The following is a 144,179-nucleotide window of genomic DNA, read 5'->3' as shown; positions in this document are numbered from 1 at the left end:
AGTCAAACTACAAAGGATTCTACCACCTTCAAATACCCCAATGTATAATGAGCATAATTTCAAATAAATACCAAACAGCGTCCTCCAGTGTGCGTGCTATGCATAGTGTAGTGATTTACAGCACGCTCAATGTACCAGATGGCAATAGGAATTTAACGCGCAATGTAACGCGTTCCGCCGATTTGTATTCTGACAGGCGTCAAATGTGCAGGATTTGTATTTGTCCTCGCGCAACAATGCGTGTCGTATAACAATGCCACTGCGTACAAGGATCCATTCTGTTCATTTTCTAAATGCCAAAACGGGGTAGGAAATCTTAGATTATTACGTAGCTTGTATTGTACATTTATTTGTACGTATCACTTAATTAAACAAAATCATTTACGCTTCGATAGTAGTCATAACAATAAAATTAAATATAGACTTATAATACAGGAGTGTAATTTTAACGTAGTTGCAAAGTATGAGGACAGAAATGCTATAATGGTATATATCTAAATCTATATACAAAATAAATACACTAAAACGAAACAGTTTTATTGTAGGTATAGAAAACAACAAAGTAAAATACAGAATCCTATCCATAGAAACAGTAATGTAGTTGAAGGGATAAGTTGGTTATAAAAATCAATGGGGCCTCTGATGGCCATAAACCGGCAACCATTGATTGGACATGTGCCTGAACCCTTGTTGAAATAGGATGTTGTTACTTATTATGTAATTTATATTATGTAACTTGCAGCCCCTGGGAAGATGTTTTGTCTGAAATGTATTTTTAACCGAATTCCCAAAGAAAGAGAGGTTATCTATTCGTCGCGTATATTTTGGACACTCATATTGGACACGCTGTTTACGCCATTATCCAACAAAATATATTGAGCTTTTGACTTGACTTTTGACTTCTTGTTATCTAGTATTACTGAGGACTAATAGAGTTTTACGCTCCATTTGCAGTGAAAATTAACAAAAACCAATGACAACATCATGATGTCACGTAAAGTACGTGGTTCACTATTACTAACGAATCCCTCAGACCTAGGTAAAATATTGCAATCAATCAACAATAGATAATAAACGCTTAATGTAGATTTTGTGTTGAAAAGAACAACATTTTTCCAGTTAATTTTGTAAGCCATGACTTTAGGATTAATTCAAAGTGACATCTTCATCTTAAGTTATTCATTTACTACGCACTGCTACACAGAGTTGCTACGAAAACCACTTCTTTTAGAAAAGTCTACGGATTTAAACTCTATAAGTGACTTTATTTAAGTAATAAAGCAGTTACAATTTTCAAATACTAGTACCGCTGCATTCCTAAAGGGACGTAACACGTTGGTGTTCACAGTGCGCAGCGCGGCGAATCAGCCGCTGCCAGTAACCAGCTGATTGCACTACCACAGTGACCACGACTGTACCACACCAATGTATTTATTTTTTAATTGAACTATATTTAATTGTATGTAGCTTACAACAATAATATGTTTAAGGATTAATGTTGTAAGGAATTTTTGTACGCTTATTTTTACGTTCAGTTGTAAAGCAACACTTTCAGAAGTGTATTATTATTCGAATGGTTTCTTCTTTTATATTACATTTACACAATTTATATAAATGTATTATGTATGTTGTTGTTTTAATGTAGATGCAAAGTAAACCTGATGGTAAGGAGTCATTGCCGCTCATGAAAGCTTACAATCAATCCTGAATGGAATTAAAGTCTGTCACTAAAGTCGGAGAACGAAGTTGGACTGCTTTATCCTAATATCTCTCCGATATCACTAGGTGACGATATTAAGTAAATAATAGATGTAAGAGTGGAAACTATTGTGAAATGAAAGTGCCGTAGATGCTTCCACCCTAGTATAACCAAATTGATAACAATTTAATATAATTTCCTATTTCTTATTATAGTTTACCGCGTACCTGTGTCACGTGATAGAGCGGGGGATTGCGTCGCCGCACCGACCGCAACACTGCTAATGAAGCGGTAGCAGCTTCGAACCTCAACTGATTACATTGTGTACTTTAGGCCAATTATTATATGTCCTTAATTTCTAGGTACCGTATTTGTTTTTATATGTATCAATCTCATGCCTCCATTCGAAAAAAATCGAGTCACTTCAGTACTTAAAAGCAAAAATTCTGGTACGACGAGTTACTTCAAGTTTTAAGATTTATAATCGTTGGCGTAGATAGGAGTGATAGTAATTATCTTGAGAGTCGCGTTTCATGTATACTTCGTGTAGGTGTATGAAATCTGATAGTCGTGTTTAGAGTGTACTGAATTAGCTCAGTTGATTGCGTTGCCAAAGCGACCGCGATCCGATTGAACAGATAACTTCAAAGTCCGTCACGTTATGTACGCCGGATAGATAACATAATGTAGCAGATTACTATTGGAAGGTATCTAGCGACGTACTTATACAAAATATTTATATATACAAATATAAATAAAAATAATAATATACAGGTATATTACAATGTATTTCAGGTAGGATTGAATTTCTTTTGCGTCTGGGTGGTCATTTAATCATCATATACATTGTCATATCAAAATCTACTTATCAAATATATTTCATATAAAATATAGCCTATGTTACTCGTAGATAATGTAGCTTTCGAATAGTGAAAGAATTTTTAAAATCGGTCCAGTAGTTTTTAAGCCTATTCATTACAATCAAACAAACCAACAAAGTTTTCCTCTTTATAATATTATATTATTACTATAGATACATGCCAATTGTAAATATACAATGTAGTATATTTTTAAATATACGATATAATACATTATAATGAGATGTTCATAATACAATTCATAATAATTTATATTATCACTATATACTTAATAGGAATTCAATCAGAATAGCATTTGTTATAACTCACCCGATCAAAATTAAATATAGGTTTTAAAGTGCCACTTTACGCATGGAAGGTTTGTAATTAATATAATGATAACCGCAAACCGAATTTAAATATTTTATCATCCCTCAAGCTTCACTGATGCAGATAATACGGTAGCCGCGGTTGTAACCGCCCGCGGCGCCGCGCGCGTCTACCGCACAAAACAAATGCGTGAAACGGAATGTGTAATTAAACTCCCCACACCACATTACATAAACTCATTAAAACTATTTTATGAACAGCTCCACTAAACCTAAATATTTTCGAAACATAGCCTTGTGATCCAAACAACATTAGCAAACATACAACATTATACAAACCAAACATAATTAAGCTTCGTAAAGCTTTAGGAAGAAAATTAAATATTTTAAGTATAAGCAAGGTACTTTAATTATCCAATTATCTTTTTTATATGTTAGCAATATAAAATACATTGCGCAATTTTCTTTTTTGCGCCATAAAAGCGATATCTTTAATTCTGTTACTTGGCAGCGAGCCCGCTCAGCATATTTATTCCACAAATAGTCCGCCAATTATCCTGTCAGTACAATATTATGGAGGATCTCTTAACGCGCTAATAGGCAATTCGTTACGCACTCACAATAGCGTAGGAAACATAGCGCGAAGAGGCCGTATCCTCTCCAGCTTCAATAAGAGACGTCGGAAGCATTTTGGAGACGCGCCAACACATCGCTGTTCGGATTTCCTTGCGCCTAGACTACTAGTGACCATATAGAATATATCAGATATATCAATAGCGAATTAAAGTACCAACCTTAATGGTAGAATAATACAAGTCTATAACTCAATAATGCTCCGTGGTAATCAATATACATATGATTAATTATTATAGCAATAGTTTGACGATTAGAGTCATTATATCAGTCCGATACGCAGGTTTCCGTGTTGGATCTTAGGCCACATGGAACATCTAAATTATTATCGATTTTAGTTATATGTGTCAATCATCTTTATGTGTAGGTATATATTAACCTATTACACAAGGACTACTGTTGAGTATGAGTATTAAAACTGTCATTGTTCTAATTGTCTCATTTAATTCTGCTAACAAAAAAGTAGGGATTTAAATAGTAATAAGAAAACGGATATTTTTAACACTTATCATTATTATCGATTGTTGCTAAACATATACTAAGCATATTTTCGATTTACATACACTGTCTTTAATGATAAAATAAATAAACTTTCCGATAACATATAAAAACGTGTTTAATAAACTACATGAACAAAAAACAGTAAAGGAATGTAGGTCGTAGCAGCTGGCAGTGCTGCTACAACCGCGCAGAACGTGAGACGACAAAAGAAGCAACGGAGCTTTGTAATCAGCTTTCCGGCGCTGGCGTCGCGGCGCGGGACACAGGAATGAAGAGATACTTTTATGTAAAATTTGCTATCTTTACATAGGAGGTAGCTTTACGTATACATCGTTAAAATTGATGACATTCTATTATCAATGCACATTAAAAACCACTATATTCCATTGTTTTCTCATCTCAAAATAGATAGAACGGATGAAAAGACATTTAAGGAAATGTTTTACGATTTTTATATACAATTCAGATGTAGCAAAAGAGGTAGAAGCACGCAGTCCACGTGATCTACGTGAAGTTGGACTATAATGGTTGAACCACCTATTATGTTGTAGTATCAGAAATATAACTTGTAATAATAACGTAAAAAATATGCTTCACTTTTGATCTTTTTTGATATAGATAGAAAAATAAGATTTTGTAGATTATACTTTTGCTAATGTACGATATAATTACCTGTAGGAATTTATTCATTATTTTAAATGCTTATAAACAAAGTATACAAAAATAATGGGAATGAAAAGCCCAGGTAGCTCTGGACATCTCACTAAAATAATAAAAATGAAGAGACACGATATAAAAAGACTAGCGCAAATGGCTTTGTAAGCGGCTTTGGCAACAATGAGGTACCGGCGGCGGCGCGGGGTGAGTTTGTATCAGAGTTTTTGTTGTTAAAACATTTTGATTGAATCGCTTACAAACAAAGTTATTTATAGAATTACCTAAACATTTTACTCTAATTGTCAACAGTTTTATCATAACTAATTAAGTGCATGCGCTAATTTTAAAACATGCAACCATGCTACATATAAGAACATTTTATAATTTGAAATACTAGATTGTCGAATAATCAAATATGAAAATAATAAGCCGACGCTGCCGGTGCTAACTTTGATTTGTGAATTCTGATATGAGACATATTGACAAACGATATACAAATTTACTTAGTTTAATTTGTTGTCTTATGACAATCCAGAATATTCTCAAAGTATTTAAATTCAAACTCTTGTTGTTACTGTACAAAATAAAACTACAATATGTCTCCCGTCTACACTACGTCTACACTACTAGTATAGAGTACGTAATGTCTTTTGCGGTTCCCACCAGTAGATGGGTAGAATTTCAACCGCGCTCGTTGGCGCCTCTCCAAACCGCTCTCCGACATTCTTTATTAATCCTTCGCCCTCTATCCCTCGCACGAGCCTCATAAAGCATTGTAAGTATGTAACAAATTGCCTATTTCAGTGTTAAGAGATCGTCAATGACATTTCAACTGACATCTTTTGGCATGCTTATCTATGTGACGAGTATTGTAGAACGGGGCCACCGTTTTGCCCCGCCTCACCTATTTCTAACTTGTAAAATGTAATTCTACTACCGTAATGAGTAACACATCTTTAAACGATTATAGACAAGATTATGTATTATTTTGATTTCATTATGTATTGTTATGATAACCTAACTTAAAAAAGTCGGTTAATGAACTCAGAAATATGATTTAAATTAGGAAAGTATGCTAATTAAAGATGTTCTTACATTTTAAGTAAATCTAATTACTAAGAAAACAAAATACTTATTCTTCTAATCTTGAAAAAGGCCTGTACGATAAATTACCCTATGTCCGTTTTGGGGAAAAAGACACTTCGGTGTGTATGACATTTATTTACCACGTTCACGTATCCTAATTACGTGGAAAAGAGAGCGATGCATAAAATATACGCCATGATATGTGTTAGTAACATGGACTTTCGCAAAGTAACGCCAGATTCTATTAACTCCCCTGTCACATTGCCGCTGTCGTCATCACAGTGTCACATGAAACATTAGATGCAGAGCATTTTAACAAATGAACGCCGCACCACGTTCAATTACGCATTCCGTTTCACATGTTTGTTATTTGCGGCTGTGTGTTACCACCTGAATACTGAATACGGATGAATGCATGTAATATAGATACAAATAAGTATAATTCAAATGTATATTCAAATGTGTTAATTCTTCTAAGCTATTTATCCATTTGTCTATATAAGCTAATCTTAGAAATGGTTGCACCAATTTAGATTCAAAAGGTTTTAATGGAGCGAAGAAAGTGCTCTTTTTTATTTCGAAAATAAATAAGTTCGTACAACTATTATGCCTAAAAAGTTAAAAATACTTTTAACTTTGCCTTTAAAAACATATCGCCCAAGTAAGTTTATTAGTCTTATATCATTTAAAAATCATATCATGTTACACCAGTAAATAAAGACCATTATCCTATGTCCTGGCTCCCTTTTCTCACCATGTAACACAAATATAATTAGAGGGAAATTGACGACATAGGTACCATTTACGTAACATAAACTTCCCGCAATATGAACTGACTCCGTACTAGCAGAGTCACAGCCACATTCACAAACTCCAGCGCCGGCCGCGCAGTTGGCAGAAGCCGATTACAAACTTGTTTAAGCCAGTTCTTTTATGTGGTGACAGGCGATGTTTATTATATTAAAACACTGCCGGCGCAGCTGCCGAGCTCGACCTAATTTCCTAGTTCTCTTTGTACATGCATTTTCAATACTATACGCTTTTGTACATTGTATTCGATCGTGTAATAAAAGATCCAAATGAACATGCAATGCATAAGAAGTTAAGCACCAGGTCTAACGGCCTTTAACGACTAAACAATCCGATAGAGCTGTCTTAAGACAAAGAATCTAGTTCAGTCTTATCTTAATATATCTTAGGTCGATCATATGATATATGTTAATGTTCCTTTCTGTTAATTTACAAATGGTGGCGTAACCACTACAATCAAACCATACGGAGATCTGCCAATACACTGACAATAAAGCTGTACGGATGTAATTGTCAATGTATATAACTTTTTCATTGAAGTTATTTCCCGTACGCTGCTGGGAACTGGGCCTAATTTCTTTTGTGGTCGCCTCCAGTGCCCTCTACACTTCAACCGCACAATGTTGGCGGCTCTCCAAACCGCTTCCTGACATTCTTTATTAAACTTGCGTCCTGTATCTTCATGTAATATATCCTGAACCATTATGAGTCCTTAACCGATCCATATCGGTTATTCACGTTGCTTGATTAGCGTACAGTTAGCTATAGATATCTTCTTACCTTCTTATTTTCACTATACATTGCAACTCTATAAATATAATATCGTCGTCGTTGTTGTTGTGTGAAGTATACATACGTATAAAAACTTTGAGTAGTTTTACTGTCGTAGCATCACTTATTTTTGCTTTGGAGAAGTTTTGTTTAGCCATGTTCTGGATAGATGAAGGTAATGCAGTAATATCTAGCAATACAATGTAGACAGATCTACGCTATTCCAAAATGACATTTTAGTAGTAAGGATTTACTACAATCCTTACTACTAGGGCTCGCTAGATGGCGCTCACCTAGTAAAGAAACATTTTATAGCTTCTCTATGTTAATTTTCGTGAAAAAATGTAAAAAGTGCAAATTCTGGTGTAAATTGTACATTAATACTGTGAAAGTGACATAACCTATCATCAACAGTGTTATCTCAACGTAACTTTGCGAGAGTTTTAAATAAATTGAGTGTAAAATACAACAGTACTGGACAAAAAAACAACTGTTAATATATATCGAATAATTCCACAAAGTGACCAAGAATTGAGAAAACTGCACATAATACGACAACAGTGAGTAAACAAAGTGCAAATTATTACGAAAAACGTGAAATTCATCACAAAAACAAGAATATTGAGAAATTGCTGACCGTTGGGAAAAATACGCATACAAAGTATCGCCATCTATTAACACCGTTGTTAACTATATCAACGCGTAGATAAGTGTGCGCCAGCGCAGCGCATACAACAGTATTTTATTCCTGCAGTTAGAGGTCGCTACTTATCGACTTAATATAGTTAAATATGGAACATGATAATGTCACTTTGAGAAAACACCTGAGAAGGGGAAGATCAGAAACAAATTTATCAAGCTTAAACTTTGACGACACATTTCTCAGCTCAGGCTCTTCTCTGGGACTAAACGTGTCATCTACTACGGCTCCTATAACTTCACAACAGGACTTCGAAGAAGTCGCAGAATTAAAACAACAAATTCAAACTTTACGAATCGAAAATTTAAGTGCTCATCAAGAGATAATCAATCTAAACTTTCAGTGTAGCCAATTACAGAAGGAATTAGACGAAAAAAATAAGCAGATTCAATTTCTTAAGAATGTGTGTGTCACTTCTAGTCCAGGTACACCAGTAAATGCTACACCTAGGCTAAGATCTAAACTGCCACTAAAAAGTACAGGTAATATGCGGATTTCGTCTGTTAATAAAATCCTACATCTCAATGAATCGCCAAAAAACGGCCGTCAAACACTATCCAGCCCATCAGAATCACCCACCGGCGATAGGGAAATTACCGACACCATCCCAGAACAGAGCAGCGACAGCAACTCACTACCACAAAAATCATCAGATACACAAAAACTAGACTCCACAGATGTTGCGGGACACTCTTCGATAGATGGCGCTACGTGTATAGAAAAAAGAAACATTTACATACTTGGCGATCAACAAATACGAGATGTGGCCTGCCATTTATATAGAAGCCCAAAAATAAATAATGACTACACTTCCAATGTTTTCGGCATGTGCAAACCGTGGGCAAATAGCAGTGAAGTATTAAAAAGCTGCGAAAATTAAAAAAAATCACTAGCTAGCAAAGATGTTGTAATCTTATCGATGGGTTCAAATGACAAAAATCCGCACATATTGTGTTCAAATTTAAGTAATGCATTGTATGTACTTCGACAACACAATGTTTTTGTAATTAGTGTACAATATAATCCATATCTCAATGAACAACTGATAAATAAAAACTTAAAATTAATAGCTAATAATTATAATAATTGTACATTTATTGAAAAGAATTGTAGATATATTTTTAAGAATAATTTAAATAAATTTACTAGGATATTAAGTTTCAGATTGCATGTAGAAATTAACTACTTGGAATACAACACAATTATTGTAAATCATACAAGTTCACCAGGAACTTCCGGCCTACAGTCTAAATCGCTAAATTCAGTAAAAATAAATCATTTAAATCAATGTCAACAGAGTTTGCCAGACACTGGTGATAAATCTGAGGGTAATGAGTCAACGTTTTTTCGACCATAAATGCAATTACAGTTTGACTATTTTTCACCAAAATATTGCCGGTGCCATAAATAAAAGTGAACAATTAAACCTAGCAATACTGGAATTTGCTAAAAACAAAAAGGAAATAGATGTCATATGTCTTACAGAGACCTTTATTAAAAGAAGGACAGAACATTTACTCAAAGTTCCCGGATATAGGTTGGTTGCATGGTATTCAAGAAAATCAAAAAGGGGCGGGTCTTGTATTTTGATAAAAAATAATCTCATCAATTATAAAGTTCTTAGCAATTTAAGTGACCTGGTATGTGACTTCAGCTTTGAATGTTCAGGCGTGGAGCTGATATCACTTAAAATTACTATATTGTGTATTTATAGAACTCCTAACAGTAATCCTCGGGTTTTTCATGATTATTTACAACAAGTTTTATTGAGAATATCTCATAAATGTCAAAAAATTATAATTTGTGGAGACTGGAATTTTGATACCTTGAAACCTAGTTGTAGCTGCCAAGAATTAATAAATATGCTTAAAAACTTTAATATAGAACTGCACATTAAAGTACCAACTCGACAAGCAGCATGTCTTGATCAATTTGCCAGTAATATTAAACAAGCTCAAGCGCAAGTACATTACCTAGGTCTTTCCGATCACGAAACAGGACAAACTGTAACCGTAAAAATATATAAAAAAAGCGAATTAAGATACTGGTATGAGCGCGTAAGAGATTTTAGTAAACAAAACATCAATACATTTTATAATTGCATTTCGTCTATAACCTTTTCGGAAATCTATGAACAAAAAACTTTTCAAGAATCCTTCGATGAATTTTATGGCTTGTTCGTACTTTTCTATAACTTGAGTTTCCCAACATACACCGTGAAAAAATCTAATAAACAGGAAAAAATGTTGTGGCTAACTAAAGGGATAAAAAAATCCAGTATCAAAAAAAGAACCTTGTATTTAAACTACAAATTAATACATCATAATAAAAAAGCACGTAAATATGAATATAAAAAATATAGCACTATACTTAAGAAATGCATAAATAAATCGCGACAGATACAAAATAAAAATCATATTGACAAGAGGAAAAACAAATGTAAAGCAATATGGGAAATTATTAACAGAAATATTGGTGACGTAAAAGAAAATAAAGAAATAGACAGAATAATTTATAATAATCGAATATATACTGATTCTGTAAACATCAGCGAATCCTTTAATAAATATTATATAGACTTGACTAATAAAACTAACTTTAAATTTAAAATTGACGCCGTACGGAAAAGTATTGAAAGCAACTGTAACTCAATATTCTTACAACCGACAGATCCAAATGAAATATATCAAATAATCAATGACCTTAATAATACTAACGCTGTTGGAATAGACGAAATAAATACAAAATCTATCAAACTCTGTGCTAAATATATTTGTAAACCTTTAAGTCATATTGTTAATATGTCGTTAGAGGAAGGTATATTCCCGGAAAGTCTTAAAACGTCTATAATTAAACCTTTATTTAAAAAAGGCGAGAAAACTGTTATGAGTAATTACCGTCCAATAACATTAATACCTATATTTTCAAAAATATTTGAGAAAGTCATGCTAAAAAGATTAAGTAATTTTATTACCACTCAACGTATACTTAAACATGAACAATATGGATTTCGTAAAAATAGTAGCACATCATTAGCATGTTTTAGTTTAATAAAAATGATAACAGAAGCTATCAATGAAAGTAAACCTGTGGCTGCTATTTTTCTTGATATGAGCAAGGCGTTTGATTTTGTTGACCATAAATTACTACTTTTCAAGCTAAATACTTATGGTATCAGAGGAATAGCGAATACATGGCTTGAAAGTTATCTAACAAACCGAAAACAGTGTGTAGAAATCACAAAAATAGAAAATGGAAACAAAGTTAAAAGTAGATCTGAGCTTTTAAAAAATGGATTTGGAGTACCCCAAGGAAGTATATTGGGACCATTTCTATTTTTAATATACATAAATGATCTCCCAAATATCATTGATCATAAAACTATTCTATTTGCTGATGATACTACAATTGTGATTAAATGTAATAATAAAGACACATATGAAAATGAAATTAATTTGACATTAGACAAAATAATTAAGTGGTTAAATAGTAATAATTTAAAAGTTAATATTGAAAAGACCAAAATGATTCAATTCCAAAGCAATAATAATAAAAGACAAATAAATCTCAACATAATCCAAAATAACACGATAATTGAACAAGTTGATAACATCAAATTTCTAGGGATAATGTTAGACAAGAGTTGTAATTGGAAGGCACATATTGAATATGTTTGTGACAAGTTAGATAGGTTCGTCTTTGCGTTGAAAAGATTACGGGTTGCGGTGTCCACTGAAGTAGCAATTACTGCGTACCACGCGTATGTTTCTTCAGTACTTTCGTATGGTCTTTTGCTATGGGGAAACTCTGTAGATATAATCAAAGCTTTTCGGGCACAGAAGAGATGTGTGAGAGCCATTTGTGGTGCTTGGGTTATGGACAGTTGTAAACCGCTATTTAAAAAATATCGAATATTGCCACTAACTTGTATGTATATTAGGGAGCTTTGCCTATTTGTTAAGGAACATCCGGAATATTTTAAAACCCACGAGCAAATTGTAAGCAGGTGTGTAACAGCTAGAAATAAATTCAAACTGTATTTGCCACAAAGTAAATTAAAATTGTTTAGTAGGAATGCGTATATAAACGCTATAAAAGTTTATAATAAACTACCCAATAAATTTAAAGAATTGACTTCTTACAGATTTAAAAATAAAGTGTCTGACTGGCTCCTTGATAAATGTTTTTACGACTTGGGCGAATACTTTGCATATAAGGAAAATAATCAGCTGCTATATTGACATACATACTTTCTTCATGTTATTTAAATAAATTTAATTAAATTAAACATATTTGACATTAATATACATAATTGACTAAATTATCTAAAAAATATTACTGTATTATGAACTTGACATTGCACACTATTTTTATAGTAGAATGTAAGAACATATAAAATATTTGTCACCATTTACCATTACTACATTCTGGCAATAAATAATTTTCATTTCATTTCATTTCATTTCATTACTAAAATTGCAAAAATACTACCTTTGCAAAGTATAATATGATGTCACTTTATTTAAGACAGTTTTACCTAAAATATTGCGAATACCATAGAATGAATCGGTCGGATGCGATATGGTTTGGACGGTTCGTAACATTTGGCGCGCTCGTGTGGAACGCGGCCAGCGGGTTCGACGACGGCTATTTAATACCTTGATGATAACAGCTTTCTCGTGAAGTACTGTACGCTTTGTATGAGTTTTTACGTTTTTACAAAAATGACTGTTTTTGTATTTCTTTACGTAATACCTACTGGGAGCGCTGATTTGAAATGTATGGGCAACATACATTTCCAACCCGCACCCCCAGCGGACTGGATAAAAGAACTGATTGGAAATGTTTGCGAAATACGTAAAAAAATTTAAAAAAAATACTGTTTTAGTAAGTTTTGTAAAAACTTATACTTTGTGTACTTTATTAACATTCTGAATCACTATTCGTTACTTAAAATAATTCACGATCCACGTACATTAGTGGATACTTTAATACAGAATAGAATATTTATGATTCGGTTGATTATTTATGATTTGGTTCGTTGTGAGTATGATGGAAAAATTTAATTATGAGTGATGTAATCTGTACCTAATCCAATATATGGTGTAATTTCCCATTCAAACTGTAGTAACCTATTAAGCAGTATTACGGTACGGTACATCATTTATCTTATGTCTGTAACAAACGCAGCCAGTAAATTAATCGCAAAGGAGTTTTATTCGGACGATGTCTCCTTCCCTGTGAAATACTGTGTTTATTGGTACCTAAAATTTTACCATCCTATATAAATTGCATCGATAGGAGGAACAAAGCAATTAGCCACGCTATGGTTGTCGAAAGCCCAGTGATATTTAGGTAGCAATTGGTTGGAACGCGTCCAGATAGTTGATGCTGGCAATTTGATATTTCGCGCATGAGTTTCCTTAAAACACTAGCAACATAAAAAATATCATAAGGTACTTTGATTTAAAGTAAATAGCGCTTATAACAACAACCTCCAGTATCTTGGCTAAGCCAGACGTTATTTGTTACTAAATACTATTTTAAGTAATTGCCAAAACAATGTTTTTTATAACCAAAATATATTAACAAATTAACAAAAGATAAAAATTTAAAAACCTCATTATTTATTAAAAACAATAATATACTTGTTGTCGTCAATAGTTCATATGTTATTATAAAGCATTAAAATAATAATTCTTTAATTTGATCTGCAATGAGAGAGGGTACGTGAAGTGGGGATGACATCATGGCGGCGCTCGAGTGAACAGGGAGGAGCATTCTGGTCGTGGACTTCACCGAGTGCTGACGATTAACGTGGCTATACTTGTTATTTTCTAACCTCATAGTCTGTTCCCTAAATAGTTATAATTGTTATAGTGTGATCTTGTGAATTGTGATTCTATAATAATAAATCTATATCCACCTATCAACTGAGTCGTTTTATATACTCATTTTACTAAGGCCTGTGTGGGTTAAAAAAAATGTAATACCGAGTACGCCGCTAACCAAAGTAACTTTGAAATTAAGTTACAAAGAAATAAAAGTTAATAGACTATACTATAAATATAGAAGGAACGAAGGGATTAACCATGATAGGGTTGTCGAAAGTCGGTAACATTTGGCGCGCGGTCGCTGGAGCGCGGCCAGGGCTGATGGCGGCATTATATCCGGACGACGGTATCGCCGTACGTGACACTGATCTAAGGCTCTGGAAAATGAAGCGCGCCACCCCTGATTTAGATTTAAGGTTGATTAGAATTTCATTCACGTTTAATACTAATGATTTAGATTCTCGACTTGACCTCAAATTTAATGAAATAAATGAAGCCAAATGTTTTTTTTTTTTTATCGTAATATTACGGATTGTGCGATACTGGTGCAAGTACTGTAACTATTTAATACGTAGCAGTGTGGAACGCTGCTGTGTTCTGGTTTGAACGGAGACAAGCTCCTATGAGTCGTTCCGAATTAGTCCTCGGGGGTAGTTACGCTTCTGTGGCAAATCTCAGGTAGGACTCTCATCTGACTTGGAATCGATTACAGAGATCAATGGGCGGCAGTAGCCCCTTAACAACAGATGGTGCATGCTCATTTACTTCTTCCATAATATTATAAAAAAAAGATTACGTGATATCTTCATTCCTTAATAGTTCCACGATTTGGTACATTAATATGCACTTTAACTGCCTACAAAATAATTTTGAATGCGAAAATCATTAAATAATTTCAGTTGCTTTTTAAAACGCTTAAGAATCACCAAAGTCTTAGCAGCCGACGGTCTCAATATTACGGCAATTGTAATTTGGAAAAGGGTCGGTCGTCATTTCGGACAATTTATTGTATTTTAAGTTAAAAAGTTAATTTTGTTCGTTAATTGAACGGTTGTTGGAAACTTTGCGCCCATTCGTTTCGCGATAAAATTATTAAGATAGCATTTACCCTAATAACTTTACAGTTAATTGTCGGAAAAGATCTATGAGCCAAATTATGCGATGGAAAGTAAAAAAAAAAAACTAAATTAAAAGGATATTTTTGCAGAATTCTTATAATAAACTTGTAAGCGAGTTGAATTTAGAAGCTAATAAAACTTGATTTATCTTGAAAGATAGGGGGAAATAACACTTGAGTATGTGTTCATTTAAAAATGCAAGAAAATGATGACTAGTATTATATAGAGTGAGAGATACCGATGCAAATTGCTAAAGAATTCGTGTCACATTATTATAGACTGAGCTCAATTGGTTTAAAAAAATATAACCAACTACAATAATGATTTGCACGCGCGGTTGTGTGTCAAACAAGTTCATAAAAAAGGAACTGACGAAATAACAATGTAACACACATTGCACGAACAATTTGGGGACACTTCTGACCCCTTGATAACTCAAAAAATATTTGAAAATGAAAATGAAATATTTATTTGCGGTAATAGTGGTACAATAAGATGTTCACAATAGTTGTTAGGAATCTCACAATCAGCCATGTCATGGCATGCAAATTGTTATGGCAAGTTATATCCAAGTAATATTAATTATTTCTAATGTTAGTATATATTGTTGAATATAATGAAATTGTATCTACTTAATCAATAAAATAATAACATGTCCTTCTAAAAAATAACAAAACAAAACATCTAATAATAACATAAACCAAAAAAATAATAGTAAAATAATATAATAATACATCTAATAATAACATGTCCTTAATAATTATACAACATAGTGCTGATAATGGCAAATAAATTCATTAATACTGTAAAAACACTTTATAAGCAGCCAATCACGGACTTCCATTTTAAATAGATTTAAAGTTAGACTTTTTAAGTTTTGACCTAGATATTTACATTACTAGACCACTACGTCCCATCACGACACAGCACGCTATATCCTATTACAATGTAGCGAAGCGTGGTGTGTCGTGCCATAGAAGTGCAGCTGCACGCGGGCACTCCTGCGTGCATGCAGGAGTGTTGGATATTAATATCCGCCGCCGGATATCAGCGACGCTCACATCCGCTGCCCCGCCGCCTTCTTCACCGCCACTTGCAACTTTCATATAGACATGTTGTAGTTTTCTTTGAATAAGATGAATTTTAAAACCGTACATGAAGGTAAAACTTTAGTAATTTCACGGAAAGCTAAAGAGTAGTAGTAAGTAAGAGTAGTATTACTAGTAGTATTAAGAGTAGTATACCTACATATAATATAATTATACCTAAGCGATGAAGCAGACGGGCTACCCGATGGAAAGCAGTCACCGTCGCCTATGGACATTTGCAACACCAGAGGAGTCGCCAACGCATCGCCGGCTTTGGAGGAGAGCTCTTTTTACACCTTTTTTGAAGAGCCCCATGTCATAGCGCTCCGGGAATACCTCAGAAGGAAGCTCATTCCACATCTTGCACGTCCGTGCAAACCGAACCGTGGAGGACCGCCACGAGTCCAGTTGGTGTGGATGGAACTTCAACCTTCGGCGAGTGGTGCGATAGAGGAATGGTGACGTAAGCACCAGGTCAAATAGTTCCTCGGAACACTCACCATTGTAAAGCCGGTAGAACACGCAGAGGGAACCTATGTCCCTCCGCAAGCTTAAAGGTTCTAACCGTTCTGGGGTCGTTGACGATTCGGATCGCGCGTTTCTGCACGGAGTCAAGTGGGTTAAGTTGGCATTGGGGCTCCCCTGCCCAGAGATGCGAGCAGTACTCCATGTGGGGTCTCATTTATGCCTTATACAACAGAAGGAGTTGCCCCGCAGTGAAGTACCGCTTCGCTCTGTTTAAGACGCCCAGCTTTTTTGACGCCAGCTTGGCCTTAACGTCCAAATGACCCCGGTACTGCACGTCACATGATATGTCAACTCCCAGGATTCTCACACTTTTATCAATGGTGAGTGGAATACCTTAGAACCGTGGCGCTATGACGAATGGGGTTTTTTTAGCGGTAAACGCCCAGACTTGTGTCTTCGTGGGGTTAAACTCAACAATAAGGATAAAGTAAGGACTACAATAGATTTATTTTTTGAGGTAAAATTTATAGGTATTATCATAAAAACTTGTATTATTTAATAAAACGAGTACCTGTCAGGCATAGATTAAATATATTTTTTGTACACACAACAGACAATAAAAAAATATTTAAACTTACTATTACTTTTGATATTAATTTTAACACCTGCCCTTATCAAAATAATCTAAATTTTTCATACAAAACAAAACAAACCTAAACTGAAAATAAACTAACAAGTAGTCATCAAACTATACTCTGTATACCTAATTTCTTTATAAAATACTTATGGCGAATTATCCTCGCTATCCAACGACGGAATGTTGCCAGCATTCTGGGAACTCATCCCAGGGACAGCAATTCAGATGTATTTTTTTATATTTCATTTAAAATAAAGTTATATTATTTCATTATTTTTTTATATAACTTTATTATTAAAATGTTTTTGTTGTATTTATTATAATAGATATATTAATTTAATTTTATTACATATTAATTTTAACATTATTTTTATGCAAAAGTTTTAAAATTACTTCGGACAAAATAAAAGACAAATATTTTTAATTTTAGTTATAAAGACCGGTATGTAATTAATTCATAATAACAGTAAGAAATATCTTGTAACGTAATTTTATTTATGTGCATAATATAAAATTGCATAAATAAAAATATTGTAGTAAGAAGTAGTGGCTGCGTCGGTGTCGCGCGGCGCCGGATATTAATATCCGCGCGCCGGATATAAGCGGGCGTCACTTCCGCTGCTTTATCTTCCTACAACCTGCAGCTTTTGTGTTATGTTCTTTCCTATTCATATGAAACTTTTCGCTAACTTTATAAAGCTTTCTTTTAAAGTATACTTCAAAAGAAGTGCGCTTATTATTATACACGCAATAAATTAGAACACGTGGTTACTGTGTCGTGGATAAAATAAGATAAAAAATCATTAAATAATGAAATGTCCAAGTCATAAGTAATACACAAAACTACAGAGTGGGAGAAAGATCCAATGTAACTATATTAATTGTAAATGACAATAATAATATTGTCGATTGTACCCAGAAATAGACCAATAAATAAAACATTCAATTTTAGACACTACAAAAGGCGTTCTTATCACTAAACAGCGATTTCTTTCAGGAAACCTTAAAGAGACGATTTTTTAAAGTAATAGGTAGGGTGCAAAAAAATAAATTATTGTAGAAAAGTAAAATAGAGAGTAAATAAGACAGCATACAATAGAACAAAAAATAAATACAATAATTATTATTCACCTAGAATGTAATGAATAAATAGCGAATATGTAATAAAGAAACGAAGTAATATAAAGTGATCTGTACGCAATAGTTTAATTATCCTGGAGGGCAGCGCTGACCCGGATACAATGCGGCTCGCCCGGATATTACCCTCTCCCAGGTGATTCAGGTATGATTACGTCAGGTGGCTTTAGAAACGTAATCTTTGTAAATATTTAATTACTACTAAAATGTACTGAATTATGTTTTTCATTAAAACAAAATCTATTGACTCAGATTTCATTTCATCTTACAGTTATTTTTTCTGTTTTTATATAAATGGTTATATGTTAACGGGATAAAAAAATAAATTGGTCAATGTTTAATATTTAAGCAGTATAATCTAGATCTAGATTGTTGACTAGTTTATATCGTTGTTTATTACTTGACACCACATTTTGCCGTCCAAAATATTTTTACATTTAGCCGGAAAGTAATCATAACCTGAGCTAGCTTTTGTTTAAGACTGAAATACCTTTTGACCTAGTAACTTCAGTTTCACGCTGGCAATGGAGTTATACAACGTAGCTGTGGTCAAATTCAACCATTAAGCTATGCTTGACTTATTTTTATTTGTGTGTAAGTGTAGTGAATAATAAAAGCGAGATTTTATTAATGTACATTAATAAAATCTCGCTACAATATTAAAATGACATATAAGAGAACGAGTATGATAACTTAATCTTCACGTAATGAATGCCTATTCCATAAAAGAAAGTTTACAACAAAAAATAAATAAATCAAATAAGGTCTTAGTTAAACAGATAGTTCTTGAATCGGCTTCAAGTTTACTAATCAAGAACTGAGAGAGAAAAGCGAACTCGCTTACAAAAACAATACAAAGTGCTATTCCCTGCCAATAAAACCCCGGCTAAGCGCAACCATAAAATAAATTCAAGTTAAAAATTCAATCCATTCCATCAATGTATCCATTTGTGAAATTGAATTTTGGTTCTGTGAATTCGACATCAGCAAAATAAATCGGCGGAAAACTACACAGCGGAGAGACCCGCGGCGGAAATACTCGAACAGCACTACTCTCCATATGAATAATTTTTGCTCCATTAGTTCTAGACCTGGCATTACACTACATAGTATTTTGTAATAATAAATCATGACAAAAGATATTTTTCATTTATATTACTTGAATGGGTTTATGTACATTTAAAACATGAGTTATAGTGTTGATAATGATGCTTTAACTTTAACTTTACTAAGACGATCAAGTGAAATGCAGGAATAGTGTGAGCATTTGAAATGTAGCACTATTTAGCGTATAAGGTATAAGTATAACAAACCTTAAACTAACTAAGAGTTCTATCTGTGAACGGCGGCAGATGCGCTGCTTAATACTAAGTTCGAACGTGTGTCTAAATCGGGTCAATTACTTCAGCGCAGCGCAAAGCTTGCAGATGTAACAATTCAATTTAAACACAGCTTTATTACTTGCCACGAATAAACACACTTGTGAAAGCACCTCTTAAAATATTACATGAAATATTACCAAAAATAATTATATACATTTGTATGAGGCAAGCCCATATATTACAGAAACCTGCACGTACGGCGTATGAAGCGGCGTGTACACAATCTCGGGATTAGAGTAGTTAGGTCGAGTGCTCGTTCATTGTGTAGCGCATCATTAGCGAGAGGACTACGCCCCGAAACATACGGAACGCGCTTCCAGGCAGTTCGGATGCGATTATACTTTTTTAAGCTTTAGTTAGTTTTCTATTAACCAAATGGTTTAATTGCAAGTTATTAAACTTAGCTCTACATATGAAGTACGGAAGCGCACACATGAAATTACTACTAACGATTATCTACACAACCAAATTCATGACTGAATCGTACTTTGCTTGATTCTGTAAGTCGACTTCAACCTAAACATGCAAACTACGTGTAAAGTTAAAACTGCGCTATCGGTTTTAGTATGTGATTTCGTCCTATATAATTTGGCTTATCTTTAACTTATAGCAATGCAATGCATATATATGCAAAAATAGTATTGATTATATAGATATTCATGTGATATATTATTTACCATTACGTGTAATAATATGATAATATGTGCGCTTTAATTATTTTTTATATAGGCAGTATAAATTTATCTTCTTCTTCGTTGGATAAAGCTAGTCTGTCAAGTTTTATAATTACCTGTAAATTTTCATCCGTATATTTCCACAAAACGAGAGCTCAGTCCGAGTAATTAAAATTAAAGCGGAGACGAGCCTCCGCGTGTTGTTGTACAAGTACTCGTAATCTCTACTACAGAAGGCAGCTCCGTTAATTTTCATTTAAATTAAAACAAATGATCACCATGTATCGTCATACATTCCTGTTAACTCCACTAACTTTAATACTTAAAGTGATTAGCTCGCATAGGAAGTGTTATCAAAGTGATTAGACCGGTAATGGTCAGAGGGAATTAAAGGCGAGGTTTCGGGTGAAAGCTTAGAGAGAGATTTGCTTTAAAGCTTTCGCAGCTACATTCAAGGTTTTAATGTTTCGTAATGTTAGCAAATTTGAGAATTTAGAGCTTCATTTACCTGAATTCATGTAGATTTATTTTAATTTACGTATGCCTATGTAATTAATTATAATTAAGCTAAAATATATTTTTTATAATCCATTTTCGTATTTTCTAGCCATAAATAATAACTTTGTGTATGTTGAAAAGTTATGATATAATATGTATTCTTGATATTTATAACAACTTTATGTCGATATGCTACATTTATTTTGCACATGAAAGTCAGACAGACCAATCCTTCATTCATGATAAAATGTAATAATAATAAACAACATTTTAGGCATCTGTTTTAGATTTACATAGATAAATATAGTCTAGTATACGAGAAGCTAAATTGCGTAGATATTAAGCAGATTACATTATAATGGTTTGCGCAAAAGCTCCTTTATTGTCTGCTCTGAATGTTTTAACCTTCCCTGAAAATATCTTTTTACACTACTCGTGAAACATTTAATGCATTCTTCCTTTTGATACTAACTCGTGTTAATAAATGAAGTGTTTCGTTATTAATTATTTATCAAGTAAGGAAAAAAAAATCATTTTTGAAGTATTTACACATGTACAGTTGTAAACACACTTAAACGCTAATCGCTTTGCACGATTATTGATTAATCTGCACCTAGCTTCAAGCTGCACGCTGCTTCTCTTTTACTGCACGCTAATGCACAAAGATGATATGCTATTTCGCTTTAATCCCATGCTTATAGGGGAACTAAGCATGATCGTATGAAGTGTAAATTCAAATTATTTAAAAGTAAGGGAGACCGATGCTTTCCAACTAAGCCCTCAGGGATAACAATGCTGTTGCCAACATAAGGAATGTAATCGTATCGGTGGCAGTAACCACTTACCATCAGGTGGACTGCATGCTCGTGCTACTTCAATATATTCAAAGATATAAATAATTTTCAATTTATCGAGTATATTGTAGTTGCCACTTGCTATACACGTATATAGCAAGTGGCCTTGACTAACAAGTAGGATTACGAAGAGCAAATAGAATTAATACTCGGACGGTATTCAATGAGCGCGAGAACGTCCAAGCGTCGTGACCCGCGTGCTGGAGCCGCGTTTAGCTAAATTACGTTTCATTTAGACCTGAGACTGGAACGACATTTCTAATGGGAATGGCCACGAGGAACGACACAATTAGAAAATAGACACTATTTTGTTACAAAGTCAATATAAGTACATTGTTGGGGCATCGTTTCAATTATACTAGTGTTCGTCGACAAAAATAGTATATTTACCATTTTGTATCTTTAAAAAAAATTAACAAAAAAATAAAACCGTAACAAAAAAATAAAACCGACTGCCATGTCACTACAAAGTAAAAAATAATTCAAATAAATGTTGGTTTAGTACATAGTCCTGAAATCGGCGCTCAATACATTTCGATTGATAGCGGCGTAAACAGCATGCCCAATATGAGCGTGTCAAGTTAGGAAAATACCGCAATGAAACACCCTTTCATATGAAAAAAAAGAAAATTGAAATTGGTTAAGAAATACTCGAGTTAATTAAGTTTACAAGAAATCGTGTTTTTCCAATTTACCGGGAAAACTGGCGAAGATTTTCAAATTTCCATGAAATGGGACCCCCTGTAAAACTAGCCGCATACAATGGTGTATGAATCATGTCGATCGGTCGCGGCATCGCGAAAAAAAAAACGCTGGTCATATATATATATAAATACGTTTCGAATATATAACCTCTCTTCCTTTGGGAAGTCGGTTAATAACACATTTTAATATTATATATAATCGGTTAATAATGTATATTGCATACATGTGTATGCGAATGCGCGCGCGCCTGTTTCAAATAATTATTAACCAACACTGTGTCATGACCCTTAAACAACTATTATCATTGCATTCGCATTTTTTCTACAGATATGATTGTTAACTTTAAATCTACCCACAATTACACTACGCTAACCCATTTAAACCTGTGTGTATTATGTAATTTCTCTGTAAGTGATTTTTTGTAAAATCTTATGAGAAATAATGTCTTTAAACGTAAATTATTACGGAATCAGGGACCATTTATTACTATAATAATTTAAATAATAATAAAATTTACAGTTCCGTTATTTATCTACACACGTCAATCATTAAATAAGTCGATGAGATCGGATTGACTGAACGCTGCAACTGGTTCGACGCGGAAATGACGCACAACGAGATTTTCCAACATAAGCTCATTTAATGCTATAAGCGCTGTTTACTTTGATGCTTAAATTATTGCAACCTAGCTTACTATGCATGACGCTACATAATGATTCATTTACTTTATGCAAAAACTGTTTTCCAGGTTCATGCACATTATATAGTCAAAATTTGGGTGCCTGCCCAGCCAAGCATTAAACAAAGTAAGGTAACCGATATGCCACGTAGGTCATCAAAAACTACAATGAAAAAAGCAGATTTGATTGAACAGATTTTTGTTTTGACTAGTCTCAATTGACGTGCACTTGACGATTACATTTTTCGTAACAAAGCTTTTCGAGTGGCGGCCAACAATGCCCGCTGGAGCCACGAGGTCCGCAAGTATCGCTTTCAAACGTCACCGTAGAATTGACAAGTTTGTAGGTACCTCGGAAATTGGTCTTTCAATCATGCCTTTTTGATTGAAAAGTTCCTAAAACAGTATGCACCATATATGAATCTACTTTTCAGATTCTACAACATTTTATTGTTCAAAATAGTTTAACAAACTAGTTGGTGGTTAATTCTAGGTGATAATGGGTATTAGTGACAACTTTCAGACTGTCAGATTTCAAGCAAGTTTGCTAGGTAATATAAGAACAAAAAATATAGTTACGTAGATTTAGTTAAAAAACATTTAGTATTGAATTTCAGCATCACGTACAAAGCCCCTCACCCGAGGCTCGCACAAAGCGGTTCGATTGGCAGCCGACGTGGCCGCCGAAATGCCCGCACACACGAGTGTCGAGACGTCCTACTGATATACAGGTGTGCCTAGGGATTCAATGTTATCTCTATATTTATGTACGAGCTGGGCCCCGTGGTGGAAATCATAAATACTCAGGTGCTTTCAATGCTCTCATTTTTAAAAAATCTACAAAAAATCATTTAGAACTTTAATAATCTACCACCACTTCGCATGAAGTTTCATTATGGGGAAGAAGCAACGATTCTTTTCCATTTAAGTACTAAAATTTTGTAGTACAAAGACTCTGTTAACGTGATAGATTTGGCTCAAGTAACCTTAGTGCTTATATCAGTAAACTTCGTCATGTGTACAGGCATACATCGTCGTCACGTACTGAACCCTTAGTTCCGGCTCCACAAAGCGTTCAAGGCACCGACAATAGCCCCTAAACAAACTGCCCGCTCGCAGCGCTTTGAGCCTCACTATTGACAGCGTTTGCAGGTACTTCGGAAATTGGCCCTCTTTCGTCTTATACGAATTTATTTTTGTGGCTAATGAAACTATCTACAAGCATGTATAAACGTTTGAATAAATTTCAAATTGTCTTCATGTAAGCATTGTTGTCAAACTTTCTAAGATTATCTTGAAAATACAGAAATAATTTTAAGCTTAGTAAAAGAGCTTTAAAATATTGTTTTATGCCCCCCAAATATATTTATAACAAATTCATAATGCTTACACCAATGATTTTTTGTACTTTATTACAATATGAGTGAATGAAACTGAGTAATAGTTTCAACAGCGCATACCCTTTTATCACGACAACATAAATCGTTAAATGTCTGTAATACTATTTACAAAATTTCGTGAACGTTGCAGTTCTTTTAACGCCTTTTGACGCCATCCTGAAGCGGGTCGCACCGCTGTATCTCTTACGCCGCAAATTCCTTTCACACCAAAGGCTAAGATAAATCAGCAGTTTTACTCTCACAGGAATATATTCACTGGTGTATATTCCGCTGGGGTAGACGCTGAATAAAGGAATAGACTATTTGTGAACGTGCGGGGGATAATTGCGTTTTATTTCTTGCGTTATTGCCTTGTACACAGAAGTTGATAGAAGAAGAATGCTCAGTATCTTAAAAATACTTCGAATTTTACTTTTATTTTTTTAGGTTACTTACGATTTAGGTTCAAATCTTAGATGAGTAAAATATATAGAGAGATCACTCTTAACAAGAAAATGTAACCAGTTTTGGGAAATTTTTGCCTAAATAAAGTTTTGCCACGTCTCCGTGCTAAAATGTTCCTAAAATGTTTAAAATACTTATTTATTTACTACGCAAATTATGTATTATTAGTTGTTTATACATCATTTTTTCCTACAAATGAATTTTGGTTGTGAAAAATTAAAAAAATAGCTGACAAATCAGCCTTTTGTGGCTTTATTCAATTTCAAGGCGGTGAAGTATCTTTCCATTTTACTTATCAAAGGTTCAAATAGTAAAAACTCATATTTTATCTAGAATAATAATCTGTGTTATACAGTAAAGGTCTGTGTAAAAGGGAGACTATAAATGTTCCCGGACATTGCGCGCGCTCTTTGTTCTGGTGTCCGGCGCGCGATCTCACTGCGCGCCGGACACCAGAACAAAGAAACTATACGTATAACGGTAGAAGTGCTTTATTTTAAGGTAAAACTATGAGAATGTAGATATATACTTTTAAAGATTCTTTATAAGATGATGAAGTAACTATAAAATTAATCAATCTTGTCTAAAGTAAATTACAGATGCAATGCCTGATGATGTTGGAATACTTCAAGTAAAAAGTCTAGTCTACCACCAATGACATTTAGTAGTATATCGATGTCTACCACTCATTGCTTACATTCAGACTGCTTTAAGATAGAAAGATATTATGCTGCCACAGTTGAAGTGTAAATACATGCCACCTTTGATACCATGCCCTTATAAATAAACATTCTTGTTCACGATTCTTGTTGTTGTTGTTCAAGATAGCAGCCAGTGAGATCCGTTATAACGGGAATTATACAAAACTAAATTTAGTTGGAATATCATTTCGTGTTAACAATAATATTAAAACATAACAATACTTTGTGTTGTTTTATTTGAAAACTGTACTTTGAGATTGTAAACTATTCTAAAACACTTGCAAAGCTCTCCGCATCCATTAAACAAGAATACTTGCATGAGTGTAAGGACGACCACATACGAAACAGCTTAAGAAATGTGTAATTTTCATAAAATTACTACGCCTAATTATAGTTCACGTGGTGGAAAATGGTTACGTAGAATATACATTCACATACACGTACGCTTGCGTTACAATCTCTGAGAACTAAATTGGTTATGTATAAATATCTCTCTCTCTACACGCTTCAAACCAAAACACGCAACCTGATACTTTATAAGGCTACCTCCTGTAGCCGAACTATGAGGAGTTCTACATGCTTATAAACCGTATTAACGTTACGTATTATTTTTACTCGACGGTGGAGGTTGATGAGATATCTTTCGAACGTATAAACACATGTATGTCTCATTCTCATACAGTCTATGTATGTCTCATACAGCTCTAACGTACAGATTTTAACATATGGAGGTGACATTAGATTATATAACTTTTGAAAATGACATAGAATACTTTTTGGTACAATACATAGGTATTCAATATTAAAAAAATACTGCAATATAATATTAATAGTACATATGGCGGTTATTTGCAGACTAGTGCGGAGACAGCCTAAAGCTTGAACATGATGCATCACTCCGCTCCGCATATAAAACAATTGTACTGAAAAGATGTACGAAAAGCGTAGTGAATTTTATGTACAAAGTTTGCAGTTGCTTATTGGAGGCAATGTACATAAAACTTGTATCTGCATATTGACTGTGATTTTTATTTCAAAAATAATATTTTTTATTGTTACAAGTTAAATGATACGTTTCATTAAATTATTTAAATGGCTCAATATGCCCACGACTTTACAAACTACTTACTTACTTACTTTACATCTGACTTCAACTTTTATTTTACTTTAGTAATAACATAATGTACTTACATGTAAATAAGACCGAATATTTAAAATGGCATATTTGCAAGGAATTTTGTACGTAAAAATATTTTTAAAGGATGGAAAGCGTCTGCTCTGAGATTTAACTGAAATTATTTACCGCGTTAAGTAATTGATGTGCTAGTTTTAAAGATCCACGATGGATAACCTACTTCTGAATTCAAAGTTCTACGAGGAAAATATACTGCAAAATGAGGAAGGATTCTTTGGTTAGCAAACGCTTTAATAATCAAGAAACATATAACAAACTGTTTTTTATAAATTTATAGTTAAACTGTAAATGATTATTAAAAAATCACTTGCGATTTATGTATATTTACAGTTAAAGCCCTAAAATAGTGATAAATAATAATAATATAAATTACCGCGGTCACGACGATTCCTTGGGGATAATATAATTACGCTGATATATCCCTCACCAATAAAAAATATTTTTGTTATTTTTTATAGAATTTATTTATTTATAGAATAAAGGTTAATTTTTTTTTAATTCTACAAAGTCTTAACTCTTCGAATGAATTAAGGCGATAGAGAAAGTAAATAAAACACATGCAATACAAAGCATCAAATATAAGCACATAACATGACTCTGATCCCCAAGGAATCGTCGTCACCGCGGTGACAAACGCTTATAGTTGACCGTACCCTTACTACTCATACATTTACGAGCGCAATGGAACGTTTACGCAAAACAACGACATACGGGTAGCATCGCTTAAACGAATGCTCCCCCACACGCGGCGAACAACAACTCGCTCTACAAGTTGCCTCTCTACATATTTCTCTTCTTCTTTTAGTGACATTTTATTATCTTGCAAACACTCCAAATATAAATGTGGGGTATTTATTTCAGTGAGCATAAAAGTTTGTGGATCTGCAAACTTTATCTTGTCGTATTGTTGCCGTGTTCATAGAGAACGGTAACGAATAGAATCGTAAAAGTATAAAATAATGTCCGTTAAAGTCGTAACACATATCCGAAAATGGTAAAATTCTAACGTGAACCAATTCTTATGTTTCGATAGAAAGGTGTGGTTACCGGCTGACTTACACAAGAGGCGATCATAGTGCCAAAGCATCTGTAATTAACTTCCGGTGAAATCAGAATTCTATATGATTTTGTTTTCAGATGTCCGTGGCTAGTAACCACTAAGCATCAGTAAACTATGTACCGTAAGATTATCGTCCTTATTGATATGGGCGACAATATGTAGCCAATATGTATATGTATATGTAGCAATATGTATATGTAGCCTGTGTAAATTATGCATTTTCATAAAAAAATGCATCCACTAACTCCATTGTCGGTGTACGTTTAAGGAAGCATTTAGTGAGTAATATAATGCGTAATATAATGCAGCAATGGCAACTTACAGAATGTCTATGAATATGTCAGATTTTATGCAGGCCACAGTTTGCGATAGCTCTGGTAGGATTACAGTCTGTTTTTTCATTACGGCGCGGCACAATACGCCGAAAGCGCTGAGTATCGCGCGCGCTCGCCCTGAGCCCGCCGTAATGAACTGTCTGTAGTACTGTACGCTGAACGTTACTAGCTGTGACGTCGCTCCTATCCAAATATACACGGGGATACTTTCTAGCTTTTACAATGCACAATCGTTTGTGGAAGCCTCGGTGAACTACAAGTATATCACTTGGCTGAAGTATAAAAATGTGGCAGTCTAACCACAGAATCTTTATTAAGAGAAGGATTTTGACATTGAAAAGTATTATGCACTTCACCTGATGGCTTATTTCTGCCTATTTTCTATAATGAAAAATTGGGGGTCAACAAAAGATGTGTGATTACCCCTGAAGACTAAACTCTTCTTATAGTCAGTTGTGTATCTTACACTTTTTACACTATAGTTTACATCAGTAAGTAACGACGGCGTCGTCGAAAAAAAATCCTAAGAACACATTTAAGGCATATTAAGACTCATAAACAAAGTAAAGTGCATGGTTATATGCGTATCTTTGTTTAAACGTGTGTATAAAGTTTGCAAATGTTCAATTCAAAGTACCTGTAAACATGTTCCTATTCACAGCAAATAAACTCGCAAACTGAGTGGCAGCGGAAGTGGCGCCCTCTGGCGGCCCTCGGCAGGATTAACTGCCCTCCCGGTAATAAAGTTTGTATTTGCGGAACCACTCGTACCTTGATCTCGTGAACTTTGCTCCGGGATATTAAATACATGGGCATGTAATATGTGAGGTGACGCGGCATGTTCTTTTAATGACGCTTGTTTATATTTCGAACGCGTTGGCGTTATAATGAGTACGATGCATCTAGATGTAGCCTAAATTTCAATGACTTATTTTTTGTAGCATATACCTCTGGCCATTTGTTTGATTCTCTGACCATTTATTTGATTTCTTAATTGGGTGCATTTGAGAACGTCCAATAGTAACAAAATTTATCAGATAATTGACATTAGTGATAGACAAGTCGTAATGAAGCTGTAAATACTAATCATTATGATTAACGCAGATAGAGTAGGTTAATAAAAAACAAATAAAAACATCGTTAAATCTTAATGTAGATTTCCATTAAAATTCTTTGCATTATATGGTTCGAGATTCCTTTCATATAAGTCCACTGCTCCAAAATAACTTTAATAGGTTTAATACTACCATTGTAAACATACATGTTATATTACTAACTTAAGATATAGTAAGAATCGTAAGTATGTAATACATTATAGGTAGTTGGGTTGGAAAAGTATTCAAATTCCAGTACGTATGTTTTCGTTCCACGGCTTACTAAAAGGAGTGTATTGCAACTATTATTTTTTATTCTGACTCGTAAGACGGCTATTATATCCGAGGCCTTCTTGAGGCTTTTATTACTCGCGGCAGTGAGTCTGTGTGCGGCAACTTACCGACAGCTTTTATTACCGCTTTTATATTGTTATGAATAACATTAATTATCATTTTATTACAGCAGTAGTCGACAACTTATTTTTATTATTAAACAAGTCTTTTGCGGCGTTTTATTCGTAGGAATAGGCAACGGTTAACGATGTGCTCTACCACGTTGTAGATATTGTTTGGACCATAGAGAGCGTTCGCACTTACCCGCAGGGGTAGAAACGTACTTGTAACCGACCTCAGGCAGGATTCTAATGACATCTGGGGTTGAGTATAGATGTCCATGTCCAGTAGGCACTTACCATCAGGTGCCGACCTCAGGCAGGATTCTAATGACATCTGGGGTTGAGTATAGATGTCCATGTCCAGTAGGCACTTACCATCAGGTGGACTGCAAGCTTATTTGGTACTTCCACATAATAAAAAGTACATTTTAACATTACATACTCATTTCCATTTTGCATTTTAAATTCCCAGTCCTATACTTAATAACAGATATTTAATTTGCAGGTGCGAGTATGCACGGCAACTTGAACGCACAAAGGATTATTTCGGTTCAACGAATTGATTGATGACGGCGTAACTGCATTGATGGAATGAAAATTATTTGTTGAAATATTTAATGTCTGCAAATTACATTTACTAAAGGGAAAGGTTTATCTCGCCTTCATGATTAGCATTGTGGCAAATCGCTTTTATTAACAATAGTCTAACACGGTAAGAATAGTACAAGCAGCAACAATAAGTGGCAACTGTTACATTGCGACATCTCTAATAAAACCCAAATAACTCGTAAAAGTCCTACCTAATGCGTTGCTCCCTTAGGGCCCTTAGGGCTACGTTAGAAAGCCTCAGATCAGTATATGTGCCTTCAAATCAAATCACAGCAGCGATTAACACTACTACTTAGGTAGAAATAGGTGTGGCGGTACTTTAGGAGTCAAAGCACAAACGGTTCTACTACCTTTCTATTCTCGTCATCCACTCATTATTGTCCCACTGCTGGGCACGGGTCTCAGAATGAGAAGGATTAGGCCATAATCAAGTGCATATTGGTAGACTTCATATACCTTTGAGATTTTTTTTATATAAATCTCTCACGTGTGCAGGTTTCTTCACGATGTTTTTCTTCACAGTTCATATTCACCTGCTTTTAAATATTAGGGAAGAAGTTTTGCAATATACACACGGATAAAATGATTAAGTAAAACAAGAAATTTCAGCTGAGTTTTATTGAAATCGCTTGAAGTTATAATGTAGAGCGGGCCGATATTTAGTGTAGTATTTGTTACGCGTGGTGGAGTTTAAAATGTGGAGTTTACGCGGAGGAGGCTCGTCTGTCACACCGAGCCGTTTTTCCGAGCAATTAACTAATGGTGCATGGAATGAGAGCCAGTGCTAGCGGTTTGTTGAGCAGAGCGGAAAGCTTAAATAAGTGCGATTGTGGTGCCTTTATTTTCACAGCACTCAATCTACCTTTAAACCTATATAAAAGTTTACTATAGGATATTGTTACTTATTTAATAATGTTATGGTGCATTATTAACGTATTTAGCCATATGTGTAATATTAGCACATGGTATTTATTGTTAAATGTATTAAAATTATTTTCATTGAGCTTCCCCGTGACTTCACCGCATTCATAGGAGTATACTCTGGAGTTTAGGCTTCTATTTTTTTGTACATAATTTTAATTCTGTTTTAAAATAAATGTCTCCACAGCTTTCCCTCATAATATCAGGTAACTGCCATGAAAAGTCCCCTCAAAATTAGTTTAGGCGTTACGCATATTAGCCGGAAGGCACACGGACAGTAGTCTCGTGTAGTTCGCGAACGAACTAGTTCGGAAGAGCGATCCCACAGATGAACTACGCGAACTAAATCCCTGATTTCCCGCCCCATAGTTCGTAAGCGATTAACTGAAATAGTTAAAAAATGGCGGTAACCAAACTAATGTCGTCATATTTTATGAATATTTTATATAAATCAATAGGTTTATTGTGCTTTAAGCGCACAAACATTTTAATTCATGCATCCCTTAATCTTGCCACATAATCTACAAAATTGAAATCTACAAATTGATTCAAAAAAGGCAGATCTTTCGCTCTTTTAGTTCAGTCCGCAATTGTTCGGTAAGCAGTTGGAGCAGACGAAATAAAAGAGCGAACTGTTCGTTTAGGAGCCGCGAACTAGATTGAGCGATCCCAGTTACGAACTATTACGCCCAAGTCTTACAGACAGCCATTTTTTTCTTTTTATGATAAGTACCGCATATATTTTCATATAAATTTAGGAAAAAGCTGTTATTTCAATTACAGCACACAATTCAAACAAATATTACCAGTTAACTTTAGATCAAAGCATGGGATGTGATCCGCGCGCAGTGACGCCACGCCCCGCCTGAGCGCATGCACAGCCATTCCGCGTAATTGAGAGCGGGCGGCGCGGGCGGCGCGCGCGTGTAAAGCGATTCTTTAATCTTTGTAATGCATTCGCGCCACGCCTCTACCTGGCACTAGTGCCGCTCATATAATCTGGTTTGTCGATAAAAGCAAAACTTACACCTGAGGCCAAACTTACTCTGTAATGGTAATTATTATTAATGTAATTTACCATAGGCATTGGTAAACGTTTCATTGTACCGTCAAGGATTAATCACAAATTAAATGGCAAATTGATACATAGGTAAAAATTAACTATCACTTACTTTAACGGTAAATTATAATTATCGTGTACCTAATTGAACACCACTAAGCATCTAGCGTTATAATGTTTAATTAAGTTAGTAAAGTGTAAGATCGACCACCGTGAATTTTGACTTTAGAAAGGAATTGATTTATCAATAAATATCACAATTGGTATAGATATTTTGCAATCGACTCATTCGCATCCCTACAGGTGCATGCAAATAAGTCTCACATGGATTGGTTTTTATTTTACTTGACGCGGAAAATTTCCCGCGGGCGCCCGTTTAGCGTCAATCAGGGGAGGTGCTCCTTTGAAATGGCGTAACGGTGAGTTGTGGTTTGAAACTTCTCTTTGATTTGAATAACAATCTCTTACTTACCGTTCGAACTGTCTATAGCGACGGCTCTGGCGGCTCTCGCTCTGGCGACGTTTTAGTAAAATTAGTTTATATTATTTGAAAAAAAATTTAACAAAAAAATACAACCGACTTTTATGTCACTACAAAATAAAAAATAATTGAAGTAAATGCTGATTTAGTACATATTTCTAAAGTCGGCGCGCTATATATTTCGTTGGATAACGATGTAAACAGCGTGTCTAATATGAGCGCCGACTTCAGAAATATGTACTAAACCAACATTTATTTCAATTATTTTTACTTTTTAGTGACATAGAAGTCGGTTGTATTTTTTTGTTAAAATTTTTTTTTCACCCTTTTTAGTGATGACATAATAACATTTATATTAATACAATATAAAATTGTATAAACGTGATCATGAATTAAGGTAAGGTCTGAATTTACATTTATTGGAACCGCCCACTCGCAGGGCGCTGCGGCGCCCTGCGAGGTTAGTTTTATATTGTCTTATATGTTCCAACCTAACCTAACTAAATAGTCAATGATGAAATAACTTGGCAATTTCATTAGAACCTGCACCAAATATCTTCAAACACAACTCAATTATTCCCATCGGTTGAGGAGTTGCATATTTTGTCTCCGAGTCACATTGTCAGACCCTTAAATAGTCAATGATGAACTGGCTTTGCAATTTCATTAGAACCTACACCAAATATCTTCAAACACAACTCAATTATTCCCTTCGGTTGAGGAGTTACATATTTTGTCTCCGAGCCACATTATCAGACCCCTAAATAGTCAATGATGAACTGGCTTTGCAATTGCGTTAGAACCTACACCAAATATCTTCAAAGAAAACTCAATTATACCCATAGGTTGAGGAGTTACATATTTTGTCTCCAGAACCCACTCTGATCCTCGTCATATTTAAATGGGACCAACTTGTAGCACGAAATTAAAGGCATTAAAATAGGTTCATAAACGGTGAAGTTATGGCTGTTATATTTGCATGGGTGGAGGAGTTCCCCTCATTTTCTCCAGAACCCATCGATGGATCCTGACCATATTTAAATGGGACCCAATTCCAGCTCATCTCTACACAATAAAAAAAGAGTTATTAAAATCAGTCCACTAACGGCGGAGTAATTCGTGTACATACATGACAAAAAAAAAAGATACCGGCCGAATTGATAACCACCTCCTTTTTGAAGTCGGAAGAAATTATTTGTAAAATCAGTATTAAATAATTAGATTTTGAAATCTAACCACGATAAAATGGCACAAGGAAAATATAAAATCCTGACGATCCTGAGGAGGAGAATGGGACAACATTATTAAAATCGTGTATTGTCATTAGTTCTTGATAAGTGTTCAAACTTTTAAATTAAGCGGTCCGTTTAAAATGGATAGAAATTGAGTTCGAAAATTCCCTTAGATACATACATACAGGTCAAGCTTATAAAAGCGTCGTAAAAAGAAAAGATTTACATATCACGGCGTTTTCAATATAAACAAACAATATAAATCGCTGTACCTAAAATTCCCTAATACTGTTTATAAATTTTTATGTTAATAATAAAATTTAATGTAATTAAATCTTCAGTGTGAATGTTAATGTTAATTAAAGCTTACAAAAATTTAAAAGCATTTCATTCGAATAAAGTTATTTAAGGAAATCCAAAAGTTAGCTTTCTTTAAAATTTGTTAATAACATTTAAATTTCTGATAAATAATTTTGTAGTGTTTTATACTACAGGTTTTTATATATTATGCTACCTACTCGTGCAGCAAAATTCGAGTATTATTGGAAAATCACTGGCGAGTGACCTCTCGTTGTTTTATAGAGGACCCTTGAGCGCTAGTAGTCGGCTCGCTTGGAAAGGTCGAACAACCTACAGGCTGGCTTCAACAGTAAAATAATAAATATAACACAACACACACATATACAATAACAATACAATATATAAATACAATAATGACTAAAGACTAAAATAAAAACGAGGTGAATTTGCAACTATTCGTCGGTGCTACGACTTAAAACAATATTGGATTAACTGATGGCAATTGTGTTTAATTTTCTTGAGTTTTCTACATTCATTCTTTCTTTTATGTTGGACAGAATATAACAAAATCAAGCGCGTCTGCAGTAGTTGAATAACTTCGCAGGTAGACATTACTATCCATCTAATCCCTTTCTCGCCTACTACGACACCAACGAGAAGACACCTGTAATCCTGTACACTACTCATAACTCAACCTATACAGCACAGTCTATACAACCCAATAGAGCAGCGATCTTCCACTAAAAGCTCGTCGAAGTTTGTGGCTTGTTCAAAGCGTATTCATATCGAGTGGCTCGTTGAGTCCATGATATCATGACTGATATTTGAAAATCTGTTGTAGTGGCGCGGGTCGTTGTTTTTTAAAGAGCCCTCGAGTGGCAAATAGCGGCGTAACGAGCGATGACATAGTTAGAACGAGCTCGGCGTGAGTGTCTCTTGCAATGTTAGCAATAGGAAAGACCGGAACAATGAGGGATCATTATCTAAACGTAACATTAGGGACAGACTCCTGTACCCTTACTTGGTATTTGTTTACGTATTGGTCCACACAATTTCCTAGTTCTTACACAATCCGCTAGGGGAGCTGATTGGAAATTGTATCGGCAAATACGTAAACAAATACCAAAACATACTTGTCAAAACGTAAAAACTCATGGTAAGGGTACTGATTGTTTTAGTGAAAATACGTTTCAAGAACGATAAGAGATAAACTCATATTTGTCTCTTAGAAATAACAGTTATATTGTAATTTATGTAATTTTCCTAGTTCTAACACAATCCGCTAGGGGAGCTGATTGGAAATTGTATCGGCAAATACGTAAACAAATACCAAAACATATTTGTCAAAACGTAAAAACTCATGGTAAGGGTACTGATTGTTTTAGTGAAAATACGTTTCTGAAGGAAGATAAGAGACAAACTCGACAAACTCATATTTGTCTCTTAGAAATAACAGTTATATTGTAATTTTATTAGAATCTTTTCTTCAACGTGTATTTAACGTTACTCTGGTTGGTCTTTATCAAATTTATTCTTCGTCAAGAAATAATAGTAATTGAAATAATGATCCTTCCGCGGCTTGTTTACAAAAAATATTTATAGAGACTTCAGGAGAAATTGATAAAATATAAACAAATATCTTAACGCTTACTCATTCCAAAGTTATAGATAGACTGGCACTAAGCCAGGGAGTGGTAAGTTGACTGAAGTACGAGGTTCTGGATTACTATCCTTAAGAGCCAAGAGGATAGGCCGCAATCAACCTCCGGCATCGTAACCTTCCAAGTTCAGTGTGGATATAGCCTAGCCCCCGACAGCTCAGTTAGCAGTCTTTGTTATGCATAGAACTTTTGTGTTGTATGTTTGTTATGGGTATGTTATTAGTTATATGTTTTGTAACATTCTTGTTCCCTGAAAGTTTGTTCTTTTCTATTTTCTGACAGTTATAGAAAATTTTAATAGTTCTTATAAAACTTAAATAATTTAGTGACCTACTTTGAAAACATTTTGAACGGTGCACAAGTATTGAAAGCCCTGTCTATCCACAACTAAAAAAATAGGTGCTAGGTCATAAGTACTTCACATATTGTGAGAGATGTAACTCAAACAAGTTAACAATTCCGTATAAAACAGCCAAGAAATATATTATTCCATAGTTTCATATATTGATCACTTCTAAGAATCGTCTTGATTTAATTTCTTATTGCCTTCCAATGTTAGTTTAGTGTTCTAGTGAGCAACAATATTTGAGACTCTTGCTAACGAAGCTGGCGGTGAGCCAGCGCCGGCTGATGGGGTTGCGCGACGTGGGCTCGCTCTCAACGATGTCTCCCGGCACTACGATGGAGATCATATTCTATTATATTTTATATATTTCATATTTGTAAGCAAGAAAACGGGCCGCACATTGGAACACAAACACAAATATCAAACAAAGATGCAGTCCACCTGCAAGTCGTTACTGCAATCTATAGACGTAATCAACCCTAAATTGAAGTCCGAGCTAATGCCCGTCACGAATACGTTGCTCCTCTTGAGACTACGTTGGATTACTTAGTTTGAATATTTGATTGGAATACTTTACCGCCATTCTTAGGCAGACATAATCACATGACGTTAGAAAAGATTCTACCACCTATAAATTGTAGACGGTTGTATCTAATTAAAGTTATATATTCCCTTTAAGACGTGTTATACTAAAAAAAGGCGCATATAATTGCTGATCTTTAAGGATCTAAGTGTTCTGCAATGCAAAGTCAAAACGTGTAACACAATTTTTCCCCAACACTCAGTTTTTAACCTGAGAAATCAAACGTATAAAATATAATATTTGAATTAAACGCGTAAATGAAACGAAAGTCATAAATAAAATAGAACCCGTACTGCGTTTCCCCAATGATCGTGGATGCTGGGCGGCAGGGCGGCTGCGCCACTGGCGCCGCGCCAAGCGCCGCTGCAGCTGAGGCTAACGTGCTCGTTCATCCGATGGACGCAGATAAATTTCTGGCGACATTCGATCTTTGTTCGAACGAATCTACATCTAAGAGCCCGATCATAGAAAGATAAGTGGTAAATTGATGTTATAAATATTTGCGAGACAAAACTATATAAATTTTCACTAGGTTACTGTGAAAAAATGCTAATAACATTTATGTTTTAAACATTGCATTTAATGTTATATTTGACTAAGTATCGTGTATATTTCTACTTAATTTTTATTTTTAACATGAACACAATGTCACTAAAAATATTTTGAAAAAAATCACTACTAAATTAAAACGTGAAATGAATTAAAGATAAATTACCAAAGAAATAATGATGAAAATAAAAAAGACTAATAATTCGGTTGAAGTCGCGTTCCGATCCAGTAGTAGTTTAAGTAAAAATATTGTAACTGACAATGTGTAAGTGCCACAGTAGGCCTATACAAAATAAATATATTTCATTTCATTTAAATGAAATCCAAGCTAACCAGCGGTAACGGCCCCGCGATAGCCGTCACCGATCGCAGAGTTACCGCCGCCGCCGGACGAATAAAAGTTTATTTTGCGACCGAGCCTCGTTATACCGCTTCATTGCTACCCGCGGACGCATTGCTGACTTTATTTTATAGATACGATATAAAATTTATTATTTTACCACATTTTATTTGAATATATGAAAGTCCGTATTAAAATTTTGAGGGATACTTCGTAAACAAAAAATATAGTACCTTGTGAATACAAGTTACTATAACGTATAAGCTACGGGAGAGCGAGCTGGTAGTTCAAAATATACTCTTTTGTTATATCTGTTGCACCTTTCTTTTTGTATCTATTTCGATATTTTTATATCGAAATATATACAAAAAGAAAGGATATTGATAAACTTTTCCCCAAAAGCTTGGAAAATATTTTCCGAACACAATACAATTCCGGCACTCTTCGTAGTTACTTCTAAAATCTATCGGAATAAATATTGCAATAGAAAAATGCTCCCCAAGGACCGCGGTACGATATCCTATTCGCAGTAATTTAGTATGAAAATAATACGATCGTACTTCTCTCATAGTTATAGTCTATACTCTATAATAACGAGACCTATCCAATACCAGCCAAAGATCAATCTGGTTTCTTGCTTTATACCTTACAACTCAGTAGTAGAGCTCGTATTGGGTCGAGGTTGAAGCCACGTGTCGATATTACTTCCTTTGTTTAGTGCCCGTGGTGTGTGTGTGTGTGTGTGTGTGTGTGTGTGTGCACGCGCGCCCACCGTCAACATCCATGTTATTGAGTCACTTTGTGCCGCGCACAATAATGTTTCTGGGTCCCGGATCAAAGCGTACCCATTTCGGTTAGCGCTAAGTAATTAAAAATAGAGGTTACTCATAACGTCAGGCAGGAATATTGTTTTGGGTTTATAATACATGTTAGGGGGAGAATATCAAAATTCATAAATAGGGACAAGACAAAACGGTTAAAAACATTTTTTCTGTTTTGACTGTCAATAGATTTTTTTATTTTTGTTTTCAGTGGTAGCTATTGACGAGAAAAAATGTAAAAAAATATAATAATTTTATTTTATTATAAAGTTGTAACTATTAATTTTATCTTTGTGAAACCCTGAGTCTTATATATCAATAAGAAAGTGATTAAGTTGCAATACGTCACATCTCCTATACTACTCATATGATCACAGAATAGATCCCTGTCTGGTCCAAACCGCGCATTCCCTGTCATTCCCCGAAATGACGTCATCCCGCGGCGTCGTAGCGGAAACTGTGTGATTAAGTGTACAAGTTGCAAAATTACTTATCGTCGTCGCCAGAGCTCACCGGGCTAACTCTATCTGCGGGCCGCTGGTGCAGGCGGTGAGTTAGTAGCGGGGAGCATAAGAACTAAACAGAATTATTCATTTGAATGTCAATTTGCTTAAATTTCCTTTCACAAGTTACCTAATTATTATTAAGTTATTATTATTATTATATTATTATTATAATTAAGAAGAGACAAAAGGACCTCCTCGTAGATATTTTCAAGGAAATCTAATTAAAATTTATTCATAGTAAATTTCGTTAAAAATATTCTATGTTACTGAATGAATAAGAAACGTTAGATTCTTTCGTTATATACGTTACATATCAGAAATAAGTTAATTATTAAGTAGTTCATCATAATTATACAACTGCTTTTTTATTGTCTCACTTGTATTATATGGAGGGTAATGTTTTTCGATTGTATGCATATTGTGTATTAAAGGGTTGACGGTTTTTACCATATGGATTGTCATTGGATTTGATTACATTGTAGGCGTAACATAGATCACATAACTTTTCTTTTAATTTATTTTAAGCAGTTGGGCTTAATTATGGTTATCTTATATATAAAATTCTCGTGCCACAATGTTAGTTATAGTACTCCTCCGAAAGGGCTTTACCAATTTTCACCAAATATTATATGCATATTCAGTAGGTCTGAGAATCGGCTACTATCTATTTCCATACCCCTAAGTGATAAGGGTTGTTCACCCTTACCATTTTTTATTTATATGGCAACAAAACGTTTGCCGGGTGAGCTAGTTACTTAATAAATACTAATTTATTGTTAAATAAGCACTACACAATACTCAATTCTAATATTTTGCATTTGAACTAAGTATTAAGCATTTAACTTTTCGCTTTCGCTTATGGCTGGTGCCACGCGTCACGTGAGTAATCGCTTGTCGATACTCGATCATGACTCCCGAGATTGAATGCTCTGTCTCCCGCAAATATATCGCGGCGCGCCGTTATCCCATAATGGGAACATGTAATAGGTAGCGCGGAGAGGCTGGCTGGGCGGCTGTATATATGTGACTAGAAATATAGTAGGCAGGGTTAGTCATCAACTACTGTCGCCCATGCGCAAATTTGTAATTAGGTGTTTCGGTTAAAGACAATAATTTCAGCTGTTAATTCTTAGGATTGAGTTGGTCCATGAAAGTAGAAATAAGAGATATCAATGCCGCACTGGAACTATAAAAAGGTATATAATTACGATATGAAAAATATTCCAATTCACAAAATGTATATGCTTTAGAATTTACATTTGTACATAGTGAATCAATGTTTGCTAAAATGGAAGTAAAGTACTATTTACTCTATGCATTATTTTAACGAAACTATACAGAAAATAAAATGAAATATTTAGTATCGTTTACATTAATATGTCTTAGATAACGTTAAAAGAGAATAAACAAAGTTTAAGCTACGAAAGTTGATTGCTCTTTACACTGCCGGAGCCGCCGCCCCGGGCCGCGTGTTCGCGGGCGGCCCGGGGCGGCCCGGGGCGGCGCGCGGTGGCCGCTCTACAACTGTTTGCATCACTAATATTTGCTCACGGTCTCACTGCGTGTGACATGACATGGAGTATTTTCATCTCTACACAGATTTATTTAAAAGTAATGTACTTACATAAGTCAACGTTGTACACATTGTGCTAAATTGTCTAAATTGTGCGTTTAGGCCCCAAATAATTTATCCTTCCGTTAACATGTATTTACATAACATACAAATAAAAATGTAAAATACCAATATTAGTTACATTCACACGTGCCGTAACATAACATGTATCTTTTTCTTTTTCTTTTTTTTTATATTTGAACCTGACGATAAATCAGACGTGCTACCTGATGGAAAGTAGTCAACGTCGCCTATGGACATTTGCAACACCAGAGGAGTCGCCAATGCATCGCCGGCTTTGAAGGAGAGCTCTTTTTGCACCTTTTTTGAAGAGCCCCATGTCATAGCGCTCCGGGAATACCTCAGAAGGAAGTTCATTCCACATTTTGCACGTCCGTGGCAAGAACGTCCGCGCAAATCGAACCGTGGAGGACCGCCACGAGTCCAGTTGGTGTGGATGGAACTTCATCCTTCGGCGAGTGGTGCGATGGAGGAACGGTGATGTAGGCACCAGGTCAAATAGTTCCTGGGAACACTCACCATTGTAAAGCCGGTAGAACACGCAGAGGGAACCTATGTCCCTCCGTAAACTTAAAGGTTCTAGCCGATCGGAAATCCTCGGATCGTTGACGATTCGTACTGCGCGTTTCTGTACGGAGTCAAGTGGGTTAAGTTGGTATTGGGGTGCTCCTGCCCAGAGATGCGAGCAGTACTCCATGTGGGGTCTCACTTGCGCTTTATAAAGCAGAAGGAGTTGCCCCGCAGTGAAGTACCGCTTCGCTCTGTTCAGGACGCCCAGCTTCCTTGATGCCAACTTCGCCTTAACGTCCAAATGACCCCGGTATTGCACATCACACGATATGTCAACTCCTAGGATCCCTATACTTTTATCAATGGTGAGTGGAATTCCCTGGAACCGTGGCGCTATGACGAATGGGGTTTTTTTAGCGGTGAACGCGCAGACTTGCGTCTTCGTGGGGTTGAACTCAACAAGGTTAAGTCGACCCCATGTCGAGACCTGCTCCAGAGAGTTCTCGATTTCAGACACAAGTCGGATTCTGCTTTCCTCCACGAGAGTCCGAGAGGTGTTTGCACGGCCTGTGTACACAGCATCTCCCGTACTATCATCTGCATAGCAATGAATGCTGCTAGATTTTTGCAACATGTCATTGATATGCAGAATGAATAGCGTGGGAGAGAGGACAGAGCCCTGGGGCACGCCAGCATTAACAGGCTTCGTGTCTGAGCAGCACCCGTCAACTACGACTTTGATTTGCCGCTCAGACAGAAAACTGGCTGTCCATGTGCACAACCTCTCGTGAAGACCGTAAGATGGAAGCTTCGCGAGAAGGGCCCTATGCCAGACCCGGTCAAAGGCCTTTGCGATATCCAGGCTAACCGCCAACGCCTCACCATTACTCTCAACGGCTTGCGCCCATCGGTGTGTGAGGTACACCAGAAGATCACCAGCTGAACGGCCCTTGCGGAAACCATATTGGTGATCGCTGATCAGCTGGCGATCCTCGAGGTACCTCAGAAGCTGGGTATTAACCACACGCTCCATTACCTTTGAGAGCAAGGAGGTTATCGCAATAGGCCTGTAATTAGCCGGGTCACTGCGGTCACCCTTTTTAGGAATCGGGTGAACGAGGGCTACCTTCCACGAAGACGGTACTTCACCTGTGGTATAGGAAAGCGAGAATAAACGCGTTAAGATGGGAGTCAACTCGGGAGCATACGTCCTCAGCACCACAGCGGGGATTTCGTCCGGCCCACTCGACTTCTTGACATCAAGGGACAATAGAGCTCGCCTGACAGCTTTCTGCGTAAAGCGTATATCAGGCATAGAACCCTCACACCGCGGGATGGTAGGCGGTGTGGCCCCCTTGTCATCAAGAGTCGAGTTTGAGGCAAAGAGATTGCCCAGAAGATCGGCTTTCCCCTTTGCCGTGTGGGCCAGAGAATCGTCTGATTTCCGCAGGGGCGGTAGTGAGGAGTGACAGAAATTACCCACGACAGCTTTGGCCAGCGACTATACTAATACTAATGGTATCTATACTAATATTATAAAGAGGAAAACTTTGTTTGTTTGATTGTAATGAATAGGCTCAAAAACTACAGGACCGATTTTAAACATTCTTTCATCATTCTAAAGCTACATTATCCACGAGTAACATAGGCTATATTTTATATGAAATATATTTGATAAATAGATTTTGAGGCGGTACAAAATTTACCGGGTCAGCTAGTAATAAATATAGTAATGGACCAAGCTTAGGCTTTTCTAAGCTTATAACACGTGATTAATATTCGTAATTTTGTTAAGTAGGCGTCATCTTTGAAATATATTTGCTGACTGAATTACTATCAAATGACATCTAACACATTAGCACATCAACCTTCAAATACAATTTATTTGTGTACACATTATTTCTGAGTAAATATTGCGCTAGTACTACTAGTATTGCGAGAAACTACTATTTGCATGTCAGATTGTGGATGTTGTTCTCGAAATTACGCGATATCTACATTAGCCATTGTTTGCAGACAATTAGCACCCTGACGACTATTTCTAGATGCTCCAGTCTAATGAATATGAATATGGTAACGAAGATGAATACACTAGCTACATTATTAACCTATCAATTTGTTGAATAATTTAATATTGTTTACAATTAAAACAAACCTCATTTTCATTAAAACCAAATGTTAAGTAGCGTGCCGTTCCTAGTGCTCCCTAAGGTAGAGGAAAATTCGCCGTAGTCGATCCTTTCGAATGTGTATATTAGTAACTGCATTCAAATTCTTTATAGATATTTTTGCAAAAATATACAAAAATACTTTTGGGTATTTATTATTTAACGAAAAAAACCACTGGGACGTATATCAATTACATGTTTTACAATTGATACATTGGCTAATTTTGCAACAAATCACATTCGATTGGAACACTAGCTGGTATACATCAATGTAAATTATTCATAATTGGTGCGCTCACGCCTCGCGTCTCTAAATACGTAAGCAATGGATACGTAAGCGAGCGCCCTCGAGGGACAGACAACATTCCGCATGCAAATGAATGGAGTGCGTTGATTGACTTGGAGTCATGTGTAATGACTAACATATCTGGAATGTTGACTGATTTGCTACTTTGCTTGTTCGGATTCACTTAGACACCTCACCATTCAGGCTCCCTGTACAAGTCTCAGGCCTTCTTTGTTTCCATGTTCCGTTAGGGTTCCATACGCCTCTTTCACACCTTTGTTCCGAATCTACTGATCCGATTCGATTGAAATTTGTGTGTGTGTCTAACACACAAACGTATAGGAGGTATGTTCAAATCTAGCAATATTTTTAGGATATTTAAATAAGTAGCTAAAAAATAGCAAACAAATTCGATTCCACGGGAAGAAAGGAAATAGTTTTATATTATATAAGCAACACTATTGAGCAAAAATATCGTTCAGTATAAACAAAAAGTACTACAAGCCTGACATAAGGACAACTAATGAATACTTTAATATTGTAAATATCGATACATAATAACAATCTGCAACTAAAGATTAGAAAACAACTACGCTTTTCTGCCCCATAAAAGTAGACCTCCGGTTTAATTTATAAAATATAGAGAAAGGTAATGAAATTTTATCTCTCTATACAGGGCAAAAATGCCACAAAAACCTGAATAGAAACAATTATAGTAAAAAGCAATGGAACCGTACCGTAGTTTTACAATAACAATCTATTTCATCGGCTACGGTTACAGCAGCTGGTCCGGTAGTTACGGCCACCGCCGGGTTCGCGCCGCTCGTAATATACTGCCCGTTGCTGCTCTTCCGACTATTTTATTTTAAACTGAGAAGTTTTAATGATTCCGTTCGCACTTTGTTTAACGTCGTATTATATATAGGCTTAGAAAGAAGGGAATACTTATTAGAAGTACAATATCATTGACAGAGTAATTACGTAATTACTTTATTTATACTTAATATTTTATATTAAAAATATTAACTAACTACTATTATCCAAAGTGATGTCTTATAAATAAGGAGAATATTGTACTAAATAATTATGAAAAACAAAGCTGGGAATCAGTTTAAACAATTTTACTGCGTATTGTGTAGCAACATTCTGTTGAAAAGTTTCAACCCATTGAATTACGAAAGGCATTCAGTGTAATTTCGTAATTCTCGTAGGTATTTGATATTGTCGCATCGTGTCCAACTACAAAGCGTAGGAATATGTTCACGGACGGGCGGTCCGGGAGCGGCTGAGAGCGAATATATGTGCGATTTCAGGCTCCGCCGCGCCGCGCGCCCTCTGCCGCGCGCTCAAGCATTTATGTCGTGCTCTAAGACACCGTAAATGTAAAAATACACACAAGTAACCTGAATGATTTAAATACTGCTAATATTACTTTTGATATAAGTAATATTAGCAGTATTTAATATTTGATTACAGGTACACAAAAGGAAAATTATTTACTAAGACGCAGAAACTCTCCATGCTACAAGTGACCTACACCTTTGATTCAAAGAACGCCTCAAAACTTAGCATTGAAACAATACTACAAAATTCATAAGAACAAACCCGGTATAAGAATATTCAATACTCTTAATTATTCTGTGAAATGAATTTAAAATGCTTTAATTACACGCATACTCTTGTAAAAAACGCTCTTCAATAAATTTTAAGTGGCTAATAAAAAATCCCAAGTCACGCTGCCCTTAGGAAACAAAGGACGCATTACAATGGGCGACACCTCTCCAGGCGGCCGGCGCGGGGGAGCGGCGCCGAGGGCCGCAAAATGCCGCCTCCAGCCTCCTCCAGATCGCTTCCTGCTCTTCACAGACCACTTGACTTCATCCTCCTGTACCTTTTTTATCTGGCAAGATATTTTTTGAGATCACAATATCCTGAAATTGTAATTATCATTAATTTAATGATTTTTTTATTATTCGTTTATATGTACGCCCAGTTACTTTTCACAACTGTGATAGGAATTGACTAGAAACGTTACAAAACGTTACAATTACCTACAATAACCTTTAAGGCCCCGTACTAATCAAATTACTTACTTTGGAATTGGCAACTTTACTATTACGTTCATATTAATCTTAACTGCAATTATTTCGACACACATTTCTAAGATAGAAATTTCTGTCATTTAATTAACTGCATAACCACTGTACACTTGTACAGTCCACCAGACCGTTCATAAGAGTATTGGTAACTTCATACAGCTTAAGAACAATAAGGAAATTTTCGTGTTCACGATATTTGTCGTCATAGTTATAAGCATGTGATAGTAGGACATGCTTGGGATTCAACACGAGGTCCGTCCAAAATGGCATTCCAAAATTAATTCCATAGGGCCCACTATTTCTATACACATGAGACACAATAGGAATACAATGTCTAAGCTTCGTAAAATTTATAAATGAACCTTCCTCATTCAAGTGACAACATACTACAGTATTATGTGAACAGTTTAAAACAGAAACAAAAGTTAACAACTTCGCGACAGACATAAAAGCGAGAACGAAATAATAAGCCCTTTGTTGCGTCGCACGAAATGCGAGGGACTAAACGTTTATAAACGGAATTGTTAATAACTCTCTCGTATATTATTCTTCAATATCGTACAAAAGTTATTGAAGATAATAATATCTTTGCTTATTTTCTATTAGTACGTAAGCACTATAAACAAGGTTAATTTGGAATCCTTTATAAGCTGCTGCTTAAATATTATAAGGACTACAATTCATTTGATAAGATAAAGAGCATTGTAACTAAACTAAGGATACGAAGTTAAATAGGTATCTTAGGGAAGCAATCTGACAAAGATATCGTTAAGAAATAAAAAAAGATCTGGAAAAAAACATTCGTAGAAGGAATTTCTTGTCTTTTCCTTGTTTTGTGGCAGACAATAGTTAGTTGTAAACAGTGCAGTTGACGGCTACTTGCGACTTTATCGAGTTCCTACAAAGACTGCTCTTGCCTGTAAAGGTTTATTTACGCAATAACATGCCGGGGTATTCAATAGAAACCTATGACAATTGATAAGTGTTTTTTTTTTATAGCTGTAACGGAAATATTAACAATCTTAATTAAATAATCTTATTATCTCTACTTTGGAGAAAAAGTTTGCTAGGGAGGTTGTTAGTCTTTATACAAGGGGTTGTTTTAGCATAATTTGGGAACTTTTCTTGTCAAACAGATTTGAACTGAAAATGTATTCACGACAAAATTTTATGACCGTTTTAAATTACAATACATGAGAAAATTATTCAGAAAGTTAAAATGAATTTTAGTCAGTTTAACGAAGTTAGTATTGAAAGATAAATAAATAAACCGGCGTGATGTAGCGTGGTTCAACCCGCAGTTTCGTGACAATCGCTACGAAGTCTCCGAGTGTGCGCCGCTATGGGCTACGGATAATACGAACGACTCCATTTGTAGCAGTCAACTAGCTCGGCAACAATGAAATTTGTATTGGCCGGGATTTCTGTACCGGTCGCTATATGACGTGCTTCAGTGATCAAAGTAGATATCGATATTTAATCAAAAGACGTACAAATTTTTATAATATTACGCTTGTACCGTGGTATGCTCTACTGCTTTCCAGATATAGTACCTATATGTACCGTTACTCTATACATTTCTTTCTGATTTCAATCTCCGGTCAGACAAATAGGTAAATTATGATATATGGTACCTTTTACGAAATAATTTAATTTACAGGTTTTATTACGTAAAAAACCTTTGATCTAAAAAATAAATTTAAAATTGACGTCTCATAAAACAAAATATTTTATGTTAAACTAAAAAAGGTTTTAACTCGTTATACATTAATTTTATGTTCACACGATGAACCCTATATCCTATAATTATATAATCGACATCTGATTGTGAATTAATATTTCGTGGAGTGGAATTTAAACGCGAAATACAATGCTGATAAATGCGTGCTTGGATTTAGTTTTAAATCATTTCCTATCATTGTTATGAATTTTATTTTGCAAAGCTTTACACCAACTTGGTATGGAGACTCACAAACCTTCGGTTAAAGACTGTAATGTTATATATCAAGTTTAAACGATTCGTATATTAGAATTAATTTTAGTAAAATAAGCAGAAACGATGATTTTATAAGAAATTTGCGCTCAGATATACCCATCTTATGATACCAACCTATCCAGAAATAAAAATATTTACTACTTTTAAGTGCAAAGCGTCTACTGGTGAAATCCTTAGCTTTATCGTGTATCATCTTCACTCTGCTTCTTATGTAACTTCGTATACAGGAAATGTCCACAAAAATCTAACTTGCGCGCTTGGACGTAAACTGAGTCTTACATGTTTGATGTATGGTCGAGATTGGGACGGTTCGCGATGGCTATTTCACGTTTGAGTGGCGTCCAGCGCGCACCGGAGCGTGAAAACGGATAGCGTGCGGGCGGCGTCGCGCGGGGACCTAGGGACACGGCCATCACGTCGCAACGTAGATCTGCTGGTCACCACTGTACTCTTAGTTTTGGTTCCGTCACAGCAACTAGTTTAGTTTATAGTTGCTTTGCGCTTTAGAACTTTGATACGAAGGATTTTATCGAAGTATTATCGGGCCTAATAAAAACTATTATTAAACCGAAATCTAGATATGTATCAACATCAGTTAATACAAATAGATCCCATGTACTTTACTTTCGATGTGCCACTTAACGTCGCTTAGCATAGTTCAACTATAACATAGTAATAATAGTTTATATTTAATTATATGTCGCAACAAAACACATTTCCGCATGGAGACCTAAGTCACACACGTTCATTATATATGTATTTATTGACGTTGTTAACTATTTTATGAGGACATAATCCATGTGAACGCAGGTTTAGCCCAATCGCCTCGGAAACCGGACTGGACGCCGGACGCCGAAATATTACCTTCTACGATAGATTTATGATCGGCGTAGCCCTGCGGTAATCTCCGAGCTCCTTCCGACGATAGAAGTTACAAATTTAACTTTAAAGCGTTTTCGCTCAAGAAATATGGAAAGCAAAGTGGAAAAAGGTTTAGCACCAACTCTTCTTCGTTCATTGTTATGATTTACTTTCAGAATTGTATGTAATTATTATATTACTACATAGAGCCATTTGAGTAGTAGATACGAGTATATCAGACTCAAGTTCGGGATCTGTGGAATGAACCCATAATAATGTCTCCTATAATCATCACTTGTCCGTTGTGATCTTAAACAAAATATATACCATATCTTATGCCTGTGCAAATTGTGTTGGTTATTGTATTTTGAAATAAATGTTTACGTTCTTTTTATACAGATTTTAATTTAACACAATATGGGTCAGCTTTTTATGTAAAGTTATAATTTAGTTATACTCGTAATTAAAAATGCAAGCAAAATGGAATAAAACTTTTTAATTATAATTATTCATCTTTCCGTAGAATATGAATTGAGTTTAAAAATAAAATGAAAGCTTTCTTAATAACTGCCGTTAGTTCAGCGACCCGCCCGCTGAAGCTCTGACCTCTTTTAAAGCACCTTTCAAACTGTAACACATAATAATTTAATGCAATGACATTAATGTAACGGATCAGTGACATAATTTTTGCTAAATGGTACTATATTATTTCTTTTTTTTCGTAAGTTTCACTTTTTTATGTAATAAGAAAATCAATTTAAATATGGTCTTTATTTTATCAAATCTGTAAATAATGTATTCTAAATAATAATATTTAATAATTAAAATATATTTATTAGTATGATAATTATTATCGTTTTTTAATAATACATTACTACAATAAACTACTAATTGTATTGAGTTTATAATTGGAAATCATAGCATTTCACAATATATAAAATTCTAAGCCTCATAAACCTTAACAATGTGAAGAAAACTCGTTGCGAAATTGTAACGTGTGAAATTGTGTAACGCATATAAATATGAACGACCCGGTATATTAGCTGCTAACACAATAAGTGGTAATTGCGCGAGCGTAATTAACTCTAAACAATATGCCGCGGAGTGCTCGCTGCGATTGTGACGAGTAGTGACGAGCCCGCGGCACTCCGCGTGATGAGATCCGAGAGGGATGCTTGGAAGAAAGTAAGTATTATTAAGAAAGGGTGGTTTGTGCAGATCGTTTTGATTACGCTGAGATTGAAGACGGAAAATAAATAATAATATTCTTTTGTTGGATGATTGTTAAGGATATGAATTAGAGGTAGTCTTTATGTATTTCTGTATGAATATAGGTTTATGTATTTTTAAGACCAAAATATTTATAAACATGTCACGTGATAATACGTAATGCATGGACGACGACTTCTTTTTAGCTGCATTTATGAGCATGGAGGCCCACCACGATCCCATGACGGCTGGTGACTAATGGCCTACCCATTCCGGATACTTTAAATCCGCCCACAATATCTTCACTGAGTGGTACTGACTCCAGTCAACAGGACTGATATCCAATGATAAGAACCGGGTCTTTGTACTTACCCATACAGCTTCCGACCGCATCTAACGTTGATTTTTGTAGGTTGGTAATAATCTAACTTCAGGGACTAAGCGCCTTTCATGTTAGCATATGAATTTCATTCAATCTTGTATTGTTGATCAGAGTATGCGAATCCAGTGTTAATTTATGATACTTATTTAAGAAAAAATATTTTCTTGGGGCCATTTAAAATTTCAAGTGGAGTCATTCCAGCTTGATATTCTCAATCTTAGCGCCATTATTGCTATCGTTACACAATCAGCGCGAAGCCGTCGAGTGCTATATTGTTTCGAGTTAATTGGCCGCCTATCGCTCTATTGTTGTGTTGTGAAGCCTGCGTTACAACAATAGTGCTTGGGTATTCAATTGCTTCCCTGTCTCAATGATTTGAGCAGAAAATTATTGTTATCACTAACGATTTCATTAATAAACACTTTCTATTTTTGCAAGTTACAGAAAATAACTACTTCTTTTTACGTGAGATTTTTCATTAGGATATTTTTCCATGTTGACTACAAAAGATATGGCGGTACAAAAATCGCGTTTACAAGAAGCTTTGCAAGTCAACTATGTGTGACTTCAATGGACTTACTGGTTTTGTAGAAAGGAAAATACACGTACAATATAGAGATAGCAAGAGACATTCCGACTTAGTTCTCAAAGGTAGCAACGTTTCTAAGTACGTATATTTTTAGTCTATATGAGGTTGGTTACAGCCCGGCAGTGACCATGTACCATCAGTATACTGCTAGTTTAACAAAAAAATGTAACCAGTTTTCACAATTTAACTGGTTACATTTTTTTGTTGTGACTTTAACCTGATAAACAACGTTGGCAGATAGAATTTCGATATGTATTAAATGAGCGGACAGGACGTAGGTTTAAAGGTCGTCTCAGGTGTGTCGGGGGTCGGCGGGTCGCAATTTCACGCGCGGCGACACCTGCCCCAGCTCTGAGCACTCGTAATTATGTTGTGTAACGGTTGATCTCATCCAAAGTGATAAAAGAGAAAGCTCCTTATTGTGATAAAGTTTGTTATAGTATTTTCGTTTTTTTGTTCCATACTTATTTGCTTAATGTTTATTAGATAAATCCCTTTAGATTACAGACTCCAACACACTTTCAAGTAGTAACTTCGTGAGAGCAGTCGAGATCCCTTGATGCGATTACCTGGAGCCGGGTATTGCACTCCATACTAGTGTACTCTTCACACCAGCTCCCTCACCACTCATCCCTGAAAAGTTTAAAGTCATGGTTAATAGCTATTTAGGTACTGTACATTACTGGTTCTCTATAGTCGACATTGCTAGGTTCTGTTATTGTGCAGTAATGTAAACGTACATTACAAATATTTAGATAAAGTTTCTCTTTGTTCCATGCCAACCTAGATACAAAGCATTTTCTAGTGGAACGTAATAAAATGTCGCGCGTAAAATGTTTTGTTCGTAAGCTGTAAATAGGATAGCGATATTGCAAAGGTGCGACTTATTGTTTCAAGGAAATTTAAATTCCTTTCCAACGTTACAGAGGGACCTACTTCAACATTTGTAATATGTGTATATTTCACGAAACAAAGGCGCTATTGTTTCTTTTCCATCTTTAGTTCCAACTTTTATTTACGCTGTTTCGAAGACGACGAATTATTTCATCATTGATATTTTGAGAAATAGTTATTCATCAATGTCAAAAGACACTATATATTGAGTGTTATAGTGTGTATATCATATACTTAGTGTGTAGTGTCTAATAATTCGGTACTACAAATTGTAACCAACTTCGACCTTGAGTATAAGAAGTTTAAATTAAATGTTAGTTGAGGCGAGTAAAACTTAGCTTATCTTAATATCTCAACACCAGAAATTTAATATTAGTACTATGTTTATAATCTTTCCCAGAAATATAATCTGACTTTCTAAATGTTAATAATACTAGAACCGACTGCGTAATATATCTACATTCTTCTACTTTTTAATTAAAATACATTTTAATAGATAGGTACGGTTATACAAGTTCCTTAGCAAAATATGCCCGAACTATTTTCGTTTCATCTTCATCATCGTCTTATATTTCGATATACTTTTAGAATTGTACATAATAATGCAATACCATATTTGTGTAAGTAACCTATACCAAAATTATTTTTAAAAATACTTAGGTATATAAGACAAATCATGTATTTGTTTGATAAAAAAATGCAATAAATTTCGTGCCTTTATTCTGTTAAGAAAATCGACAAACTCGTATTTACTATTTTTGACTAAAATCAGAGGAATTTAGCAATTACGTGGTCGGATCCTAGAGTAATACGAAGGTCCAAGGCCCCATCTATAATACCGCAACAGAACACAATAATACTACTACTTAACTGTAGCGTCACAATAGCTCTGCACAATCTAGTTTAAATCTTATTACCTTCGTAATAGAGATCGCAAAATTATACTTCGTAAATCAAAACAGCTTTACACAATCCTCCGCTGTAAATGACGCCTGTCCCAAGAGATTTCAGACATTGTTTCAAGACTCCGAAATCCTTGAATACGGATTTTGTTTTGATAATAGTATTTCATGGAGATAGCATTTATGAACACAGACTCATTGTCTTCTCTGTAATAAATATCTGTTCTATATTAAAGATCGTGTGTTTTACATCAAGCAAAATCAATCTATTATCGTAATGTACATTGTTAAGGTATTTATATAAAAATAGAAGAACGAAACAATTTAGAAATATAACACAAATATATTTTGTTCCAATGTGAAAGTTTTGTTGGAAAATTATATTTTAATTACTATTGTAAATTGAAAATGAGTTATGTGATAATTATAAACAAAATGTCCGCATAAATCCAAGTAAACGACTGCTCGCCTTCAGTAGGGAAATGAGAAAAGTTGCGGCAGGAACACAATTATTTATTACATGCCCTTACGACCTTACAGATTGTTTTTGGATTTTAATATAAACATTTGTACGTCACGATGACGACACGAGTAACGACGGCCTATTTATTTATATTGTACACGCGATACGCTACTTAAGAAATGTAGCGTATGGTCATACACCGTCGAACCCATTAACCTGATGTGTTTTTTTTTGTTCGTATAATAGTTCTTAGGGTTTCATACGTCAAAATGCAAAAACGAAACTTTTATACCATCATTCATGTGTCTGCCTGCATGTCCGCCTGTCACAACTAATTTCCTGCAATTCTAGTGCCCCGATTAAGTTTAAAATTGGGGTTGGTGAAACATGTGCATTTTGTGACCCAAACCTGTTGGTTATTTTTTGTAAAATTTAGAATAACTTGTGTATTATGACGGTATTGGAAAAAATATTTTACAAATAACATTTTTTTAGTCCATATAGTTTTATTAGAATATACGTTTTTATTAACGTGATCGTAAGAATAAAATAAAATCACATAATATTTCGTCCGTGAGGTAACAAAAGCGCGGTACTTACTTTGAACAACTTTTTCAATATTATACCTTTATGTGCCAACAAGGAACTAATACAACTGCTTATTGCTTTCCCTCTGAGCTAACAACATTCTTCATAACTGGAAGTTTGCGAAGAAAACGATACTCGAAATACCAATTTAAATTCACAGAAACAATATTATTTCGTGCTACAGAACAGGAAGCTTCTGCCGTTTTGAATGCTAATGCTACAATGAATAATATAATTTGAGTCAAAAACTTCAATTTCTTTATATTTGTAAAGTTTTGAGATTGTAAGTACCCAAGCAAGGTAGCGCGAAGGTCGTAAAAGGTTATCGTACACAGCATTGGCGCGCATTGTTCCGCGCCGGCTAAACGCCATTATTATTTAATTCGCCCGCAACAGTTGCCAGCTGCAGCGCGGCACATTACCAAGCATTGTTCCACCGTGTTTCAGTGCTATTATTATTTAATTCCTACTCAATAGTTGCGGGCCGCGAGCTGCGGCGGCGCCTGCGACCAACAATGTTCTGTGTTCTTTGTTCTCGCTACGAGTTCGTGTTATTAATTGTTTTTGATCACCAATATCTGACACAAATCTCCAAGAATAGTAGTACTCTTACTTATAACTATTCATAACAGTGGCGTCTTAACGTTTAAAGCTAAATTGACTACGGTAGACAGGTCTAAATATAAATATTAGTTTATCACTTATTCCACTGCATACTTGCATTCCATCAAATTTTCATTAGTAAATTTAATAGTGCATGGGTACACGTAACTGTACAATAATGCAAACAATGTACATTTGACATCAGTTATAGATATGTTTGTGCCCACCAGCTAGTTGATAATAAGTTTATGAATAGTAATTCAATATTCGGGCTCGACCCAGAACCATCAATCCAGCGCGGGGCTGCGGGCGACAGACCGTCAGCGTCAAACGTTATGTTTCCACTTTATACTCTACAAGTTACATAACCTTACATGTACATGTAAATTGATTTCTCAACATGTAAATTATTGACAGCTTTGTAATTATTATGATAATTTGGAGAATGGTAATTAATTCAAAAATTCATACTAATTCTACCAGATGTTTTACTGTGGAGTAGCCTTTAACAGCTATTATTGGTTTATTAATTTATTTTTGCATTTTCAACATTTGTATTTATTTTTAGTACAACCTTCACTATTGGTGATTATAATTGAAACCTGACGGCGCCCTTGTAATTAAGCAAACTCTCAAACGTTTAATTGAAAATTTCAATAATAACAAAAGATCAAAAGTAAATGGTCTCGGCGTCCCATACTTTGCAAAGACGAAGAACTTACCAATTAAAATAATAGACTTTTACTTAAAGCTAGCCAATTAGACGGGAATAACTGAACAGTGTGATTGCGTGGGCGTCGTAAACAGCGTGAAAACAATAGTCACTGCCAGTTCTGAGCTTTCATTATTGTTATAAATAACGTTATATAACTTGTTTCTTTGTGTACTCGTACAATATACATACTACACGTACGATTTTTTTACAATCTATCCTCAAATTAGAAAATTCAACTGCGTTAACTAATATTTGAAACACCCGAATCGATTTTGACCTGATTTAACGAAGTTTTTATATCACGAAAACGTCTTAAATTTCTCAAAGAAAACTTAAACATTAGCAACGCACACGGACCGAACAGTACGTGTAATCTCATTTTTAACATTGCTATTACTTTTTGGCATAGTGAATTTCTACTTGAATTAGGTAGTCTGGACTTCAGTCGAGGAAATATGTCATAGTTTCACCTTTACTTTATTTTTACCTTTTTGGTCTTGTGCATATGAATGAACTATATGTAAACTTCATCATGGACACTGATTATTATGAACCAAAGATAAAATAATAATAAAGCAAAGAATTGAAGCAAAGCATATCGACCGTCTGCGCCACATCCGGCGAAGCGCGGAAAATTTTAATTATCGTGATATCTCTTTGATACGGCGAGAGCGAATAATTGAAATTTTTCCTTTTCTCGTTTTAATAAGCTGTACATAATGCTCCGGCATAGAAACTAATTAATGGGCGTTTTACTCATTATTCCGAGATCATGGCTACGAACTTATTCGAGAAAATAAATTTAATAATATTTAAGAGAATAAATCTAATAAATATTTTTGTTACTGCATATAAAGTCTGTATTTTTGAGGTAATACAAAGCACAAATTATTTAAAAAACATTTCTGGGCAATAACGACACAATGACTAGATTAAAATATATCTGTGAGGCAACACACTACGTCCACACAGTTCTGATTTGGTTACAATGAGATTTCTAATTATTTGAGCTTAATTAAAGTCGCATTGAAATTTCACATTATCTACACAAATTTTCGTTCTATTCGCTCACAAAAAAATAAATCTCAATTTGCAATACTTAAATATAAATCCGTTGAAACTTAGTTGTGACATTTTCCAGCGCTTCGGTACGAGTACAATAAACTTGAGACTGGTGTATCTTATTCTGTTCTCTTTATAACCGGACACCTGCATTATACTATTTGTAAGAAGAGTTCGCCTTGCATTGTATACTAATAAGATTGGCTGACGATAATATTATAAAAGGGAGTATTATTAGCAGAGTGACTTCTTGTGTTTATAGACTTCATTGTGTATTTCTTACTATACAAATGAAACATTAGATTATTTCGTGATTTATAAAAAAGTTTAGAGCTGAGGTCGTATAAAATATCTTTAAAATCTTTTGCTATTTACGATAGTTGGATACTTGACACTTATTATATTAACAAAATGGCTTTTAAATTAACGCCAATAAAGTGGTGAGACTAAGACTTGGTATAAAATAACAATGTTTAAACCATTTTAATTTAATGGTATTCAAAGTATTCGAGCTCGTCTGACAATAAATGCCATGTCAATTTAATTAAACGGGGTAATTGGAATTGTAATTCTATTAATGGAATTGTTTCATGCGACCCAGGTACCGTTCACAGTAGTATTTGAGGAACCAAAACAATGGGAATTAAAACAGCTTAAATACAGTATTAAATAAATATCATTAGGGAGATTTGAATAATCTTTTTTTAATTACTTACAGTATAATCATAATTAAATTACCAACTTATACTTGTAACCTTATTTTTTTCATTAATTCTCAATATCTCTATGTGAAGTGGAACACCTTTTGTACGAATGCCATTTTAAAACGATATATCGATTGCCCTGTCTTGTATCTCTATGAATATAGGAAAATGTTATTTAAACGGAATTAATTAAAAGATCAGATTTCTACCAAAAACTAGGCACGAGGCACGCGGCGAGATGCGTTGCTACGGGAGAAATGTGGAATGTATGTCTCCCTTGTTACACCCTTCAAACTGTAACACTGAAGACTGCCGTTATAAGAAAGAAATAGCCTGTAGATACCCATATACCACCTTCAAATACTGTTCATTTGTCCTGCGAGTTTTCCTTTCACACCAGTAGCTGGGAATACCATACTGCACTGAGACCGAACTTACAGATGATGAATAAGATCAATACTCCAGCGTTTAGATAAACTTTTCATGAATTTAATCATTATTTATGTACATCTATCAAACACATTATAATTTATTTGTTTGCAAAGGAGTACTCATATGAACTAATTACTTGAATTAAATAACTAAATTAACAAACCTTGTACCACACAATAATAGTTGCATTGGCACGACTCTCCGCTGAGCTCGAGCAAGCGGCTAGCAATCGCTCACGCCATCGAATCGATTCTACTCATTCCCTGCTATTTACTGTTTCGCTTCTGATATTTCCAGTTTGGCACTTGAATTAGTTGAGACGGGAGAGATGGCAAGCTATTGACGTTATGCAGGAAGCAGTTGTATGGAAATGAAACTTAATCGGGCCAACTCTGAAGAGCGATGTTGTAAATTATTTTATATTATGTGTTCTCGGCGATATCCTATGTATAACGTAGAATAGGCTTTACCACAAAACACGTAATTGTTTATATGCACCTAAAATGCGCTGAAACCATGTAATGTTAAAATATTTGATTAAATGAAACCTACATTTATCAGTACTACCTGCAATGAGTATTTAAGTCTTTGTCGTTGTAAAATATCACATATTTTTATAAACGCTCATAAGTAATTTCTAACTAAAGTCCTGTTCGTTTCATGCTAGGGTATGGCAGGAATTAGTAACGATTTTTTTAACTTAAGCTTAATCTTATAAAAAATCTTCACAGTAACTCGGTGTGAGAGCAGATACTCGTATGTCATGTCGAACACGTAAAGCAGATGTAGCTTAAATTGTACGAGCGCTAGGAAAATCCCGCGAAGCCGCACCGCCCCGCGCCGCTAACACCTCATCCATTAACAAACAAAAGCAGAACTGCTATAAAAAGCCACGTAAATATAAAGCTGCGTAACACTTTTCAACTGGATTGAATAGCGTGCTCTCGGAGGTCTAACTGAATAAGTCGCAAATAAAATTACAGGTCGCAATGAAAGAGTGCCGTAGCGAGCATCGGAGCGGACGACGGAGCGGGCGGCGGAGCGGGCGGCGGAGCGGGCGGCGGAGCGTGTGACGGTGCGGGCGGCGGGAGCTCAATGGACGCGTCCGTCCGTTTCATTACGACGAGCTTCGCATGAAAATAAAAGATAGGCTCGAATTTGTATGCCCCGGTGCGCACTTGGTCTTATTTTAACGCCATTATTCGAAATGAGCATTTTGTCTGCGAATTAAAACGCTCCCTGCAAAGCAAAAGTTTTACAGCTTTAGAGCTCTTTATGTGAGTGATGAATAACGCGAATCGAGGTTAAATTAACTCGTCAAAAATGTCATGAATATCACAGGAGATACCGCAACGGAATTTTAACATTCTCTTAGGGTGGCGTTCCCATTGTGACAATTATACTGTGGGAAGCGCGCGTAGCACTTAGAGATGCATTTTCTTTAGAAATTAAAAGTGCTAAAACAACCGCCCAACGACCGAGCTCCGTGGTAAAATTCATTTCGATATGGCGCTCCCGCAATCACTTACGGCGACGACTACGCCGCAATTAAGTCCACCATGAAATGTATTTCTTTTAATTCACGTCGCTTCATTCATCCGCGCGGCGGCGACGCGAGCGGCCGCACAATGCTCTCCAATCTCGTTCCTCCAGACGAAACAGATTAGATCGGAACAGACAATGCGCGGATGTCGGCCGCCGAACTGCGCGGGCTCCTGACGCTGATTACTCTCGCTTTTGTGCGCGACACCGAACTCCAGCCGCTTGATTCTTTGTTATTCAAATGCTGCTACACGATAGCGTCCTAACTTTGAATTAGTTTCCGTTTGAATTATTTAGGAACTGTTGGCTGTGATTATATCATACAATCTGTTAAATTCTATTAAATTCAGAATTAGTTGATACTAATTATATGCATTCGCATGTTTATATGCAAGGTAGACTCTCCGTTACTCTTTAAGTTTCGACTGTAGCAAATAACGTAAATCGATATTCTGATAGGCCTTTGTGTAATCTACACGAGGTTACAAGATTATTCAAGGTTTATAGGACACCATAAATATCTATATCTTACTTTAAACTTTAAAAGGATTTAATCGGTGGCAATGTTTACATTTTTATCTTTTTTTCATATCTTTCCAGATCACAGTTATTAGCTGTTTTCAAAGTTGACCCACTGTTTTATATCCTCCTAAACCTGTTTATATTAATTTCATCCTTTTAATTTGGAACATAATGAGTTCTGCACCTCTGGAGGCCGTGAGTCCCTCTCACTGCGCTAGTCTGTGGCGCTACATCACCCCGTTGCAGGTTTCATTTTCTTTTCATCAAGGTATCTTCACGCTCCGGGGACGACGTCTCCGCCCTCCCCCCTCCTCCGCAGCCTCCTCCCTGCCATTCTTCGTCCCCTCAATTTGAAACTGTTTTTTTTTTTTCTCCTCAGCCTCTGCTCCCAGCATTAATTTCAGTGAATCGTCGAAGTTGTTGTTTGAATGGCGATCTATTTAAGTGTAAAGTGGATGACAGAAGAGAAAGCAAACAAATGAACCGAAACTTTTTGAACGACAATCATTTTCCTTTCGTATACCTTCTAAAAGAATTTTCCATAATATTGCTTACAAACTAATATTTACGCCCAAAATTATATTCTCTATTATCTTCTAAGCAACTTTAATCTGAAAATTCCTGTAATACATCGAAGATTCTACTTCCATAAATTGTTGTTTCCATTGAGATGCACGAGCGCTGTCTCGCTTATTATTATGTCACGTACTTAGTAATACTGTTATTGTAATATTTCTCATAGCGAAGCAAGCTAATGAAGTCGTGACTATGCATGATACATTAATTCCAGAATTGTAATTTAGATACTGACTATAAATTAATAAAGTACCAGTAAAAACCATAATGAAAAATTTTACTATATAACCTTAATATCATTCTATCAGTTAAATTCAGTTACATGATTGAAGTTAAGAAATAAGCACTAGGCATGTGACGTTTTCATATTCTAAACGTTACATAAAATACAAGAAATAAATAATTAAAACGGCGATGCATTGGCGACTCCTCTGGTGTTGCAAATGTCAATAGGCGACGGTGACTGCTTTCCACTAGGTAGCCCAACTCCCTTATCGTGAGTTATAAATATAAAAAAAATGTGAGCCGTAACGGGACGCCTGGCAGATGTGAAACATCGACATTATTTTGTAAAAGTAGGTAATATGCAGAAAAAAACATATTAATTTTTTAATGTTCATATTTATAACAAATAAGAAAAAACTTTCGTGCGCTGCACGCCATCAGCTGATTTTGAAATACAATTCTGTCAGTCTTAATAAATTTATTCTCTGAGAAGAATGACATTAAAATTAATTAATAATTTAAAAACATTGTATGCAATGATTTTTATGTGAATTTTAATCTACCAAGATAGTAGATTTTACATTTGCTGGCGCTCAAAACACACCAAATATACGCGTGCTTAATGCACAGATAAATGCATACTTTAATTATAAAAAAATAATTAACTTACTGATGACTTGATGGTGTGTCATAGTGTGATTTTGCTTTCTTTGCAGAAGGCTGATCACTTTCACTCTCTAAATTATCACGGTCAGACATTTTATTATCAGAAAAATAAGCGGGCAATACTTAAAACATACAAAATACGTCAAGTGGTGTAAAACGAGTTAAAACGACTCCAGTCGCTCTCGCGCGGCGTAGTAATACACACGAATGTCACTGAACACGTTAAACGTCATTATTTTGAATTTTAAGCCTCAAAATGCCTTCTTGTGCAATGCATAAATGCAAAAATTATGCTCGAAAAAGAAACAAGATTCATGGAATCACCTATCACACGTAAATGAAGAGAAATTATTAAATTTTGTTTATTTTTCGTGTTCGATCCGCCATGATTACATGAGTAACCAGAAAGAGACAAAGTATTTTTTTGTCAATGAAAGTGATAAAGACGCAAAATGCATGACCATGCATTTTGCGTCTTTATCACTTTCATTGACAAAAACTTTCATTGATTGAATTGAACTGTCATAGATCAATGAAAAAATTTTCATTGATCTATGACCATAGATCAACAGAACAGAAGTGACATTTTATTGAAGCTCACGATGTTCATACGTGTATGTTATAGTTTAAGATCCCACTGCTTAATTTTTATATTAGTGTGTTTTAGTCAAAATATAACTTTTATAGTTTATTTTAATAAAATAAAATCGATATATGGGAAATTCTGTATCCTAATTTCTAAATTTTCTTCGATATCTGTGGTAAATAATAAAAAATATTACCATAAAATTTATATGGGATAGTATACGGTATTTTAAAATTTCTTTAATTGAATAAATTAACCTAAACATAATTTAATAAACAATCTTTGTATAGCCAGAAATTAATCCACAAAAAGACCACGGTAAGATTATATAAAATTCGCATGTCACGATGTTAGTTACTGTACTCCTGCGAAACGCTCTTACTGATTTTCATCAAAATTTATATGCATATTCAGTAAGTCTGAGAATTGGCTACTATCTATCTATTTTTCATATCTCTTAAGTGATAAGGGTTGTTCACCCTTAACATTTTTTTATTTATATGGCAACACAATGTTTGCTGGGTCAGCTAGTACATTTATAAAATGTACACAACTTTGCAATTAATGGTCGTGTGTAAAATAAAACTGAAAATAATAAACATAAATTAGTAAAGATACTTCGCCGCCTTGAAATTGAATGAAGCCACAAACGGCTTATTAGTAAGTTTTTTTTGAATTCTTGACAAATAAAAACATTTTTAGAGAAAATTTACAAATAAATAACTAATACTGCGTAATTTACATAATAGATAAATAATTATTTCAAATATTTTAGGGACATTTTAGCACGGAGACGTGGCAAAACTTTTTTACGCAACTATTTCAATTCTCAAAACTGGGTACATTTTCTTGTTAGGAGTGAGTAATCTTTACTAATATACGATAATAAATATAAACAATTTTTAAATCGTATATTTTAAACCAGTCGATACATCTGTATAGATACATTCTTTCATCAAATTATATATTTATATAATAATAATTTATTTAGTTAAACTGTACTATAACATTTCTACGTAAACGATGTACTAAAACTATTATCGACAGTTCTGGACATTTTTTACCTTCTGTTCCATTATTTCATTGTCTTTGACAAGCATGAGTATCAATGAGAAATATACGTCCATACGTCCCGTTTTTAACGGGACAGTCCCTTTTTTCGATGCTTCGTGCCGTTGTCTCCGAAATGAACCGTTGCCATTGTCAATTAAGTAACAGTAAATATTATAATTGTGAAAAAAACATGGGGTGCTCCATTTATCAGTTTTCATAAAGCGCCCCACATTTTTTGCACAATTATACTATTTACTTTTCCTTAAATGATTCCTAGATTGAAAATTATTTTCTACTTTTTAGTTAATTTTATCATAAAAGCGTGTTTTTTATTATTTCTAACTATATTTTTTCAAGTAAAAAGTATTTGACATAAAAAAATCGATGTCCCGTTTTGACTGAAGTAATCATTGGTCACTATATTCCATGGTCAATATTTACGATTGCGTACACTTGAAACGCAAGGTCAAACACTAGTTGTCTTTTTTTATCACATTGTTCTAATAGCTCTGTCCCTTATAGAACATTTGTCTATGTAGTTAAAGGTAATCGTCGCCACGCCAGAAATCTTTTTTACGTGCGGCTATAGATGTTTCACATCAAAAAAACAAATATATAAAGTAGCTTACAAAGTTTTGCAATAGGTGTTACAGAAAATATGAAAAGCCCGCGAGATGTCGCAACAGTAAGGAGATCTCATTTTAACAAATCAGTGCTCGCATGAAGCGCCGAGCGACTGCCGCACTTCATATTATGTTGATGATATTATCCGCACACATCGTTGCGTGCGACGAGCTGACGGCTTCCTTATTATGTGAATACACCTTCGAGTGACGGGCATACAGTCGACGGGTAATTTTTTATGTTTATGGAAATACACCATTCAACGTCATGTAGTAGTTAGTGTATAACACAAATGATCAGACTTCAACACCGCCTGAGCTCAATAATCCTTCAATATTAAAAAAATATGCATTGTATACACGAATGTTGTCAAGAAGCCCATCCACACTTAATCATAACATTTGATTTACGAAAGGAAGATGTGTGGCGGCGGTACTTCCGCCGTGGTACCGTACAAAGGAATTCTATCATTAACGAACTTATAACCATAACCGGTACAGCACCCCAACTAGCGATTACAACACGGTGAGCAATCTCCGGCCGCGGCCGCCCCGCCCCGCGCCACGCGCTCGCAACCGCGGGGTTTCTTCATCTCAGTCGCAAATCAACTATTTGTTTATGTATTTTAGAATTTCTATATACAATTATTATTACGTTGCCATTTTTTAATCACATACGTCATACATAGTACGTACGTAATCATTATTTTTGTAAATGAAATAAATAAGTTACGTATAAAAATATGGTGTTGTGTCATGAAATCTGAAACTAGTCTGAAACTTTCTGAAAACTGAAACGTGTGCTGCCCGTGGCTTCGCCCGCATTTTAAAGAAATAATATGACATACATAAAACAGAAATGTTGTACCTTCATTGGAATGACAGTGGTACCATCTGTCGAAAATTGGTCTTACCAACTCCCAAACCTTCGTGGGTTCTTGGACAACAACTTTGCAAAAGATCATCACTTGATCAAGAGCTTGATCTTGAGCATAGTTTCGGATTCTATAAAATTAAAAATAAAAACCCACGGATTAAATTGTGAATCTAAACCATTCTCAAGTCCCCTTAAACACACACAACAAATTTCATCAAAATCAGTCCAGTCATTTAGGAGGAGTTCAGTGACATACACACGCACATAAGAAATATATACATATTTCGGAACAGGGATGGCCGAAATAGTTGATTTTGTATGTATTCCCGAACCGACATCTTTTGTTACTTCGTATTTGTCAGGATTATTATGATACAGGTGCACGTAGGTATACAGTCGCCGATATTCTTATCACTAACTTATGTATCTTAACTTAACCACTTGTAATGCTTTACGTAGTCCTTAAATCACTACACTGAGAATGCTCTAATTAATTGAACTACAACTAAATGGACACTATCAAAACGGAGACAGTTCCTCGGTGCGTGCGAGTCAACTTCACTCGTCAGTTCCCAAGTCGCTCTGTATGCGTTCGTCCCTTACGACCGCCGCACCGAGACTCTGTCGAAGCTCCACCAAGTGCTTTAAGTGTAGCTTGTGTTCTGAAGTACCCATTTTATGACGTCACAGGTGACCACTCCGACATATATATAAAGATAAAGCAAAAGACGACCAAAAATAATGGTTTATTAAAAATAATTAAAAGTTTAATACTTTTTTATTATAATTAACTTAAAATTATGAAGGTACGTAGGTAGGTGGTTAATTGCTTAATACCACAATGTAAATATCCCTGGCAGCATTGGCATCAAACATCGCAAGTAATGAGATGTTCTAAGAGGATTAATTAACGCTCATTACTCGAGTGTGAAAGGCGATCCAAGTTGTCCTTCACGCGACCCGACATTAATACCTTTGAGATAAATGACCCGATTCTTTATCAAGTTACGCCACTCAATTTATATAGTAACTGTCAAAGCGATTGCTTTTATTAAATGTATATTAATTTCAACCGAGCTCTGAGCGCGCTTTCGTTCGTAGTAATCATTACAATTTTGAGCCGAAAATGAACAAGCGCGGCTAACAAGATCTTTACGGTAAATGAAATTTTCGATCCATTCAAATTGATTATAGAAGCAGAATTTGATAAGACGTAACTAGATCGGCAGTCTACAATTCACTGCTTAGGTATAATTTTTTATTAAATATAATATAATGTTTAGTTTCAATTATAATTTCAATATTATATTTCAGCTCTCATTACCACTCGTGCGGGCTGGTATAAACCCTGAATTAGAAGAAATAATGTTGGACGCTTGAGGCAACAATCGAATGTACTCGTAGCGCAGAAAGTTGGAGTCCGTAGCGCGCCGCCAGCCTCACTCGGAGTTTGGCTGCGGCTTGCGGCATACGTTCGCACACGCGCGGCCCCGTGGTCTACGATGCGCGCTACGAACTACGAGTTCGCTACGAAATAGCTACGGACACCGCTACGTGACTAAAACTCTCAATTTTTGAATCAATTATTTTTCTTTACTATTCTTTGAATTTGTGTAGTGTACAGTGAAACTAAGGTTGTGCATAAATGTTTCGTGCGACGGTTGTTCCCGAAGCAGGTGAGTTTAAAGTTATTGTTTGATGCCAACTCTCCCGGAAGCTTACGCTCCATTTCGTTCGGGTATCGTAAAACTTGGAGTTTACTTTGGAAGTTCAACGAAGACTAATAAAATATTATTTTGTTTGGAGCAATATTTTCTAAAGAGTATTGGATCTAATAACAAATATTTAGATTTAATTATGCGTTGTTATAATAAGGATTTATTTATTTAAAATTATGCGTAATTTATTTGTTTAGTAATACAAAAAACATTTTTATATATCAAATGTATTTAAATCGCCCAACTTCACACGTGAACATACCCATACGCGTATAATACTTAATAGTTATTAAAAGCATTATTTCTCTACTTATTCTCGTAAACTTAAGCAGTACCGACCCATTTATTACAATAATATACTGCACGGAATACGCACCGAATGTAACATAGGACTAAGTAAATATTATTATACATAGTTATAATAGTAGTAAAACTCAAAAAATATGTCACTGTAATAGAATACTAAGTATGGATATTATTTATTCATAATTGAATAATCAGTTACGGTAATATAATAATGTGAGAATTATAGTGCTCGTAGAAATCAATATATCATAGCGTCCAATAACAATAGTGCTACTTATTCAATTATCCTAATGCTTTGCTTACTTAGTATTATTCAGATTTAATGATAGTGTTGAAACATCTAAATTATGAACGTTTTTGTCTCTATCTGAGTGCAGTAGGGCAAATCAGTTTTGTCTTCAACTGGGCGTTTGATCTGTTTCCGTATCGTGGGTTCTTTATAGCTGGCCAAAAGACAGACAAGGTCTTTTTGAAGGTGGTAGAACCCTTTATGGTTCGACTCCGGCGGCACCACCGCCACACCTATTTCTACCTAATAACAGCAGTGCTAGGCGCTGCTGTGTTCCGGTTTGAAGGGTGTGGTTAGGGAGACAGACTTTGCCGAGGCACTGGAATGCCTCGGCAAAGTCTTAGTCCTCAGGGGTAGCGGCGCATCTGTGGCCGACCTCAGGTAGGAATGTCTAATCCTATCTGGGGTTGATTACAGATGTCCATGGGCGGAAGTAGCCACTTACCATCAGGTGGACTGCATGCTCGTCTGCTACTCTTATATTATAAAAAAAAAAAAAAAAAAAAGACAAACTACGATCGTTAAGAAGGTAGTTACTATATGATACGCCTGTGAACATTTGCAACACCAGAGGAATGACCAATGCAGTGTCGGTTTAATTGTACCTTTTTTTAAGAAACCTACTCACATCTTGGCCCTTTGTGGGTAAAAGGAACGGGCAAGCCGTGGCCAGGATCTAACCCGTCGGTGAATGGCGCTGAATGCAGACATATCCAATCTGTCATACATTTGGTTTAGTGTTAAAATATACATAAGTCTGAAAAAATATTTTAAGTATCTATTTGCTACGATAAGTTTTTGTACACCTACTTATCTTCTTATATGCCTATGATTCTTGAAACCATAGAAAACAAAGCATGGAATCATGAGTATTAATATTATTTTACTTTTATTATCTATTTAAGGTTGTTTATTTAATCTGCTGAATATAAGAAGCAATTCTTCTGTGATATATCGTAGTGGTTATATTCTCTTTGATATATAACTTGTTTTGTCTTTGTGCAAGTGCACTGATCCATGCTTTAGTGCTCGTTTTAATAATCAGTTTTAAGCATATAGCTGTGAATGGGTAAACGATTGGGTAAAAATCTAATTAAACTGTATTTTTTTTTAAATTTAAAATTTTGTAATACCTGCCTTACAAAAACAAAAAGAAAGAAACCCCGCAGGAACACTCCCCTTAGCTGCAATTGCATTACACGGTAAAGAGTTCAGATAGGATTAAGTTCCAGTGTCCCCTTACAGGATAGTGCAACGTCCCCAAGACGTGCGCGGATTAGGGACAAAACTACGAACCGGGCGCATATTATGTTCTTGCAATTAAGTAAGGTGCTTCTATATAAAGTGTTATATAAACTAAATAACCGTGTAGTATTGTATACATTTCTTCACTTATTAAACAAACCTACAATGTAAAAATCTAATTTAATAAAGTTATATACATAAAGTTTGTATATTTATGCTTTAATTATGTGTATGAATAATACCAATAACGTCAACAAGGAATACTTTTGTAGGGCTATTAATGCAGAAAATGTTGTTAAATAAGTTATTCTTTTTATTGCGGATGTCAAAAAAGATTTTGTGACAATGTTTTTAATAGCACACTAATCTAGTATCTGGCGGAAACTAAACAGGGGATTTCGATGTCAGGGGTTGATTGCGGGGATCACGAAGTTTAGCGGGAGATGGCAGCCCGCCAGCGACGCCGCTCCGGGCTGCGTCGGCCGCGCGGGGAATTATGTTACCAACTTCAGTTATAATGTCAACATGACTTAAGCCCGTTATTATTATCTAATTGATCAAAATTTGCCTACCAAATTGCTAGTATGAAGTATTGATCAAATATCAAACTTTGCAGACAAGAAAAAACATTGGATAGATTGATTATTAATAACGGGCTTTACTAGCACGGTATAAGTGCAACAAATGTCCGGTGAAATAATTTACTATCCTGAGTAATAAAATTTCTTCCCAAAGTTGACTTAATATTTTTAGTTTGACTACAACATTATAATAAACTTTTTTAGCTTGGTCTTATATTATTAACTCGCGTTTATTAGCTCGTATTGTATCTATGTATGTATGTGTGTTGTTTTGTATGTAACGGAATCTTTGAACTCAATTTTTACCCACTTTGAACGATCCGATTAATTTAAAATTTTGAACAATTATCAAGAACCGATGACAATACACGATGTTAAATAATTGTATCCCATTCTCCTCATCACTATTGTCAGGAATCAAGATTAACGATTTTCCTTGTTTCTTTGTTTTTAAACTACAATTTTTAACATGTTAATGACATTATTATTACAGAAAGTATCAAAAATTATATTAGCGATTAGACTGCAATACTGATTTTTAAACTTTAAAACTACTCTGTCCTTTTACAAAGACTTCAACGGGTGCGATTTATAGAGATCAGAATTTAAAATCGAATTTAAGTATATTCAACTGTAGTGTTAATTAATCATATAGAAATTGCTAATAAAGGGGTCTAATTCAACAATTAGAATCAAATTAAATTTATATTACATCCTGTAAAGTCCTGTATCATGTTATGTGTATCGTGCTAAGCTTATAGTTTAAAAACTAGTTCTATGGGAAAGCGCCGTTATATTCGAGATAGAAGGGTGTGGCAGATGGAATAACTAGGTATTCAAATCCGGTATATAAAATAGCTAATTACATACTTAATGATACATATCATGTACATTATTGCACATGTATATACAGGAGTCATAGTAAATATTGAAGGATGTGGTAAGGGAGACAGACTTTTCCGAGGCGTTCCAGCTTAGTCCTCAGGGATCAGGCCTATCTGTGGCCAACCTCAGGTAGGAATATCTAATCCTATCTGGGGTTGATCACAGAGGTGGACTGCTTGCTCGTCTGCTACTCCTGTAATAAAAAATGAACTACACTTAGAATTAAAACAACACTTACAACTTATGTATGGTATTAGATCGTATAATACTACATAATTATTATTAAATAGCTATAGAAGAATGCCAATCAAATTAGGTTGTATGTTCCTCAATCTTAAACATTATTTTTCATCCGCCATATTCCATATAGTTCCTTATAAGTATTATGGTTCATGATCGCAGGATTATTACATTATTCAGCGTCTGCGACAGGCGGATCCTCTCGGTACAATGCCTATGGTAATGAGACAACTAAATATGGCTCCTATCATCTCTGAAGCTCTACGACGCCGAAATAAGATTTATGTAATACGGGATTTCAGAATTCATTGCGCTAAGATAATGTTCTCACCAGCCTCTGTGTATATTTTCACACTGAGTAGTAAATCCTTAAATAATTGGGTGTTATCATGTAAACATTGTCCTGTCGTACTTTATTATCATTTAAATATTGTTCTTAACTAAAATAATATGATAGAATCTTTTGTGGTTCGACTTTAAATGCAACCACCATACCTATTTCTGCCTAATACCAGCAGTGTGAAACGCTATGGTGTGGTAATGGAAATATACATACTCGAGGCGTTCCAACTTAGTCATCGAGCAATCGATTTCTATGACAGCTAGATTTCGTATACAAATACATTTCTAAACATAATTGCCATCTGCCGGCGTTATGGAGGTAGCTACGACTAATCGTTACCGATTAGAAGAAATGGTCCTTACGTCACGTAGCGTCTGTTCTAACACATCCCCCGAACACTCCGTCGACAGCTGCCGACACCCGCGAAACCTAATTAATTAAATTATTCAATCAAACTACAAGATGAAAATTAATTAATAGTCTCGGGGAGATTATTAAGTACGAAAATAACTGTAATTATATTATTAATGAGACAGGGAAGATTATGTATGTTTTATAACACAAATTTCATACAAGACAAAGTGAAAAATTAATTTTCATCGGTTAATTCAAATAACAGTACACAAACAAGTATTTGGGAAAACTTTGTTATTCTTTAACAGGTTATAGTGCAAATATGAATGAGAGAGTAAAAGAAAAGAGCAACTCCATCCATTCCATTCCAATAAATCACTAAACACTTTATAACGTTGAGAAAAACCCAGTGTTCCCTTTCTATGTGCTTCATTATCATGGACGTATTATTATAACGCTGCTAATTAAAATATAATTCAGCCAACTTTGAGAATTTTATTCAGAAATTTCAGATTTGTAACTTTCTCAAATATATCATGATAATTTGTAAAATGTCGACTGAACTAGATTTTTGAATCAATTTACAGTACAAAATTACACAACATAGTAGTATCGTTAATAGCATGATTTACTGCGGGCATAATTAAGTGGTGGAGCGCTGCTCGCTACAAGAGCTATTAGGAATTAAGTGGCGTCATAAAATACCACGAAACACACCCCGCTAATGGATCGCGTCGAGTGCCTCTCGCGAGCCGGCGGCGGCACACACTCGCTTGCTGCGGAACATGATCAAGTGCCATACATTGAACTATAGATACATCATTTAGGAATTTTCGATATAGATTATAATTATGAACATATTGAGACTATAAGGAAAGTGCTCGTGCCTCTGTACCCATCCACAAAGAGTTTCACTACCTTCAGACTGAACGATGCACTTATTAATACATTTCTTTCATTCGATTCAGCACAATGTTTAATTTTGTCATTGCCTTGAGCAAGTCATGTAATGTCTGAACATATAAAGATTTGAGCTAAATATTGATTGATAATAATAAATGATAAACTTTTCTCCAAATTGTGTTGGTAAAGATGAATTACCGCTAAATGTTTACCTTACGGATTTACTGTTGTGAGCAACATTAATTCCAACCATAAGACTGTTGGCATATTTTAAGGCATTCGATACAGTCTCTATACCCATTCTTATAAATAAACTGGAGTACACGGAGTACGGGGAGTAGTCCTCGACATTTTCAAAAACTATCTGTGCGAACGAAAACAAAGAGTGTTAATTCGTCCTTACACAAGTGACGCGTTACGAGTACCTTTGACCTGTGGTGTTCCTCAAGGTAGTGTCCTTGGACCTACCCTATTTCTTATATATGTCAAAGACCTATGTAACTTGATCTTAAACCACAATAAAATATTCGCCTATGCAGATGATACTGCTTTACTCGTTCAGGGTGCTTCTTGGCAAGAGGCTCGCTTCCATGCTGAAACTATAATGAGGGCTGTAATTTCATGGTTGGATAGTAACTTACTAACTATTTACTTAACTAAAACTGTATTCACTACTTTTGCTATTAATTCTTCAAATTTGCCGAGACAACTATTTCCTGTGGTGGCTCATAGGTGTACGAGTGCTTATACCCCTTGCTCCTGCCCCGAAATAACTTACACATCTTGTGTTAAATATTAAGCAGTATATGTTGATAGCCTGATGACATGGAAGGGCCAGATCGAAGCAACAACTTCTAGAGTTAGGAAATAAATATATAACTTTAAAAACCTAAGAGCAGTTGCGGACCAGAAAACTCTAAAATACTGTATACTTCTCTTTAGTTCAGTCCATTCTCACTTACTGCATAGCGGCCTGGGGCGGCTCTGCTAAAACTAGCTTCCTTCGTTTGGAACGAGCTCAAAGAGCAGTGTTAAAAGTGAGGTTATCGAAACCTATCTTATTTTCTACTACAGAACTATATAAAATTGCCAAAATTGTAACTGTAGGACAGCTGTTCCTTCAAAAAATACTCTTGCGAAAACCTTTTAGAAATTATCCTCGGCGAACTGGTCGAATCTGTAAATTGAATAACGAGCGCACAGCACTTTCAAGACTACATTATAACTATATTGCATCTAGAATGTATAATACAGTTAACAAAACAATCAATATTTATCCGCTAACGTACTGGGAAGTAAATACAAAATATCTTCAATCTGTCACATACAATGAGTGTGAAACACTTGTAGTTGGAAAATGACAGTACACATACACCCACACACGCATACAAACCCACACACACACACACCCTCGCACACCCACATACACACAAATACACACACTCACGCATGCATACACGCACGCACACATGCACATACATGTATTAAAATTATAGGCTAAAATACTGTAACTATAATTACGTAATTTTATAAATGTATTTGTAATTATTTATATTTATCATGTATTATTAGTTGTAAAAGAAAATTGTAATAGTTCAGTAAGCAGAACATACTTTCTCATTGTCCAGAGGTGGGCGTAAATGGCTGCGTCACAGTTTTTAACTATAGCAGTCGTTGACGAACAATTTGTATTCATGCATTAATGTTTTTATGTTCAATAAAACTTTGAAATTTTGAATCTTTGAAAATTATACCTGTGCGATTAAAAATTTAAAGTATTAATTATTCAGAGTTTGTATAAGAGATGGTCAGAAAACTTTGTTTTACCGGTAACTAGATATGGCCATAATATTTTGGTAATATTAACTAGGAATTAAGTAAAGAACGGAAATTTCATGACCATGTGCGAACATTCTCGCCGATATGCGGCATATGAGATATTATTTACAATTCTATCATGAGGTGATAAACCGTAAAAACAAGCATTGGCACAGAACGGAAGTCTTATAAATTTCCAGGTGTAGATCCTTAAAAGCGAGATTATATGAATTGTAATAAAACGGAATTGAGAACACTAACTGCTTTGAAGACAAGGTGTAAACTGTCATATATATTTAAGGATACGAGCGAAATATGGCGTGTAGTGAGCAAAGTGCCACCATAAACAGCGCGCACGTGGCTAATGGATCACGGCTCGTAGCGGCGAGTGCCTCTCGAGCTAAGCTGCCACCTTCACTTTATGGTCATATACTATCACTCACCTAAGGTTCAGTAACGACCACTTTATGATCATATTTCATGCATGTAGACACTCCGTTCTCTTCAAATCTCATCACATATTGATATTAAATTATTAACGTAGCTATTAATAGGTATATGTAGCAGTGGCATTAAATGCATTTATCTAAATACTTATGTACTAGTTGATTATGTTAGTTTGTACAGACTACACGCATTCTCAAGTCGTGAATGATCTGAACATTTCACAGTTTGAACGTTTGTAACGAATAAAACTGTTGTACAATTATTGTAGGCAGTTCGCATTGTCCAGTTGATAACATTGTCGCTTGGAGCGACCGCCATTCCGAACATGCGACCGCATGAGGAATGGGGCCGCGCCCGAAATTATTACGAACTTTGTCCACTGTAGCCGTGTTCCTGAATGGATTGCACATCGTACCGCTATACCGCTAAAACATGCGACGGATTTAAATTGTCTCATGTAAGAACTAAGAGAACGTGTTTAGATTTATAAGCGTACAATTTGTTACATGTTTCGACGATCCCTACGTATAAAGCGACATGTCAAAATCGCAGGTTTACAGGAGAGCGTAATTAATGTTCAAACCACTCTGGAAATAATTATCTATACAATTCTAAAAATATTTTTTTTAATAATGTTGTTTTAGCTTTAGAAACTTTGTACTAGTATTATTAAATATTGTTTTTTTTAATATTTACCAGAAAAACTGACAGATGACTGTTTCTACGTCATCAAGACAAATAAAAGTATGCCAGACAAGTCTGACATACAACTTTATACGTAGGAAACATGAAAACGGTCTTACTCAGATTTTAAATTTATATCTTACTTTTGTAGGTTAGAAAAACAATAACATTTTTTTGTGTTCTTACTTATTATTTATAGCGGAAAATATGCTTTTTAGACGTGATGTTAAGTTAGACATGACCGCGTTCATGCCGAGTGGCGCGCTTTTTAAGACATCGTACAAAACGATATGTATAGATATCCGCATTTACGTCACCTATTTCCTGGAATGGTTATACTTATTATCTTTTAAGAATGGTAAATCGAATAAAATACATCATATTTAAAGAAAAATCTTATATAAGCATAAGCGTATGGACAATCCAAAACCGTATGCAATAAAAAAAATGCAATTTTTGACATGTCGCTTTATACGTAGGGACCGTCGGTTTGTTTCATACGAGTGTTTATGTGCCGGTCGATATTTCCTTTGTATATTCATTATTTCATAAAATCAGTTTACTGTTATGAGTCAAGGCTTAACAATTTCCAAAATTGTCAATAATTGATTATTTTTTGATATTTTTCTCTCGAATTTATCATTTTATAGTTTAAAAAATCTCAAGTCTTAATTTCAAACCCATATTTTTAAATCTCGTTGTCGTTCATTTTTTTTATTTTTTAAAATACTTTTCCTAAAATGTATAAGTGTTGCTTCTAAGATAAATATTAACGTTTTCTATTGAATTTTAAAATATATAAAATCTATTCAATAAAAAATACCCAACATGATAAACGAAAATATTAACTGGAGACTCAAAATAAAAAATAAAAAGAATATTTTTGGGCCACTCTACTATACAACACTACTTGTATCGTTTCCGGGAAGTACTTAAGCATCGCAAGCATCTCATAGCGTTTGCAGCTAAGTTGTTCATTCATCTGGAACCCTCGCACGATACCCAATCAAAAGTTAAGAAGCGAGTAACGTAACCCTGACTGCACGAGAAGCGCACGAGGAAACCTGTGTGCCCTAAGTTGTAAGCGGGTTACGTTTTGGTATACTATGTAGTATACATGTACAATTGTACATACAATGTTTCAGTTAAACACTATAAGCGTTCCTGTACTCGTAATAAACATGTATAAATGGAACATGTCAAAAAACAAACAATTTATTAAACTGTTAAATTAATATTGACAATGTGATTATTGTTTAACAAAATATAATACACACGATTTGTATTATCAGTAGAAACTATAAGTATAGTGTGATGATTATTAAATTGTGTCATATGCCCATTTATATACATAGATATTCATATTCTTATATTTATATAATTTTAATTTTGTTATGCCTCGGAACGGATAGCTACAAACCCACCATTATGCACCTAAAGAAGATTAGTTTGAAAACGTAGTCATATTTTTTTTTTCAAAATGAGAAGATTTTAACTTTATCTTTGTCTCATACAAAAGTTAAGCAACGTTTACTAAAATTTGTATGAATAATACAACTATATAATATAACTAAACAATGTTGTGAATAATGTACTATAAGTCTCCCACGACCGCCACTAGCATCTTGTACCAACAAGTTATGCAACGGAGCTGCCAGCTGACAGGGCTGATGCTGCGCTTTCGAAGCATGCAAATGAAGTACGCGATACACTCCTAATTTAGTTAATTACATCGCTAGACTGGCATTAATAACGTAATAAGTATATTAATTACATAGTTCGTTTTGATCTCTAACAGTTTACAACTATTAAGTTATATATTTCGGAATTGGTGGTTCTTTATCGCTCATCGTAATCTTCTGTGGGCTTCAGTGGTCATTGTTACAACACAGGAATTACTTCGATTAGAATTAACTTAGGTAGGCAGATATAAGTAGCTCAAGAAACGCATGATAATTTTAGTGTCCGCACCGGCCGACCGCCAACAGTAAAGTCTAGTCTCATCTCGCTCGCAAGCCCGGTCGGTTCCCACCCCGGCGCATTCCAACACTAACTTTATCGAGTGCCACTAGATGGCGCTAGTGCTCCGAAAGCGCCTCAGTACCGCCATTTCCGACATATTTAAAAATTAATGTTTGCTGTATGTCATTTATAGAATCGTAGACTATGCATTTGATCATGTGATGATCTTTAACAAAATTGTTGTGCATGAGCCCACGAAGGTTTGTAAGTTGGTACCGACCAATGTTCTACAGATAGCGGCACTGTCATTTCAATAAAGATACAAGTTTTTAGTTTTATTATGTCATGTTATTTTTTTTTTCAAAACGCGCGCGAAGCCGCGGCCACTGCTAGTATAAAGTATAATTGACGGGCGCATGCAATAAATGCTTTTACTTAAAAGTAAATAATTTATAGTAGAAAGATTAATTAAAAGTAATAAAATAAATAAATAGGAGAAATTTAAATTAAAATATTTTTCTTACAGTTTCATTGTAATTTATTAAGATGAGATTTTAAGGACAATACTTAAATACGAATGGTTATCTGAAAGCTTTCAGAATTAATACCTACTTATCCGTAGTTGGAAATCAGATATCTTCAAAGAAAGAAAATAAAATAAATATTAAAAAGTGGTCCTACACTCCAACGCTTTAACTTCTTTTAAACTAAAGTTACGAACTAAAACGATTTGACTGCGCAAATTTTATAGCAGTATTTCCTTTTGAATGCACACCAGTTAGATAAACTGTAAAACTTTTGCGTTCGAAGGATTTTTCACGATAAATTTATGATGAACATAAAATCGCGAGTTAAAATTGTTCAACCCTACGCGGTGCACAGATGTTCCGGCGCCAGAGCGCGCCGCATCGCCCCGAGGATACTTTATGTAATTGGCAGAGAAGCACCTACTAACACAGCTTTGATTAATCACATTAATAAAGGATAGGTGATATCTCTTCTCATGATAATCATTATGAATATCAATTAATAAGTATGACCAATATTATGCTGTTTCATCATTTCTTTCATTCAACATCTTTAGAAATATATCCTTACTTTGTGACAAACTTACTACTTTAACACGCAGTACGGTCGGATATCTCTTACATTAATGAAATCAACAAAAACTCATAATGTACAAGTTCCCATACAAATAATTTTGTGATTTATGACATATGGATATAGATATTTTCGGTTTTACGCTATTTTGAGTTTAGGGACCACCAGAACTCTACCATTAACGTACATATACACTTAGCCGCTTATGTAATTATAATAACATAAACGTTCACTTTTCTTTTCAACAGGTAGTAAAGGAGAATAACGATAACACAATGTTGCCTGGTTTCCTACTTGCCTGCTTTTTATTGACACAACGTAAGTATTGCAATTAATATTTTATAATATTTCCCAACATAACGAGTGCAAGTATGTATACTTTCAATTATTGTCCGAGCAGTTCATAACATATATGTAACAATAATTTCCGTTATTAAAAAGACACACGCAGAAACAATACATAATATGTTACTTCGGGTAATACAATTATAAAGTAGAAAAATTGTTAGAAGTGTTCATTTTAGTTACAAGTATGTGCATCAGAGCGAGCCCGGCCGCATCCTGCTCTCTACTCGTTGTCTCTACTCGCTAGATTATTGCGTTCATTGATCAAGCCGGGCGCAACCCCATTTGAAATTTTACCGCGATTTTAAGAACACCCGCGCAAACACCACTCCACTTCTATTTATTACCTTTCCAACTCCAAGATTGCGTTGGCTGAAACACTTCTTGATTAAATCAATTCTGTTCCGCGATATTGACTATAACCCGCACGCTCGCTCCGATTAAGTAAATCAAATTTTAGAAATAAGACGGTGAGTTAATTTAATATACTCGCTCGCGTTCATGAGTACGAACTCTGAATACGAGCGCGGAGTCCCGACAGTAATTACGTCAGACGATGACTCGATGAATTCCCTTCTTTCGCGTGCTCCCGTGCGAGTTAATTGTGAAAGTAAAACACGAACTAATTTCAACAAACAACTGCCAAGTTACTTAACAGAATTACACATCCGAGGACAATCGCCGGGAGCCCGAAGCCGACGCGACGGAAGCTTTTTTTTAGGACAAACAGTTTCAAACTCCACTTTTGCTGTTAGACTTTTAAGTGGCTTAAAGTTAGCCGTTGTTTGCGGGAAGAATCGCGCAACTGTATTATGCCGCGTCAGTGTCCGGGCTGAAACTCTGACCGCTGTCGGAACCTTATTTGTTAAACTTCCTAACTTCGTGTTTGTTTGAAAAGAAATTATTTATTTTATAGCATATTACGTATAAAAGTGGATTCGAAAAGAAATAATTATTCAATTGCGAACACATATTAATTAGGCAATACAATCTTGTTGTATTTTTAACCGACTTCCCAAAGGAAGATAGGTTATCTATTCGTCGCGTATATATATATATATATATATTTTTATATATGTCCAGCGAATTTTTCGCGATGCCGCGACCGATCGACATGATTCAACCGCCATTGTGTGCGGCTAGTTTCACAGGGGTCCCATTTAGAGGAAATTTGAAAATTTCCGCCAGTATTTCCGGAAAATTGGAAAAACCTGATTTCTTTTAAACTTGAATAACTCGAGTATTTCTGAATCAATTTCAATTTTCTTTTTTTCATATGAAAGGAAATTTCATTGTGGTACTTTTCTACCTTCACATAGGTATGGTCTGATGATTAGAACTTTGAGTTGTGGGGTGGAACTCATCATCACTACCCCTGTTTTTTACATATTTTATGATATCTTACCTCCTGGCCATCTAATCCTCATGAAACTTAAAATGAACATTGAATATCTAGATTAACATCATATTATGGAAAATGTGACCTTCAACCCTTCAACCCTGATAATGCAGAGGTGCCTCTTGCCTCAACCATACAAGTTAGGCATTTGGAGCTTACGAATATTTATTAAGGTTGATAGACAGAGATGTATGATGGAATATTCGACCTTCAACTCCTCAACCCTAATAATGCAGAGGTGCCTCCTGCCTCAACAATACAAGATAGGTATTTGGAGCTTACTTATATTTAATAAGGTTGATAGACAGAGATGTATGATGGAATATTCGACCTTCAACTCCTCAACCCTGATAATGCAGAGGTGTCTCCTGCTTCAACGATACAAGATAGGCATTTGGAGCTTACGAATATGTGATAAGATCCTTGAGTAGATACATATTATGGAAAATACGACCTTGAACTTTCAACCCTGATGATGCAGACGTGCCTCCCATGTAAAGTTTATATAGAATATATATTTGTTGTAATGAAAATGTTAGACAGAGACATATGATGAAAAATTTGACCTTCAACTCCTTAGATCTGATGATGCAGTGGTATACCAGCCTAAATCACATGAATAAGCCACTTAGTGCTTTCACACATATTTTACAGTTCCTAAGCAGATAAATGTAATGTAAAAAATGACCTTCAACTCTTTCTGATGATGCTGGCGTACTTCCAACCTAAACCATAGGAGTTAGCCATTTTGTGTTTTCATATATGTATTAACGTCAGTAAGCAGACACATAGGATGAAAATTTTGACCTTAAAGGTCTTAACCCTGATAAAGCAAGGTTGCTTCTCGCCTAAACCGTATGAGTTATACATTTAATGCTTACGGATATTTGTAAACAGTATCAAAGCTAGACTTTGTAGTCGCATACAGTATAAAATTTGACCTCAATCCTAATGATGCAGGGACACTGCTGGCCTAAGCCATAGTAACTTGACAATTACTTCTTACAAATATAAAATATGGTTAACTTTTACGTTGTCGTTTTTTTTTTGGTGAATTGGCCTGACTCACTCGCAGAGTTTACCACTTAGTTTGATTTATTTACTTTTCTGTCCCAACCAAACCTAGCCAATAATATAGTATTTCATATAGCCTCGCCTATAGTGTTTCGTATTGAATTGGTTAGGATAGGTTGGAACATATAAGACAATATAAAACGAAGCGAGCAGGGCGCGGCAGCGCCCTGCGAGCGGGTGGGTTCAATCCAGACCTTACCTTTATTTATGATCACGTTTATACAATTTTATATTATATTACTTATATAGACTTTAGTATGTTATCACTAAAAAGGGTGAAAAAAAAAATTTAACAAAAAAATAAAACCGACTTCTATGTCACTATAAAGTAAAAAATTATTCAAATAAATGATGGTTTAGTACATATTTCTGAAGTCGGCGCTCATACTGGACACGCTGTTTACGCCGTTATCCAACGAAAAATATTGAGCGCCGATTTCAGAACTATGTACTCAACCATCATTTATTTGAATTATTTTTTGAGCATACACCTCTAAAAATATAAATTCCAACAAAATTGTATTGCCTAATGAATTCAGAATTCATACGGATTGGACCCAACCGCGAGCTTAGTTTTATATTGCCTAATATGTTCCAACCTAACCTAACCAATTCAATAGGAAACACTATAGGTGAGGCTATATGAAACACTATATTATTGGCTAGGTTAGGCTGGAACACAGAAGTAAATAAATCAAACTAAGTGATAAAACTCTGCGATTGAGTCGGTCCAATTCACCTGTATTCAGTAGTTAAGAAAAACTACAACGTATACGTTAACCATATTTTTATATTTGTAAGTAGTAATTGTCAAGTTACTGTGGCTTAGGCCAGCAGTGTCCCGCGTCATTAGGATTGAAGACTTGAAGGTCAAATTTTATACCGTATGTCACTACAAAGTCTAGCTTTATTACAACTACAAAGTCTAGCTATATTGTTTATAAATATCCGAAAGCATCAAAAATATAACACATATGATTTAGGCGAGAAGCAACCTTGCTTTATCAGGGTAAGACCTTGAAGTTCCAAATTTTCATCCTATCTGTCTGCTTAGTGACATTAATACATATATGAAAATACAAAATGGCTAACTCCTATGGCTTAGGTTAGAAGCACAGCAGCATCATCAGGGTGAAAGAGTTGAAGGTCATTTTTTTCGTTTCATGTATCTGCTTAGACACTGTAAAATATGTGTGAAAGCACTAAATGGCTTATTCATGTGCCTTAAGCTGGAGGTACTCTGCATCATCAGATCTAAAGCATTGAAGGTCAAATATTTTATCATATGTCTCTGTCTAGAAACTTCATTAACACAAATGTCTAATTTATATACACACTTTTGCAACATCAAGGTTGAAGAGTCGAAGGTCATTTCATCATATGTCTCTACTCAAAGACCTTATAATATATTCATAAGCTCCAATTGCCTATCTTGTATGGTTGAGGCAGGAGGCACCTCTGCATTATCAGGGTTGAAGAGTGGAAGGTCGAAATGTCCATCATGTCATGTTAATCTCGGTACTCAATGTTCACTTTAAGTTTCATGAGAATAAGGTGGGTAGAAGGTAAGTTATCATAAAATATGTAAAAAGCAGGGGTAGTGATGATATGTTCCACCCCATAACTCAAAGTTCTAATCATCAGACCATACTCATGTCAAGGTAGAAAAGTACCGCAATGAAACACTCTTTTATATGAAAAAAAGAAAATGGAAATTGGTTAAGAAATACTCGAGTTATTGAACTTTATAAGAAATCAGGTTTTCCCAATTTTCCGTGAAACTGGTGAAAATTTTCTAATTTCCTCGAAATGGGACCCCCTGTGAAACTAGCCACTCATAATGGTGTTTGAATCATGACGATCGGTTGCGGCATCGCGAAAAAATCGCTGGTCATACATAAAAAAAAAATGTGTCGAATAGATAACCTCTCTTCCTTTGGGAAGTCGGTTAAAAATATAAATGGAGATATAAACGAGCATCTAGTTGACTTCAGCTTGATGATGATCACTGGACCGAAAGAATCTCTGTAACTTACTCGCGCTTCTACGCTTTGTCCACACGTTATTTGCTCCTTTAGAAAACGTGCAGAACATGCTGTAGAATAAAAATAGACGTCAGATTGGTACTTTTACTTAGGTTTAGCAAATAGTAGGAGCACCATGAAAACGTCCGAGGTTATTAACGAGTTTGAGTAATGTAGTGGTGTCGTCGAGCGACGTGTCGCGGCTGGGCCCGTCGTTCAGCGCGGAGCCGCCGGCGCTGGTGCGGTACGTGGCGGCGGCGGGCGCGCGCGTGCCGTGCGCCGCGCGGGCCGCCGCCGACACGCCGCGCCTCGCCTGGCTCGCCGACGACGGCTCCACACTCGGAGACATACCTGGAATACGGTAACTTCTACATAATATACTGATATTGTTTTAATTAATGTATATCATAACACCCGATAATCTCGGCCGGATTGAATAAAAGAAGACGGTTTATTATTCCGAGTGCCTTTCCTCGTTCCACGATAGATAACAGTAGAATGTTATAATTTCGCTTATCGGAGACCTTAATTTAGCTATATTATGTTTCTCGGAGTCTCACAACCATCAAAGTCTGTAAATCATACTACAAATTACGGAAAAATAGGAGTTGCCTGTGTAAGAAGCTACTACTTTATTATTTTTGTAAAAATCAGAAAATCCAACCGTATATGATGTTCTATTTCGTTTAAGTTAGCGTAACTGATATATTTCACATGTTATTGGATCCGCCGCGAAGAGTGGCAGCCGGCGGCGGATTATACGAGATTCCCGAGCGAACCCTTTGTACGTATCGCAACGCGACCAATAAAATGCATTACGAATTTGTGGAACAGATGTAATATACGTTTATATTGACAAAATACACAGTGCTGCTTCCTTCGGTAGGTAATAGAACAAGATGATATAAAAATACCATTACCTTGTTTACGTATGCTATACATCTCATGCAAAAGAGGTACCACAACTCAACTTCTATACAGAAAATATTATAACGATGAGTTTGTTAATTAAATTATTTACGAAAGGGACACAGGACATACCTACAATGAAAAAAACTTTCTTTAAAATTATCGGGCAATAATACAATAACAACATAAGGTGAAACAGAAGTTATATGAATCAATCATAACGCTAAGTTCATCAGTTTATATTTTATACGCAATTCGAGTAGAAGTTTGGAAGGACCCCAGGTTTCAGAGGCAAGCGAGACGATCGTCAGCGACACGTTACTGTACCACTACTGGGCTTGTTTCGAGTATTATTTCTATACGCACCTAACTGTTGAAAAGCTAAATGTCTAATCGATAGGCTATCATTGTTATCTTTCTGCACTTGAGGAGGTACTGGCTAGAACTGAATGAATTTGATGATAAATGTCATCATCCCCGGACAGGACCGGCAAAGGTAATATCCCAAGATCCCACTCAAACTGTCGCGAACACCAATAAAAAATGGGGAGAATTTATCATTGTAAGAACAAACAGCTCTAATGAAGCTAATTTTTTGCTGCTGTAAAAGTAATAATGAAGCGAGTGATCATAATTTGTCTCCGTGTAATTACCGCGGAGACGGACGCGCCATTATCGCCGCTCGATCCGCGCCGCGCTAACGACCCGCCATTTTTCTTCAAATATTGCTCTCCGGAGCATTACCTATTCAACTGGTGGCAATACTCTGACTTTTAAAGTATGCATTTAAAAATGCTTTAACCTAAATGAATTCATTGCATTTTTCTGAATAACAAGTGTCCTACAGCTCTTCTGGCAATTTTAATTCGCAATGATCTTTATTATGAAAATAATATCTTAGAGGTACAAAATTTATGTATAATAATCTTATGTATATTTTTCTCATTACTAGATACTATATTTAAATAATCGTATGCAATAAATTAAATAATACATAAAACGATAAAGTAAAGTAATAAAATATATCAAACAATTATACCTTCATTATGACATTTTAAACGAATCTATCGAACTCATTAGGAACATGTATGGCCATTGTGAAATAACAATTAGGCGAGGACTCTACTTAGGTCCGTCTTGTGATATTCATCTTTTTCAACTTTATTTTCAAGTGAATATTTTTATCATATTGTGGTGTTGTGGTGTGGTGGTGTGTCGAATCTTATACTTGGTCAGTGGTCCTTATTGGATGGAGATAAAAATATTACATATGTGTTCTATAGGCGTATACATAATAACGGCACACTGGAGCTGCTGCCAGCGAGCGCGTACGGCGCCGAGCCCGCCGCCGCCACCGTGCGCTGCCGCGCCAGCAACGCGCACGGCACGATACTCTCCAGGGACGTGCTGCTGCAACCAGGTATTACATTATTTCACTGAGGTAACTATATATACAATAAGAGCACACTAACGCAGCTATGTACCCGTGGGCGGAAGCGGACAGCGGACGGGTGCTGAGGGGGGTCTCACGGTATCTTGGTCCCGCTAATGTCTACAGTTTGCTGTTGCGACCCGACTCCTTTCTATAGTCAGAGCGGACTATAGCTTTGGCGCGGACTCTACAAATTATACTTATATTATATTTACATATTACTCTCAGAAATTATATTAGGTAGTAACATACCTAAGATATATTACTTATAAATTTAAACAATAAACAATTTAACACTATTTAAAATAAAATAAAACTAATACAATTAACACTGAAATTTATAAATAAAATAAATGAGCCAAATCGCTGCCCCGTGGAAGTGTACCCAAGATACTAGCAGCATTACCTCGCTGAATTGACAAACTAATTTGTTGGCCGAGGTAAGCTCCAGCTCTTGGGTCACCGGAGGCCTCAATCAGGCGCGAAGACAATTCTTTATAGAAATGCTTCGCTACTGGTCCCCACGGTCCCATCGTCTCGACTGCGAAAGGCACAAACATGTAACTCTGTGAGATGTTAGCATATTTGCGCCGCTTCACAGCCTCAGCAGATTCAGCCGCCGCTCCAGCACGCATCGAGTTCGCCTGTACATGAGATGGAGCCATGGTATCTACACATGTGGCATCCCATACCAAGGACTACTGGACTGGAAACAGGGGAGCTATTTCCAGGGCACGAGTGTCAATCCATCAGGCCGCTTGCCATCATTACGCACTATACCTTTCGGCTCTAGAGTGGCCGGTACGTGGGTGGTGACAAGGGCCCGACGGATGACATCGTTGATGCTCGCGTGGCGCGACATACGGCCGGCACTGCGTTGACACGACAGACCGTGATGACCAGACTGACCAACGCCTTCTCCACAGACACAACGATGTGGCTCATTTATTTTCAAGCCAAGACGCAGACACACACATAGGGACAAAGTGGAATTATCCAAAAGAGTCCCTATGTTGCTCGATGGAAGAGCCTGTAGCCAGAAACCTGACTCTCGCTCCGATACTGCTAAAATATTACTTAATTAATAATTCCCCTCTGCAATTGCAAGTGCGTCATGGGCCATTGGTAATAAGTAGTAATGTTGTGTAGTGGCGGACGTGAACTGGGAGGTGTCGCTGAGCGCGGAGCCGGCGGCGGCGGGCGGCGTGGCGGCGCTGCGCTGCCGCGCGGCCGGCGCGCCCGCCGCGCCCGCGCTCTGGTACCGCGGCGACCGCGTGCTGCACATCGACCCGCCCACGCCCGGTCAGTACTACCTACATGCTGCACGGAAAATACTTTAAAATTGTTATCCAATAATAAGTTACTATTTTAGACGTTATTGAAGTTACACTTCTTTTGACGCATTCGAATGATTTTTTACAATGCACATGCACACCGACTTCGTTTTTCGTATTTATTAGTAAACTATTTTGTCAACTTTTTATTTTATTTTAAAAGAATCTTAAATATTAATGATTTAGGATATTAATGATATAGGTAACTACACTGCCTAAAATACGTCAATTTGTAAAAATATCGATTCCATACAAGCATATTTTTGGTCTCTCGCTAGATACAAATCTGAAGTCCACAAACACACATTACACAGACGAATTCGCGGACATTCGTGAGTGTTATACATTTGACCCAAACAAGACACTATGAAATTATAGACGGTAGGTATATAACGAACCACAGCGTCCTTGATATAAACTGCTAGCATTTATAAGGGAGAAGCATTAAACACGAGCTCCTTATTAAGCGGAGAGCTGCAAACATAAATCTAGGGAACACTGGAGGCGTCCGGCGGCAGATAAATCTCCGCTGGCCGCTGTCTCTGCGCGCGGACGCCTCTCGGCCCTTTAATTAATTTATCAGCGCAGCCGCTTCACATCGATTGCCGACTAATCTACGAACCATCGATTAAACTGAGGTTGATTGAATATCGGCATGTATTGTATTAAACCCGCAAGTGCAGATTTGTAAAAAAAATTGCTGTGTAATGTCTTTACTCTACTAAAATTAAATAAATCACCTGATTGTATAAGTGTAAGGAATTTTCTGAATTCATTGTGTATGTACACGGAATTTTTACCGAAGATAACAAAAACTCCATAAAAAATATAATGGTATTTTATTTCACACGATTAAGTCATATCGTTAAACTGAAAAGTTAGCGTTCAATAAGCTTTCGAATGATCGAAAGCTTACTGTTTAAATGGAAACTAAGTATTATTGTCTGGACTAAAAGGAAATTGGGTGAATGTGAATTTGAAATTGAAGTACGTACTCTATAAACCACTTCGGGTGCTGAGCAGATTAACGATTTGCCGCTCGCGTTCAATATTGCAAACTTTAGTATGGCACCCATTAAAACTTAGTAAATTATTCGATACATTATCACCCAAGTCGAGCTCTCTAATAGCACGAGGCGGAGGGCAAAGCTTAGTGACTTAAATGAGCGGTCATAAAACTTTCATGAATGCCGAAATTAATTTATCGCAGAAAGAAAATAGGTACGCGAAATATATGGACAAGAAGAGGCTTTAATTAACGTTCCAATGGAGGTTTTCTCGGTATATTTATACGCGAACGAAGTAATATTAATTAAAGCAATATCTCATTTGTGCGGCAACGGTCGTATTTCACGCGGGACGCTGATGAATGGCGCCGATAACACTTCTTGTAATAAGCCTCCTCGAGGCTGCGGGACAGGGATAGCGGATAGCAGATTAGATACCTCACACTGTTTTTAGGAATATTATTTTACATCCTAAATGCTTTTACATAAAATTTATTAAAAAAGGGTTTAAAAACACCGGTTATTGGCCTACTGCGGAGGGTAATTATTTTTCTGTATTATAGCCTAATCAACAAGTTGCCAATGCTTATATTATAACTATGAACATTTTTAGGTGCATTCTATATAAAATCGTCTGAAAATAAAAAAAATATTTGCCGACCCATTTTAGATTTCAGTGCCACTGTGGAAAATTGTTCTCTAGGGTCCCAAAGAACTGTCCCTGTAGTTCCGGGACTAGAATAGGGCTACGGTATCCCCTGCCTGTGGTAAGAGACGACTAAAAGGGGGCTTCCGGGGTTGCGGGCGGCAAGAGTGGGAGCTCGAACCGCCCGGCCAGCGGCCCCGGGAAGGACGACGGTATGTGTGGTCGCATACCGTCGTACACACCAGATGGTGTGGCGAGCATCAAGCTCACCTGGGCGGAGCCCGACGGGGCAACGCGCTAAGAGGACTCCGGTTGCGTTCCTTTGGAGATCCCGGAGCCGTCTACGCAGCGCAGAGGACAGCCACCGGGGGGGTTTTAGTGCGGTAAAAAACCCACATAACCCGGCGTCGCTCCCACTTTGTCGGGTACCTTTTGAAGGTTTCCCCTTCGATAACAAAAAAATAAAATAAAATAAAACGAAAAAAAAAGGGTCCCAAAGAATAAAATGTACACTTAGGTAAAGTTACCTATTTCCGCGGTATTTTCACCAAAACTAGAAAGATATTAAGTCAGATATTAAGCATTTACTACGGCTTAATAAGGAATTAGATAATTTTAACATAAGTTTTATTATCTGTACTCTTGAAATAGACTCGACATTTTACGATTAAATATTGATTTAAATGTGTATATAAAATAAACATGAACCAAGTCAGAAAACCCTAATTCCGAGGTAAAAATCCTTTTCCGATGTATTTGGTTCCTAATTCCGAGTATACAAGATAAGAGAGTGAAAGAGATAGAACGACTGCTACATGGTGTACAAAAATAATTGTTATTTATCGAATTTAGTTTCATTTTAGGTTTTTTTTTAATTATTTAAAGAGTAGCTTTATCAAAAATGTTCTTAGCTGTGATTAAAGGGAAGCTGCAGAAATATTTTTTTTACATTATATTTTTCTTGACTGGTTAATTTTACTAATGTATATCATACTAATGTATTTTTTTAAACTGCAGTCAATTCGTGTATCTGCAATACAATTTTGGACATTCTTCTTCATGTACTTTATACTAGGGTTTATTATCGTACACCAGAAATAATAATAATATGGAATATCGCCATGAGGTTTATAGAATTATTTCGTTTTGAGTAATTTAATCAAATGAAAACTTCGTAAAATGTTCTAGTTCTTATTTAAATATCTGTTAAAATCTTATAACAATGTTAATTCTTCATTAATTAGGATTAAGCGAATTATGGATACAAACGATAGAAATGTTCTTAAAAACCGATGATGACTTTAAACACCCTGTATAGTATTTTGGTGGTTATGGCGCGGATTAATGTGATAACCTAATTCCGACTTATATTCATCGGAATAGCGTTTCATAACTAAAAATCACGTTTCCAAATTCCGATTATTATATAATAAAATTCTTTTACACAATTTAGAGGCAGAAAGATGCTTTATTGAAATATGTACATAATAATATATAATACTTGTTCAATATTACATCGATATCTGGATAAACTTCATTATCTCTCCTTTGTTGTCCCATAGAGGAAATCAGGAAAGTACATAGATAGGTCATCTTTGATATTATATAATTAGATAATGCAGTACAATGCAGTACCAAATTTGTCAAATTCGAAGCAAGACGTGCTTACTCATAGAAACCTACAAAAATTGAAATTAAAAACAAGTCTATGAAATTGCTATTCCGTGGTATACCTCGGTTTAAGAGACAGTCCAAAATATTTGGCACCTAATGCCGTTGTATTTTTAAACTTATTTTTACTCTTATCTGTTAAGAAATAATCACAATATTTAAATGTTATCGATTCCATATGTAATCAATATAATGTTTTCATCGAAAAACTATCACATACATGCAAATTTATTGAAAAAAAATCACTATTTGAGAAATCGGGACATTCACGTGCAAAAGGCCCAAAATGTATAAAGCATACTTTTGATGGAGGCACTAATGCAAAACTATGCGATTATTTAAAAAAACCATATATAATCCTATTACGATAGCCATATGACAATAGAGTGATAAATTGTCAATTAAATAACATACCTTTCAGTATTTCAGTATTTACAAAAAATAATTAGAAATGTTAAAAGATTTCTCAACTTCATTAGAATTATTAATATTCTAAGTGCAATATTTTCTTTGGAAGGAATTTTCTTTAAAAAATGACAGTAACTGTAAACAATTTCAATTGGAAAATTATTTTTTAATTATTAACGATTTTCAAAACGACAAGTTTAAAAAATATCGGTATGATTCTGTTTTACTATTACCTACATTGTGCGAAAATTCGTATGTTTTTTTTTCAATATAGGGGTTCAAGACGAGCATGGAGTCCATCTGAAATATGAAAAGGAAAAGGCTCCTGCCGACCATGGATATGGATATATAATCAACCCCATATAACATTAGACTAAAGAAAAGCAATAATCGCACATCAGATAACCTCATAGATTAAGATATTGTATGTGCGCAAAGTAGTAAGCTTACTAGCTTACTACGGAAGTACTATTCCATTGTACAGAATCGCGTTACCTGGTGGCGGGCGACGCGCTACTGATCCGCGACGTGTCCGCGGCGGACGCGGGCGCGTACGGCTGCGTGGCGCGCCACGCGCTCTCCGCCGCCACCAAGCGCGCGCGGCCCGCGCACCTCGTGCTCGCCGGTCAGTACAACAAACACAATACCCAACACCAACGATACCAACAATGCGCCATATCTTTACTAGTATTACAAAGAGGTAAATATTGTAACTTTGATTGTTTCTTTGTTTGTAAGAGCTAATCTTCGGAAATACTGAAACTCTCACAAAAAATATTTCATAATCAAATAGGTATACTATTCAGGAGTGCTATAGGCTATATTTATAGTTAATGACCAACTAAGTGGGCGCGGGTCACCTAGTAATAATATATAAACGTTTACTTTATGAGAAATTGTATGCTAACTCTACCTTTCCTTACTCGTATTATTAACTAATATGTCATCATTTCATTAGCACATTGACATCGGCGTCTAGGTAGATAGGTACTTAACCTAGTTGCAATAAAAGCTTTCCGGAAATGTTTAAAAAACATTATTCTGAATGAAACATTTAATATTCATTAATTTCCTCGTTTAAAACACCGCAGAATATTTAGTGCACTCAGCGGGCGCAGGATATAAACGATTATTTTTCTCAGAGTGACCGAAGAGTCGTCCTTTGTCACTGTTGACCCAATTGTGAGACGTGGCCCTCTTATTTTAAAAGAAACTTAGAATACTGTGAATTATAAACTAAATAAGTGTAACATTTAATTTTAATTAAGGTATTTTTATTATTATTTCAGTGTTACTGTTGCCTGAAAATATCGGTATATAAAACTAATGAAATCAATTAATAACAAAAAAGAAATAAAATATCTGAACTTTTTGCCTTTGCCTGTTTATCAATAAGTATTATAATTATGGAGTAGATTAGACTTCTTAGTACATTTATTATGTTCATAACAGCCACCACCGTGAACTCTGCGCCACGTCTGGTGGCCACCGCGAGCGAGGTGTCGGTGCCGGCGGGCGCGGATTTCTGCATCCCCTGCGTCGCCTCCGAGTACCCTGCGCCGCAATACACGTATTTATTCCTTTGTACAAAAACATTATTGATTAACAATTTTGAGATTGAGTGATAAAATTTAACATCAAGTAGGCTACATGCATGTTTGCTATGTCATTTACATGAACATAGCTAACATGAAAAGCAATTCTTAGATGGTACCGCGAGCTGAACGGTCGGCTGCAGCCGGTGGAGTCGTCGGGCGGCGTGTGGCTGTGGGCGGGCGGCGCGGCGCTGTGCGCGCGCGGGCGGCGCGCGGCCGGCGCCTGGCTCTGCAAGGCGTACAACGTGTTCGGCGACGCCACCGCGCAAGTGCGCGTCGACGTCGAGGATGCTCTCACCGTCACCGTCGCCCCACCCGTACTGGTGTGTATGAGATCGAATATATGTAATAGACATAAGACACAACTCCAAGGTCGTTGAACACTGACAGACCGATTTACATCAAACGATTTTGAAAAATCTAAATTCTCGTAAGCTAGGTTGCGGAAGCTGGCAGCACAGTGCGATTCAACTGCAGCGCCAGCGACGCGGCGGCCGCCCTGCACTGGCTGCACGACGGCGCGCCGCTGGCGGGTGGCGCGGCAGGCGGCGCGCTGTTCCTGCGCGGCGTAGCCAGGAGCCACGCCGGCACCTACCAGTGCGTGGCGCGCAGTGGACGACGCACCGCGCAAGCTGCCGCCGAACTCAGGCTGGGAGGTAAGTGTAGCAGAAGCATAGATTCAACGGAAGAGAAAGTTGAATTAGCCGCCCCCTATAAAGAAAAAGTCGGCAAATAAAGGTTCTATTTTAAATATTTGCCACCCCTTTAGCGTACTGTTCAAGGGCGCAGTTGTAAAGCTCTCACGAAAAATCTGAATTGCGCCCGCCAATCTGCGCCGCCCTGGACAGCCCACACCACCTTGACACACTATGCCTTTGACGGAAAACATAGTCTATGGAATTTCCTCTTTCTATTCATTTTATCAGTAGCGCTAAGCTGAATAGCTAAATGACTGGATTCAACCATCTTGTACACTAAGTATATAGGTAAAGAAATGGGATTGATTTACATATATTTTTCTTGTTTATTTTTATTACCAAACCTAACGATTGTATATTTATTTACTCGTAGCTATTGAAATAAGCAAATCATTACCTATGATAATGTTAAAAGATATCATGTGAAGAAAGTGAATGGACTTAAAATGTAAAGATATCTAAACGTGTACAAAATAATCAGATTAAGTTAGATTTACGCAACTCGAAAACACTCAGTAAACATTGATAATGGCGCGTTCTTGGAGCGCTTCGCGGCCGCAATCTGATCAAACAAGAAGTATCTGTGCACTCATGAATGCTAAATATTATATAAATATTATTATATATTAAATATATTTATGAAGCGAGTGAATTAATTGTGAATAAGGAGTGACTATTACAACATGTATTTGACGTATATTAATAATATTTTCATATAAGTCACTAGGGTAGAGTCTTAAGTAGCGATATAGATGAACGTAGACTTGTACTCATGAGGAAGAAACTCATGGGCGTAGTGAAGAAAAAAATCAACAACAAAAAAGCAACAAACCATAGTTAAAGAAAACCATACGTTTATTTTATAGATATCAGAAGGATAATATTTACCAAAGCCATTACGCTAACAATAGAGAATTGATATGCCCCTACTTAAATACCCGTATAGGAGTAATCAAGTGAGTCCAATTACAAAGGAGCATAACGACGTGAGTACACAATACATTCGACAGCATAAAGGCCTGTATAAATGAAGGCTGTTGTACAATCGTTAGAAAACATTTTCGAGATCTTTTTGGGCAAATAATCACTCTTAAAATGTGGAACAGAAAAAAAGGAAGCCCAATTTTTACCCGACTAGGGCAAAGTATAAGGAGTTTTGATTCCGACTGGAAGCTACTGTCTGTGCCTAAACTGGCCTACATTCCTATTTGACAGATGACTTTTAGAAGTTATGTCAACGCTCTAGATTATTGAAAGTCATCGTCTGTCATTAAATACACAGCGCTATTGAATTTATCGTGCCTGAAACATAAATAACTCATGAGTCAAGGAAAATAATTCAATGTAATGAGAAGAACTGAAAATTAGCAAACATAATTAAAAGGAAGTTAAATTCGAATGTAACGATAGCCCTTATCGATACGCTTTCATATGCACAAGGTCTTACATCTTACGTGATACAGGCACTAGAGAGCCGGAGCGCTAATCAATCTCCGGCGATGCGAACGAGCGCATCCTTTGTGCATCTCGAGATACCTCTGTCGAGTGTAATCTCGCACCGCGACGCCGCGCCGCCACTGCTGCCTCCTGGAGTACGCTTTAAACTTCCAACGAACAGCAGCTTTCAATAGGAACCCCACAGGGAGATTTCAATCTGCAAATCAACGTAAGCGCTGAATACTTCTCTTCGATCCTTTAGAACACTTCATAAGATCTAGTCGTCTAGATAACTTATGAATCTGCCTAAGATACAAGTTTTAAGTGAAATCTTTATTCAGTAGTTACCTACTTCTGATACTATTATGCATTCAACAGCCTATATCTTCATTACGTCATGCGCAAAATTACGAAACGTAATCTATTTTCAGACACAACAAATGAGAAATTGGAGATAAAATAAGGGTTTTAAAAACCTTTACTAAACATCCATATACATATTTATCTACATAATTACTTAAAATACTTATAATTGGTAAGGACTCCTAGCGATTTTGTAACATATCTTCATATCATACCTTTTTCTCTTCCTTCTTCTTCTTCCTTTGGTCTTTACCGTAAATTATCATTGCCTTCTGTTATCTTAACTTATTAATTTATAAGGAGTGCAAAGAGATGTTTCTTTCTGTAGCACAATCAATCAGATACAATTAATAATTATCAATAGTAAACTTGTGTTAGTGCTTTGATGATTATACATTAGCTACACACTCAGTGGCCGAGTGCCTACACGTTCGTAAGTGATTGGTTCGTGGCAAGCTCGTAAATCAAACGCTGCAGCGATCACCACACATTAGTCTGCGCTTGAGAACGGTTCCAAGATTAAGTGAAAGTTCGGTGAAGACATAGAACCTTCGCTTTACTTATGTTCTAAACAATTAAATATTTTTTTATAGTACGTGCATTATTCCAACATTTGTCGCTCGCATCACAGTGAAAATGAAGATATCTTACAGAAACCTACATTTCTGAGAGATCTCCATAACTCTTTCAAAAGTATTTGAACTCTACAAACACGCACTTAACCTTTTTAATTCTAGGCTGCAAGTTGTGGAAACTGTTTAAAAATATTAATTATTATTATCTTATTCTCTGTTATAATAATGGTAACTGTTATAGGATAACCTACGGATGGCAATTAGGATATTATGCCAGTTCATGAGTTATTATTCTATTTAGTAGTATTTATCGTTCACAAATTATGAGTGAAATAGTAATTGAAAATGCTCTCCTTTTTGTAAAGCAATATTATAGTCACCTAAATTAAGTTGTATCAAAATCGGTTACGTTTTTAAAATTCGGCAGACCATCAGATATCTTAAAGAAGGTGAAAGATCAGTATCATAAAGAATAATTTTGTTAACTGTTTCGCGTCGCAAGTTTTCAATAGTGTTTCAACATGATGAGGGCCGCGGGTCCCGACGAGCGGTGTTCGGCTAATTAGTTGTACGCTCACGTCGTGTGTCCGCGGGGAGCTAAGCTCGCTGTCATTCGCAGCGTGATTTGCCTGTAAGCTAATTGAAACTGCTCCAGGGATGACATATAATTGTGTACGTACGTAAGATAAGAGATTATTGCTGATGATCGAAATATTTTATTCCTTTTGGTGACTTGTGCTGTGTGGTTCCGGCGGCGAATAGACCACTCCATGTCTGCCCGTGGATGTCGTAGAAGCCGACTAAGGGTATCTACCGAGTAGATGGGCAGCAGCGTCTACTCGGACATTTAACATCCTACTGCGACGGTCCCCCTGATTGCTGGGTCTGACACTGCCTGGCGTAAATCCCAAAGGTTTCCCGCTTGGTGGTGGTAAGGTGTCTCTCTTGTGGTGTTTCCGACGGCGTAACCTTCCGGTCAGGTGGGTCTCTTTAAGCGTCGTTGCTCTCGGGAGCGTGGTGGGTTGGCGCTGGGGTTAGGGAGACCCGTTGATACGGTTGTCCGCTGGCCGCCCGCCGGTTAGTTGGGGACCCGAACCCGGGCAACACCGTCAACCTCGGTCCCGGGGGGCTGTCCCGCCAACCAGCGAAAAATACCGCTGCACGATTACCCTGCCGGAGTAAGAGACCGGAGTGGAGCCGGGAAGACGTGCACGGGGGGGACCGGGGGCCCTTCCGTCCCCCGCGCCAGCATCCCACATTATCACTTTAAACACGGCGCTACGAGACCCGAACTTTGTCCCGTGAGGTGTCGGCGGAGCACCGCAAACTCTTTCTAGTCTTGCAATCACCAATGAAAAGGCAGCAAAAAAGGAAAAAGTATTCACAGCGGCTACCTCCTCCACACTTACACAGCAGAGGGCTCCATTCCAATCTGGATGCTGTCCACCACCACCTTGAGACAGCAAAGCCGGCTTTCCTCTTTTTGACGGAGACGCAGATATCGCCCAAGGGCGATACATCGTGTTTAGATTACCCCGGCTATAGTTTACAACATGCTTTTAGGCGTCGAGCCGGGGTATGTGTGTATGTTCGGGGTGATATCTGCTGTCGCCGTCTCAACTGCCTTGAAGACAAGGACCTATCTTTATTGTGGGTGCGCGCAGATATTGGGGGGCAGACCCATGTTTACACGTGTCTATATAGGTCCTATAGCGGAGCTGTTGAGACAACTCAATTATTCGAGCACGTCCAGTGGGAAACTGACAGGATGCTGCAGCAGTGTCCTTCGGCGGAGTTGGTGATTCTGGGTGACTTTAATGCCCACCATATTGAGTGGCTGGGCTCCCGAACCACTGACTTTGCCGGAAGAACTGCGTATGACTTCTCTTTGGCATATGGGCTCTCCCAGGTCGTACCCGGCCCTACAAGAGTACCTGATGTAGACACCCATACTGCTTCTTTTCTGGATCTTCTGCTGACCAACCATCCTGAAGACTACCAAGTAATGGTCAAGGCTCCTCTTGGATCTTCTGACCATTGCTTGGTAAGTCCTTCTGTGCCCTTGTCGCGTCCCACTGGGACTCGACCCCCTGGGAAGCGATAAGTTTGGCACTACAGATCAGCAGATTGGGACGAGTTACGGGAATTCCTTGCATCATACCCGTGGAGGCAGCTGTGTTTCGTCTCGGGTGATCCTAGCACGTACGCTGACTCTGTGGCCGACGTGATTCGGCAGGGCATGGAATGCTTTATTCCAAACTCTGTCGTATCCGTCGGTGGGCGGAGTCAGCTCTGGTTTGATGGGTCTTGCACTAAGACATCACGTCATAAGCAAGAGACCTACCAAGTCTAGGCGTCAGCGCACGCGTGAAAGGATCCGAAGACCCTTGAGCTTAGAACTGCATTCAACGCTGCCTCCCGTTCAGCGATGAAGCATATGGCCAAGGCGAAGTCTAGGCACATCGGCAGAATTGGCGAACGACTACTTGGTTACCCCTCCGGGAGTAGAGCCTTCTGGTCGCTGGCCAAAGCTGTCGAAGGTAATTTCTGTTAAAATTAATATCAAAAATAATAAGTATAAATATTTTAATTGTCTGTTGTTTATACAGAAAAATATATTTAGTCTATGCCTGACAGCTACTCGTTTTATTAGGTTATGGGCCCAGCCCCATATTTTTTACCGTTATAATTTGTGAATCTCCTTATTTTATCGTAAAAAAGTAAAAATGTCGACGTCGGGCTATTTAGTAAATGTGCCGAAACTCAAAGGCCGCGAAAACTATGACGATTGGGCGTTCGCGACGAGTAATTTTTTGCTACTCGAGGGTATCGACATTGAAAATTTACCGGCGGCGATTAGTGAAACCGAGATGAAGAAAGCCAAAGCTAAACTTGTAATGACTATCGACTCTTCATTATACGCGCGCATAAAAAATGAGACAACAGTGACCGATGTCTGGAAGAAACTAAAGAAGTTGTTCGATGACACGGGATATCAACGAAAAATAAGTTTACTTCGGACGTTGATTTCAATACGCCTTGAATCCTGTGATTCTATGACAACCTACGTATCTCAAATGGTCGAGACGGCGCAGAAATTGGAGGTTTTGAAATCACCGACGAGTGGATTGGTTCGTTACTTTTAGCCGGACTTCCTGAAAAATTTTCACCGATGATAATGGCGATAGAGCATTCGGGTATCGCCATTAGCGCTGACGTCATCAAAACAAAATTACTCGATATGTGTGAGGAGGTTGGCACCACTGGAGCAGACACTGCATTTTGGACTAAACAGCGATCGAAAAATGGCGACACTAACCGCAGAGTAAAATCACCACAAACGTCAATGTCAAGAAACATGTCAACGGGCAGTAAACAAATAAAATGTTATAATTGCAAGAAGATCGGTCATTTTAAGAATAAGTGCCCTGAATTAAAAGCAACTAAAAATGTATATGCTTTTAGTGCAGCGTTTTTTAACGGGAATTTCAGCACAGAAGACTGGTATGTCGATTCGGGCGCTAGTGCACACATGACATCTAATAAAGATTGTTTATTGCGAACTAGACGGGTGAGCGAAAATAAAGAAATTGTAGTCGCAAATCAAATGACAGTCCCTGTAGTGAGTGTCGGTGAAACACAAATTACCACAAGTGTGAACAATTCTCAGTATGATGTGATTGTGAAGAATGTTTTATACATACCCAAGCTCACAACAAATTTACTATCAGTAAGTCAGCTGATTGCTAATGGAAACAGAATTGTGTTCAAAAAGGATGTCTGTTTGATATATAATCCAGTGAATGAGCTTATTGGTACTGCAAATTTGGTTCATGGTGTGTACAAGTTAAACACAATTAAATCCGAGAATTTGTTGTCCGCTGTGTCAATATGGCATAGAAGGCTAGGACATATAAATAGTAAGTCCTTGCAGAAAATGAAAGAAGGTGCTGTAGAAGGGGTTTCTTTTGACAAGGAAGCTGACATAAAGATCCAGAATTGTGAAGTGTGCTGTGAGGGAAAACAGACACGTTTCCCTTCATTCATCAGCTAACCATAGAAGTGAACAACTACTGGAAGTAGTACACTCTGATTTATGTGGGCCGATGGAGACCAAGTCGATTGGTCAGTCAAAGTATTATCTTCTATTTGTGGATGATGCCAGCAGAATGACTTTTGTCTATTTCTTGAAGGAGAAGAACCAGGTATTTCAGCATTTCAAAGAATTTCGAAGTATGGTTGAAAATCAAACAGGAAACAAGATAAAGATATTGAGATCTGACAACGGAGGGGAGTTTTGTTCGAGAGAGATGGAGAGTTTCTTAAGACAAGCTGGTATCGTCCATCAGAAGACCAATCCTCATACTCCTGAGCAGAATGGTCTCGCAGAAAGGTTCAACAGAACTGTGGTTGAACGGGCAAGGTGTTTACTGTTTGAAGCAAACCTCGATAAAAGTTTTTGGGCTGAGGCAGTAAATACTGCTGTGTACTTAAAAAATAGGACACCAGCTGAAAGTTTAGGCATGACACCATTCGAGAGGTGGTCGGGTACCAAACCAGACCTGAGTCATGTCAGGATATTCGGCAGTAAGGTGATGATGCATATTCCCAAGATACAAAGAAAAAATGGGATAAGTAGGCTGAAAAATTGATCCTAGTAGGGTATCCAGATAATGTAAAAGGATACAGATTATATAACCCAAAAACTAGAAAAATCACTACGAGCAGAGATGTCATTGTTATGGAGAAAGAAGACTCTGACACAGCTCAGATTGTAGTAAATGAAAAAGAAGAAAATAAAGAAGAAAAGTCAGAGAAAGATAAATATTCAGTAGAGAAAGAAAGTTTATCAGAGGACACAATTACAGATCCAAATGATCCTACTTATACCTGTGACTTATCGAGTTCCCAAGAAGATTCATACCAATCCGTGTCCGAAGAAGAAAATGAGTCTATCACTGATGCACAGATTCTGATGGAAGAGGTTAGTAAACGTAAGAGAAAACCAGTAGATAGGTATGGAATAACCAACCTCTGTATTTTGGACGAGCTGGAATCGTATGGTGAAGAACTCAGTTATGAAGCTGTAATGAATGGACCAGAAAAGGAACAGTGGAGACAGGCAATGACAGATGAGCTGAAGGCTTTTGAAGATAATGAAGCATGGGAATTCGTAGACAGAAAAGAAGCTGATAGAGTGGTACAATGCAAATGGATTTTTAAAAAAAAGTTCGAAAATGACAATAAAGTGCGGTATAGAGCACGATTAGTCGCGAAGGGTTACACTCAAAAGGAAGGAGTGGATTACAATGAAACATTCTCTCCCGTGGTACGTTACTCTACATTGAGACTTCTATTTGCCGTGAGTGTTAAATTTAATTTTGATATTACCCACTTGGATGTAACTACAGCTTTCTTAAATGGCTATCTAAAAGAAAATGTTTACATGCAAGTACCACCTAATTTAAACTGTAGTGAAAATTGTGTTCTAAAACTGAAACGTGCTATATATGGCTTGAAACAATCATCCGGGGCTTGGAATGATAGAGTAAATGATTGTTTGTTAAAATCTAACTTTGTTAAATCCAAATTAGAACCATGCCTATATATTAAAAAATGTAAAGAGATGCATATCATCATAGCAATATTTGTAGATGATTTCTTCATTTTTTCAAATAGTAGTGATATGGTAAATGAAGTAAAAACAGAATTAATGTCAAAGTTTCAAGTCAATTAATGATTTGGGGAAATTAAAACAGTGTTTGGGTATGAGGGTAAAAATGTATGAAAATGGTTGTATTTCTTTAGATCAACAAAAGTTTGTAGACCATATTTTAAGTAAATTGAATATGACAGAGTGTAATGTTGTTGACACTCCCATTGAAAGTAATTTAAAACTAGAGAAAAGTGTAGATGTTTGTAAACAATACCCATATCAACAACTCATAGGAAGCTTGATGTACCTAAGTGTTTTAATTCGCCCAGATATTTCTTACAGTGTAAGTTATTTGAGCCAATTTAACAATTGTTATTCTTTGACCCATTGGAAGCATGCAAAACGAATTTTAAGATATTTATGTAAAACTAAATCTTATGGGCTAATGTTTAGTAAAGATAATTGTGACTTGGAAAGTTTTGTTGATGCAGACTGGGCCTCAAATACTTTAGATAGAAAATCTTATACAGGTTTTTATTTTAGGTTCTCAGGAACTGTAATTTCCTATGAATGTAAAAAACAACGGACTATAGCTTTATCAAGTACAGAGGCCGAATATATGGCCATAGCAGAAGCCTGTAAAGAGGTTATATATTTAAAAAAATTGTTGGCTGAAATTGCAGTTTCTTGTGATTATGAAATTATTTTGTATAATGATAATCAAGGTGCTCAGAAGTTGACAGAGAATCCAGTATTCCATAAAAGGACTAAGCATATCGACGTGCGTCACCATTTTGTTAGAGAAGCGGTTGCTAACAATCTTGTAAAAATAGTTTATCTGTCAACGTCTGAAATGCCTGCAGACCTACATACCAAGGGATTATGTAGTGCGAAACATTACTATTTTTTAAAGAAATTAGGTATACAAAGTATAGTTTGAAGACTACTTGTTAATTTATTTTCAGTTTAAGTTTGTTTTGTTTTGTATGAAAAAGTTAGATTATTTTGATAAGGGCAGGTGTTAAAATTAATATAAAAAATAATAAGTATAAATATTTTAATTGTCTGTTGTGTATACAGAAAAATATATTTAGTCTATGCCTGACAGCTACTCGTTTTATTAATTTCTGTCACTCTTCCCTACCGCCCCTGCGGAAACCAGATGATTCTCTGGCCCATACGGCAAAGGGGAAAGCCGACCTTCGGGGTACCCTCTTTGCCTCAAACTCGACTCTCGACGACCGAGGGGCCACACCGCCTACCATCATGCGGTGTGAGAGCTCTATGCCTAATATACGGTTTACACAGAAAGCTGTCGGGCGAGCCCTATTGTCCCTTGATGTCAAGAACTATAATTATCGTAACATCTGATAGTCCTTAGCAGAGCAGTGATAAAGAGGTATATTATAATGACGTTGAGGTGAGCCCGGTGAATGCGATCCAATCACGAACAGGAACTGATCCGCTCCTCACTAGTTATGACGCAGCTCCAATCACTCGTGACCCAAATTACGAACGAAGCTTTGAACAGTTTGATCAGTCAATTCACGAATTACTGCAGGTTGGTGTTTATTAAGTTTAAATGATGATTCTCATACACATTTAATTCACATCAACATTCTTCCATGAAACACACAATAGTACTTGAGATGGTAGTTTTTTGTCTAAAGTGAAGGTATAGTCTCCGTAAAACTGCTAGTCCGCTCTGAATATATAAATGAATCGCGACGTCATAGTAAATTGTATGACTACACCTGCTCGCAACAATTTCAGAGCAGACTAACAGTTTGGCGCATACTATAACAATATTTTTAAGGTTCCGTACCCAAAGGGTAAAAACGGAATCTTATTACTAAGCTTCCGTTATCTGTCCGTCTGTCCTCTAGCAGGGCTTTATTTCCTGGAACCTAACAGATAGGCACTTCATTTTTACAGAATATGTATAAGAGTGGCCGCTTTAACAAGTACTAAAAATAAAAAAGTTGAAAATACATACATACGAGTAGGTACGATCGCCATGCATTTTTTTAATGTTATCATACTTAAGATCTTTGATATTTTTATGTTGATAAGTTTCAATACATAACTAAACCTATTGAGTATCAAACGATTATTAATTCATATAAGCAAATGTACTTTAATTTAGGTTTTGAAAAAATGTCTAAAATATTAAATTCTCATTAACCTTAAGCAAGCAGGTAGGTACGTGCGAGACGAAGAAATGATGTAATTAGATACCGGATGGAGGGCGGCCGAGGAAACATACCGGGAAACTTATTCTTTACGACTAAACATAATAATAAATCTAAGTAAATTGTATCTTATAAGTGCATAAGCAGTTATTAATATTTATGTATGTAACATGATGATATTATGGTTTGAGCCTAGCTCAAGCGGTAATCGTAATACAAACTATGCACACGATATTGCACGTTTAGATTAGAAACAACAAAGGCGTCTCGAGATAGCTCACAAAGGGGCTGCAGGCTCTTCACACGACCTGAGATTGATTAATACTCCAGCGTGTGCGAGCTGCCGAGCGGCCGAGCGGTGCATGTTGCGTCACGCTGCCCTTTATAATTGAACTCACATGGTTACGGGTATTTCGTGCATGACATATGCTAATACACAATTATACAGCAACTACACAAAAAAGGTGAGTATATAAAATTTGGAGCCACCCAACACAAGCAATAAAACGCTCAAAGTGTGGCTCCAATCATAGTCTGTTATATAGGTACCTATATAACCCAATCTGTAAACAGTAATCAATATTTTTTGAATTTGATTTTAAATATGTATGTACCTTTTTCGTATTATAATAATTATATACATCGATTATAGTTCAATACTTTTACTAAATACCTACCCTAAGTATTGCATTATTAAACATATAGATTTGCATATAGATATAATAAATCGTATAATAAATAAAATGTTTCAATAAAAACATGAAAACAAATTTATAAAAAAAAACATTTAGCTTTTAATTTGACCGTTTTTTGTTTTTAAATATAACTCTTTTATTGTAAAAAAGTGAAATTGAATAAGCGACACCTTTACTTCTCTCTATCTTATTTAAAAGCAAGATCTTTAATATAAGAATGTATAATGTATATATTTCACTTCGCTCAGCTACTGTGTACAGTTATTATAGTAAATATTTATAATTTCTCATTAACCTTAAACCGAGGTCTTTAGCGCGGGCAGTATTGTAGGTAAGCGGCTTTACGCAGCAACATTAATTAGATTTCTACTCAAGCATTATACTCACTTAATCTGCTCAAAAATAATTATGAAAATCTAAATCATAAAATATTCTGAATATTATACGTAACTAGCTGACCCGGCAAACGTTGTGTTGCCATAGAAATAAAAAAAATGTTAAGGGTGAACAACCCTTCACTTTAAAAATAGATAGAATATTTGAAACTGCGATGGTAGCGAAGTCTGTCGAATCCAATGTGAAATATTCCAAAATCAACAAGTACTTACGAATTAAAAATTAATAAAAAAAAAACTTTTTCCCACGGACTAAATTGTGAATCTAAACCATTCTCAAGTCCTCTTGAACACACACAACAAAAATCAAAATTAAAATCAGTCCTGTACGAGCTACTGCACGTACACGTGACGCCAATAGTGCGTATTGGCAATTTTTCGTATGTAAGTGCACACATGTAGACATTTCATGCACACTCCCATAATTTCACAGTCATCATTTTTACATATAATAAGTTAGTGTAAATAAGTTAGTGTAAAACCGACACTCATCGGGATTGGTTTTATTACGCTACCTTTCCCCCAAAACTGTTATCTTAGTTCCTACTACGTAGTGAACGGTACAAGTCCAGTCGTTTAGGAGGAGTTCAGTGACATACACACGCACTTAAGAAATATATATACAATTTCAATTTCAATTTCAATTTCAATTTCTTTATTTGCATAAGGATAAGGTACATAAAATGATCTTAATTTATAAATTACATCGTCTCTTATTCTACCTTTATAAGGTGTGCAAATTATCATTATATTGTTCATAATAAAATAACATCATCAAAATAACATCATTATTACAATTAATTTATTAAAATATATTATTGTTCAAATAGCTAAAAAAAATGTATATTAAATTTGTATGTCAATTTTACTTATTTCTAAATATTCATTTGTGGTATAAAAACATTTATTTACTAGCCATTTTGTCAATTTTGTCTTAAAAGTATTATAAGTCAAAAGTTTTAGGGTTTCGGGTAATTTATTATAACATTTAATGGCCATGCAGTGTACATTGTTTTGATACAGTTTTAGTGCACAGTTAGGTAAAAGCAATTTATTTGGATATCGTACTGTCCTAGTGGAATCGTCCGATTTTTTAGTAAAATATTCCGGATATCTGTGGACCAGTAAGCAAATTTCCCTAATATATAAAGAAGGCAGGCTTAATATCTCATGCTTTTTAAAGAGTGGCTTGCAACTATCCAGCTGATGAGCGTTGGATATTGCACGAATACATTTTTTTTGAATTCTAAATGCCCGTATCGCATGTGGTGAATTTCCCCAAATAATCAAACCATAGCTGAGTACTGATGAGACGTAGCCGTGGTAGGCACACCAAGCCGCTTTCTCTGATACTGTATATCTGATCCTCCTAATAGCGTATATAAACCGGTCTAACCTACTACAGATATTTTCGATGTGCTCTGCCCATTTAAGATTTTCGTCAATAATTATACCTAAGAATTTTGTATGTTTTACTACGTTAATTTTTTCATTATTATATTTTATATCCATGTCATCAGTTGAAGTCCTTTTTGAGTTAAAATGAATTATTTTAGTTTTATTTAAATTTAATGTCAGATTATTATTTTTTAACCATATTGTTATATCATGTAATGAACTTACTATTTTATTTTTTAATTCCGTTTTGTCCTTATCCTTTATAATCAGGGTAGTATCGTCTGCAAACAATATGCATTGGTTTGTCGTAGAGTCAGGGAGATCGTTTATGTATGCTAAAAATAGGAATGGTCCAATGATACTACCCTGAGGTATAGCGCTCCTATGATTTTCCCTAAATGGTGAGCTGTATGAAGTTTTAGTAGGTTGATTATTGCGTGTCTCTACCACTGATATTTCTGTACTTTGTTTTCGATTTTGTAGATAGCTTTTTATCCAATTATGTGCATTTCCTCGTATACCGTATTTTTCAAGCTTATCTAGTAAGATGTCGTGTAAGACTAAATCGTATGCTTTCGACATATCGAGAAAGACGGTAGCTACAGGTACTTTATTATTTAAACTTTCGGAAACAACTTTAATGAGGTTATAGGTTGCTAATGTTGTTGAACTATTTTTTCGAAAGCCAAATTGGTTATGTCTGAATAATTTATTGTCGTTAAAAAAAATTAATATTCGTGTATTCATTGCTTTCTCTATGATTTTAGATAAAATTGGGATGAGGGTAATCGGTCTGTAGTTGTTTATGTCGTATATGTCTCCCTTCTTATACATGGGTTTTATAATAGACTTCTTGAGGTTTTCTGGAAAACACCCTTCCGAAAATGACAAATTTATTATGTGACTTAATGGTTCACATATATATTTTGCACAAAGCTTAATTGTCTTAGTGTCAATACCATCATAACCTACTGATCTACTATTCTTAAGCCCCATTATGATCCTGAATATTTCAAGCGAAGTTGTGGGTGTCAGAAATATTGTTTTTGGGTTTCTTTCAACATTATGTTTAGAGTTAATGCTTGTTTTAGTTCGTAAATCCGACGTTACATCTACGAAAAAGTTATTAAAAATACTGGCTATGGCGTTTGGATCTGTGTGTCGCTTGTATTTATAATTAATGGCTGTGATATTATTATAAGATAACTTTACATTTGTCTTCTCTTTTATCATTGACCACGTGGCTTTGCATTTATTATCACTATTTTGTATATATTTTGTGTTATATATTTGTTGTGCTTTATATAGGCAGCTTTTGAATAGTTTATTATACTTTTTAAAATTAGTTTTATTTATGGTTTTATTGGTTTTGCTATATTTGAATTTCATATAGAGCTGCCGTTTGTGGATACTTGATTTTTTCAGTCCTTTTGTAAGCCACTTTTGCTTTGTTTTTGTTTGTGTCATCTTAATTCTAATTAATGGAAAACATAGATTATAAAAAAGTGCTATGATGTCATGAAAATAGTCAAATGATTGGTTAGTCTCAGTCAAATTATATACCTCTGAAAATGTCAATGCTGAAATGCAGTTAAGAAACTTTACCTTATTCTCTATACTGAAATCCCGTTTATATTCAAACCAATAGTTAATATTTCTACATTTCTCTATTGGTATACTAATTGTTTGGGCTGTTTCATGGTCAGATAAACCAAGATAATGAATACGTGATCGTATTATATTACATAGATTGCTTGCTATTTGATCGAGACAAGATGAATGTCTTGTAGGCAGATTGATATGACAAGATAAATTATAATTTTTTAAAATACTTGTCAATTCTTGTGATTTTTTATTATCCTTTAAAGTATCAATATTCCAATCTCCACAAATAATAACTTTATTTTTTGAATTTCTGGTGAGTTTTAAAAGTAACAAATTAAGCTTTAAGAAAAACTGTGTCAAATTACTACTTGGAGTTCTATAAATACACACTATTATCATTTTGTAGTTGGTGAGTTCAATACCACAGCATTCAAATTCATAAGTACTGGCTAATATTTTTGAAATGTCAATCGGTTTATACTCTAACTCTTTTTTTACTAAAATACAAGAACCACCACGTTTTTCCCTTTCTCTTGAAAAATGGTTTCCTAATTTATAATTCTTTAACTGTATGTTTGCTTCTGTACCTCGCTTTACAAATGTTTCTGTAAAACATAAAATATCTATATTTATATTATGATTTTGTTTCAAGTCTAATAACGCTAACTCTATGATGTCCGTTTTATTTAATAAACCTGCTACATTTTGGTGTAATATGCTGAGTGTACTCATAACATTCCTATTTACGAAAAAAATCTTCTGTTTGTTTGTTAACTGTACCATTTAAACATATTTTAGGAAAGTAATAGGGGATTGTTCCCTTTTTTGCTGTCTTTATTTCATTGTTAATAATATTTTTTGGTGGTATTGTATAGTTATTTTTATTTAATTTTTCTCGTTGTTTACTAAAAAAATATGGTATTGTACCCCTCTTATGTATGTATGTATGTTGTGTATGTGGTTTAGTTGGACCGTTTTTATACTTTTTTGTTATACAAGTTTCATGTTTTGGTAGTAGTCTTAATTTTTTATTAGTTTGGACAAGAAATTGCTTTTCGTAATCATCAGAGTCTACTTTGAAATTAATAGTCTCAGCTAACTGTAATAAGTAATGGGCTGGCATGGTGTTATAAATTTTGATATATTCACAATTTTTAAATGTTTTAACTAGTGCGAAAACTGTATCATTTAATTTTTTTTCCTGCATGTATTTATTCGTTACCGTCTGTAATACATACACCTTAAACTTTTGTAACTTATAAAGCGCTAGGCACAAATTTTGTAACAAAACATATGGATTTTTATCATTTGAGCCAATTGATATAACAACTTTATCATTTAATTTAAGTGTGTTACATAAAACATCGCAGTATGACAATACATCCAAACATAATGCGTTGGGTTTTATTAATGCACAAATGTTATAATTGTCATTCCATTTATAATTTCTTAATTTTATAAGTACTGAAGAGAGTCCTTTAACTTGTTGGTCCCCGAGGATAAATATTGTACGTTTGTCGTTAAGACTAGCGCCATCTGTTAACTGTATTGAAGAACCTTTTCCTCTCGTTTTGGACTCCTCGACAGATGCCGCTGTGTTTGTGTCGTCTGTATTGACTTTATTTTTGATTGAGTATTTCTCTGTTGGATCCATTGTAGATGTCGTGACTGTGCTTCTGATCGAATATTTTGGAATCGGCGTGCTTGTAAGCTTTTCCGGAGTAGTACCATCACGATTGTTAACTTTTGGAGCTGATGTTATATTTGGATGTATTTTTTCATTATAATTTGGCGTGGAAATATTTGTGCTTTTGCAATCATTTATTGTGGAGTTACTGGTCAATCGAAGCATTTTTTCTTCATACTTGCAAATTTTCTCGTTTAGCACTTGTTTTTCCGAAAGAAGGTTTTTGACTTGCGCATTTGCAATGCTTAATTCTTTTTTTAATTTTTCGTTTTCTTGCTGTATTTCCAGTAATAATTGTTTATATTCTATGTTCAAAATATTCGGTTGACTTATAGTACTTATATCTGTAAGACTTGAATTTTCGCTATCCATGCATTCCATAAAGTTGTCAGATAAATTCATTTTTTTATTTTCATTTTTTCTAAATGTTATATTATCTAAACTCATCTTTGATATAAAATGTAAAAATGTGTAAAAGTTACAAAATTATTGTTAAATATACATTCTAAATTTGACGAGATTTGAACCCACGGCTCTTCCTTTAGGGCATCACCTTCTTAACCACTCGACCGTCTCAGAGATTACTTCATTTAGTGAATTTTGTGAATACTTTTTAGTTTAATAATATTGTAGGTAATTTAGCCATATATGGTAATGTTGCGCTTTCGTTTCTCCTATTGGTTGGTCCTATGAGTCACCACACGATGCACTATTCTCACTTCTAATATTGTTTGTTTAAAATATTAAAAATTTTCGTTAATTGCACTAATTTTCGGTTTTATTTCTAGTTCACTGTTTCACTTTGTCACTGGATAGTTGAAGTTTCATTTAATTTACTTTTAAAAAGATTTAGTTACGTTTGTCAAGAGAAATTTATTTTTGTTTACGGAGCCAACACTTTCGTGCGTACACTCGTCGTCGTCGTCGTGACGTTATAAAGATAAAGATAAAGATATACTGTGTTATATGTTATGGTTTGAAGAGTTATTGACAGGCTAACTCACACGATATTTTTAAGAAAGACCTCAAAGATATATGGTATTGTACCCCTCTTATGTATGTATGTATGTTGTGTATGTGGTTTAGTTGGACCGTTTTTATACTTTTTTGTTATACAAGTTTCATGTTTTGGTAGTAGTCTTAATTTTTTATTAGTTTGGACAAGAAATTGCTTTTCGTAATCATCAGAGTCTACTTTGAAATTAATAGTCTCAGCTAACTGTAATAAGTAATGGGCTGGCATGGTGTTATAAATTTTGATATATTCACAATTTTTAAATGTTTTAACTAGTGCGAAAACTGTATCATTTAATTTTTTTTCCTGCATGTATTTATTCGTTACCGTCTGTAATACATACACCTTAAACTTTTGTAACTTATAAAGCGCTAGGCACAAATTTTGTAACAAAACATATGGATTTTTATCATTTGAGCCAATTGATATAACAACTTTATCATTTAATTTAAGTGTGTTACATAAAACATCGCAGTATGACAATACATCCAAACATAATGCGTTGGGTTTTATTAATGCACAAATGTTATAATTGTCATTCCATTTATAATTTCTTAATTTTATAAGTACTGAAGAGAGTCCTTTAACTTGTTGGTCCCCGAGGATAAATATTGTACGTTTGTCGTTAAGACTAGCGCCATCTGTTAACTGTATTGAAGAACCTTTTCCTCTCGTTTTGGACTCCTCGACAGATGCCGCTGTGTTTGTGTCGTCTGTATTGACTTTATTTTTGATTGAGTATTTCTCTGTTGGATCCATTGTAGATGTCGTGACTGTGCTTCTGATCGAATATTTTGGAATCGGCGTGCTTGTAAGCTTTTCCGGAGTAGTACCATCACGATTGTTAACTTTTGGAGCTGATGTTATATTTGGATGTATTTTTTCATTATAATTTGGCGTGGAAATATTTGTGCTTTTGCAATCATTTATTGTGGAGTTACTGGTCAATCGAAGCATTTTTTCTTCATACTTGCAAATTTTCTCGTTTAGCACTTGTTTTTCCGAAAGAAGGTTTTTGACTTGCGCATTTGCAATGCTTAATTCTTTTTTTAATTTTTCGTTTTCTTGCTGTATTTCCAGTAATAATTGTTTATATTCTATGTTCAAAATATTCGGTTGACTTATAGTACTTATATCTGTAAGACTTGAATTTTCGCTATCCATGCATTCCATAAAGTTGTCAGATAAATTCATTTTTTTATTTTCATTTTTTCTAAATGTTATATTATCTAAACTCATCTTTGATATAAAATGTAAAAATGTGTAAAAGTTACAAAATTATTGTTAAATATACATTCTAAATTTGACGAGATTTGAACCCACGGCTCTTCCTTTAGGGCATCACCTTCTTAACCACTCGACCGTCTCAGAGATTACTTCATTTAGTGAATTTTGTGAATACTTTTTAGTTTAATAATATTGTAGGTAATTTAGCCATATATGGTAATGTTGCGCTTTCGTTTCTCCTATTGGTTGGTCCTATGAGTCACCACACGATGCACTATTCTCACTTCTAATATTGTTTGTTTAAAATATTAAAAATTTTCGTTAATTGCACTAATTTTCGGTTTTATTTCTAGTTCACTGTTTCACTTTGTCACTGGATAGTTGAAGTTTCATTTAATTTACTTTTAAAAAGATTTAGTTACGTTTGTCAAGAGAAATTTATTTTTGTTTACGGAGCCAACACTTTCGTGCGTACACTCGTCGTCGTCGTCGTGACGTTATAAAGATAAAGATAAAGATATACTGTGTTATATGTTATGGTTTGAAGAGTTATTGACAGGCTAACTCACACGATATTTTTAAGAAAGACCTCAAAGAGAACAGTGTATCTTTATTGGCCTTCAAATAAAACTTTTGTTCTACAAGGATTACAGGTGCTTGCGTGTATGAGCAACATCGAATACACTGCATGTCTGATAGTTGAAAATACATTCAATTGTATAAATCACTGTGGCCCACTGTTTTAGTGTTTCATTGTAATATATATGTTGGGCTAAGATTTACAAGATTCAGCCTAACCCATTTTCGGATATTTCAGATTGATTGTCCAAGATACTCCATGAAATACATACAAACATACAAACGATAATCGTGTCAATATTTTTGACATAAACGAGAGACAATGTCATGTGACATGAATACGGCGCAAAGAGAATATATCTACTGTTGATACGGCGCATTAATGGCAGAATGGCGCAAATATCGAGATCATGTTCCCTACTTTATTTGTATTCTATCCGGTATAACGTTACGGTCGCCGTGCGGCCATTTGTCTACAGAGACGCTAAGTATCGATGATATTATGTCAACCGACGCAAAGGATACTTGTTAGTTTCCTCTAGGTGAAACGTATATTATTAGTGCCTTTTATAACACGTTGTCTTCAACCCACTAATCTTCAAGCGCTGGGCATGTGTCGTAGAAAAAGTTGATGAAATGTGTGTTAGTAGGATTCACATCCGACACATAAGTTATTATTTTAGTTTAACTTTATGTCATTTAATTCTTCAATAAAATTTACCTACCAATACGAATACGTTCGAATCTGTGATTACACGTGATGCAATGGTGGGGATGTCGTAGATTCGCCGCCGGAGCTGGTGTACACGTTCATCGAGCAGGCGCTGCGCGCGGGCAGCAGCGTGGTGCTGCGCTGCGCCGCCGCCGCCGCGCCGCCGCCGCGCATCGCCTGGTTACTCGACGGACAACCCGTCGACCACTACCTGCCGCAGCACAGGTACGTCATCACACACGTAATGTTACGACATTAATTAATATTACCTAATAAGTTCAGACAGTAACAGAAAGTGATCGGTGATAGGTACTCGATAAGTGAGGAGTCGTCGGCGGCTGGCGAAACAGTGTCGGCGCTAAACGTATCAGCGGCGACGGCGGCGGACGGCGGGCGCTACTCTTGTCGCGCCAGCAATGCCCTCGGTTCCGTCGAACACTTCGCACGCCTCAACATATACGGTACTAACTTTCACCCCCCACCCGTATACCTGAACTGCATTATAACTTATCTAGAGAGATAGAGGTGAATAGATTTTAACGATACGGGTGATGCATTTATGGCAGGTCCGCCATCGATCCGCGCGATGGGCGCCGTCCGTGCGGTGGCGGGCGAGAACATCACCGTATACTGCCCCTACGCCGGATATCCGATCAGGTCCATAGAGGTGCATTTGTAGGATAATTCCTCTTGCATACACGCATATACACTTACACTGCAAAATATATCGAATCATTTTAATGCATAATAAGATACCATTATTCGTCTTGCACGATATCGTGAAAGGTGGTAAAACATAAATGGTTCAACCAAAGAAAACCACCTCTTGTTATGGCTTATTAAAGGCACACCTCTTGTTATGTAAAGCAATTCTTGCATTTTAAAAATGTTGTAGATGGCAGCTGATGTCTTACATATTAGGCATCCATGTTAGTCCTCAGGAGGTAACGCATCTACGTTAGGCTTCAGGTAGTACCTCTTCTATGTCGTTATATGTGATCCCTGCCGTCCACGGTCATCGGTAAAGATCACAAATGATCAGGTGGACTCATAATTATAGCGCTCGTTTGGTACTTCGAAGGAATAAAAATATAACAATTCGTTGCGAAGCTGCCAATATTTACCGAAAGGGTATCTTTCCATCAGAGATGCGTGTAGCTAACGTACGAGTATGTCAAATACACCAAATCTAAATTGTTTTATTTTTATTTGGTGGCTCATCTGTTATAGCTAGCTACCTCGTTCATGTTTAGTGGAAAGGCTCCCTAAAACCTCTTATACACACAAAACAGGGCATTTTTGTTATATTCATGACAGTAAACAGTAATAACTCTACCTAACAGTTCTAAATCAACCATATAAGGTCATTCTCACTATTCATGACCTACAATAAACTCCTTTGGTTTCTTCAGGTCAACACTGGAAACACTATATTTGTAAATAGGTACACTATATTTATAAATAGGTACATCGACACCTGCAAAGAATAACATTGTAACTCAGTTTTAGGCAGTTTTGAGTTACGACTACATACTAAGCAAAATATACTGAATTTTTCTATACTATTGACATATCTGAATTGTTTATAGTTTAAAAGTTACGTAGTGTAATAACATCGTAACTGGTGGTAAAATACAGTTATTGAATTGTATATAGAGTTACTATAACTGTATATGTAATTTTTTACTGCAAACTTTTATTATTCAAAAATTGTACCTCAGTCATACTATTATATTATTCAACTAATATACTAATTTGATACAAAATGACATCGTGTGTGTGAATTACAATGTCGTTTTATAAAGCGCATGTAAGTGCATAGAGGGATGTGATTGTAACTCGCAAAATCATTAAATAAGTCATCCAATATATACAATATACATTTATTAATTCGTTTTTATAAAATGTTGTAGATCTTACCTTATTTACTTACATTTTTCGCGCTCTTCCGCGAAATGCCTAAAACTTAATTACGACATGAGTCGGTAGAGGTACTAGCCAGTAGTGTATGGTGAGGTGAGAGGGCGAGGAAGTGAGCGTGTGTCGATTGTGGTGCAGCTCAGTGTCGTGGTGGCGGCGCGGCGCGGCGGCGGCGCTGGGCGCGGCGGGGCGCGTGGCGGCGCGCGGCGCGGCGCTGCGCCTGGCGCCCGCGCTGCCGCACGACGCCGGCCGCTACGCCTGCAGCGCCGCCGCTCCGCACGGGCCCGCCGCCACGCGCGACCTCGACATACAAGTGCGCAGTGAGTATCGGTCCTTGTTCACTATGCGTCCTAGACGACCTATGCCATATAAAGAATATCCAATCTTTTGCATTTAAAATATCTCACCACTTTTTATAAAAATAAACCCTCTCCAAAACTGGGTTTTAATAAATTTAGCATAGACATAGTATTTTCTTTTTTTTGGGATGATAATTTTCATTTTTCGTGATTTATGCTGGTTAGGCCGGCAGTTCGAATTAATGTATCTGAAAAATTCTAAATTGACATTGGATATTACAGACATTATAGAGTTTCTGTCGACAAACATTTCTCGAATATTAGTTACACAAATTTGTTTACCCAAGAATTTTACAACAATTTTAGCTTTAACAATATCGAAAATATCCATCATATTGCCAGCTGTATAATTTTGTTGCCGAGGACGCTAATATTCCCGGCTTCATGAAGGAATTATTATTTTAAAACAAAATTAATTATAGTTATACCGAATACAATTACATAATTAATTAACAGAATTCACTTCTTTAATCGAATCAGTTTCTTCAAATTGTTCCTAAGCATAAAATTAATCATGAAAGTTAAAATAATTTATTATTACACCGTTTATTTTATTTATGATTGTCTTTTTCTTTTTTTTAATTTATGATAATATTCATATATTTTATAAATTACAAATATTACGTGTATATTATTTATCTGTCATTTTAAGTATAAAAGTGTTATGTTCAGGTATTTCAAATAATGTTATAAAGTTATTACCTTAATTAAGGAAAACACTACAAATTTGTTTAACTTTATTATTACTATTAATGAATCGACCGGTGGTAGAACCTATTGTGATTCGACTAATGCTCAGATTTCCTTATAACACCAGTCATGATTAACCTCATACATTGTACCAGATCCTCCGAAAATATCACCGTTCATGTTCTCATCGGAGCTGACGGAGGGCAGCTCGGTGCAGGTGCTGTGCGGCGTGTCATCTGGCGACAAGCCCATGTACTTCTCCTGGTTGAAGGATGGCGCACCCTTGCCACCCAGTTTACAGGTCCTTAATTTTAAAACAAACAAAGTATTTCACGTTTCCATGCGTTGTATTTATCTTGTAGTTTATGCTCAGCTTTAGCTTTAAGTTACTCATTCTGTTTAGAACTAAGAGTTGTAATGATATTTACTTCTATTTCTTTCTCACGCCGTAATATGCATGTGTTTCATAAAATAATACTACACATATTATTTATGACTTAAATCACAAGAATAACATCATTTCCTACGTCATCGTTCGCCCATTAATGTTCCACTGCTAAATATAGGTCTACTCTCAGACTGGGAGGTGGTTCAGAGCATAGTCGATTGGATTGGAAAAGTGCGAATTGGTACAGTTTACACTCAAAACTATAAGCTAGTGATAACTAATTTGTACACACACACATAACTTGAAATATCAGTCCGTGCCTAATGGAGAAGTCGAGTATCTGAGCACTAGACTATCACTGCTTATAATAATTCTGCTAATACTTTATATTTAAAGTTGAATGTGTAATTATGTAAAGGTAATAGCCCTATAGTAATTACGAAAAAAAAAACAATAGATTGAAGAAAAGAGCTTGAACGAGTTCAGCCTGCTGATGTTCTCGGAGCTGTCAGCGCGGCACAGCGGCGCCTACACATGCCGCGTGGCCAACCACGCCGCCGCCGTCAACTACACCGCCACGCTCACCGTCAAGGGTTGGTTTACCAATAGACGCAGGCATAGGCCACCTTGAATACCTTTTGTTTATTAAATTGCAGTGCTTAATGTTTATGCATCAATTCATCGACATTTGAAGATCCGTAACATAACATAACAATTAAATAATAGACTTTGTGTTTCTGCGGACATACTTGACATTAAAAAGTAATTATACATGCAACTTACAGTACAGTAAGTAAAGTGTATATTACAGTGGCACCGGCGTGGGCCACAGAGCCGCTGGACTCAGCCGTGCTGCTGGGCGCGCCGCTGCTGCTTGAGTGCGCCGCACGCGGCTACCCCGCGCCCACCGTCACCTGGTATAGAAGAATAAGTACGTATGTGCACTCAACGACATTAAATAATAACTACATTTCCATTAATTTATTAATTGTGATAAAGTGAATAAATCCATGACATTTTGAGAAAATTGCTTATAGTGTTACTTCATTAGGCGATGGCGTAGCCGGCACGGAGACAGGAGAACGCTGGGAGGCGGCGGGTGCGGAGTGGTTCTCAGGAGAGGGGCACGGCGGCGGCATTGCGGGCGGGGAAGGCGGAGGCGAGGGCGGTGTAGCGGCGGCCGGCCGCGCGGCGCTCACGGCGCGGGCGGCCGCGCGCGCGCACCAAGGCCTGTACCGCTGCACTGCAGACAACGGGGTGGGACCACCGCTCGTTAAACATGTCAATGTCACCGTGCATGGTTCGTTTCTCTCTCCTGTCGTCTACTACTTGATTTTGCTTTACTGACGTTTGCTAGCTACTGTTTGTTTTATATTTGTAGCCCGTTCTGCACACCTAATCCACTAAGAATGAACAAACTAAATTCTACCCAAACCATGTATTGTAATCTGTACGTAGAGCCGGCGCACTTCGGCACAGTGGGCGAGTCGCGCAACGTGTCGAGCGTGCGCGGGCGCGGTGCGGCGCTGTCGTGCGCGGCTCGCGGCGACGCCCCGCTCACGTTGCACTGGACGCACCGCGGGAACCGACTCGATCTCGACTCATACAGGTTACGATCATGATCTTGCATAATTTTTTGTACTCTTAATATTATATTATAGCATAATACACTCACCCGCACAATTAACATTTTTTTTTTGTTTTCCATTATGGTATTCATTTTATAGAACCATAAACATGCCCCTGAATGCAGCTGAAGCCGCCGGTTTAGCTGACGCTGGCCATAGCCAGCGTCGTATCGCTCTAATGATGGGTGTGCAGCGAATAACTGTGCGGGAAGCGATTCGGCGCTTCCGGGAGACGGGATCCTTCGCGCACAGATCTGGACTTCAGCGTCACCGCTGCACTTCAGCTCGACATGACAAGTTTATTGTGAGCATCATGTTAGGAGATCGCTTCTCTACAGCTGTTGAAGCAAGAATTCGACTGTTTGAGGTGCCTAACGTGAGTGTAAGTGAAAGGAGAGTAAGAAGAAGACTGGCAGAAAAAAATCTAAGTGCTTACCGCCCATTTTAATCTCCACAATTACTGAGCCACTATCAAAAAGACAGACTTCAATTTGCTAGCGAGCAATCAAATTGGCCGATGGACGATTGGAATAGAGTTCTGTTTTCTGATGAATCCAGAATTGCTCTTAGAGGACCAGATGGACGTCAAAGAGTCTACAGACACCCTAATGAGCGGTTTGCACCTTGTGAATTAGTCGAAACCGTCGGTTATCAGGGGGGCTCAATTTTGGTTTCGGGCGGAATCTCTTATGAAGCCCGTACTGACGTGGTCCCCTTCGATAGAGAAAGCGTAAATGCTCAGTGGTACGTAGATGAAATCTTGCAAGATCATGTCGTGCCTTTTGTTCCATTCATTGGAGAATTTTTTTTCTGATGCACGATAATGCCAAGATCCACTTTACTCGCAGCACTATTCAGTACCTGCCTGAGGTCGGGATTCAAACTAGGGTTGTTGAAAATATCAGCATCAGTATCAGCTGAGTATCAGCTTTTTTTTTATAATATAAGAGTAGCAGACGAGCATGCACTCCACCTGATGGTAAGTGGCTACTGCCGCCCATGGACATCTGTAATCAACCCCAGATAGGATTAGATATTCCTACCTGAGGTCGGCCACAGATGCGCCGCTACCCCTGAGGACTAAGCTGGAACGCCTCGGAAAAGTCTGCACACCCTTCAAACCGGAACACAGCAGCAGCAGAACACACTGCTGTTATTAGGTAGAAATAGGTGTGGCGGTGGTGCCGCCGGAGTCGAACCACAAAGGGTTCTACCACCTTCTAGCTTATTTTTTAATATCAGCATCAGCATCTGCATCCGCAACAAGAGATGCTTATTCAAGTCGTAACGTGTTCGTTGAAGGCGGAACCGAGCATAAGTCACGTGGACTTTCAGCCAATCACAGACAGTTAACATACACAAGTTGTTTCGATCATAGCTCAATCAATTAATACAATAATTAAGAATTTAAATCATAATGCCTCCTCCAATGAAAAGTTAGTGAACATAGATACTGCATAGTGTAGTATTTGTCAAAAAGACTATTCTCGTAAGGGACTCACAAATCGTTCAAAGTTAACGCATCCAGAAAAATATACCCGTTTTTAAGTACTAAGAGGTCGAAAAACAACAATCTGCTACTAAACTCCAAGAATGTATTCCCTTTGTACGCGTATCATGCAAAAATTACTGCGAGAAATTGTGACCGACACGACAACTCACATCTTCACGTATGTTTATCGCGATAAAACGATTAGATAACTTTGAAAAAATTGAATTGTTAGCTCACAAGTTAAAACTTTTCTTTGAAAGTTGGGAGTAATTAAGTGCTTTTCATGGAAATTTGTCAGTTTGGAAGTTTTGTTTTAATATTTTTAAATATCAGCATCAGCATCAGCATCCGCTGATATGGTAAAAACCTGCATCAGCAACATCCCTGATTCAAACAATGCTGTCGCCGGCGGTAGCCCAGACCTTAATCCCATCCTTACAAACCTTCAGGATCTGGGCACGGGTTCCAGCTGGGACCACCTTAAGAGATCTCAGATCTGCCGCAAAAGAACAGTGGCACAACATTCCCCAGTCAGACATCCAAGACATCAAGGATGGACTTCCGATTAGTCTCCAAGAAGTCATTAGAACCAGGGGACACAACACTAATTATTGAAAATTGTGTGAGTAAACAAATAAAATGTTCTTCGTGCATTAAACTTTTCTGTATTTTTTTAAAAAAATGTGTTTTGTCTGTATTTTTTTATTCTGTGCTATAAACAATAACAAACAACAACTTTTTTAACAAAATTGTTGTTGTTGATTATTGGTACTCGATACTTGAATACAAATAAAAAACAATATTGGACAAATTATTTGCGTTTACGAAAGATTAAAAAATATTTAAGTGGGCGGCTAATTGTGCCGGTGAGTGTATTATTTTTATCTGTACTTAAATTAGTAGTTATCTAACCTTATTTTATTATATTAATCCCTTGAGCCGGATCTTGCTAACCTATTTTATTAAGAATAAAAGTGTGCAAGCCTAGTAGCGTACCGTGATTGTACGTTTTCGTTACATTTAAATGTTTCTTTATTACATGGTATATATTCTTAACAAACTCAGGTGGACAATATCGGAAGTGCGTACGAGCGAAGGAGTTCGCTCGACACTAACATTGCGCGCGGCGGAGCGCGGCGACGCGGGCGAGTACCGCTGCCTCGCGCGTAACCAATACGGCCGGAGTGAACTCGTCATGTTCTTGCACGTCGAGGGTGCGTTTGTATAAAAGTCAACTGTGTACTTACTCAGTGTTAAAGTTCAAGTTATACCTTTTTAGAGGCGCTGGGGAAAAATAATGATAATTAATTGTTGCAAACATGCATTTCTTCTGATTTTGCCTTTTTTCAATTCCTAAGAACGAACTCGTTGATCTACCGTTATACTCGATCTTTTATGTATTAACTAACGCAATGTTAGTCTCGGAGTTATTACGATTCAAATCTGACGGTATTTTGTGACCTAAGAAAGTTCGACCGTACTTAACGAGCGATAAGACGTTTTCAATTTTCGTAAAGGCAACACATATTTCCAGAACATAACATGTGCTGAATGTATTGTTGCGTAGAGCCTCCGGAGGCAGCGCGTGGGGTGCGGCTGGGCGGCGCGGGCGCGCGCTGGGTGCGCGTGGCGTGGCGCGGCCGCCGCGAGCCGCGCGCGCGCTGGGCCGCGCTCGCCACGCCGCTGCACGCGCTGCCCGCGCCCGACCCCGACACCGCCAGACACGTGCACAATCTTACCGTCGAGCCGGTTGTCGACGATGGGTGAGAATATTCGTCACATTATTACCCGACTGCCAAGGAAGGGCTATGTTTTTCGCGCGTATCTTGTATGTTTGTCTTTCTTTACTTGTTCGGATCTAACAAACGGCTCGATGAACTTCGACAGCTATGGTGTCATTATATTCGTCTCAATGACCCGAGTGTCTCTAGATAGATGTTAGGAAAAAAATCAAAATGGCGAATTTTTGGCGCAAAATATTAACACATATAAAAAAAAAGTTAACCGAATCTATCGAGTAGGATATCAAATGAAAGGAAATTAAACGGATATTATAAAAACATATTTGTATATATATAAAACAGCAAGGTGACTGACTGACTCACTAAATGACTTTTTCATTTTTCAAAAATCAACGTACAGCCAAAACCGCTCAACTTAGAGTTCTGAAATTTTGCACATGGGTTCGCTATATAGCGTAAATAAGTACTAAGAAAGTCCTTTTGGAAATTTTACCCCTAAGAGGGAAAAATAGGGGATAACAGTGTGTTTGGCTTTCTGGGTAGGAAAAAGGACACACCTATTTTACCCCTCCAAAAAATCAACCCCGTCGAAGATCAAATAAGGGTTAAAAGTTAATTTGAAGTTTGTTAATTTTTCGTTTTTGAAGCAAACGCTATGAAATATTGTATCAGGCTTTTTGGATAAAAATAATGAAATTCTACCCATAACGAGGTAAAATAATAACCGGAACTTTGATTTACTGAAGTTATATATTTTATAGAGCGTAAATGGTGTTTCTTTTTCGCGAAATATTAACACGTTTTATAAAAAGTTAACCAAACCTATCGTATCGTGTCAAAATAATGGAAATGATAAGGAGATTACTCATACATTATATAATATATATAAATATATATACGTATATATAACACATCGAGATGACTGTCTGACTAAATGAGTGAGTTGCTGTGCCAGAGATGAACGCCAAAACCGCTGAACTTAAACGTGCTGGAATTTTACGCATAGGTTCTTTATATAGCGTAAATGAGAACTACGAGGTTAAAATAGGATAATATTGCTTGAAAATCTTTTGTTTTTGAGGCAGATACCTACTATGAAACTTTGTATTTGGCTTTCTGGATAAAAATAATGAAACGCCTATTTCACTGTTTTTGGAATTTCTACTTCAGCCTTTCTAGTGCAGTCGGGCTTTTAATTTTTTAATTAAATTACTTATTTGAATTAGTATACAAAGTGAAATATCTGTAATAGAAAAATATGAACATTATTTATTTATTATTATTTACTTATTAAGTACTCGTGCGGTGATTTAAATTGTAATAGTTCAAATTCACAATGTTCACAATACATTCACTTCTATCGCTGCTATGAAAACAAGTATTAAAAATAAAAAATAAATATAGTTCAAAAAACTAAAAAAACACGCTTTTATGATAAAATCAACTAAAAGTAGAAAATAATTTTCAATCTAGGAATCAATTAAGGAACAGTAAATTGTATAATTGTGAAAAAAGCGTGGAGTGCTCCACTTATCAATTTTCGAAAAGCACCCTCCATGTGCGAGTTCGACTCGCAATTGGCGAATTATTTATATTTAAACTAGGTAAAATTTATTTACGTCATATAATTATTACGGCAATAATACCTCCTTAGACACTTTATAAAGACAGATGAAAATAAAGTGAGTTTCGTTGAACATGACAATTAATCGTGGAGCTAGAACTTGAATCCAAATACAAACGTTCATAAATTAGTCGTGTATGGTTCGCAGGGTCGATGAAGAGGGTTTTAGCACTTTGAGCTCCGTTCTTCGCGACCTCCGCCCGGCCACCGCGTACTCATTGCGACTGTTCGCCACCAACCACGTCGGCCAATCACCGCACTCTGATGCACTCTTGTTTACTACTTTAGAAGAAGGTTCTGATCCTGATCAATCCTGAGCAATACGTTAATATTCTAATTCCTATTCACAATAAAACAAAAACCTCAAAACCTACTTTAAATTCCAGCTCCGACAGGATCACCACAAAACGTACGCATAAGGCCTATTAACTCCGGGGAACTACACGTCACATGGGCCGTAAGTAATAAGATTTCCCGACGATAATCATTGAAAACTTTACACAGTACTGATAGCACTTTGCAGCATGAAAACGATACACCTAATAATATACAAATATCTTTAATATATATGTACGCATATATCATGGGCAATTATGTAGATCATTACTTCCTGAATCCACAGGCACCATTACAAGACACCTGGAACGGCGAACTTCTTGGCTATGTAGTATCATGGAGGGAGCTGGATCGGTTCGAAAGTTCCTCAGAAGAAGTAGGAGAGGGCGAGAGTGAGGAGGAGCGCGGGGGCCGGGCGGTGGTACGCGGGTGGAGCAGCACGGAGCTGGCGCTGGGCGGACTACGCCAGTTTGCGCGCTACGCGCTCGCCGCGCGTGCTTTCAATCGCGCTGGCGCTGGCCCGCCCTCGCCCACTGTGTACGCTACCACAGCCGATGGTGGTAAGTGAGTCACTCAATTCACGTATCCCGTGTCTTCATCGCCTATCTAAATATATATAACTCAAAGGTGACTGACTGACATAGTGATCTATCAACGCACAGCCCAAACCACCGAACGGATCGGGCTGAAATTTGGCATGCAGATAGATGTTATGACGTAGGCATCCGCTAAGAAAGGATTTTGATTAATTCTACCCCCAAGAGGCTAAAATAGGGGATGAAAATGTTACTTCGTAACGCAAGCGGAGCTGCGGGCAAAAGCTCGTTAATCATATGTATTTAACTAGTAGTCAATGTAAGGCAACCTTAACCTTTATCGAAGTGACTATTTAATAATCATTTGAATTCTTTGACTAAGTAATAATATCATTCATGCTAAGCAGTACCCTCGGAGGCGCCGCGCGCAGTGTCATGCGAGGCGCAGTCAGCGCGCTCGGTGCGCGTGCGCTGGACACCGCCACATACTCACGCACATTTATTACGCGGATATGATCTGCATTACGCGCCGCTGCATTTTTCTCCATGTAAGTTAAGGAGTTGTGATTGTGACGTTATTTTTCATCATCTCGGAAATTAGATGAAGTCATTCCATTCGTTTTATACGTACGAGTATAAGTATTACTGTTATTGTCAATTAGCGTGGAGCGGAGCAGTCGGCACGCTGACAGCACGCACGGCGGCCGCAGTGGGCGCGGGTGGAGAGGCCATGCTTCAGGGTCTGCGCGCTGCCACTAACTACACCGTATCGGTGCGCGCGCGAAACGAACGCGGTGCTGGACCGCCATCGCCGCCCGCCTACTGTGCCACTACCGAGGATGGTATGCATACTTTTCTCTGTTTCTACTCAACGACAAAGTAATAGTACAATTAACAAATAGAGTAGCAAAAATTTTGCAAGTATACTGGTATAGCCAATAGGCAGTAAAGCAGGTGTAAAGAAGGGACGTGTCCACAGTGCCCAGTGCAGTGGAATCCCTGCGCGCACTTCCGGCGGCGGCAGATGCGGTGCGCGTGGTATGGCTGGCGCCGACCGAACGCGGGGGCCGCCTCACACATTACGCGCTTTACACCAGGGAACTCGGCAAGTACGATTCGGTCCAGTGCCGCTTCTATTAGCACTCGCCATCTTTTTTTAACTTTCTTGGTAGATAAGTACTTATTTAACAGCAATTTTGTGGCTGAAGAGTGAGCGGCGAGTGGTCCCAACGGGTGGAGGTGAGCGAGACGGCGGGCGAGATGGCCGGCGAGGCGGCGGGCGAAGAAGTATGGCACGAGGTGCGAGGTCTGCGCGAGCGCGTCGTGTACGAGTTCTGGGTGCGCGCCGCTACCGCCGCCGGACCCGGCCCGCCGAGTAGGGCCGTCACCGCCGCGCCCACATATATCGGTCTGTACCTTATTCTGGAAAGTTCAATCTACTCATATTAATTTAAAGTCGTCAGTGGAATTATCCAAACTAATTCGAACGTCTAAAATTTGAATCGGAATTAGAACGTACTCCAGCAAATAATAGATACTTAATTCACTTTGCTTCATCAATCCGATCGTTAGCTTCCGCCCGCATATCGTCGGTTGGTCGCGAGGTGCGTGCGGCACTGGGCGCGCGCTTGCGACTGCGCTGTGCCGCGCTCGGCGCGCCTCCGCTCGCACGCCGCTGGGCGCCGCTGCCCGCCGCGCACACGCTCACCGACACCGGCGACCTCGTCATACACAGTCGGTACCTCTCTAAACATACCTGCACGAAAACTGCAATATAATATTACCAATACTTACGCCTACAACAAATAAATGAAATCGGGATAAAAGCAAACCTATATAGTATAATGGCGTAAAATGAATATATCGCTTTCGATTAGAGGTGGAGCAACAATGGGCGGGCAACTACTCATGCTCGGTGCGCAACGCGCTGGGTGCGGACGCGGCCGTTTTCTCTGTGCGCGCGCTGCTGCCGCCCGCCGCGCCCGCGCCGCGACTCGCGCGCGCCGCCGCCTCCGCGCTGCACCTCACGTGGGACCCGCCGCACGACGGCGGCGCGCCTATTCTCGGTATACGTCATTTTAATTTTAGTAAATAATAAGAGTATGATAAAACTATTTGTAAATTTTGTTTGCATTGCCTATCGTAGGTTAGGATCACTGTTTTATTCCTGTAGTTCCTGGACAAGAATAGGGCTACGGTATCCTCTGCCTGTCGTAAGAGGCGACTAAAAGGGGGCTTCTGGGGTCGTGGGTGGCAAGAGTGGGAGCTCGAACCGCCCGGCCAACGGCCCCGGGAAGGACGGCGGTATGGTCGCTTACCGTCGTACGCACCAGACGGTGCGGCGAGCGTTAAGTTCACCTGAGTGGAGCCCGACGGGGCAACGCGCTAAGAGGAGTCTCTACGCAGCGCCGAGGACGGCTACCGGGGGAGTTTTAGTGCGGTTAGAGTCCCACATAACCCTGTGTCGCTCCCACGGCATCGGGTACCTTTTGAAGACTTCCCCCTCGTGAACAAAAAAAAAGCGGCCGTTAGGATCACTATTAGTTACATTTGTATATATTGGGCATGTAAGAACGAAATGTTCCCTCAATTTATTTTTTATAATTTTGAATTTATCATTTTTTGTAAACCTAATTTGAGGGCTTATTTTTCTTATGTCTAAAAATATTACCTGCATTGCCATAGTGATAAAAGGTTATTCCATTCTAAAAGCTAATTTTGGCGCAGGTTACACGGTGTGGTGGTGGCGAGGGTGGGAAGTGAACGCAGGCGCGGCGCGATGGGCACGTGTAGCGTCGGGCGAGTCGGCACACGTCCTTCGCGGGCTGGCATGCGGCGCGCCCTACCGCGTGGCACTGCGTGCACACAACGTGGTGGGCACTTCGCCGCACTCGCGCCCGCTGCATCTCCGCACCAGGGGTGACAGTCAGTATCATTGTCAAGTCAAAATGTACATTTTGTCATATTATTCGTATTATATTATTATTGCGATAGTTTTTAGATTACCTTTGAAGTTTATTTTATACACAGTCACCACTTTATAGAAGTAATATTAGTTCCATAAATATCAAGAAAATTAATATTCGTTAACTTAAACTCGGTCGGTGCATAAGAAAAATCGTATATGCGTAGAGGCGAAGGCGCCTCCGGGCAAGGAATGCATCTGGGCGAACAGCACTACGCTGCGACTGAGTTTGTTGGCATGGGGCGGACGTTGCCCCGTAGCCACCTGGAACATCGCATACCGGCTCGCTAGTACGGGCACTTGGACCGAAGTGCTAACCGATGGCGAAGTAGTCGAGGTAGTAATCGTTTTTACCAACATATTAACTTGTCGATTTACTAGCAAAATTAATTTGGTCATCCAATACTATTTCAATTCTCATAGGTGAGCGATCTGCAACCAGGCACATGGTATGAATTTCGGGTACTAGCTCGATCACCTGCCGGAGAAACTCCAGCGCTATACAGAGCAGCTACGCATACGCAAACTGGAGGTAAGCAGGTGACTGAATAGATATTCGCCGCCGATATAATCTTTTCATAGACTCAAATTGTATCCATTCCTCTCACAGAAAGAATAGGTGAACCCATCGATTTGCCAGTGGAGGCGCGAATGAGCGCGTCGGATGGCACGGCGACGGGCTCGGGCGCGTGGCGCGGCGCGCTGGCGGCGGCGCTGGGCGCGGCGCTGGCGCTGGGCGCCGCCGCGCTGCTGCTGCTGGCCGCGCGACGCCGCGCCACGCGCCGCGCTGCCGCCCGCACACGCGCCCCGCCGCCACTCTTCGTGCCGCAGCCTCCCCACACTAACGGGAAGACGCTCAGTCCGCCTGACGGTAAACTATTAACTGACATTAGTTGTCCAATTTAAATTTGGATAAGTTCACTACATTTGACGCCCCTAAAATTTGCCGCTATAGCTCCAGCGTAAATAGCATATATATGTATAAATCCGGCTAAATTGCTCGATTATTGATAAATTCGCCACTGAACTGAGTCTGGTACAGGCGAGCTGCACGAGATCAGTCCGTACGCGACGTTCAGCATGTCGTCGGGCACGGGGGCGGGCGCGGGCGCGGCGGCGGGCGCGGGCGAGGGCGCGGTGCGCGGCTGTGCGCTGCACCTGCGCTCCTTCGCGCGCGAGCCGCTAGAGCTGGCTGCGCCGCCGCCGCGCCCACAACTCATCGCACATGCCAATGGTCAGTAATGCTATCTAATAATGATCTGAATATAGTAATAATAATGTGTCCGGTAATATTCAGTTTCAACCTTATTGGATTTAGTGAACATGAAATTAATGGTGTGAACATTAAATTGTAAAGGCAAAAAGGTTTTCAGTATCAAAAATGATATTTATAATATTAAAACTTACAATTAACATAAATATGATATTACAAGCAATATTTTTACTACGCAAAATTCACTAGAGTAAGATTTTTGGCAAGAGCTAATAATTTTCAAAAATTTTCTTGAAACATAATTTCTGCAAAGTCAGTTAGACTCGCTTTCAAATAAATATAACTTCATTCAAATTAGCCCTCCTTTTTGACATGCTATAAACAAATATACAAAATATACACACGTCCAACTTGTAACTCCCCTTTTGCGTCGGGAGTTAAAAAGTATAATTTTAAAAGGACAATGCCCATGAAAGTATGGACCGCCGTCCAGAGTTGCATCAAATTGAAACTTGTTGTGGACGATGTATAATTAACCAAATACTACCACCAATAATTATTTTTTAGATCAGCACCCAAGTTCTGAAGTTATTTACCGAAATGTTACATAACCTCAAAATCGAAAATATGATTGATGGTGGTTTTAACTGATAGTAGGTACCTATAATGTAGTTCGATTAACATATTCCATTTACTTTTAAAGGTAGTAGGTAAAAAAACCTAAAATAATCCTAAAACCCTAAAATAATGAATTCCGAGTATAAAATACCGCCATTTTAATTTTTAAGAACAACAATCAACATTTCGTCTTATTTTATCTTAAATGGAATCCTCTGTTCAAAGAAACTATTCTGATCGACAATCTAAGTTAAAAAATCAAAAAATAATTTTAATATTACTTTCATTTTGACGCATGAGAAAATTCATTAGTCAAAACACTAATAAATCTTATTGAATTCCGAGTATAAAATATCGCCATTTTAATTTTTAAGAACAAAAGTCAACATTTCGTCTTATTTTATCTTAAATTGAATCCCCTGTTCAAAGAAACTATTCTGATCGACAAATTATGTAAAAAAATCAAAAAATAATTTTAATATTACTTTTATTTTGACGCATGAGAAAAATCAGTACCAAGAATGGGCATTCTCCTTTATTTGTTACACAGTTGTTCAAAAGTTCAAGGAGCATTAAGCTAAAGTTTGAGAGTTAAAAGGGTCAAACTTGATGAATGTAATTGCTATTGTACAATATTTCTAAAAATCAATGCTGATTAAGGACATCGTTTATAATATGAATGTTCATCACTAATTTTAATTGGAGTTTCGAGTGCCCCTTCAATTTATAATTCGAGAAGTCTGCTTGTGTCAAACTTGTGGCGCAATAGTTACTTAAAATAATTATAATTATGAAACACATTTAGCAAACGGACTTGCAGTTCACCTGATATAAAGTGTTCCATACCAGCCGTAGATATCTGATTAATTCCAATTGAGAGGCCCTATGTAAAAACTAATCTTGCTTCCTCACAACATAATTCAAGTAGAGTAGAAGTGCAGAAAAATAAACATCGTACGGATAAACAATAAGGACGAACTAAAAAACTTTCAACCCCTATTTAACCCACTTAGGGGTGAAAATTCTAAAATTCCGTTTATAGTGCTCACTTTCACTAAATGATGTATAATATTTCACAAATTCTTCGAAATTTGAGGTTTTTAGGTTGAGCGATTTTCTATATGAGTATTGTGTAATTTATAAAATCTTCCCTTAATTTTTATGATAGGGACTGTAAAATCCACATTTAAAGATAAAAATAAAATTACTTGTCTATGAAAACTTTGCATTCAAATTTAGATTACATAATTGTAATCACGAAAGGATCACAGGATGAATCTAAATCACATTGCATACTACGAGCGCGACACGGCAGGATATTGAAAAATGCCATAAAATAATAGTAGTTCATTCTAGAGGCATTATCTCTGGTTCCAGTGAGCGAGTTCGCAATTTCCTCCGAGTGCCCTCTATTGTCCACCTCCCGGCACCCGTTCGCTTATATCAAACACAATATTAAAATCTCGTTCCCGACTATATCATTTCATATTGGGAATGAGAGGAGAAAATAACTCAAAATTTACAGATTTAATTTACAATTTACAGAATTACAAATTTCCTACTTACGATGAGACATTTGGTCTCATCGTTCACTTTTAAAAATTTGATTCTAGTACATTAGCCGCATAGACCTTAAACACACACACCACAAAAATACATTTATACATACATACACATAGTCATGATTTTTATTGTAATGTAATATACTTATTCTAAGCTACCTTATATGTTACATTCATAGATTAGTAAAGATACTTCGCCGCCTTGAAATTGAATGAAGCAACAAACGGCTTATTAGTAAGTTCTTTTTTTGAATTCTTGACAAATAAAAACATTTTTAGAGAAAATTTACGAATAAATAACTAATACTGCGTAATTTACATACATTTACATTTTCTCAAAACTGGGTACATTTTCTTGTTAGGAGTGAGTAATCTTTACTAATCTATGGTTACATTGTATATAAAAAAATAAACTTATACATAATTACGTAAAAAAGGAAATTAAATGTTATGAAAATACTTTTACGGTGTTGCAGGGACTGGCATTAATGAAAATTTTATTATTTCTCAATTGACATTTTTAACATTAGTATGTATTAATATTTAAAAATGTATAAAATGACATAAGACATTAATTATTCCTAATCAAACATCGGCGTGTCTCTATTATATCTCTATACGAACCTTTATAATACCGAAATTCGCTCAATGATTCTATCGCACAAACGTTTTGTGCAATATTAATAACCTTGTATGAATTGTACCGACGAAGTGTAAAAAAAGATAGAGTAATTAAATTTGGCGCAGAATACGGGCGATGCCGCGACAGCGACTCTGAGTCGAGCGGCTCGCCGTGCGCCGCGTGCGCCGCCGAGCTGTACCGCCTGCCCGCCGCGCGCCTCTCAGGTATCCTACTCCCTATCCTTTCTCTTAGGGACCTCCATTCTTAATTCTAATTTACTCGGTACGACGCCATCACATGTGAAAGCCCCCTTCAATAATTTATTAATATAGAGTGGAATTAATAATATACATATATATAATATATAATTCCACACTATATTAATAACGATCTCGTTACACTGGGGCGGACTGGACACCTGATTGCCGATATCCACTCTCATAATATACTCGCAAAATTAAATACTAACAAATAAGAAATATTACAAGTTCATAAAATGAAATGTACCTATAAATGTACTTAATAAGTGACAATTATTCCATTAGACACACTCCCGGTGTCAGCGACAGCTGCCTCGGTAGTGTCGGCGGAATCAAGCACGGAGGACGCATCGTACGCAGCAGCGCGACGGCACGACCTGCGACCCGATCCGAGACACGACTCACGACATGACCTTCGACACGACTCGCGTCACAGACGAGCACGCCGTCGTGACTTGCACGCGCCTACCGTCAGGTACACGTCCCAATAAAATAATATTACTATATTGAATATTAGTATTCTTTTATAATATAGTTCAATTACCTAATTGATCTATATTAAAAAAAAATAACTAAATTAATAATAATGTTATGTGTATATAAATATTTAACGATTTAATCGAAAACCCTGATGAATTTCATTTATAATCAAACAGGAAATAGTAGACGCAAATCAATTAATTCATTCACCTTTAGGTTAAATTTAATGGGATTTATCAAGGTTGCACCGTCGACAGTGAACGCTGCTTGTTATTCGACGCCCAGATTCCGATACTGACAGTAGTATGCATTACAATACCTATCTCGAATTCTCTAATTCTCGATACGTACTACAATCAGGATTATATTATAAGTATGTAATATATATCTAGATAGCGCTAAATGGAAACACAACAGCGTGCTGAATGACTGAAATTCATGTGTTGTGATCAAATATAAAATGATTTTTTCTCTTTCCAAAAAAGCCACCGGTTCTAGGACCAAGATAGAACAGAGTGAGGTTCGACAGTTTTGATAGTACCCTAGACACAAACTAGAGGTAGAACCCTATCGACTCCCGACTTCCGAGCATGGCTTCTACGCTTTAAAACAAGTGACTAGCGATCCAGTTATATCAGCCGACACTGCATGACACGCATGCCTGGGGGAAATTTTAAAGAGAGAGTAATAAAATAGGTACTTAACGGACATTTCGGGTATTGTTAATTGAATTGCAGAAATGTCCATGAGCCGCAATACCTTGTCACGCCTGAATATGCTCTCCGCATGCTCGCTGGTGACCGCCTGTAGCCGCCGCGCCGCCGCCCCGTTGCGGCCCCGCGCCACCGTCAAATGTGTGTCTGTTGCAGATACTTCTCGCCGGGGGCATTGCCGGCGCGCCGTGACGTTCTCTGAGCTCCGACCATTCAAAGTGAACTCTAACGTTTCTGGATCGATTGTACATAGAACTGTGTTATAACTTTATAAACCCTCGTGTTGTTCTCTGACTGAACCAATCCATTTAATAAACATGTGATGTTTTCTATTGTAGCTTTATTTATCACTACATCTCTACATCGTGAACAAAAAGACAAGAAACCCATAAAATAAATAATAATAGTAATAATAACTCTACCTTCAATTATAACTACAATGTAATATTAGCTTAACTAGGCGAATATTTCTTACATTTTTTTCAACCGAATAATTATTACTAAAATGGATTCAACACTATTGTATCCGAAAGAACATTATTTGGCATATTTTAAAACATAGCCATTTATGAATGGAACAAGCCCTCAACTATGCAATAACGAAGTTTTAAATAATTAGTACTTCGTAAAATAAAGTTTTCCACTCGGCATCATACTTTGCAAAACAAATCCGTTTCAGATTAACACAGTAACAAGAGAATACAATATTCATACCGTGCCTTTATTGGCGTCGGAATTAAAACAGTAATTTAAATGTTAAAAATCCACTTGCAGCGCCACTTACTCCAGCTGCGAGGAATAAACCGCTAGAGCCAAAAACCACCACCTAGAACTTTAGTATATTATTATTGATAGCTTTTTAAAGGTAAATTCTTCTTGTGTAATAGAGACACTTAATATTTATACAGAGCATGCATAATGGGGCCACCATTATAACATCAAATACTAAAAATAAAAAAGCTAAAAATAAATGGGAGTCGCCATACAAGAAACCGTTATTTTTCAACGCTTTTCGCTTTATATATCAAACTGTAAAAAGGTAAATAGTTATTTTTTTTTACTTGAACTGCATGCACCTCAATGAAAGCTATATTACATTACTAAGAAATTAAAAACAAATGAAAATTTCCGTGGGTTCGAATTCGACTTGCACTTAGCCAACTACTATTTACAGTATTTTATTTATAACACAAATGCATGCATGCACATTTATATTTATAATACGTCTTATAAAATCACAATTAGTAACTTCATTGACTTTTAGGCTAATAATTGCGATTGAAGATATTCTGGCAGAAATATCTATCTTCGTACGTAGGTACTTAATTTATAGGTGAATTTACATTTAAATTACATAGTGGAACCACAAGGATCCCCAGATACGCTGGAAGGGAAATCATAATGCCCAAATTAATTACATTGCGCATTTGGAATGAGATAGCCGTAAATTGTGCAAAGAATGGCCATTTGTACGCCGAATGTAGCGTGTGGCTGCGGCTGCCACACGCGGCTGCGACGCGCGGTTGCGGTGCTCGAGGGTGGGGCCGCGTGCGGTGTTCTCGTCAAGCATTAAAGAGTACAAGACCTAAACAAGAGTTTTTTAAGATATAATTATGAAATAAAGTGGCAATTTTTAGTTTATAATTATATTTAGGGCAATGATATAAGCGAAAATTTCGTTTTTCTAAACACCAATTATAATAGCAAAATATAATAATAGGAAATAAGTCACATGCCTAATATAAAACACAAATACAAATTAACTATTCGGCTATAGATATTAATGTTTGTTGAGCATATTATGTACCTATGTCTCTCTCATTGGCTTCCGCAAACGGACCGAGTTCAAACAGCTATTTTTTTATTTTTTTTATTTACAGTCTATTTACGGATTTCAATAAATTGTTAAATAATTCAGCCTGTACATAGCGTACATATCGGCTGATGACTATGCATTATTTTCATTAGCTTCACTTATCGATTAGGTATAAGTAGTGTAAAATAAGCGAAATCGTACACTTTGTAATGTGTTGTGCATTTCAAATATGCTATGCGATATTTATATTTTTTTATTTACATATTTTCTAAATTAATAAGGCAATCCTATGTCGCAATACAAATTTGCCCAAGCTTCTTTAACAGCAATATCATTTCATAAGGTTCCAGCGCGTGAATAAAAGTACTAATAATATTTTTCAGGTAAATTGAATATTTGTATATAGTTTTGGCATGAATTACGAGGATAGAATAAAAATCCTATGCACCTTACACCCTACATATCCGATGAAATTCTTTTTCCACATTGGAATAATCCATTAGCTGGTGATTAGTTGATATGCTTTTGCAGAGCGCAAAGCTGAGTATATTTTTACCATTTTTTCCGAATAATTGAAATGGATAAATTTGTATCGCATACATTTTTAAAGTCATAAAAGCCCTTCAACCCTTGAAATGGACACCGACAAGGGTTGAAAGGCGGTTTTATTCTGATCTGGGGTAATTGATAAGTTAGGTGACGCAACGACATGCTCGGGGCGAAATAATGTTCGCATGACATGGCGGGAAAGGATGTACATTTATTTTTAAAATTAAGGGCAATTTGTGCAAATAAAAAAACTGTACATTTCAACTCAGTTTGAAATATTGTTTACCTACGTTTTCACATTGACAAAAGAACGGGGCTTAATAAGATGGCGACAAGAGAAAGAATTATCATTGTGTGACAACTTACGTCGCCTAATTGTACAATCAAACAAACTTACCAAGTGTAGTTCGATTGAAATTATGCTCCTTGTTCTCTCGTCCGAAGATGATCAGAATACTATTTGTTAGTATCGTGTTCTAGTACTCTCTGGCGCCACATAATTTTAAAGATTCTGAAAATAAAACAAACCTGAACGCGCCCAATGCATGGGCACATCCTTATTCCTTACCGCGCTTTTATCTGTCATTTAGTTTAAAGCTTTTTACATCTGAAAACTGATTCTACAACCAAAGGGAGCAGGTCTGACACCTGAAGGGGTGGGTGGGATTGATCATCTTTCAATTCGAATTCGCATAATTTCAATCGAACTACACTTGGTAAGTTTGTTTGATTGTACAATTATGCACTTGTTTTCTCGTCCTCGATGATCAGAATACTATTTGTTAGATGTTTAAAGTCCTGTTGTAGAATCAAAACGTTTATTATTCCTTATAAAAATATTATCTATAAACAACATTAACACCCTGGTTGTTATTTTACATTTAATCAGTCTTTCTCGCTTAAGTACTAATTAACATTAATTAGTTACTATCACAAAATAATAATAATTAAACTGAAAAAACCTTCTGTGCAAATAAAATGAACAAAAAATAAAAATATATCTTTTTTCTTATAATAATTAAGTACTATTAAATCAAACAATTTAGAGTGTGTTTTACACGAATACAATAAGAAACAAAATATCTTCTTATAATAAAACCGATTCAGCAAATCTATTTTTACTTAGAATCGGCCGGTTATAAAATTTTGCAAAGCTTGTTGATGAATCAGTCCAGCCAGCTGTCCTACGTATTTCATCTATGCTAACGCCTTTCACAAAGGCGGCTGAAGTGGAGGCGTGCCTTGTACTGTGTGTGGAAAAAATAGATGTATCTATTCCACTTGCAGTCATGACCATTTTAATCCAACGACTAAGTGTACTAATTGTCACCGCCAAATGAGGTTTCTTGTAAGATATAAATAATTGTGTACATTTTCTTAAATTAGCAGTAATTCTTATATAATTATTCAAACATTGAGCTGGGCAAATATTTGGTCGGTCATGAAAAAAAGGTAGAATTAACAGAGGTTGATTTTGATTGTGTGCTGAAGTTTTGATTAATTTCTTTTCTTTAATTATTATACTGTTATCAATTACATTAATTTGATCAGTCGTAATAGAGGCTAAGGTCTGTAACCTTTGACCTATTATTTTTTTTTTTTTTTTTTTTTTATAGCTAAAGCTAGTAAAGTTATTGTTTTTAATGAGCATGATTGCAAATCGGTAGGATTATTGTAATTTGACTCTACAAAATTTAGTACTATAGAAACATTCCATGTACAATTGTATTTTGGCTTACTGGGACGCAGACGAAAGAAACCTTTAAATAGTCTTTTCATGTTTTCGTCTGTTCCCACATGCGGCCCTATCACTAGTGACACTGAGCTTCTTATGCAATTGAGAGTACCATAAGAAGCACCCTCACGAAACTTTTTTGTGAGATAAGTTATTACCTCAGTTACTTTTGTCTTGGTTGGATTCAATTGTCTGGCGTGGCAATAAGAGAACCACTCGGTTATATATGGTAAATACTGTTTAAAGGTATTATCTGATAGAGAAGAAAGCATCACTTCTGCTGCCTGTTCATCGATGCCAGAGTCTATGAACGCCTGCCGGACAATTTCCCTGCCATTAGTGATAGGTTGCGGTGAAGAGGATGAGGTGCACTGTAATTACATAAAATAAGTAAATTACTATTTGGTTCAAAAATAATAGGTTCCATTACCAGTAACTTTTTGAATAAGGGAAACCAAGGTTGGGTTTTCCAATAAGGTACTACAAGAATTCCAGTTGCTTCATCAATAATAATTTTTTCTATACATTTTAATATCATAGAGAATGGTGGAAATGCATAAAAATAGAAATCACTCCAAGACATTGTAAATGAGTCTACTTTATAAGCTGAAGGGTCCGGATGCCAAGATACATATTTTTTACATTTTGTGTTTGTTCTTGAAGCAAATAAATCTATGTCTGGATTGCCAAAAGATTGAACAATCTTTTTGAAATAATTACTATTTATTTCCCACTCTGTATGGTCTAAGTTTTTCCTTGACTCAAAATCTGCAACTATATTATCTTTTGTATTTATGTAAGAAGCAAATACAAATATATTACGCTGTTCACACCACTGCCAGATATCTTTTGCGATCTTGATGTAAATGTGGATATTGTATTCCTCCATAGCGGTTTATATATGAAATTGCTGTTGTGTTATCGATTCGCAGAAGAATTTCACATTTAGAAAAATATTTTGCAAAACTTTTAAGACCAAACAAATCAGCTTTAAGTTCTAAAGTATTAATGTGAAGCTTGGATTCCTGTTCTGTCCATGGACCACTAGCTGTCTGCCCATCACAGGATGCACCCCAACCTGTGTATATTTCTAATACATACCTATTTTTTCTAATAGAGGAAACTGATGTTGAAATATTTTTTAACCACCATTCAAGGTCAGGATAACAATCTTTTGGTAGTGAAATAACTGCTTCATAATTATTATTGTTTTTTAAAAGAGATAAGTATTTATGTCTTTCTAATTGTTTGGTATAAAGTAATCCATATGGGATAGCTGGACATACAGACACCAGTGTTCCAAGAACCTGAGCCAAAAATCTAATAGAGAAGTTAGTTTTGGATAGTAATTTTTTAATAAGTTTTCGTCATCTTTGTCTTTTATCAAAGTCAATAGAAATTGTCATTATATCTGTGTTAAACAAAAAACCAAGAAATTTACATTCCTTTGAAGGAATCAGTTTACTTTTATTTCTATTGATTATAAAGCCTAACTGAGTAAGGAGGGCGACAGTCTGTTCAACATTTCGAAGGCACTCTTCATATGTGTTTCCTAAACACAGCCAATCATCAAGATATTGAACAGATTGTAACCCTTTTCCTCTGAGTACTGTTACAATAGGTTTTAATAATTTTGTGAATACATATGGTGCAGTACATAAACCAAATGGAAATACATTAAATTGGTACAGTTCCCCATCAAATATAAATCTAAGATATTTTCTATGATTCGGGTTAATGTAATAGGCATCTTTCTTATCAATTGTTGCCATGAAACAATCTTTCTTTAGAAGCTTGCACACTGTACGGTAGTCTTCTAATTTAAAATGACTTGTTGAAATGAAGTTATTTAACTTCTTTAAATTTGGAATATACCTAAAATCTCCATTTGGTTTTTTAACTAAAAAGATGAACAGAACTACCCTTGTGTTTTATTGCATTTTTCAATTATCTGTGATTGAATAAGCTTTGTTATTTCTATTTTAACTTGGCTATATTCCTGTGATGAGAATGGCTCATTCAGAGGATGACAATTTTGATGCGGTCTTGCACTAAATGGTATTTTGTAACCAGATACCCATTTCAGGATGGTGGGATCAATGGTGATCTTTTTCCAGTTATTTTTAAAAAATTGAATTCTGCCTACCTGGACTTCTAACGCCTGTAAGTGTTGTTGTTGCGGTTGTTTTGGAATAACTGCCTCGGTCTCTTGTTTCCTTTCTTCTGTTGTTTTCCGGGCTGGGTCGGCTTCCCTCCTGTTGGTCCGGGCATATGGACGAGGAGGGCCCCGCCAGTTTAAAGACTTGGTTTTTCCAGGAGTTCTGGTAGCCATAACGTTGGTAGTCTTAAGGTCCTTTACTGACCTTTGAACAGCTTTCGTAGCCTTAATTTTTTCTGAAAGGTCATTTTCAAATAAGAAAGTACCAGCTTCATCAGTAAGGGATTCCTTCATATCTTTTTTAATAACTGAAGCTATTAGAGACCTCCTGCTCTGTGTATCTATATAAATGGTATCACACATTATCTTGGCAGCATCATTCATATTTTTGATAATGTCTATGTTGTCACCATTATGAATACAAAGTTCCAATGATTTTCCAATGGCTACTAGTGCAGCACCCACTTGTTTCTGCCTCTGCAATAATAGAATCCCTTTTCTTTACACTTTCGCTCACCGCTGCCATTATTTCAGGATTAAGTCTGGGAGTTAGTGTTGGCATATTTTCAAATGGGATGTGCTTTGTCATTAATTCTAATTTCATATCCTTGGGCAAACCTTTTGTAACAATAGGTATCCACCTGCGCACGATTTCAGCATGAACAATGGGTCCCTCTTGAATTTCTTCTATGTTCCTCAGAGCATCTAATATATCCGCACCAATTGGTTTGTCTAAAATAGGTATGGGTTCCTCAATTATTATCTGTGATGGAGCCTCTTCATCCATTTGATTAAGCTCTTCAATCCCAATAGGCGTTAAAGGAATCTCTGTTGCAGGACTTGTAGCGACCGATTCTTTGAAAGAAAAGAAACATTGATCTGATTAGGTATGTTATAAAATGATTTGCAGATCTAGTCCCTACGGCATAGCAACTGCAATCTATGTATTATCGTGATATTCCTTACGAATATCCACGACGGAAAATATCTCATAAATAACAAAAAATGTTTTGACATCGCCGTACCCCTCAGGTGGGCCTGTGTATCCATAACAAAACACATGATCTAGAATATTAGAAAAGAAAAAACTTACCGATGCTCTCCGAGTCAGACGCCTCCGCCATTGCTTGTAACTTTTTATTTAATTTGCGTATTTTCCTTGCGATTTTATCTCTTTCCTTCTCTGCACTTCTTCTTTTCCCCATATTTCACTTGTTTGATTATTAAATATCAGTATTTATATAGAAATATAACTTATTTATTTTATTTTATTTTTATTTACAAATTTGTGTACACAGAACATAACAAAGAAATAGAGCATTAAAAAGAAATGTAGTACAAAGGACTACTTATTCCAACCTGGAATTTCTTCCAGCAGCCCCTATGGTCAGAAAAATTGTATGAAAGGCAAATAAAGTGTGCACAAAATAGATAGGTAGGATAGATATACACATAATATATACAATAATATATACATATGACAATATATACATACAAATATATACTTAATTATGACAGTGATAAGTAGTGCTCTTTTACTCTTCTTTTGAACAAAGAAATACTGTTGGAAAGACGAATATGGGGCGGTAGTGAATTCCATAATCTAGCTGCATGAACGGAAAAGGAGCGGGAGTAGAAAGAAGTTTTGTGAGAAGGATAATTAAGAAGGGATTTCAGATGAGATCTACAAGGTGCCAGAGAAGGCCGTGTATATGAAAAACGGTGTTTCAGATAGGAGGGAGACGATGGACTTTTCAGGATATTATAAAGGAGACAGAGGATACGAGTATTCCTACGAAAACGGATTGGGAGCCACTTGAGATCCTTGCGAAAATGGGAAACGCGATCGAACTTTCTTAAACCAAAGATGAATCTAATGCAGAGATTTTGCAAGCGCTCAAGTTTATTTAATAGCTCCTCTGTGGCGTCCAAATAGCAAGCGTCCGCGTAATCTAAAATCGGCTGAATAAGAGTTTGAGTTAGAGAATTTTTTGTTTTAAAGAGCAAGAAACCTTGAAGACATTTAAGCGAGTGTAGAGAAAAGTGGACCTTGCGACTTACTTCTCGCACGTGTGAATCCCAAGATAAATTCGCATCCAAAACAACACCAAGGGTTTTTACTGTTACCTGTTTTGTTGTTATTCTATTTATATGGAGAAAAAATGCGGCGCCGTTAAAGTGACATAGAAAACGAATGACAGATAAAAGCGCGGTAAGGAATAAGGATGTGTCCATGCATTGGGCGCGTTCAGGTTTGTTTTATTTTCAGAATCTTTAAAATTATGTGGCGCCAGAGAGTACTAGAACACGATACTAACAAATAGTATTCTGATCATCGAGGACGAGAAAACAAGTGCATAAATAATTAAAAACTCCAGTTTAAAGATAATTTAAGAGATTTAAAGTATGTATGCCTTGGCTTAATGATGTTCTTAATGTCCTTGTGTAAAGCCTTTAATGCTTAAAAATATTGTCATAACATTAGATCAATCATAAAAAACGTTCGGTTAGCCTTTGTGTATTAGTTTGGTTTGATATTATTACGTACAGAACTTCACTGAGGATTTAATTCCCGACACTACTAGTAGTTACATATTCGTTAACATGTCGATGAGGAATCCGTATAGGGACACTGTGTTGTTGTATAATTTCGTAGATCCCATACTACACCTAATCTACGTTGAGTATGTTAGATGGGAAATGTAAAAAAGCGTAACAACATTACTATAAGCCGATAGTCTTTCTTTTCGGGAGCCGCTAAGCCTCGGGAGCCGGTCGGATTCCCCGACGGAACTCCGCGAGTTTGTTCGCCTGATTCGCCTCGTGTGCCGCCGCTCGTATTACCCGCCTCGTAAAATACATTTGGCAGGGGTTAACAGGCCGGGGAGCCTGATCCGAGGGATGATCTAGTTATTTTCACCTGTATGTAATAAAACTGATTTAATCATCAGCTACTGCGACATCCTATTTAACAATATAATTCCCTGTTTTATTTGTGAAAGTTATAAGCGAAAACTCTATTAATGATAAAAAAAAATACCGCAAAGTTTATGATACATACCGTGTGTATCTTATCTTATACAGTTTATGCTTATTGCGTAAGTAATTCAGGTAACAATTTCGCTTCCTTTTTGATTTGAGCTACATTTCCAATTAGCATTCAACTTGTTAGGTTCCTACTTACTATCGAGTACATTACAGCACTATTTACTTAATAATTTTACTTTTAAAGTAGTAAACACGTTACATGTCGTAAACAAAGCCTGTGTGAGGTGGTCTGCGCGGCGGTGCGGCCGGCGCCGGGCGCGCGGCGCTCATTAGCGCGGCGGCCGCGCAGCGCGCTGATTACGCGACGCCTCTCCTATATATGTGTGCGGCGGCCTCCTCTATTTCAACTACTGGATTCATTAGCTCTATTTATTATTCGGAGACTGATTTGTTATTTACCTTTCCTAGTTCTAATCTAATCAAAATACAACAGGATATATTTATTTGATCGTCGTAAAATATAAAAGCATTACTACGATTTAAGTATCTGAAGAAATCTTTTTTTTTATAATATAGCAAACGAGCATGCAGTCCACCTGGTAAGTGTGTACTGCCGCCCATGGACATCTGTAATCAACCCCAGACAGGATTACACATTCCTACCTGAGGTCGGTCACAGATGCGCCGATACCCCTAAGGACTAAGCTGGAACGCCTCGGAAAAGTCTGTCTCTCTTACCACACCCTTCAAACCGCAACACAGCAGCGACTAACACTGCTGTTATTAGGCAGAAATGGGTGTGGCGGTGGTGCCGTCGGAGTCGAACCACAAAGGGTGCTTCAAAAATCTATTATGATTAGGAATAATAAATCATACAAGAGGTACCTGTAATATTTTTAACTCTATTAGACGATTGTAAGTTAGGTACATAATTATTATTAAAACCAATTTAATTACCCTGGTCAACACTGTTTTTGTCACATGAAGTTAGTGGTGATTTTTTTTATGTTGGCAACCCTTCATTACAAAACAAATATTATTTCCCTTCAATCACGTACAGATTTTTTGTGACACCTATAGATACATTTCTAGCCTCTAGGGATGGCGCTTCTTTCGATTTCGATTTTCGAAAGATCCATTCGAATCAAAGTGTAATAAATCGATATATATATACACAGGGTATATATACATACCCTGTGTATATATATATCGATTTATACTTCCCAAAATTTGATCCTTATAAGCGACACTATGAGATAATGGAATAATATAGAGGTGTCATTTTTTTCAAAATGAACTCGTTCGATTCCCGGCTAAGGAAAAAAATATTTTAAAAAACTAATGATGCAGTTAATGATTAGTTCGTACGATCGATTCTATATATATATAGAATCGATCGTACGAAATCGATCTTCAATCTTTACGGCTAGAAAGGGCGAAGATAGCGAAATAAAGGTCTACAGAACCAAACAAGTACTGAAATACGCATACATCTGCAAAAAAATGTCTATAACACATTAAACCAAAATCGAAAAGATCGACTTTCGATTTTATAGGATGAAAGAGCGATTCACTGAATCGATTACTGGGGATCGATTAAAATAATAGATTATTTTGGGCTAAAAGATCGATTTTTCGATTAATCGATCACAGATCGCCATGCCTACTAGGCTCAAAACGCGTTTGTATAAGATAAACTTTATTTCGGCAACTGTATGACTAGTGTATTTCACTAATTTACATTTTACATTGCTTTGGGGTGTAACATGTCTTTAAAAATACACACGCTGCGATCTCATTTGGATTTCTTTCCCATTAACTGGGGTGCTATGAATGATGAATAAGGCGAGAGGTTTCATCAGGACATTTCTTTAATGGAGAAGCGCTACCAAGGGAAATAGAGTCCACGAATGCAAGAAGATTATTGTTGGAATCTTAAAAGAGACCAACCACATGCTAAATATCCTCGAAAATAACTTTTATATATTGTACATTTAACAATTACTTCTTTAAGTGTAACAATTTTTTCTATATATACCTACAAAGATGTTAAATATATGTTTCTATATCACAAGGATATCTGATGTGTCAATTTGTTTTCCTCGATGTATTATTGTTTGTAGGCCCTAGTATATTCAAAATTTATCATAACTTTTCGTGTGACAAAAAAAAAATATTTTTTTTGTTGACCAGTGTTATAAATAGAAACATTAACATCACTTGGTATCTTATTAATATTTGAATAGAAAACCCCTTAAGTCCTCTTTAGGATTCCGTATCCATAGGGTAAAAACGGAACCCTATTTACTGAGCCTCCACTGTCTATCAGTCTCAAATAAGACTCTCATCTCTTTAACCGTAATAGAATAACAGTTAAAATAAATGGGGTCGTAAATAAGAAACCGCTTTAATTCGAATAAAATATTGATATTTGTTATTTATAAGTAACAAAACATATCAACTTTAAACAGTTTTTAAACTACTTTAGTATATTTCAACATAACTAAAAATGTTATCATACATACAAATAAATATCACTTTTCAACTGACTGCAGCAAAAGTCGGATGCTTCGACGAAACGCGGCGATAAACGACTGCCGACCAACTTAGCACTTTTATCTATTAACAAACTTTTATCTATTATAAAATACCGACTCACAAAAGGAAACACTTCTATGAACCGGCACCTGAGTGCCGTGATAACGCGCTGAATGCCAGCCCGGCTGCCCGCGCCGCCGTCCTGTACCTAACTATTAACTGAAAAGCTATTAATATAGGTACTATACGTATATTAAACGACACTACAGTTTTAAGTTTATCTACTTACAATAAATCTTTAGTGATCTGTAAAGGATAAGTGATTTTTACATTGAGGATCATAAAAGATAAACTGATTTATTAATGGTTATTCAGTCAATATAATTTCCAGATGGTAGGATGGAGGACTAAGGTGGTACGCCTCGGAAAAGTATGTCTCCCTTACCACACCCTTCAAACCGGAACACAGCAGTGCTTAACAATGCTGTTATGAGGCAGAAATAGGTGTGGCGGTGGTGCCGCCGGAGTCGAACCACAAAGGGTTCTATCACCTTCTTACTTTAAAATCCACCCATAGTATAGTTCCCTAATTTAAGCTTTTGTATTGAGTTGTATTAGTAGTACTAAATTTTTGATTAAATTCAGATACTCTTTATAATTAATATGTTTTCTATACTAATATTTTTATATTTCCTTGCTATGTACTTGATTATAGAAAGGCAATACTATCGCAGTTGATTCAACTATCGATAGTGTGAATTATTGATACTATCAATACTATCGATAGTATTACTCCTAAACGTTTATCGGTCTTCAATAATATCGATACGATCGATGGTATTGATGCTATTGAAGCTAATACTTTCGATACTATCGTTACTATGTATAACAATACTATTGCCCTAGATCATACTATCAATAGTATCGATAGTGTCGACATTATCGATACTATCGATAGGCTATCGATACTATTTATATGACGTCAACTATCGATAGTCTATCGATATTTTAGCAATAGTCGACTATCGATAGGCAACTCTACTAGGTACGTACCTGTTCGTTCAACGATGCTTGACGACTTCATGCGCGTAACTTTTTAGGAACGTAACCATGTTGAAATAAGGATTCTTAAAGAGCCTACATTTCTGTGAAGGGTCATTCATAATTCTATGGTCTTTTGTAAGTAAACACGAGTTGCAACCGAGTGGTCGCTTGCGAGTAAGAGAGAGGTGAGTGAAGCGGGGCGCGGAGAGCGAATTTTGCCCATATTTGAAGAAATAATAAGCGAATGAGGTGGATTGCGCTTGCCCGTAGTCCGCGAAACCTTCATTTTATACCTACCTACCTACCTTAATTTAACCATTTACACTCTTTTCATTGCACCTTACCTTTACTTCACTTTTGGGACCTGACTGGCATTAACACTGGCGCTAACCAGCATTGGCTTGAGTGCTCCTGTTTTTTTATGACCCGGCAGTGATCGTCCAGACGTCTGAAGGAACGCTGCAGAGTTTTTTCTCAGTGAGAGTCCCTCATATCCCAACGGGTCCCCGGGCGGGAGAGGTTGCATAAGGACGTTTCCGCAACAACAAAAAACGGTGCTTAGCATACATTTATGTATGTACCTTTTGTAATTATTCAACGACAATATTAATACGAACGAACTGTTTGTAGTTTTCAAGTGTTTTTTTTATCCTTTTAACATTTTTAAATTTTGTCATAACGCAAATAAAATGTATCGTAATTTCAATCAAATCGTATCTATAAAGAAAAAAAAAACAGTTATTCGTCATCGCTTCGCTCAGTTACGTTGCTCCTTTCGACAGCATATCCTACTTAGAAATTCAATTTGTTTTCGATTTATTTGTTGGAATCGCAGATATTTTGGCCAATAATGGACTTGAAGAAATAGATAGGGTGTAATGGAGGGCATCGAGAGCAATCAAAGCGGCCATCGCCGGCAAATAAACGCCTCGCGAGACTTCTTTGTTTCCCCAAACTCAATTCACTGGAATAGCCGAGACCACCCCTCCCTCATAGCGCTCCCCCTATTCGCAATTGCTCCATTACATTTTGACTCTCACAATTCACAACAAAATATCATTATACCTATTTAGTTTAAACCTTCACTATAAACGGCTGATTGAACTAAGTAAATAATACAGATCACCGCATTGGCATATAGAAAAATATACGCACAAAAACTACTTTTAGAAGCGGTGAAAATATTTTCTATCATAAACTTCTTATAACTACATAAGTATTATTGTAATTATGAGATATATTATCTATTTTGTAACCGAAACGTGACTTACGTTGTGTAAACATTCGATAATTTAGCGCATCACACTCGTGCACATTATCTAAACATTTGTTA

At 36.5% G+C, this 144,179-nt stretch overlaps 1 protein-coding gene across 1 annotated transcript; it reads left to right on the top strand.

Moving 5' to 3' along the window:
* The first annotated feature begins 65,372 nt into the window (after window positions 1–65,372).
* Window positions 65,373–130,180, top strand: LOC140747985 (cell adhesion molecule Dscam2). Its single transcript, XM_073080666.1, has 37 exons — window positions 65,373–65,592; window positions 77,041–77,110; window positions 81,812–81,995; window positions 83,827–83,963; window positions 85,125–85,277; window positions 89,526–89,666; window positions 90,494–90,611; window positions 90,749–90,959; window positions 91,076–91,292; window positions 110,942–111,095; window positions 111,180–111,331; window positions 111,437–111,527; window positions 112,929–113,110; window positions 113,995–114,140; window positions 114,685–114,820; window positions 115,039–115,158; window positions 115,279–115,527; window positions 115,686–115,836; window positions 118,413–118,561; window positions 118,915–119,110; window positions 120,862–121,007; window positions 121,100–121,170; window positions 121,336–121,609; window positions 121,990–122,133; window positions 122,248–122,427; window positions 122,565–122,694; window positions 122,794–122,993; window positions 123,158–123,319; window positions 123,463–123,651; window positions 124,313–124,510; window positions 124,718–124,887; window positions 124,974–125,082; window positions 125,161–125,421; window positions 125,593–125,784; window positions 128,691–128,789; window positions 129,111–129,300; window positions 130,043–130,180. Exons 2-37 carry the CDS (start codon window positions 77,068–77,070, stop codon window positions 130,113–130,115), a joined length of 5,718 nt encoding a protein of 1,905 aa, XP_072936767.1. The 5' UTR covers window positions 65,373–65,592; window positions 77,041–77,067; the 3' UTR covers window positions 130,116–130,180.
* Window positions 130,181–144,179: the final 13,999 nt, after the last annotated feature.

This window comes from Epargyreus clarus, unplaced genomic scaffold (assembly GCF_041222505.1).
Source record: "Epargyreus clarus isolate Ecla_fem2 unplaced genomic scaffold, WU_Ecla_fem_2.2 ptg000003l, whole genome shotgun sequence".
Taxonomy (NCBI): Eukaryota; Metazoa; Arthropoda; class Insecta; order Lepidoptera; family Hesperiidae; genus Epargyreus; species Epargyreus clarus.
The sequence above is the reverse complement of the archived record's forward strand: the minus strand, read 5'-3'. Positions and strand labels throughout refer to the sequence as shown.

Excerpts from the sequence above, each read along its gene's own strand:
- LOC140747985 (XM_073080666.1), top strand. The coding sequence starts at position 77,068 with ATGTTGCCTGGTTTCCTACTTGCCTGCTTTTTATTGACACAAC. Across the intron at positions 111,332-111,436 it reads CGCACGCCTCAACATATACG|GTCCGCCATCGATCCGCGCG; the intron begins GTACTAACTTTC and ends CATTTATGGCAG. Across the intron at positions 129,301-130,042 it reads TTGCACGCGCCTACCGTCAG|AAATGTCCATGAGCCGCAAT; the intron begins GTACACGTCCCA and ends ATTGAATTGCAG.